Raw genomic sequence first — 144,179 nt, 5'->3', positions numbered from 1 at the left:
GATCAATTAGGGGTACTGTTTTCACCTTGAAATGAATATGATAGCACCAAAAATGTCACCATATGGAAAGGGATAATTGAATAAGACTTTTGTACTAGAAGTTCTAGATTGTTCAGGCCTGAGCGGTTGTAACTTATGTTTCATGACATTTATCAATTGTTGCAAGCGTCGAGTGAGTTAAATTTAACTGTACGTTATATGTCTAGTCTAACTGTTGCGCCTTAACGTATCCTCGGGAGACGCAACGTTAACATCGTCCGTGCAAAGACTAATTGAATATTGTTCTAGTACATTATTGCACAGTAATGTCATGTTCCAAATTGTGAAAATTGAAAATTTTAAACTCTATATATAGTATTTCACTGTGATTTCTAGGGAAATGGCTTAGTTTTCAATTGTAAATTGCATAAGTGTTAAACATGGGATATTCGATTACTAGAGCAGGCTGCTTTTTAGGATCATAATAATGTTGGATTATGACTCCAATAATACGATCAAAAAGATCGTGGTGGAGCGACAATTACTCCATCTTTAATCAAAATTCAAATCGAGTTTGGGAGCGTTTTATTTTCAAAGTGAAAATCTTCAACATAAACCTGAATTAATTAAACTCCAAAATGGATAACAGATAGCAACCTATAAAAGGACTCCAATAATACGAAAAATAAAAGACATCCTAATTAAGATTGTTCACTATATACAGAACTTCCAGACAAATTTATATGAACTCATGCTTGTAGTCTGTGGGTACTTGGGACATTGTCGGTTATACAACAATCTCCTGTTCCTTTTTTTTTTATATATATATATATATATATATATATATATATATATATATATATATATATATATATATATTTTTCTCCGATAGATAACATGTCGAAATAGATTCAACAGAGAAAAGATATAATAATTATTGTATATAACTATTAAATAAATGAAAATAGAAAGACTAGCAGTCAAACTAGTAGTCTATTTTTTTTTTTTATAAAAAAATTATTATAAATAGGTGTAGGATAAGAAGATTACAAGGCGAAAATCCACTCCTCACTAACGGAATGAATATTCAAGTAGCCAAGCATGAAGCATATTAATATTCCCCATTTATTAGTTAAGTTATGTATCTTGTACTGACCTAAAAAGTAAATAACATAACGTTATATTTATAAAGAAATAAATTTTGAATCTAAGTCAACTTCAAAAACTAGCTCAAAGTGGGAAGTACTGTCCAACACCTATTCCTTTTTCCATCCGATGTGGGACTGTTCAACACTCCACCTCATGCACAAGGCTGTATATCTGGAGCATGGACAATTTAATATGGAGGCCCAATATCGAAAAACAAAAATTAGGATGAATTTTGCTCCGATATCATGTAAAGAAATGGATCTTGGATCTAACTCAACCTAAAAACTAGCTCAGGAGAGAGTGAGTGCCCAAAATTATATAATGAGACCACCAAATCCTTTTTTATCCGATGACAGGACTGTTCAACAATCAACAGCAACAACATACCCAGAGGGGACTATTCAATAATAATATATTAAAAATACACCTGTCTCAGTGTAAATGTTCTTTAAGCTATACGTGTATATAAAACAAATATAATTTATTATTATGATCTTTACCTGAAAAATGTAATTTCTACATTATATAACATTTCAATAAAGCCCACAATAAAAATAATGCGAGTTTCTATTTTTTTAAATTTAGCCAATATATAGTGTATAATCTATGTACAATTAATGCGTATATATTATAAACTAATTACGCACTTGGTATATACTCATTATACACCAACATTATTTCAATTAAGCGAGTGAATTTTTTTTAGTTGGTTGACTAAAAATATTTTTGCCTCTTTAATCTCACACAGTCACATACCTTCGAGTTCTTTTACACTGCCCCTACGCCCTCTATCCTCCTCCTAATTGTGATCTCCTTTTCGGTTAAGGTTGTTAGAGCTGCAAAAATAGGCAATTTCCTTATTTTGACCTTCTAAGGTCTTTATGATTTGCTCACGATTTTATTACTTCTTAGAATAAATACTTTTAATAGCTAATCATGATGATCGAAGATATTCATAATATACGCAGCTTTCTATCTTTCAAGTTTCATTTTCAATTTTCAATAGTTCGACGTTAAATTTAATTTTATCGATTGTTAATTTTATATCCCAAAAATCAAAACACATAGTCCAAGATTCGTCTAATTGTATAAATTGCATCAAATCTAATACTATACAACAACAACAACAACAACAACAACAACACAATACCAGTGAAATCCCACCAAGTGAGGTCTGGGAAGGGTAAAGTGTACGCAGACCTTAATTACCCCTACCTTAAAAGGTAGAAAAACTTTTTCCGGTAGACACTCGGCACAAGAATCAAATCTAATATTATGATATCTCCATTTTCAAGACCTTATTAATTACGTCTTCTTTTCCATTTTTTTTTTTAATATTGGCACAAGTACAAAACCCATCAACTTACTTTGATTCAGTCATGTATACGTTTTCTTTGGCAAGTTGGAAAAGGCCTGATGGATTCAATGGTAAGTTCTTTCAATTCTGTTGGGATATTATCAAGTTTGATGTTAATGCTTTTGTTCAGGAATTTTTTGTCAGTAAGAACTTGACTAAATACTATACTTGTTTGGCCCTTATTCCTAAAGTTCATTCCCCTAGTACTTTTTCTGACTTTAGACCTTAGTTTGAGTAATTACACTAACAAAATCATTTCTAAAATTCTGGCTAATAGACTCAATCCCATCCTGAGTATTCTTATTTCAGAAAATTAAAGTGGTTTTGTTGCTGGTAGACTCATTACTGATAATGTCATGTTAACTCAAGAAATTATGCATGGTATCAATAAGGTTAACAAAGGAGGTAATGTAGTTATAAAACTTGAAATGACTAAAGCTTATGATAGACTTTCTTGGTCTTTTTTAACTGATGTTTTAGCTAAATTTGGTTTCAATGAAATCTGGATTGATTTGATTTGGAGAAATAATTCTAATGTGTGGTATTATGTCATTGTTAATGGGTCAAGACAAGATTTTTTCACTTCTTCTCGTGGTCTAAAGCAGGGTGATCCTCTTTCCTCTTCACTACGTATCATTGTTGCAGAAGTCCTGTCTAGATCACTTAACAATTTACTAATGAACCATAACTTTACTCCTTTCTCTATGCATACTAGACGTCCACAGATTACACATCTTGCATATGCAGATGACATAGTGATTTACAGTAGTGGCAACACTAAATCCATCAAGCTTATCATGAAATGCATTAAGAGATATGAAAGTGCTTCTGGGCAATTGGTCAATAAAGATAAGAGTTTTTCCTAGCTAGTCCTAAAAGTTGTGCATATAGAATTAATAGGATAAGAAATTGTACTGGTTTTATGGATAAAAACTTTCCTTTTGTTTACCTTGGTTGCCCTATTTACACTGGTCAGAAAAAGTTGCGTATTTTGATAGTATGGTTGCTAAAATCATAAAAATACTTAATGGATGGCAAGGACATATGCTTTCTTGTGGTGGTAGATATGTTTGATTAAGAGTGTCATTCAATCCCTTCCTATATATATATTCTCTCTGCAATTAACCCATCGGTAGGTACAATGGAGCTTATTGAGAAGCACATTTGCAATTTTTTCTCGGTCACTAAAGATGGGAAGAATAAGTACCATTGGAGTGCTTGGAATAAGTTGTGCTTTCCCAAGGATGAAACTGGAATTGGTATAAGAAGTATGCAGGACATTGTAGACACTCTTACAATGAAAATGTGGTGGCATTTCAGATCCAAGAAGTCCATATGGGCTGATTTTCTAACTGCAAAGTACTGTTTAAGAACTCATCCAGTTCATAAGAGATGGATCGCTGGTAACTCTCACGCTTGGAAGTTTCTGCTCAAAGTAAGGGATAAAAAGGAGCCTGAAGGATTATCGAAGGAGATTGTAGTTTTTGGTGGGATCTGTAGTTTTTGGTGGGATCAGTAGATATAATATGGTCCATTAGCTCAAATTTGTCCTAACTAGATGGAGGGAAGCACATCAAGGCTCAAAGTGAAGGATTTTATTAACAACAACAACTGGAATATCCAGAAGCTATATAATATTGTTCCTGGATAGATTGCCCTTCACATTAGCTCTTTTCCTTTAGAAAAGAGGGACCTGAATGATTATGCTATATGGTTTAATTCAGAGGATGGGCAATACACCAAAAAGAGTGCTTGGAACATTGTCAGAAATCATAGAATGAAGAATCTCAACCTTAACAACATTTGGCACAACTCAGCTCCTTTTAAGTTCTCCTCTATATGTTGGAGGTTATACTTTGACAAGTTACCTGTCAATGAAGTGAGGGTTAGATTTGGAGATCAGGATGATATTGACTACTTATATTGCAAGGATGCACATACTGAGACAATTCAACATGTTTTTGTGGAAAGAGAAGTTGATAACAACTTATGGAGTAAGTTGGTACACCTCTTGGAATCATACATCATAAAATTCCTATCAGAAGAGTTCTGTAAATAGGGTGGGAAACCAAACAAAAGAATAGAATGCATAAACTACTTTTGCAGGTTTCCCCCACTGTTATTTGTTGGGAAATTTGGAAAGCTTGGACTTCTTGTAGATATGGTCACACAATGTATATTGAACATCAAAGCTATGATTAATAATATCTTTCCTAAGGTTTCTACTGAGGGAGTCTGGTACAACATGTGTGACTACATTGAAATGCTTAAACTAGTGACTAAATGCTTGGTTGTGTACTCGGACAAACCATAAGAAGGAAGGATCAAATTGAATACAGATGGAAGTTTCATGAGTAGCAACAACAAAGCAGGAATTGATGGAATGCTCAGAAATGATCAGAGGGATTTCATCATGGCTTTCTCAGTCTCTGTGGACTGCTTTAGCAATAACCATGCTGAAGCATTGGCTGCAAACTATAGAGCTAGATGGTGTGTGCAAAATGGTTTCAATAACTTGGACATTGAGTTGGATTTTGTTGTTATTGCCAATATGAGCAGTCAAAAGGATATCAACAATCTCAAGAAGCACATCATTCAAGATACTACCAATACTTTGAAAAATGATAATGCAAAATTTAATCACTGTTTCAGGGGCGCCAATCAAGTGGCTGATTTTTTAGCTAAGAAAGCTTCAATTGGTGGCAATACTATCATGTATACTAACTATCAAGATTTTCCCAAAGAAGTGAAGGGCATGATACAGCTAGACAAACATCATATTCCTACTTTTAGGAGAAGCTTTGAGAAATGTAACTTCTTTGTTAATCATCATCTTTTTTGTAGAAGGAAGGAACTTTGTATAGGCTAATTCCTTCCTATATATTGATGTTTTTTCAATCTATTTTTGTAGACAAGAGGCAAGGTACCATGTCCCCCTCTAGTCATTGTAAGTTTATCTTATTAATCTAACATGGTGGGAGTTAAGCCAAACCCCACACACTTTAGGCTCACAACCTAATGGTGATGGCTTAATATATAAAAAATAAAAAAGTTAGAAAAGGCCATAATTTCTTTAAATCTTTTATAAGGGATGTGAATTAAATATGTTAGGAGAATAAACTTCATATCTTGGATTGTATCAGCCGAAATTAGCAGATCTTCTTTATGTTTGTGCCCTTTGTTTGCCACTAAGTCAACACATTGATTTGCCTCCCTCCAGATAATATTTAATGATGGCCTTGTCAGCTTTCAACAGATGTTTTCAATCTTCAGTATTAGCTCTGGCGGGAGATGGTATTTATTGATAAGCTATCTTGATCACAAGTAGACAATTTGTTTTCACTTCTAATTCTTTTGTATATCTCATTTCTTTCGCTAAATTCAACCCTGTTTTGACGGTTCATATGTCACGACCCGATTAGGGGCCATGACGGGTACTCGGAGCTAACTACCGAGCACCACCCATTCTACTAATCATCTTACTCACCCTGAACATATATAATCTCTAAAGCAAAACATGTCTGTATACATAAGCCCTCACGGCTACAAAAATAATATATAATATACAATAGGGTCATCGTGGGGCATCCATTACCCACATGTACGTATCTACGAGCCTCTACTAGAGTACTAGACATAGAGACGGGACAGGACCCCGTCGTGCCCTAATATATGTACACAAAAGAATGTGATCATAAGTAGCACCTCCGGAATAGTGGAGTGCTCCTGTGAGTCTGCTGATCAACACCTATGAATTTGGACCACCTCCCTGTCTACCTGTGGGCATGAACACAACGTCCATTAAAGAAAAAGGACGCCAGTACGAATATTGTACTGAGTATATAAGGCATAAACAATAATATAATAAGAAACATGGAGCATATCATGAAGGAAAAGGGTAACCTGAACATCTGAGTGCCTCTTAAGGCGGATACCATGCATGCTTAACTTTCCTTTCATAAAAACATTTCTCATATACGTACACATAAAATAGAATTGCTGCGGAACGTGCAACCCGATCCAGAAGCATATCATTTTGCCGCAGAACGAACGACCCGATCCATTTATATGCTATATACATAATAGTGATGAGGAACGAACGGCCCGATCCATCTAACCCATATATCTCGCGTCCGGGACGATATCATAATATACCAGCTGATCAGGTGGCTATGCGTCTATAGCGCCTCGCCCTTTTTCCCGTATCCCTCATATACATATACATATATAATATAAGTAGCATGCATAAGATCCCAAAGAAAGTTATAGCCCTATCGCAGTGACGTAAGGCTGGTAACCTCCGATTATATTATGGAATAATCATTATCAATCAATAAAATTGAAAAAGTCAAGAAGATAGATCAATATTCTCATCTTTGACATCATCATTATCATTGTAAAACAGGTTCATCGCTGTTATCATAAGAGCTTACAGAATCATACATCTCTGGTTCGGAACATAAGGACATTTTGGAAAACATTTATGGATCATCAGGAAAGGAGTCATGCCTTTGAGTCGTGGACTTCTAACTTTTGAAATCAAGGTGGACATGGAAATATACAATTAAAAACATAAAACAGGACCATGCCTTTGAAAGAAAGGGACGAGCCTTAACATACCTTTATGTCTCTTTTAACACTACCAATTTGACGCTTCCCTTCAACGTTCACGATTTTACCTTCAAGATAAAGCTAAGATAAAGCTAGCAAAAATTGGGCAGCATCTCCTTTGTTTATACAACTCTCAAACATCCATAACAACATTCATCATAGCATAATCAACAATCTTCATCGGCCATGTATTATTCAATTCTCCAAATTCTATTTCAAATCATCCATAATAAAAACTATCACACGACATCGTATTCGTTCTAATTTTATACTTACTTAACGTCATTTGTATCATTTATAACAAGATTTTACTTATAATATATCAAGAGTCATGATCCATGTCAACTACTGTTCAAGAATACCATTATTTTCACATTTGAGCACCATATTCTATTTCCTTCCATAATCCAAGTCTTTCAACCCCTCAATAGTCTAAATGAAATGAATTGATCATAAAACTTACCTTTGATTGAGTAGGAACGGGTTTTGGAAAGAAATACTCCACTTGAGGAAAACCCTAGCTTCAATTTCCAAGAGATTCTTGACTTCAAACAACCCTAGAGAGCTTTTTGCACTTGATTGTCTTGGTTTGATGAAGTTGATCCTTAATTTCTCTTGGTTTCTTGTAGATGAAAAGTGGAGAGGTTCTAGAGAATTCTTGAAGTGTGGAGAGAAAGAATGGAATGAAAATAAATGAACTTGGGTCCCCTTATATTAACTTAAAATCTATCCCGTTCAGTTTCACGGACCAACATACGGTCCGTATAATTTATATGGACCGTATGTGTGATCGTAGGTTTGGTCCAGTGAAGGTTGCAATTCTGGGCATATTATACAACCTAAAATACGGCCAGTATAATTTATACAGCCTAACATACGACCAGTGTAATTTATACGGCCTAACATACGACCAGTATAATTTATACGACTTAACATACGGCCAGTATCTTTTGTATGGTCAGTATATTGGACCGCATAATCCACAGTTTTTTGAAACTTGTTCTCGTCGACTCGTTTGATCTCCAATCGTTATGGAACCTCCTTACCACTTGTTTATCACTTCATTAACAATCTAAGGGACGTTATAACTCTTCTCCAAGACATCGTTAAGCCATCATTAACTTGGTACCTTGTAAATCCTTTCCGATATGCAACGCATACCTCGCCTTTCTTGACGATCTTTCTTCTCTTACCTCGAATGTCTTTGAAATCTCATTTAGAACCATTAGATACTATATCTTACTTATGGAAACATCATCTACTTCATGCCTTTCGTTAGTCCATTCACTATGCATCAACATGAAATTTTTTGAGGTGTAACATTCTTCCCCCCTTTTAGAACATTCGTCCTCAAATGTTAAGCGCTCGGGAATTCTACGAAAATTTCGCCAGAGTTTCCCCGGTAATATGGTACTACCATCCTGTCACAACAGCCCATAATAACAATGCCTCACAGGGCCACAACATTATAGCAATAAATTATGGTCACACACGACTAAAACAGGAAGAGAAAGCATACATACCTCAAAATATTGGCGTCTCATCTTGAATCTCTTCCGGGGGTGGAGGTAGACGCGTCTGCTTGGGCTTCGTACTCTCTTTCGTTTCCCAGTGCATCTCTTCTACTTCGACGTTCTTTCCTAATATCTTCATCAAGCTTACATTAGTTCTTCCCTTACCACTTTAATACCCATTTGAGAGCAGCCAAAAATTCTCATAAAATCTTACAGGTCTTCCCATCTTTCTTAGAGGCTTAACACACGCGTCCTTAACACGCCTTCGGAAGTTAGAAAACGAGCTCTATCCGCTTATTTATTCCCAAAGAAAAGAGGTTCACTAGGATGATCTATCCTTTCCAATCTCTCGAAATGTACCGATCTTCAGACACTGGTAGAGAACTAAGAATTTTGACAATTTTTCATAGATAGCTTATGTGATTCTTTACAGTTGCCATGCCTATTTCAACTCTAGATTCATCCTCATTCTTGGCTAATACTGCGGAATTGTCTTACACAAGTTTACTCCTTATTATCTCCTACACTATTGCCTTTCAACTTTAGTTCCTTTACGTTCGAGTACGCTATGCTTGAAAAGCTCGCATAATTCATGAACCTCCTCTTCTCAATAATCATACACATCTTTTCCCTTTCAATGTGGATTGCTACCCTCATGTATTTACATGTTTCTAAATGGTTCATTTCTGATCTTTACCCTCTCTTATTGTTAGCGCCACATCTTTCTGTTAGCAAGGCATTACTAAATTCGGACGCAAGCACTCTGTCCTTAAGGCTTTCCTGTACCATACTTCCTAAATTGTTATGCGACATCGAAACTTCGCATCCATGTTACTTGTTTGCGGTGGCTATTTCACCTGATCTTCCATCTCGGTCAATCATTTACTTCCTCCCTTTTGTTCAAATATTACTCTCATCGCCTGAATCTCCTCGCTATAAAATCATTCATATGAGCCCTTATTATATGGAAATACCATTTTATTCTTATCTACCTTACGCTCGAGCCAAAGCCGCATTGCTCATGTGATGCATCTTCTTGGGATTAATGCTGCTCTTCTGTCATATGCTCATCCGTTAACTCTACCTGGTAATCTACCTTACTGTTGTATGACTGCCACGTTGGATTCTCCGCTTGTCTTACCGCTATGGACCATATCTTGTATTATCTCCTTTTTACGCCTTCGGCGGCCCCGTTGCCTTGGAAAGTCGAAGGCTACTTCTTTGATGGTCTCTTTTGGTTACCCTTTTGTTGCACTGAAAGGGAATTGGATCTAGCCTTATGCTTCTTATACTGTATCATCCACCAGCTTGCCCTTTCTTGACTCACCCTTCCTCCCCAATCTTTCCTTGGGACTTTCACTGCGTAACTCACCGGGGATGCGACTCTATTTGTTGTTGTCTCATCATACATATAAAGCCAGTTCATTGATAATCACAATCAAACCTTGTTTCTTCCTTTGTCTCAATTCTCATCCTTTTTCTCAAATGATTTCTTTCATAGGACAGTAGTCCTAAACATTGAATATCATTGACTCACTTTTGATAAATCTGCAACTTAAGATTCAATGTCGCTCTTTCCATAATCTTCGCTGATCAATTCACACTGCCATAAAAGTACTATCCTCTACTACCTCAACATATTAATGGCAGGGTAATACATGGTCCTTGTAGAATTCTCTAAAAAGATGTTGGGTAAGGTCGCTCTTCAAACACAATACAAGATATCTTACTCAATAATTAGTCCCATACTTCAGGTCATAATTTAATTAGCCATACCGCTCTCACAGTTTGGTTAAAGGTCTCAATCACTTGACGACACCTACTAACATTTCCTAGTAGTATTAGGGGATCCGCAGGGTTTGATTCTTTTCCATCCTCCGTTTATCGAGTTACTGCTCTAGTGGGCTTCCCTCCTATTGCCTCACTCCTACCCTTCCTTCCTTGTTTCTAACACTTCTACCACGTACATCACATATGCTGGGCATTCATCACTTATCATCATTTTGTTTTGCCGATCACTTTTGTCTATAATAGCAATCCCTGCCGTATAATCGTTCGAACAAATTCCTGGAGGCATAACTAAACTATAACACAGAACACAACTGCGATTATAAAGTCCACTAATTACTGGGCAAGGAACTTTTGTGAACACATCTCTCCTAATCTCTTTCCTCAAAGTATCGCCAAAATCGTTAAGGCTAGCTTATAGTGGCATGAGGGCTTCTCCCGCTATATTCATCAGGTGAAGCTTAAATTAATAATCTGATTCGGCGCATCACGCGTCGGCTTACACCTACGCATCAAGTTTATTCCATAACTTAATGCTCCCCAAGGCGAAGAGAGCTAGCCAAATTTGCTAACTTACAACTTCTTCTAGAGTGCTTATCCCTTTCATCCTGCATAGTATATAGAAATTCTTTCTACTTCACGCACACCATTCTCCCTTCCCATGTTCTTTATTCCATCCTAACCTATTCATCCTCCCCTTAGTATAATGTATATTTGCTATGTTTGTCCTGCATTAGAGTCACTAGCTCCATCCTTAATCACTCGTTGCTGGCCTTCTCTTCTTTTCACGGCGATTCCGTCTATGGTTCCCACAATTTCCTTTAGATTCCTGGGAATATTTTAGCAAAGTTTTCCTTGTAAACATAACAATCCCCAAACCTGCACATAGCCCAGAAAACACATCCCATGCCTTAATAGGACACATATTGAAACACATATAATACACGACTCAGCAGCACAAGACTGGTTACTATAAAAGAATATAAGAAATAAAGCTTGTCTCATAAGCTGTACCTGCACACTCTTTCTAGAGTTCCATTACATACATATATATTCTTTTCTACACATTATGGCAATCAACAACTTTCGGGGAGGTTTACTTACTAATAAATCATAGTTTTGGCTATCACTGGGTCACTAACAAGCGTAAATATCTCAAATTATTGATTGGCTCGGATTTTCACGTCAACATAGTTAACACATCAGGAGTAATATATGATAGCGTAGAGCTCAAATTAATCGATGCATACATATCATAAGGGGATGTTGACAATATACCTGGGACAATATCAGGGGGAGACTTAAAATCTTGTCGCTCAGCTAACGGATAAATATAATGCTGGGATCCACTTGGACTGGGCATTCCTCTTCGGTCTCCATTACCGCCTACCAACATCTGTGGCCTTTGCCTCGGAGGGCGTACCGATGATGAAGAGCTAGCTACTACCCCCGTAGTCTGAACCTTATCTTTACCACGTAGCGATGGAAAATCGTGCCTGAAATGGCCTGGCCGAGCACAGGCATAACAAACACCCGAGCCCAAGCGGCACAATCCAGAATGTAACTTGCGACACTAAGTACATCGTGGTACCGGCGACCTCTCCTGACTGGGGCCACTTTGAATCCAAGAACTAGAAACTCTAATACTCTGAGGTGGCCTAGAATGAGTGGATCGGTCAGATCTAGGTCCAGGAAACCATAGAGGAGCACTAGTTATTGAACGAACTGAGTGCCCAGAGAATTTCTGCCTCGAAGCACCTCTAAACTCATGGTCAAACCCTGAAGAACTAACTCTCTTTCTCCAACCCCTGTCACCGTGGTCTACATCCTGCCGCTGGGCTTGAGCAACTACTAATTGGGTCAACAAAAGAATGGCCTGTCTCATCTCCTTGCCTGAGGCATCTAGTGGAGGAACTGGGGGTATGAGAGCTAAAGTTAAGGCTCCCCTCTGATCCTCTAAAGTGGGAAAAGTATGGAAAAACCGAGATAGGGCCTTATTTTGGGATTCGCTCTCCTCCATATCCATAGACGGCTCCCGTTCAATCCCTTCTTCCATCACTATTTTGCCTTTCTGGGCTGCCATAGCTTTTTTTCCATCAGCTTTGCTGAAATCATAACGCACAATTAGGGAGAAAAAAATCTTATAGCATGGCTCTATGGCACGATCTAATAAGAAGAAAGATGATCATTATTCCTAAATGCCCCGTAGCCTCTTGTTTATAAGTGTGGCGCGCTTCACACCCATAAAAAAGACTCTACTGGACACGGCTCGTAGATACACCTTAGGACGGAACTGCTCTGATACCACTTTTGTCACAACCCGACTAGGGGCCATGACGGGTACCCGGAGCTAACTACCGAGCACCACCCATTCTACTAATCATCTTACTCACCCTGAACATATATAATCTCTAAAGCAACACATGTCCGTATACATAAGCCCTCACGTCTACAAAAATAATATATAATATACAATAGGGTCATCGCGGGGCATCCACTACCCACACGTACGTATCTACGAGCCTCTACTAGAGTACTAGACATAGAGACGGGACAAGACCCCGTCGTGCCCCAATATATGTACAGAAAAGAATGTGTTCATAAGTAGCACCTCCGGTATAGTGGAGTGCTCCTGTGAGTCTGCTGATCAACACATATGAATCTGGACCACCTCTCTGTCTACCTGTGGGCATGAACACAGCGTCCATAAAAGAAAAAGGACGTCAGTACAAATATTGTACTGAGTATGTAAGGCATAAACAATAATATAATAAGAAACATGGAGCATATTATGAGGGAAAAGGGTAACCTGAACATCTGAGTGCCTCTTAAGACGGATACCATGCATGCTTAACTTTCCTTTCATAAAAACATTTCTCATGTACGTACACATAAAATAGAATTGCTGCGGAACGTGCAGCTCGATCCAGAAGCATATCATTTTGCCGCGGAACGAACGACCCAATCCATCTATATGTTATATACATAATAGTGCCGAGGAACGAACGACCCGATCCATCTAACCCATATATCCCGCGTCCAGGATGATATCATAATATACCTGCTGATCAGGTGGCCATGCGTCTATAGCGCCTCGCCTTTTTTCCCGTATCCCGCATATACATATACATATATAATATAAGTAGCATGCATGAGAGCCCAAAGAAAGTTATAACCCTATCGGAGTGACGTAAGGCCGGTAACCTCCGATTATATTATGGAATAATCATTATCACTCTATCTCACCTTCAAGGAACAAATATTATAAGATGAGACCATCAACAATGAATAAAATTGATAAAGTCAAGAAGATAGCTCAATATTCTCATCCTTGACATCATCGTTGTTATCATAAGAGCTTACAGAATCATACATCTCTGGTTCGGAACATACGGACATTTTGGAAAACATTTATGGATCATCAGGAAAGGAGTCGTGCCTTTGAGTCGTGGACTTCTAGCTTTTGAAATCAAGGTGGACATGGAAATATACAATTAAAAACATAACACAGGACCATGACTTTGAAAGAAAGAGATGAGCCTTAACACATCTTTATGTCTCTTTTAACACTACCAATTCGACGCTTCCCTCCAACGTTCACGATTTTACCTTCAAGAGGATTTGTACTAGAGTTAGATAACCGGAACATACTTAAGTTAAGCTAAAGCTAGCGAAAATTAGGCAGCATCTCCTTTGTTTATACAGCTTCCTCCATGTGATGTAACATCCATAACAACATTCATCATACCATAATCAACAATCTTCATCGGCCATGTGTTATTCAATTCTCCAAATTATATTTCAAATCATCCATAATCAAAACTATCACACGACATCGTATTCGTTCTCATTTTATACTTCCTTAACGTCATTTGTATCGTTTACAGCAAGATTTTACTCATAATACATCAAGAGTCATGATCCATGTCAACTACTGTTCAAGAATACCATTATTTTCACATTTGAGCTTTATATTCTATTTTCTTCCATAATCCAAGTCTTTCAACCCCTCAATAGTATAAATGAAATGAATTGATCATAAAACTTACCTTTGATTGAGTAGGAACGGGTTTTGGAAAGAAATACTCCACTTGAGGAAAACCCTATCTTTAATTTCCAAGAGATTCTTGACTTCAAACAACCCTAGAGAGCTTCTTGCACTTGATTGTCTTGGTTTGATGAAGTTGATCCTTAATTTCTCTTGGTTTCTTATAGATGAAGAGTGAAGAGGGTTCTAGAGAATTCTTGAAGTGTGGAGAGAAATAATGGAATGAAAATAAATGAACTTGGGTCCCCTTATATTAACTTAAAATCTATCTCGCTCAGTTCACGGACCAACATACGGTCCGTATAATTTATATGGATCCTATGTGTGACCGTAGGTTTGGTCTAGTGAAGGTTGCAATTCTGGGCAGATTATATGGCCTAAAATACGGCCAGTATAATTTATACGGCCTAACATACGACCAGTATCTTTTATACTGTCAGTATATTGGACCGTATAATCCACAGTTTTCCGAAACTTGTTCTCGTCGACTCGTTTGATCTCCAATCCTTATGGAACCTCCTTATCACTTGTTTATCACTTCATTAACAATATAAGGGACGTTATAACTCTTCTCCAAGACATCGTTAAGCCATCATTAACTTGGTACCTTGTAAATCCTTTCCGATGCGCAACGCATACCTCGCCGTTCTTGACGAACTTTCTTCTCTTACCTCGAATGTCTTTGAAATCTCATTTAGAACCATTAGATACTATATCTTACTTATGGAAACATCGTCTACTTCGTGCCTTTCGTTTGTCCATTCACTGTGCATCAACATGAAATTTTTCGAGGTGTAACATCATAGTTCTATGAGGAGGGCTAAAGTCGAATAATCTTATCAGAGTATTCCAACATTCACTTTCCTTGATTAATTAGTTAAAAATTGAACATGCCTCCATAAGTAGTATTTTTAGTTTGCATCTTGATGTACCATCAAAATTTAGTTTCTTTCTTACATGCACAAGTGGAAAATCAAACTATTAGTTTGACTTGTTTGAGTATATGAGATTAACTAGGAAACACGTCAATATTTTCTCTAGCATAATCTGTTTGAGTATGAGTTATGTAGTAATGTAGGCAGACTTTGCTTTTCATGAATCAAATTTCTACTATTTTTCTTTTTCCTATATGCCATGTAATTGAAATTTTAAGTGTAACCCTACAGAAGGATTGCCAAGCATTATTTATAATATCATCAGGTCATTCAAATATGACTTAATTAGCATTCGTAACATCTATGTGGACTTATAATATACCTGATAATATGTGACGAATTCTCCACATCATTGATATACCTATAGAATGAACATAAGTATTCCTTTTTTTCTTTTTTTTCTTTTCTACTTTTAGTTTAATTTACATACAAATCATATGACTAAAGATTCATGATATTTGGCACAACTATCTATGTTTCGTGTCATTTTACATCCTATTTTTATGACTTTTATCGCTTAATCTATGATGAAATCGCCGTATTTGAGCTTATATCGTTATATTTCATGTGTATAGGTACGATGTAGACAAACGATGGAAAACCGGGCTAAAACTGGTTGATTTTGGAGCATATAATGATTACACGAGGTGACGAGTCGAAGACTACAAGTGATGAACTAGAAGGAAAAAATTGAACTGAAGGAAGCATATGTGGCAGCCCCGCGTTGCGGGGCCAGCACGTGAAGGTTGAGTCGCGGAAACCAGGAGTTCCGCGCTACATAGGCGTTGCGGACTTGGCACAATCAACATCCAAATTTCACTGAAGGTCCCGTACTGGACCCGCAACGCGTGGCCAGCGGGGGACGGGTTTAACTTGTCCGATTTTAATTAAGATTTTTTAAAGCCCAAGTCTTTTAGTACCCTATAAATACATATTTTACACGGTTTTTACATAACTTTGGATAGCTTGAAACCCTTAGTTCAGAACTTTGGACCTAGAGAGAGCTTGGAGCCGCCGTGGAGGCCAGAGTTACAGGGTTTTACCTTTTCTTCTCTGTAATACTTATTTTTATGTTTTTATTCAGATGATTTATTGTTTTCCTTCCATGTCTATGTGGAGCTAAACTCTTTAGTTCTAGGGCTTTGACACAAACATGAAAGTTGACGTTTGATTATCGTTTCTATTTATTGATTTTCCATCTTTGGGTTGCTTATTTATTCTTGTGCTTAATTGTTTAATTACTTGATCACTAAGTAGACACTATTTGTGGTGTGTGAATTGGACTTGAGAGAGGGAATTCACGTACGTAATAAGAATAAATAGATTTTGTTCGATATTATCGTTTTGCTACTGAGGATAGAGATATACCCTTTAGCCCTACTTAGTTGATTACGGAGAAGTAAATGCGTTCTTGTTACCTCTGGCGACCATAGAGATATAGGCGTTATAGTAGCATCTATAGGCTTGTGAGTAGTTCGAGAGAATATCATAAAGTTATAATTAACCCATCAACTAGTAACCCATAGGTAGAACGATTTGAAGACTCAACTGGATTGTTAGTGGTCATAGCCCTAGATCTATCTTTTCTCTGATAAAAATTCGCTCTTTCTTGATTGAAGTTCATTATTTATTTTATTTTATTTTTAGTTAGTTAATAATTATATCTTGAGATTTTACTTCTTGAGTAGACAATTAGTATCGTTTAATTTAGTAAATAGTTAATCATAAGTGTCTGTGGGTATGATATCTGGACTTAAAAATTCTATATTACTTGTATGACCGCGTATACTTGCGTGTGCGTTTGAGAACAACAATTCACTGCAAAATTAATACTGCCAACAGATAAATTTTCAGGATCACTAACTAATGTTTTGCTGTCATCTATTATTAGATTTTAAAGACCAATAGAAAAAAAGGCAATAAAGATAAGCCAATTTAATTGCCCCATGACTTATAATGAAGATTTAAGAAACCGTGACTTCGAGATACATATCTCTACAGTCTACTAGCACAACCATAAGGCCAATAGGATCTTAAACTACCTCGAAGATCTTTATGTGAATTTTACTGTTCAACACTACTTTTTTCATAATCTAAAAAAGCAATTGAAAAGATCTATAGTGGATCATTTTCTCTTTCACGTCTTCGTGAAGACGAGAAATCTCAAGTAATGTTAGTATGACCAACATACTAATTAAGGAGCGACCGAGCCAGATTTTCACTAAATATAGTAAGAATATGAGAAATAAACACACAAAAAACCAACAAGGAGATTCAACACACACATATATATGTATTTCTAAATATATATTTTTACCTGTCTATACAATGTAATTTTTCAATAAAGGGGTCAATTAATATCCTTGGATAAGGGTGCAGGGCATGGCCACTAATACAAGTAGTGTGGTATGATAATGAGATTCATCCATCTTTATTCTTAGATTGAATTCGGGCTGATTTGAGAGTGAAAGAAACTCGAGTACTTTTTTAAATTAAATTTTATACTATGTGAATTGAATTAATTGATGGAGTGAATTTCAGCTAAGGAATATATAGTTAAACTTTTGAAAAAAATGTGACCTGCAGATTTGATGGTAGATACCTAACCTTTGCCAAATGGAAAGGGCTGATCAAACAGCTTGAAGTGTGAAAACTTTTACATGCAGCGTATAGTCATATTTATCCTGCAAGAATGAAAACAAGAGTTAGGCCATTTTTGTCATTTTAACAAGGTATTGTCAATCACTGCCATAAAAAGGTTCACTAGTGAAGGAAACAAAATCATATTATTCCCTTCAAAATTTCTTTTTAACTCAAATAGTATAAGCTTTTTCCTGTCTCCATCTATCATTTCCAATCTTACTGTCAACCTCTTTTCATTTCCACAAAAGCCCTAACCACGTCCCTTTACACTTACCAATTACCACTACCCTACGTCCTCGTCCCCCCACCCCAACCCCCAATTTCAAAGACTACAATGTTGCCCCTTTTCTAGGAAAAGTATCAGCCAATCTCTGCATACAGTTTCAGAAATCAAAGCTCATAAAAGCCATCTCCCAAATATCAAAGGTTTTCTTTTCTAGGATTGATCAAATTATTGACTTAAAAACCAAAGAAAGCTACTCCATCAGTCCCACTTTACGTGATACGATTTGAAGTACAATAATTAAGCTATTTAATTCGGATATAGAGTTTTCAAGTTCTTTGAAATAAAATGAAAGAAAGTTACTCCTTCAATCCTAATTTATGTGAAGATATTTAAAGACAGATACTAAACTTAAGAAACTCCTTCTGAAACTTGTGATATAAAACAAAATACTCTTTCTGTTTCAATTTATATGAACCCATTTCTTTATTAGTCCGTGTAAAAAAGAATGACCTCTTTCTATATTTGAAAATAATTTACTTTTATGCAATGATTTATAGCCACACAAAATATATGTGACTCATTTTACACCACAAGTTTAAACGTCTTCTCTACTTTCTTAAACTCCGTACCTAATCAAATGGATTCACACAAATTAAAACGGACGGAGTATAAAAATTTATGTGATTATAAATCATTTCATTACAAATACAACAAAAAATTTAAAAGTAAATTTCTAAATATAGAAGGATCTATTTTTTTCTTAAAATAGAAAAAAATATCACATAAATTAATACGAGGGAGTAACAAAAGTTCAGGTCCTCTTACCTTTCCCCCTATCTTAGCTTATCGTCCTCCTCTTTAAATTCTCTCTATTTTATTCCATCATGTAGCTAGCAGACCTCACATGGTCATCATAAGCAAGCAAAAACCCTAATTCACTATAAATCTATTGGCTCCTAGCCTACTTCCAAGCTCCTATACTACCCTAAAATTTTCTTATCCACCTCTCTCTACTTTCCGTCTCTTCCTTTCTTTTTCGTTCAAGAACCAAAGATCATTATAAAAAAAAAAATCCAAAAGATCAAAGATAATGGAACACAACCAAGAAGTGGATTCTCCAAACTCTGTCATCCAACATCACCATCACAACCACAACAACAACAACAATAATACGATGTTAGCAGGTAATAATAATTACCCTGCTTCATCGTCTTCGAATTCCCCAACAACCCTAAGCCGATACGAGAATCAAAAGCGTAGGGATTGGAACACTTTCGGTCAGTACTTAAGAAACCACAGGCCACCACTCTCTCTCACTCGTTGTAGTGGGGCACATGTTCTTGAATTCCTTCGATACCTCGACCAATTTGGGAAGACTAAGGTTCACAATCAAATGTGTCCGTTTTTCGGACACCCAAATCCACCAGCACCTTGTCCTTGTCCTTTACGTCAAGCTTGGGGTAGCCTTGATGCACTCATCGGACGGCTCAGAGCTGCTTATGAAGAAAATGGTGGAAAACCTGAAACTAACCCTTTTGGTGCTCGTGCTGTTAGGCTTTATCTTCGTGATGTTCGTGATTCTCAGGCTAAGGCTAGAGGTATAAGTTATGAAAAGAAGAAACGCAAAAAACCAAATACTCAACAACAACAACAATCATCTTCGTTGGCACCAGCAACTGCAACATCAAGCTAATGATAAGATTTGTTTTTAATGGCAAATCTTGTTTACTAGCATATTTTCAGTATTGTATGGTATGTCTATTTCTAGCAGCTGTTTAAAAAAAAAAATTGGAACTTGCAATTGGAACCCTTTTTTCCTAGGAGTACTATTTATGGGTATTGAAACAATGATCTTGATCCGTACTTTTTTTTAACCTCCTAGGAGTAACTAATTATGATTGCAAATAATGGAACTATGTGGCTAAGGCTAATTATGAGCTAGCTAGCAAGAACCAAGAAGTGATAGTGTTTTTCATGGAAGTGGCAGTGGCAGGGCCTATTATTAATTAAAATTAAAACAAAGATCTAGGTGAAATATTTTTGTACAATATTCAACATTTGTCATGGATATTTTTCTGTCTTAGCTGAAAATCCTTTTGTGATTTGTTATTTCGTAGATTTGCTATATCATGTCTCATGTCTTTTTGTTCATATTTTTTGCAAATTTTTAAATGGATAACAGTAGGGGAAGTGTCAATGGCTTGGGCAAGACACCACATGTCAGCTTTGTCTAGGACTGGTCTGTCTTTGACACTGCAAAATATAGACCAATTTTCATCATCAATCATCTTTTTCATACTTAATAATTGGCTATTTTTTAAAAAACTGATGATATACATAATTGGCTTATCTCTATATTTTTTCTTTTCTTTTAGTATATCCTCCTATATACTCTTATTTTGAAATTTATTTTTTCTTCTCGGGCCAGTAGAAGCAATTTTTATCCCGGTCATCTTTAGCCATCCGATATCACCAAGGAAAAATATATTCTTACACATGTACGTATATACCTCTTATTTATCCAAGGGTTTTAAAGAAAGCTCCTTCAAATTCCTCTATATGTTAGTCATCAGAGTTAATGTCGATATGTTAGTTCATTATATTAAGGGAATCTATTGGAAAGTAGTGTATATATACCTCGAAGAGTTTAAGTTAATTATATATATATATATTACATAATCATGTCACTTAAAGGTAATTAAAGTAATTTCATTAATTTTAGTTTTTACACTGATAATATAAATAACCATTACACAGCCAATTCAGTTTAACTTAACTTGTTATCGTAGGTTATTCCTCTATTTTATAGGTTATGATATCAAACTTGATATGAAAAATTACCTATTGTTATTGATCAATTTTACCCGATAGTGGAAAATATTTATACACCCTCGATGCATATTATGACAAATAAAGTTATACTGGTAGTTTAAAATATTATTTACACCATCTGTATAACCCAAATTCTATTGCAAATTAGTGTAAAGAAAATTTCACACTATCATTAACAATTTTACTTGTTATAACAAGTTTTTACCCGATTTCTTAGGTTACCATATAGATTTGATATGAAAAATTAGCTAAGGTCAATCCTGTGTGTTACCTCTCAATTTTCTTTTCTCCTTTTTTTCTTTAGTATTTCTTTCTGAATTCTGTGTATGGAATTGTATTCAGGGTGTTCCTGATCAGCAAGATCTTATGACATCAATTATTAGACCAAATTCATCTCCCATTGCTTCATTGTGTCATCTCATCTTATCAAAATGTTCCCTAAAGAGTAGTGGGGCATTAAATTAGAGAGGTACAATTCAACATTTATAGGTTTACTCTAACAGTATTATAATCGAGTTAGATATTGCACATTTATGGCCATTTAGCCTTGACCACAAAAAAAGACAAAAGTTAACTCCAAAATACTCACTAGATATGGTTGCTCCCTCAAGTTATGGCCAAAAACTATAGTAGTTCATTTGTGGTTTAAAATTCAATATTATATTGTTCATATGCTAATTATAAGCAATCTTCAATTTGTTCGCTGTGTGTATATATATATGTAAATGTATGTTTATATTCATCTGAAGTAGACTTATGCAGTGGAATCGAGTCAATGTGTCTGACAGACACATAAATTGGAGTAGTATAGGAGATGCTAAAATAAGTATTTATGATTATTGTTTCGTCCTGGTTGATACATGGAGCATAAAATACCTACCAGCTATGTTGTTTGGATTTTTATTTAAATATTGCAACATTCGTATCGGATTTTTTAAAAACACATAGCTTTTGAAGGATCCGATATACGCTTGGCAGTATTTTTGAAAAATCTCAGCAACATATATATTTTATCAGCTATGCCACTTGGACCCTCTGTGTTGTTGCACATTGAATTTTCCAAAAATGCATACTTTTGGACGATTTGCCACACACTCACAATATTTCTAAAGTGTCCAAGCAACATATGTATCCTACCAGTTATATATGTTGCTTGAACCCTCCAAAAATGTGCCACTCTAGTGCCGGTTCTTCCAAAATACATACTTTTAAAGGATTCGACACACACCCAATAATATTTTTAAAGAGTCCGGGTAATATAGCCTACTGACAAAATTGGTAATTGTGATTTTTTGGCAAGAACTTGAGGATGATACTAGATTATTGTGTTAGATCTCCTATAGTTGTTAAGATTCATCAAACAATTTCTTTTAAAATTGTCAGGCGTGATGTTACATGTGCAATAGACTTTTCTTGCAGTCTAAAAATGCACGAATTTTTGACGAAAATATTCGAGGGAGGTTCGTGGGAAAGTGGCACATCCAAAGCTTTTTTTACGGAAATATTTTTAAAGAGTCCGGGTAACATAACCTACTGACAAAATTGGTAATTGTGATTTTTTGGCAAGAACTTGAGAAGTATACTAGATTATTGTGTTAGATCTCCTATAGTTGTTAAGATTCATCAAACAATTTCTTTTAAAATTGTCAGGCGTGATGTTATATGTGCAATAGACTTTTCCTGCAGTCTAAAAGTGCACGAATTTCAGACGAAATATTCGAGGGAGGTTCGTGGGAAAGTGGCACATCCAAAGCTTTTTTTTTTACGGAAAGTCCCATTTTCCCAACGGATTCCCTCGAAAATTTTCTATCAGAAATTTGTATATTTAAATTTTAATAGTGTAGGAGCAATTGGGATTAAATGTAGAATTGTCTTTCCTTAAATCTTTCAACTTATTTTCAGTGGTGATTATTAGCAATACTATTCATTGTCTTATGGTTTTGAGAAACATTAACTAAAAGAAGTGCCATTCGTGTTCTTTCTTCGTAGTCTCTACAAATTAGCCAATGCTGCTTGTCTGAAAAGTTTGAGTCAAATGAAATGCTTGATTTAGTGCCGTTAGCATTTCATGATGATGGCCTCGTAGATATCTGATTATTACGTCGAGGTTAATTTGTCATGATCAATAGACTTTTCTTAAATTATTGACATGACCAATTATTAGACCCTTAGCTGTAGATTTAGCTACTAGCATTACATGAAAACATAGTTATTGTTGCAAAGTTAAAATGCTAGCTAGCACCACTTGCATTTAATTTATTTGTGCAATTTTGCATTCTAGTAATTTTTCTTTCTCCTCATCCATTATGCCAATTATGACTTATAAGTGAAATATTAGTGTTTGATGCTTTTCTTTTCATTGTTTCTTTTACACTTAATCTATTTCCTAAAAGGAGAAACCTATCATTGGTAGGGAGGAATAGGTCGAAAACTAGAAATGTTTAGGTCGGAGAATTAACCATTTAGAGCCTGTTTGGATGGGCTTATGCCTATAAGTTGTTTGCAGCTTATAAGCTAAAATAAATAAATTGGGGTAGTCTAACTTTTTTTTTTTGGCTTATAAGCTGTTTTCAGCTTATAAGCTGCTTTAGATAAGCTAAGTCAAATGGACCCAATTATTTTTTTGAGCTTATTTTAAGCACAAAATGACTTTAAGCTGGTCAGCCAAACACTCAAAAAAGCTGAAAACAGCTCATAAGCAACTTATAAGCAACTTGTAAGCCAATCCAAACGGGCTCTTAGTCTATGAACTCATCTTCAACACCCTTTTTTGAATTAACGTTGGACAAGTTCTCCTTAAATTTTCTATTAAATTGAGGGATCGAGGAGAGAAAAGGAGGAAAGTGAATCGCACCTACATATATGCACTCTTTTATTTTTGTGATCTAATTGGTCACGATTGACACTGTTCATGTGTCAAGGCTAACATTTCTGGGGATGTTTTCAGATATTTACACCCTTTTTCTTGGATTCAGTCCTTCACTATGAGTCGCAGTATTTAAGTTCTTTTCCGGTGAAATCGGATTTTACCAAAAAATCAGTTAAAGATTTATTTTTCTAGGGTTTAAAGACAAGTGGGCCGTATCGAATCCCGAAAACTCTTTTACGATCTCGGTTCGGAGTGGTGATATGTGTAAAAAAAGCTAACAATAGACAAACATGCAAGATAGTGAGTAATAATCCTTTATCTGAGAAAAAATAGATAAACTTGTATATTGCCTTTGAGAGAGAAAAAGATAGAGTTACAATGGTAGGAACAAGATGATGCCTTCCTTCTACCCTAAGCTTTCCTTATATAAGCCAAGATGATGGTTTCCTTCTACCCTAAGCTTCCCCTAAACAAGCCAAGGTTAGGTTTTTCAACCCCTAAAGTACGGGTGATGTTGCTCCAATGTTCGTATGTACAGTGGCGCTCTGATCGAGGTTGACGGATGTAACCCGAGTTGGTGGGAGTGGAGGCCAGCTGTGTAGATCCTCCGATCCCTCCGAGCACCCTGTCATATGAGCTAACTCCGGGTGCACTTTTCGCCCAATACAGATAGTCCCCCACTTTCCGAGGCCTCTATAGCATGAGCGCGTGAAGTGGAAGAATCTGACTTTTTCAAACTCCACACGAGAAACTAACGATACGTTGCCATTCTCCCAACGATTTGGTCATCTTGCTAATGCAACATTTAATTCGCCTCTTTACTCATTCGGAGTCCTGTCGCAAAGTCTTGGCTATGTTTGTAAGCAGGGGCGGAGCTAGCATAGTATTCGGGGGTTCGGCCGAACCTAGTAACTTTGGTCTAAAAGCCTGTATTTGTCTTGAAAAATTCATTGAATATGTATAAAATTTAGAACCCACTAACTTAAACGAATTAGAATCTCGAACCCACAAGTTTCAAATCCTGGCTCCGCTTTTGTTTGCAAGTGCAATACGTTTTATAGTTGTTGCCTCACTAAAAACCTTGCTTGTAAAAACCCTTTGGAAAAAAAAAGGTCGGCCAAGGAAAAGACTGTACATGTATTTTCTGATTCTTTTTTGCTTCTATCGGAACCGATCCCTCTTCTAGCTAATCCCAGTCCCAGTCTTGTGACCAAAATATTAACGGAAAAAACGGGAAAATGTACGTTGGAAATTCATACTTGTGCCCCTCAAGGTCGTATAATAGTGACGAAGTCGTCCGAAAACTCTGGCAGGCCTCGCGTGCCCTTGGGCTCTTTGATTTTTTATTTTTTGATGAATGTCTTTTGCCTGTTTGCTTTCAGCCTTAACTCTTTGTTCCCACGCTTTGACATGCGATTTGTTTTTGCAATAGCTGTGATCATAAAATGACCTGCTGGCTTTTTTATTTTGCATTTAACCGTCGACGTGTGACCACTATGCCCGTCTACCGGAACTATGCTAATATTCGAGCGTTTGTTGTTTAAGTTAAGGCATGTTGACTGGTGCACGCTTATGTCATTTTTGTGTTTGAGGTCACCATTCCTAACTCAATTCGGGAATGTCACTTTCGAAAACGCTTTCGTGATATTGGGGATCTAATCATCCAATTCGCAATAAAGGAGGGCCTCAATTTTCGGTGCTGATGGGGGGGGGGGGGGATGTCTCAATCCCATTTAATGGCACAAAGGTTCGTGGAACCTAGACGCTCGGAGGCTTTATGGCTATATCGTGTGTTCGAAGCAGTTTTACGGGGCCGCGCGGCCTCCGAGTTTCGTTATGCCCCAAATATTTTGAGTTCAAAAGGTGTCTTGTTGACAACATTTGAGGAATAAGTGGGGATTCTTATTCCATTCTTGAAGTTCGGATGGACAAATGGTCCTGTTGATACATTAAGAGTTTTCAGAACTTTTGCACGAAGAGAGAACGGGACGCAAGCACCAATTGTCGGCAGTCTCTGTCACGAAAAGGAAACAAGTTAGTACAAGATAAATGATATAGCCATGCGACAATACCTGTTGCCTCTTGTGACGTAAAACCTCTTGAGGTGGCTGACTTTCCAGCTATTTTTTTTAACTACTTTTCGTGCTCGTCTTTGATCCGGTAGGGTTCCTCGGAAGGGGCTGAGCTGTGTATGGCTCATACCAATCTCTCGGCTTCCTCTGTTTGGCCAGGGGAACATTTCTGGGCCTCTCCTGCGACCTACCCCTTACTTCAATCCGGGCATCAACTTTGAGGTCATTCTCTATCCTGTTGTTCACCTCATTCCCAGACTTAGCTAGGAACTCCCTCAGGCTTTCTTTCAGCTTTCTGGATGCATCCAAACTGTTTGGATTTAGACCGTCTGCAAATGCGGCTATGGCTCAGTCCTCCGAGATAGCTGGTAGCAACATTCTCTCCCTTTGGAACCTGCCCATGAATCTCCTCAGCGATTCGTCTTCCTTCTGTTTTATGGTAAAAATGTCCTCCTTGTGCGTCTCAACCCTTCGGGCTCCTGCATGAGCTTTCACAACTGTATCTGCAAGAGCAACAAAAGAGTTAATAGAAGTTTCAAGTAAAAGAGTATACCAAGAAAGTGCTCCCTTAATGAGCATTTGGTGGAATTTTTTCAGCATGACTGATTCAATTTCTTGTTGCTTAAGATCGTGCCCAATGACGTTTGCTTCAAAGGTCGTTCTATGTTCTTCCGGATCCATGGTCCCGTCATATTTTGGTATATCTGGCATCTTGAACTACTTCGGGATAGGTGCTGGTGCTGGATTCTTCGGGTACGGTGACATCCCGCATTTTCGAGCTCCTACACCTTTCATAATAAAGGGCGCCCCTGGTATCTGGTTCATTCTTTCAAGTACCTCTTTTTCGACCATGACGAGTGCCTCATTGAACGCATCTAGTCGTTCTTTCGCACTCTCAGTTTCCCCTCTTTTGACATGTGGTGCTGCGGAGGCTTTTTCTGCATTTTGTTTGGACGCCGGAGTCCTACCCTTAGAAACTTGATCATGGAAACCATAGCTATCTCTATTCGCTGCATTATCTCATTTGCGACTTGAGTGTGGCTACGACTTCGTTGTTTGTCTTGGAACCCCTCCTCTGAGGGCCTCCTCTCCGTGATGATTTCTGCTTTCTCACCCGAGGCTTGGGCCGAGCCCTTTCTTTAAACGCAGACCTCCGAGGCCCATCTGAATCCTCCTAACTTGAAATTCCTTCGCTCGACTCTTTACTAGGTTGTCTTTATGAAATCCAACCTTTGTCGTTTCTTAGCTCCCGAGCAGACTCATCGTTATGTTTAGACACTAGCACTTCCACTTGACTCATCACGACTCGCGTGTTCTTAGGTTTACGAGACTCGCGAGAACTATGGCTTACCCTTGACATGTTCGGTTCCGTATTATGATCGCATTCGCTCTTCTACGAGTGAGTTCTTGCTATGGATCGGGACGACACCGCAACTGTCTATCCCTACAGATGAAGTCAAATGATTTTCCAGTGAAATTGGATTTTACCAAAAAATCAGTTAGAGATTTATTTTTCTAGGGTTTGAAGACAAGTGGGCCGTATCCAATCCCGAGAACTCTTTTACTAACTCGGTTCGGAGTGGTGATATGTATAAATAAAGCTTTAACAATATATAAACATGCAAGAGAGTGAGTAATAATCCTCTATTTGAGTAAAAATAGATAAACTTGTATATTGCCTTTGAGGGAGAAAAAGATAGAGTTACAATGGTAGTAACAAGATGATGCCTTCCTTCTACCCTAAGCTTCCCTTATATAAGCCAAGATGATGCCTTCCTTCTACCCTAAGCTTCCTTTATATAAGCCAAGATGATGGCTTTCTTCTACCCTAAGCTTCCCCTAAACAAGTCAAGGTTAGACTTTTCAACCCCTAAATTACGGGTGATGCGAGCTCTCTGTGGCTCCAACGTTCTTATGTACAATAGCGCTCTGATTGAGATTGACGGACGTGATCCGAGTTGGTGGGAGTGCAGGCCAGCTGTATAGATCCTCCGGTCCCTTCGAGCACTCGGTCACATGAACTCCGAGTGCACTTTTCACCCAATACATAAGTGTAAGTTAACTTTCTCAATACCAATGCTAGAAAATAAATATGGAAATGATGTTATGTGATTTAAGCAAATCTAACTTTTAGAGTTATCAGACTGATCAACCCTTATAGAGACGTAGTTGGATAAGCAAAAGAAACTAAACGCTAATCCACTAATTACAAGAAGGGATTATTCTGAGAACCACGTAACTGCGACTTAATTAGCACTCCTTAAAGTATAAAGTTTTTTCATATTTTGAAGTGTATAGTATATGTTTACTCAATTAGATAGCATAAGAAATTATGTTACAAGTATTTCTTGGGGTTTCTGTGGTTACACTTACACGCAAGGTAGAGCTATGTAGGGTGAAAGCTGATCAGTTGAACACTTTTTGTCAGAAAATTATATTTTGTGTATAAGTCAAATGTTAATTTCTTATACATATATATTAAAGAGAAATTGACATAAATAGCCGTTCACTAAAATAAGGCTGAAGTGACTAAAACACTCCTAAACTTGGCACGAATTGCAACTTTAGTCCCTGAACTATTGTCACACTTAAAAACACCCCTAATATTGGCTAACTGAATTTTATTTTACCCCCGAATTGACATGCCACAGCCAGTGGAATGCACTTGCTGTCCACTTGGCATTTTCGTTTTATGTGTCCTCCATGTAGATAAATTGTTTTTTTAAAAAATGGTTAAAAAAAAAAAACGGGTTTTGCACTTTTTTTTTTTAAAGAAGAATCAGTTTTCTAGATTTAAAAAGTTCCAGATTTTTTAATAAATAATCCAATCTAGATTTATTTTTAAAAAATGGGTTTTCCACATTTTTGAAAAAAATCAGTTTTTTTCTGATTTTAAAAAAATCCACTTTTAATGGAGGAAGGGGATGATTTAGATGTTGGAATTGAAAAAAAAAATTAAAAGGAAATGTAAAAAGTAATTGATTGGTCTTGCTTAAAAAAAAAACTGATGTGGAAGCTTCTCATGCGCGTGCAGGTGTTTGGGCACACTTGCTGTGTCATGTGTCAATTCAGGGGTGAATTTAAAAACCAGTTAGCCAAGCTTAGGGGTGTCTTGAAGTGCATCAATAGTTACGGGACTAAAGTTGCAATTCGTGCTAAGTTTAGGGGTGTTTTAATCACTTCAACCTTAAATAATAGCCAACAAATGTATATTTTTTGTATAGTAATATATGGTATACATAAAATCTACATTTTTTTATATAAAAAATAGTGTATATTTGACTAGAAAATATAATTATTTTTAGCCGATCGATCAAATGTATAACCTAAATCTCAAATACTTTTAAACACCCTTGGGAAATCCCTAGCTTTGCTACTAGAAATTACGTTCAGTTGGAGCTCAGATCAAGGTCATCATCTGCTTGTACACTAAACACCATCCTATGGTCGTAAATTTTCTCTCTTAATGTTTTTAACTACTTTTTTGGGGTCCTTAGACCTACCATGATTTCTTGTCTGCCTAAAGCTAACCAAATTGCCTAAAAACTGGTTAAAGTATCTAAAGTGATAAAAGCATTAGGAACAACAGTAAATTTGATTTAGAACATTCGGAACATGATTAGTGCTTCAAGAGGGCTAACATGATCCAAATGAAAATTTAAGAAAATTTGGCTGAAAACAAGAATTATCATTATATATGATGCATGGTAAGCAAATCTGAGTTATCCGGCACACTGAAACAAACGTTGAGAGTTACTAAAGTATCCTTAAAATTCGTACATCCCATGATATTTATAGCATCCACTAAAATGTTCTTAAAATTCATATATCCCATGAAATATGTGTCTCCCACTCCCAATTTATCCAGAAATGAAACCATAAAAATTACTCCATTCGTCACAAAATATTTGTCCTTTTATTTACCCAAGATAAAGTAAGTAGTTTTTTTTTTTTTCATTTTACCCTTGTATTAATTACATTAAGGGGCTGAGTTTGTGAGTTTACATACCAACATTTAAGAGGTTTTATCATTAATGGAGTAAATATTTATTGAGAAGTGAGAACATGATGAAATATATTAAGAGGGTAAAATAGTCAAAATGCTACACTTATAAATGCTTTCTTAATGGACATGTAAATAACAAAAGTGACAAATATTTTGAAACGGAGGGAGTAAAATAAAGAGGATAGATCAATCCTATGAAATTGAACTAGTAGAAACTAGAAAGTAACATTTTATTATTTGATTTGATAACTACACAGATATTCATGTGAGTTATAAGAACTTTATCATGACAAATTTTGTAGGGGAAATTTCTAGAATTTATGCCAGAAGTGTTGCAAACAAAAATATTAAGAATAGAAGTTTTCCCACTCTAATAATTTAAACTTCTAATTGTGACCATCTATACAATTAATATACTACTAGTGTGCGTATAGCTGGAGGTTTAGGTTTCAAATCTCACCATAATCCATCAACAAAATCTTTACACATGGCTGGTTTACCCGAATAATATGTATCCAACCCACAAGTGAGATGCACGAACTTTTAGATTGGGCAATTAAACTTTCAGATGAGATGATTCACAGAATTCAGTATGAAACTAGAGGAACAGAGGATTCCAAACTCAATTATCCAGTCACGCATCAACATTGTAAACATTTGCACATTTTTGTCTCTAGAAAGTGAATTAGATTAGCACGTGGGAGTAAGATTTTGAGGTGGAAAGATTGAAACCTGTTTTATGGAAAGATTGAAACCTGTTCTTAAATCCAAAAGAGTGTTGGGAAAAAACTCCTCTGGGGAAAATAAAGGTGAACACTGATGGGAGTTTCATTCAAGGGAGTGGGAAAGCAGGAATTGGTGGACTAGTTAGAGGAAACTTCATCATGGCATTTTCACTACAAGTCAACTGCAAGAGCAACAATGAAGCAGAGGCACTAGCTGCTAAATTTGGAGCAAACTGGTGTCTACAAAATGGATATAAGGGTTTTATTCTTGAGATGGACTCTTTAATCATCAAGGATATGCTCATCAAGAATCACACTAACAATCAGATGCTCAAATACATAATTCTCAAATACATAATTTAAGACATATCACAAATCCTTCTTCAAGCTGCTCCTTCACCTACACATTTCTATAGAGAAGTAAACCAAGCAGCTGACATTCTAGCCAAAAATGCTCGTTGAAAAGGAGAATCTTTTTTGTATGGTGATTTTCATAACATCCCAAGGGAAGCTAAGTGGCATTTCTACATAGATAAGAGTCAACTGCCTAGTTTTAGAATTAGGTATGACAAAGTTTATTTTTTTGTAAGTTAACTAAAGCTTATTTTTTTGTAAGTTAACTGATTTTAGAGAAGGGGACAAATGATGTAGCAAGGTCATCCAGTCCAATTCTGTCTCCAGGATGAATTATAATCATGTGTTTTTTGTAGCTGAAGGTCAGGCTTTATGTTCCCCTTCAGTCCTTGCAATGATGGAATGAAGCTCACCCAAGCTATTATGGGTGATTAAATTTTTAAAAAAAATTAAGCTCGATAGAAATTAGTATAATCAAGCATCAATAATTAACTTTAATTGGTTCGTTCAATGTCAACAGTACATCTGTATATGTCAGGCACTAAAAATTAAGCTCGATAGAAATTAGTATAATCAAGCATCAATAATTAACTTTAATTGGTTCGTTCAATGTCAACAGTACATCTGTATATGTCAGGCACTGAAAATGAATCGTTCTCTCTAAAGGTGAATACAGAATTTGAAATTTGTTGATCGGTTCCTAAAGCAATCTCAAATAACTATTATATTATATAAATAAGTTCGCAATCAAATAATTATAAATATTTTGAAAAAAAATTAATACACATACATGATTTATATAAAGTTACTGATTCACGTGAACTCATATATTATATTGCAGATCCACTACGTGCGTCTACCCAAATTTACAATTCTCCTAGGAAACTTATATAGATACCGTTAATAACATAACATCATCACGATTGAATCAGGTCAAAGTTGAAAACCTACTCTCTCATCCTACTCATCCCTTTGGTGCTTATATCCGAACTTTTTATAAACAAAAATATCTTTTCTGGGGTATTAAAAGAAAGTGATTTCGTTGGCCTGGTGAAAAAAAAAGAAAAAAGGAAAAAAGGGAACGAACCAATGAAATGGAACTATTTGCAACTCGTAGTTAAATGGTATAATCCACCTCCTCTTAAAGTAGCTATACACCAATTACCTCCGCCGAGTGACGTGGTGGGATGAATGGAGGAAATTTTGCTATCTTTATTAGAGATCTCATGTCTGAGTTATGGGAATTAAAAAATTCTTGATATGGAGCGTCTTTCTTTAATAAGGACTATGCTCTGCAAATTCTTAAGTTCATTTGTACTTAAAGTCAAACTCGAACTCAAGTTTTGCAACATGTATTCCCTCTGTTTCAATTTATGTGAACCTATTTCCTTTTTAGTCCGTGCCAAAATGAATGACCTCTTTCCTAATTTGGAAACAAATTCACTTTATGAATGATTTACAACATACAAATATTCAAGACTTATTTTGAATCACAAGTTTCAAAAGTCTTCCCTCTTTCTTAAATGTCGTGCTCAGTCAAATAGGTTTACATAAATTGAAACGGAGGGAGTATTTGAGTTGAGCTCTAAGTTTGAAACTCGATAGTAGAAAATAATTATTGTGGCCTTTTAGCTGGATACGTATATACATTTGGTTCCTTCATTACTTTAAAGCTTGCAGTGAATGATATCCTCATATTGTATCCTTGAATAAACAATGTTATGTGTCATCAATCTTTATATTGAATCCAATAAATGTTGTCGATACAATCACGTTTAATATGATTATAAAAGAAAATAGTTGTACCGCTAACAATAACCATATGGATCTTGATTTATGTGAATTACCATTGTTTTCTTCTCCCTTAACCTTTTATCCGTGTTACTATGATGTTCTACCAACTATCAAACGAGTGAGAGGATCGCAATGCTCAATGGTACAATTGGTAAATATAGTCTTGAAAGATGAAGTGAGAGTAATACCACGCATCGGGTTGAATAAGTAATACTGAAATTATTATGTTGAGATTATAATAGGTGAAGTTAATAAATAATGATGAAAGTATTTAGTAAACATACTTTCTTTGGTATATATTTGGTTTATTGGACTAAAATGAGATATACGAGATCAGGGGCGGAGCTACCCTTGCTTGAGGGGTGTCAAGCTGCACCCCTTCATCGAAAAAAACATTGTATAGATAGATGAAATTTTAATTTTATAGGTATGTATGTCATTGTTGACATGCCTTGACACAAGCTGAAAGCTCAATGCAGTGGTTAAGGGGTTCAAAAAGTCCCTTAGGTCGTGGGTTTGAACTTGGGACACAACATATTTATATTTTTTGACACCCTCAATATGAATCTTGGCTCCGCCACTGTACTAGATATATCATAAAACATGTGTTTGAATTATACTAGATGAATTGGGATAAACCTTTGGAGAAGGACATCTTGTTTTGGTGCTTTTCCGGGATTAGAAGAATATATCAAATAACACCCTAATTATGATATAAATAATCCCAAAATCTCTAATTTCAAACATAAAAATTTAATCAAATAATTACGTATCTTATTTTGAGATTATTATTTTCCCACAAATTATAATAGTAAGTGAAAAAAATTAACTCAAAGAAATGCGACAGTGACTAGAAGGCAGTCCACAGGTGAATATCTGTCATTTTCATAAACTTTTCAGTCTCATACACAAAAAGAATCTCAAATCCATACATATTTTTGTCTAAAAGGAAACAGGTACGAGAATCCCTCCTGCTATGCTATGAGCCGGTGACCCAGTCAAAAAGTATTTTCTAAAATTTAAAATTAATTCAAACAAACAAAAAACAAAGGAGAAAGAATTAGTAGTGTAAGATTTTCTTTTTACACATAATCATTCAGCAATCAGAATTGATGACTAACTTTTTTACTTGTATCGAAGTCTATTAAAGGAAGTAAAGCTCTCATTATTACAAAAAAAAATTAAAATAATAATAATAATTTACTAAGCCTCGAAATCACAGCTTATGCGTAAAACAATTTCAACTATCCGATTCGATGTTGACAAAAGAAAATTAACATCTGTCTCTGTTTAATTCAATTCACGTGACCGGTGACACATTTTTTTAGCCTATCCTAAAAGGAAGATAATTTTTCTGTATCTAAAAATACTTTAACTTTTATAAGTTTTTATTTTATATCCTTTATAAAATGATTAGTAGCTAAATGATAGCTAAAATTTATTTTAGATCTCAAATTTTAAAATATTTTTTAAATGAAAATATTCTATTTAAAAAAATAATATCACATAATTAGGATAAAGAAAATATAGATTTTTTTTTGGATCGTTTGTGGTACTACTTAATTACTCCTTCTCCCTCAAAACACTTTTTTTTTTGTCCTCAAAAGGATGATATAACTTTATATTTAGAAATAATTTAAATTAATTTTTTTTTTTAATCTTAATGAAATGATTTACAATCACTAAAATTTTTATTACTTATTTTAAATCACAATTTTAAAAATCTCCCTTTTTTTTCACATTAAGTATCTAGTTAAATTATAGGCGAAAGTCATAGATAGTCCCTAAATTTTGTCATATTTTCCTCTGGGATACTTAAATCGAGGGTTGTACCTATTGGGTACCTAAACTAATTCAAATTCGATCTCATTGGGTATTTTTTTCACAATAATTAGCAAAATTATGATGTGACAACTTTATCAAATGAAAACATGACACTTGGCCTTTTTTTGGGGGGGGGTTTCATCATAATAATTAAAAAATAAATTATACACCGCCCCCAAAAAATCTGGCTCCCTCGCCCTCGCTTGAGAGTTCACCAGTGACGATTCCGGTGTTTGATCGACCTGGGAATTTACAGGGGGGTGCGCCATGATGTGGGGAGTAATCCCCAACACTCAAACTTGGACGAATTTGAGCGCTTGTAGGTCGAAATTGAGGATTAAACTAAGGCGACCCACCTGCGATTCTCCCAATGTTCGCCTGAGCAGATCTCACAAATTGAAAGGTGGAATTGTGTGGAACTCTGTGAGCAAGTGGATTAGGATATGGGAATCTTCTCCAACACTTAGAATTACTCAAATCAGGAAATAATTTCATGAGCCCAGCGCCACTGTTCTTCTCACGCGATTTCTCCAGACAAATTCCCAACGTTGTGAAATGAATTTTGGGATGATTCTTGTTGGGTTTTGTGCGCAATTGAAGGGTGCTTCATATGGGTCTGGTCCGATGGTTCAATTCCACAGGACGGCGGCATCGTGGCCATATCGTTGTTGGGGGAGGGGGGGCTGTCGCCACTTGGAGAGAAGGGGGAGCGTTTTTAGAGCGAGAAAAAATGGGGGAAAAGTTAAATTGGAACGAAGAAGAAGAAATTAAAAAAATGGAAAAATAGGCAAAATAATGCCTTCCACGCGCCTATTTTGTGTGTATTACACGCACTTTGCCATATCGGCAAAACGTGTTTAATAGGTTTAAATGTGTACTGGTTTAGGCATCAAATTGAAACAATCGTCAGTTGAAATGGCTATGAGAAATATATGGACAAGTTTAGAGGGCCGCTTATGACTTTTATCAATTTTATTTCATATAATTGGGATGGAGATAGGTGACATTTGAATCATGCCTTTTTGAATTATTTAAAATTTTATCACATAACATGAAATGATGAGATAAAATGGCATTTTCAAACCCTGATACTGTACACTGTAACTCCCACTTGAACTGAGCCATATGATTTGACATAAAGTCCAATATTGGGCCCACGGTACCTGTCCAATGCACGTGGGCATTGTAGTTAATGTCGGCCCATATAGGTACACCAAGAGTTTGACGCTATGTGGAAGATATTTGTAGATAAAATACTGGGCCGTGAAGGTTGTTGTATTGTCTGTGTCAAGTGTGGGCCCATTAACCCTTATGCCTTGTCTTGTCTGGGTCAGTCTTTCTTTGGTTCTGTTTCATTTTTTTTGTAAATTTCTTACGTATCCTTTCTCGGCATATTTTATCTTATTCTTGTCATTTTGGCCAAGGAATATTTGGAAAACTAAGGCTTTATGATTTACAAATACTTGATTGAAGTAATTTTATAATATTATTTTCTCATCTCTTTTGTCATTCTGCGTCTGCCTTGGCAATTACATCTGTAACATGGTAAAAATGGAGTGAATCTGTGGCCCAGTGACAGTGATTAGTGTAAAAACATTTTTTTTGTGCAGAGTGCCCTTCAAATGCACTTGTCTTCAAATTTTATCCCTCAAATTAGTTATCTTTAATTTTTATCCTTTGTCTAAAATTTTTAAGTTTCGGGTTCGAACTTTCATTCGGTCAAAGTTTTAAAAAAATTCGCTAGGTAGTCGCATCCAGGCCCCGGCGCCCAGTTCAGCTGGAGAGGCGTCTACGAAGCAGAGCGACCTCATCTTGTTTGCTTCTGGCGAAGCTTCTAGCTATAAATAATTTGGATTCGCAAATCAAAATTTTGCTTGCGAAACTCTGCCTTAATGCAGAATTTTGCCTTCAAAACTCTGCGTTAAGGCAGAATTCTGTCTGAAGGTAAAATTCTGCCTTAAGATAAAGTTTTGCTCAAAACTCTATCTTAAGACATAATTTGCCTGCAAACTCTGCCTTAAGGAGAGTTTTGCAGGCAAACTATGCCCGATGGGGCAGAGTTTATAGGAAAGCTTTGTCTTGCGATTTTTTCTTAAAAAAAAATTCGCATGAGTAGGGGTTCGACTCCGAACCCTGAGATTTTAGACGAAGGGAAAAAGTTAAATACTTTTATTTTGATGGGCAAAATTTAAATACCACCCCAAAATAAAGGCATTACTGCGAATTGCCCATGTAAAATAGGACGGATTTCCCGATTTTGGACCATTTAGTACTTCCTCCTTCCCAATATACACTTTTTTTTATCACGGATGCCCCTTCAAATAAAAAAAAAATTACCCGCTCATATTCCATTATTTTCATGCTCCCAGAAAAAATTAAAAATATATACCCGAGTTGCCCACCAGTTATGATACCAACATGATATGTAAATATATTGAGATGGTATCATGGGAGATGCTTCCGTCCTTTTCTTAGTCCTCCGTGATACCATCATGGTATATAAATATACTGAAATGGTATCATGGAAGATCCTTCAGTCATTCTCTTAGCCCTCCATTATACCGTCATGGTATATAAATATACTGAGATGGTATCATGAAAGATGCTTCAGTCCTTCTCTTAGCCCTTCATGATACCATCATGGTATATAAATATACTTAGACGGTATTTAAAATGACACTTTTTTCGAGAGAAAAAAACTTCTATGATATTATCATCTTACCTACAAATACTGTGAGGGTATCATGAAGGACTACTTCAATCTTTCAATAAGACACTCCTCAGGATCATGATGCCATCTCAGTATATTTATATACCATGATGGGATCATGATCCTGAGTAGTGTTTTATTGAAGGACTAAAGCACTCCTTCATGATACCATCACAATATTTGTATGTAAGATGATGATATCATAGAGGTTTTTTATATACCATGATTGTATCATGGAGGACTGTTTCAATCCTTCTCTTAGTCCTCCATGATACCATCGTGATATAATATACTGCGATGGTATCACAGAGAGGAAGGGGTTTGGCTGAGGGGTATACCGGGTGAATACTTTCAGCTGGTGGGGATAGAAGCGAAAATAGTTTGGGAGAGGGTACGTGCGGGTAAATATTTTGTATTTTGGGGGCAACTAGTGATCTTTTCCCTTCTTATTAGTCGGTCCCAAAAAAAAAAAAAATGACGCATTTTATATTTAGTAACAATTTACCTTTGAAGTATTTATTTTACCCTTAAGAAAATGATTTCTAACCACATAAATTTTTTTGTCTTGTTTTAAACTACAAGATTTAAAAATCTTCTCCTTTCTTAAATTTCGTGCCCAATTAAATACCCTCATGTAAAATTGGGACGGAGGGAGATATTTAATTAAAGTTTGAAATAACAACTCTGTAAGGTCGAAAAAATAAAATATTTTTAACTAAACACACAACATAATTCCAGCACATTTACATTTATAAAGATTCAAACTTCAAAAAAGAATTGAAAACTAAAATAGGCATCAAAAGTGAAGAATGAGTAGAAGCCCAAAATTATTAGCCCACTGAATAGTGATTTTTTTTTTTTGGGTAAAAGGACACAAATGGCCATTCGGGTGAAACTATTGACACCTGGTGGCCCAAAAATTTTAAAAGTCATTTTTTAGTCTTTTCAAAATAATTTCATTTTCTAGTCATTTTTCAACTAATTCCAGCATATGAACATAAACTGTATAGTTGTTGTATATGTATAGAAAATGTGTCATTGTTGTCGAAAATATGTATTACTACTATATATGTATATAAAAAAATATATTATATGTATAAAAGCTGTATCATTATCGTATAAATATGTATCCCTACAACATATGAATAAAAAATATATCGTTGTTTTATAACTTGTGTATAATAAATGTATAAGCAACGTATAATTAGAAAATTTATCATTGGTGTATAATATATGTTTAATAAATGTATACCTACTAATTATACACATCTTACACATGTTTTGGGATATTCTTGAAGGCTCAATTAACGTATACTTGCTAATAATACACATATTATACATGTTTTGGGATATTTTTTGAAGGCTCAATATGATTTTTTTCGTCGAACTTTAGTGGAGACTTTTGATCTTTTATGGCAACTACAAGTCACCACAAATAGTCTTGTTCTTTTTGGAGTGACCCTTTTAGTGACGACGCTTCGATCTTTTATGGCGACTATAAGTCTGTTTTTATTTTATTTTTTGGGTAGTGAATGAGCTGCTGGGCTAGCCCTTGGCAATACTTTGGGTCGAACGTCCAACGTGGGTATTATGCCCAAATGTGGGCCAAACAAATTTTGGATGGCCACTGTGTGTCCTTTTTTTTTTTTGGTTTCCCAATGGATTTATACTTTTATTGTGGTTAGGTTAATCTGAATTTGTGTAGAAAAGTCTTACTTGAGAGAAAACAGTCCCTATCGAACAAGACTTAATTTCATATGGATGGAACTCGAATTTTCTAGTTGAGCATTAAGCATCACTTACTATCCCACCACAATATTTGGTGGTAAAATAAATAAATGAAATTGATGTCAAAGCAGATAATATTGATGCACATACTACTAGTCCATTTTCCAAATAAAAAAGATTGGAGTATTACTTGTGTAATGGAAGTGAAATATGCAGAAGCTTATTATTTTCAAGAAATTTATTCTAATTTCATTACAATTTTATCATTTGTCACTAGTTATTACTCCTCCATCCCAAATTATATTGTTGAGAATGATGAGCTGGAAATGCCAGCTGGAAACAGATGGCACTATCTTGTAACTAACTTAGTGGTTGTTGTAGTTGGTTAGGTTAGTTATTATCTTGTAACTAACTTAGTGGTTGTTGCAGTTGGTTAGGTTAGTTATTAGATATTTTGTGATTAGTAGTGGTAAATGTATTATATAGGACCACTGTACAGTTTTCTTTTTTTCAAGCTTCAATGAGATATCAGAAATTCCCCAAGCTTCAGTTCTCATCTTTGCTCATATTTTCAGTTCGATCTTCATCTAGATTTTGCATTCTATCTTTGAACATGGTATCAAAGCCTATTGGCTGTTTCGACTGATTTTGTGATTCCGCAATTCAGTTTTGTTGCAATTACACTCATATTTTTTCATTCGTTTGTTCTTCGATTAACTCATCAAAATTTTCGATTATCGAAATTTTTTGTTGCATCGCATCTCAACAAAATTCAATTCCAAAATTTCAATTAGGAGCAACTGATTCATCATTTTTCCTCTAAATCTCAGTTTCAATTTTCAATTTCGAGTTTCAGTGCAGATCGATTCTAGTTCCTAGTCTGTGTTAATTGACCTGATTCTCAATTTCTTTGGAGAATACCATATTCAACTTTGATGAATTGATTTGGAGAAGAAAACTCGAGCTGCATCAATGGCGATCAATTATCAGCCTTATTAATACAGTGTTGTTCATTGTTGCTTCTTCAATTTCATCGTTCTTCTCTGCTCCTTTCATCGTTCTTCTCTGCTCCTTTTTTCTCTCTCTCTCAAATCTAGGGTTTATTCTAGTTCGATTTGTCTTGTTATTTCCTCTCTCCAAATCGAACCTGAAATCTGTCAAGAACACAATGACGATGGTGATCGAAGAAACAACACCAGAAAATGGAGAAGCTCAAAGTGGATCGAAACATGGAAACAATGGACAGAATTCGACCAATTCGATGTTCAATTCGTTTGATCCACTGTATTTACAGTCTTCAGATGTTCCTGGAGTAAACCTAGCTCAATGCCTCTTAACTGGAATGGAAAATTATACTCTATGGAGTAAATCAATGAGGATTGCATTGTTAGGTAAAAACAAAATTGGATTTGTTGAGGGAACATGTGTGAAGGAAAGCTATGAAGGCCAAATGGCGGATCAATGGGAGCGTGTTAACGCTGTTGTGCTATCTTGGATAATGAGCTCAGTGTCTAAAGATCTGGTGAATGGAATTGTGTATTCATCAAATTCACATAGAGTTTGGATGGATCTCAAGGAACGTTTTGTCAAAATAAATGCTACAAAGGTCTATCATGTACACAGAGGAATTGCAACTCTAGTTCAAGGTACATCTACTGTTTCTGTTTACTTCTCGAAGTTAAGTGAATTATGGAAGGAATATGAGTCACTTGTACCACCTCCTACTTGTAATTGTGATAAGTCAAAGGGATTCATAGAACACCTAGAGCAACAGAAGCTAATGCAGTTTCTAGGAGGTTTGAATGAGAACTATAATCAATCTAGAAGTCAAATCCTTATGATGACACCAACACCCTCTGTGAATCAAGCGTATTCTCTGATAATACATGAAGAAAGTCAACGAGCATTTTTAAATATGGTTACACATAGCCCTTTCCCAAAGGGACAGTTTGAGGAAGGAGAATCATCAGCTATGGCAGCAGCTGTTCTTTCAAGGAACAATAATAATATGAGAATGAAGAGGAATTCCAATATTCAATGTGAATTTTGTCATCTCAAGGGGCATACTACAGATCAGTGCTACAAATTGATTGGTTATCCACCTGGTTTTAAGTTTACTAGGAATAGAGAAAGGGAAAACAATGTCCCTAGAGGAGGCCACTACAATAACACTGGGAATAGAGACATGAATGGCCAGAGATCTGGTAATTACAGTGCTAATAATGCAGCAATGCACTTGATGGATCAAAGTGTGCAAAGTGCAACATCTAATGTACCTGTTGGAACACCTAGGCCAAGGATCACTGCTGATCAGTTCCAAAGACAGGCATTCACAGCAGAACAGTTCCAAAAACTACTCAGCCTGATTGACAAAGAGGAATCTCCTGAAGGAGTAGCTAATATGGCAGGTAAAATTAATTGTTTTTTTGCTGGTTCTAAGACTAACATTTGGGTGGTTGATACAGGAGCTTCAAATCATATGGTTTCATCCTTGAATCTAATGTCATCTAGTTTTCCTGTTGCTAACTCAAAACAAAACCAAGTAAATTTGCCAAATGGTGATCTAGCTGCAATAACTCATAAAGGCACTTGTCATTTGGACAAGGATCAAGTGCTTAAAGATGTTTTCGACATCCCACACTTTAAGTTCAATCTGTTATCTGTCTCAAAATTAACCAGAGACTTACAGTGTTTTGTGTCCTTTTATCCTGATTTTTTCCTTCTTCAGGATCTCTACAATGGCAAGGTGAAGGGGATTGGTAAGGAGAAAGATGGACTCTACATCCTATCCACCAGATCACCATCACCTGGTCCACCTACCACTTGTTTTTCAGTTGCATCTCATCCTGCAAAGTGCACTGTGTGGCATCAAAGACTTGGACATGCACCAGCTCATATTCTTAGTCAAATTCCAGCTATAAAAGATTCTATAGATAAATCTGATATTTGTAATTGTCATGTTTGTCCTGTTGCTAAACAAACTAGAATTCCCTTCCCAGTTCACAAGACTACTTCTATGAAGCCTTTTTAATTAGTGCATATGGATGTCTGGGGTCCCTATAAATGTCACGACCCAACCCCGTGGGCCGCGACCAGTGCCCGAGCTGGGCACCTATACGTACCCGATACCCCAAATTAGCATATTAACAGAATAATAATATAATAATAATATTAGTGGTCGCTACAGAATTTAGCAGAAAAGCAGACTTGGCACACATAGGCCGATAAGGCCATCACAGAACAGAATATCCCAAACATATGTACAGAACCCACACAGATGTATCCACAGACCTCTACAGAACATATCATAATCATAAGACGGGACAGGGCCCCGTCATACCCTGAACAAAGTATATATCCAGATAGCAGTGACAGACTGTACCAGAAGATGGGCTCTGTAGAAGAGAGCGCCCCAAATAGCAGAAATAGGATCCTAAACGTGTGGATCAGCGAACCTGTCGTCAGTACCTGCGCGGCATGAAAACGCAGCCCCCGAAGAAAGGGGGTCAGTACGAAATATGTACTGAATATGTAAAGCGGAATCACAGAAGTCAAATCATAATGGTTACAGAAAATGAGTACAGAATCCAGAGTGTCAAATGCATATTTCCAAAACAGACAGAATGCGTACAGAAACATATGTCATATCATATCATATCCGGTCCCTGACACGGGACTCGGCAGACAGAATGTGGCCACCCTCCCGACGCTGGTGCCACTATACAGAGGAATCAGAAAAAAAAGGGCGTGGCCCTGTATCATATAATGTCATATCAAAATGGTCATAACAGATCAGAACAGAATAGGCGGACATGGCACATCATACTCCACAGACCCATGTACGCGTATACCTGCCCCCTCACATCGGGACGCGGCGAACAATGCAGAGAATTACGCTTGACAACATATCCTGGCCCGGGCTCAGTGTGGGAAACATTGGGACATCCACGAATGGAGTAGTGAGAGACTAATGCAATTTAAAAATATCATAAGTATTTTCAAAGACTCGATGAGGCGTAGCGAAGACAAACAAATCAAATGGAGTCGGACGGAATCAGAATTAATACAATTCGGATATCATAATAATTTACAAAAATATAACTTTACTGAAGTCATTCCGAGTGTCAAAATAATTTATAAGATTTAATAGAATATTTAGAATAATATTCGTTAAGCGATTAGTAGGGTAATTAAAACATTTCTTTCAAAAATCGCTTAAAAAGGAATCTTTAGCATATTAGGGGCAAAACCGTAAATAGCGGGCCCGCCTCGGGACAAATAAGGCGGCGGGCTCAAATTGTGCCCTCTAAGCATATAGAGTCACCTAAAAAGGTTCTACAGACATTCTATGACTTTCTGAGTAATTTGGAGCAAAATCGCATAATTTCAGAAAAAGCGTATCAAAGTAGTTCAATTCTATTGAAGGAAAAACTGAAATTTTGTCTTGCGGATTCCGAGGGCCAAGAGGTCTTTCGAGGCCCGGATCCGACCCTAACATACTAGGGGCATGCCAAGGGAAGAATTGGGTTTGCTTTACATACCTTTCACGCTCCTTAAGCCTTTCCAATCTCACTTCCCGTTTCGTCGAAAAACTGCAATTGGTCAAGTTTACCAATTGTAAGCTAATAATACCAAAGTTCCAATTTGATGCATATTTGGCTACCGAAATTTCGGCAGCACTTCCCCTATACATATAGCACCCCGAGAATTCAACTCGGCTATAATTCATCAACAACAACCCAAACAACAACATTAACATCAACATCAACAAAAAGCATTAACAACACAATTATCCTTCAACTAGTCATTGTTTCCACAACTTGCCATAACTTCCCTTCTAATCCAAACTTTCAACTAACATCATTACTTTCACATCCATAATTACTCAAGATCATCACAACATAGATTTAGAGGCATTTCATATCATTTTCCTTAAGATATACACTTGATATACATAATATACAATTTTCCGCCAAAGTCTTAATTTATGCAAAACATCAAATCTTTGGCATATAACTTCATAACAAGTTTCCAACTTCCAAATTCATCAATGATCATCACTATTAGCAATCAAACAACTTCATTTCCTTAATGTCGGAAAATCATACTAAAACGACATAAGTTTCTATATTCCAATTCAATACAAACTTATATCATTCTAACTTCATTCACATATCAAGCATTACAATAACACTCCAATACACTAAACAAACTTAATCCATTTTATTCTCAAGCCAAATACACCACACGGCCAAGTGCTATTTTAGCAATTCAATCAAATTTATTCCACTTTCATTCTCAACATGAATTCCATCACATTCACAACTAGAATACAACATAGTTTCAACACATTTTTGGCTATACAACATATATATACACACGGCTACACCTCCAATTCCAAACCCACATTGCAAACTTCCATTTTTCCATCCAATCAACACATTTCTACATACTACAACACAAACAAAACTCAACAACACAATAAAAAGGTAGAAATTCTTACCTTTTCCTCAAGTCTCCTTCACTTGAATATATGATCACCTTGGAGATTCTAGTGCTCCCCACTCCAATCCAACTATACCAAGATGCAAAGGAACCTTGAATTAGTAGGAATTTAACAAGAAATGAATTTTTGAAGCAAGATTTTGGAGGGTCAATTTTGCCCCTCAAACCCGAAACCCTCTCCCTTTTCTTTTTTATTTTTGCTTTGTTTGGTCTTGCCTTCTAATGTCTTGAATCTTCTTATACATATAATATCAAGACTTGGTCACATGACCAAGCACATGACCAAGTAAAAATGGGCTTGGATCAAGGCCATTATGTTAATTAATCTTATGGAAATTAAATACAAATTTTGGGCTTGGGCCAAGGCCATCATGGCCGGCCACCCCCTAATATTTTGGGCCTCAATTGTTTCTTATTTTACAAGCCCAACAACTTGTGAATCGTATTTTGTAATTCCCGAAACAAATTTCCAAAATTCCAAAATTACCCTTAGCCTTGTCCCACACTTTCATGACTCTATTCTTTCATGCATAACTCCTATGTTCAACAAGATATAAAATTGATCTTATATCTCAAGAATCCCATATAATTCAAGTTTCTCCAAACGTGTGAAAACACGGGATATAACAATAAACATAGTACTTGTCATGGAAATAAATACTTCCTTACTCTTGTGGATGATTTCAGTAGAATGACTTGGCTGTTTCTTCTCAAATTTAAAAGTGATTGTATTCTGCACTTGAGAAATTTTATTCTTCTAGTTCAAACTCAATTTAGTACTACTATACAAACTGTTAGGTCTTGAATTTGTGAACTCTGAATGCAATTCTTTATTTCAGTCTTTTGGTATTGTTCATCAAAGGACCTGCATTTACACCCCCACAACAAAATAGTGTGGCTGAGCGAAAACATAGGCATCTCCTAGAGATAGCCAGAACACTCAGGTTTCAAGGTCATATACCTATAAAATTTTGGGGTAATTGTGTGCTTACTGCAGCCTATATCATAAATAGACTTCCATCTTCTGTCCTCCAAGGTATCTCACCTTATGAGAAATTTCATGGTACACCACCTTCTCTAACACACATGAGAACTTTAGGTTGTTTATACTATGCCACAGACCCTAATCCTCCTGATAAATTTGCACCTAGAGCCATACCTACTGTGTTCATGGGTTACTCAGTTGTCCAAAAGGGTTATAGATTATACAACTTAAATTCTCATAATTTTTTTGTAATAGAGATGTTCATTTCAGAGAACATATTTTTCCTTTTCAGAACCCTGTTGCCCCTACATCACCACCTCCTTCACCTCTATATTCTGCTTATTTTCCTGTTGACCCTGACACTGATCTTCCCATCCTTTCTCCAGATTCAGTTTTCTCCCCACATCCTAATCTTTCACCTGATCCACCTCCTCCTATTCCTACTCCTTCCCCTGCTGCACCATCTCCTCCTTCCTTCTCCCCACTGCCCTCTGCTCCTTCTCCTACTTCTGTCCCTGTTCCTCCACCTACTACTCTTCCTACTAAGAAGATTACAAGAGCTACTAAGCCTCCTATTTGGTTATCTGACTATGTCCACTCTCAGCCTGTCTCCAGATCTTCCTATCCTATCAATCTTGTTGTGCATTACTCTCACCTCAGTCCACCCTATCAAGCCTACCTCTCTAAGTTTTCCCTTACCACTGAACCTCAAACTTACTCTGAAGCAATTCATGATGACAAATGGGTTCTTGCTATGAAACAAGAGATTGAGGCTCTTGAATCTAATCAAACCTGGGAGATAGTTGACTTACCAGCTGGGAAGCATCCCATTGGATGCAAATGGGTTTTCAAAATCAAGTACAATGCTGATGGGACTGTAGAAAGGTTCAAAGCTAGGCTAGTTGCAAAGGGTTATACTCAGCAAGAGGGGATCGACTACCATGATACCTTTTCCCCTGTGGCCAAAATGGTCACTGTCAGGTGTACCCTCTCTTTGGCTGCCATGCATGACTGGCCTGTTTTCCAAATGGATGTTTTTAATGCTTTTCTCCAGGGTGATCTTCATGAAGAAGTGTTTATGCTACTGCCTCAAGGTTTTGGCAGTAAGGGGGAGCCACCATACTCTACAGATTCCTCTCAAGCACCTAAAGTATGTAGGTTAAAGAAATCCTTATATGGTCTCAAGCAAGCATCTAGGCAATGGAACATCAAGCTTACTAATGCATTGTTAAGTTCAGGTTTTCAGCAGAGTAAACATGATTACTCTTTGTTCATTAAAAGGGAGGGACAAAGTCTGGTGATGATCCTTATATATGTAGATGATTTATTAATTACTGGAAATGATCTGAATCTTATCAAAGCTTCCCAGTCAACATTACAACAAAATTTCAAAATTAAGGACCTAGGTGAACTGAGGTACTTCTTGGGGATAGAGTTCCTCAGATCAAGCAAGGGGATTCTCATGACTCAGAGAAAATACACACTAGAGCTGGTCTCAGAGTGGGGACTAGCAGGGGCAAAGCCTGCTATAACACCTTTAGAGCAACATATGAAGTTTACTACTGCTGAGTATGATAGACATCTAAAAGAGCAGGGTAGCAATGACCCACTATAGAAGAATAGTGAGGATCCATTACTGGTAGACAGAGGTGCCTATCAAAAATTAGTGGGAAAGTTGCTCTATTTGGCTATGACAAGGCCGGATATTTCATATGCAGTACAGACTTTAAGTCAGTTTATGCATGCTCCAAAACAGTCTCATTTGGATGCTGCACTTCATGTAGTAAGATATCTGAAGGGAAAACCAGGTCTGGGAGTCTTGTTGAGCAGTGATAAGGACAATACACTCACATCATTTTGTGACTCAGACTGGGCATCATGTGCAGTAACAAGAAAGTCAGTCACAGGCTATTGTATGAAGTTAGGGAAGTCACTGATATCATGGAAATCAAAGAAGCAAGAAACAATTTCAAGAAGTACTGCTGAAGCTGAATACAGGAGCATGGCATCAGCAGTAGCAGAAATAACATGGCTTGTAGGGCTGTTGAAAGAAATGTACTTTAGTGTGAAATTGCCAGATGACCTATTCTGTGACAATAAAGCTGCATTGCAAATAGCAGCAAACCCAATCTTTCATGAGAGAACTAAACACATAGAAATAGACTGTCACTTTGTGAGAGAAAAAATTCAAAAGGGGATCATCAAGGCAATGCATATATGTGGAAATGAACAGGAAGCTGACATATTCACTAAAGCTTTGGGAGGACAACAACATAGCTATCTCCTGAGCAAGTTGAGGCTGTTCAATGTGTTTCAACCCTCAACTTGAGGGGGAGTGTTGAGAATGATGAGCTGGAAATGCCAGCTGGAAACAGATGGCACTATCTTGTAACTAACTTAGTGGTTGTTGTAGTTGGTTAGGTTAGTTATTATCTTGTAACTAACTTAGTGGTTGTTGCAGTTGGTTAGGTTAGTTATTAGATATTTTGTGATTAGTAGTGGTAAATGTATTATATAGGACCACTGTACAGTTTTGTTTTTTTCAAGCTTCAATGAGATATCAGAAATTCCCCAAGCTCCAGTTCTCATCTTTGCTCATATTTTCAGTTCGATCTTCATCTAGATTTTGCATTCTATCTTTGAACATATATAATACTCTTTTTCATTTAGTCAATCCAAAACAAATGACATATTTTTATATTTAGTAACAATTTAACGTTGAACTTTTCATTTTACCCTTAATGAGATGATCATATATAGTCACACAAAAATGTATGATTTATTTTAAATCACAAGTTTCAAAAGTCTTCTTTTCATTTTTAAATTTTGGTGTGAATCAAACACGTTCACATAAATTGTGATGAGAGAATATAATTTGTTTTCGGAATGGTTTACACAGTATTTCAACTTTGAAATGGTATAACGCATACTCTCCCATTTCAACTTGTTCAAAGCTTTACTACACGTGTTATATCAACCGATGCATTAGTGTCTCTTTATTGCCTATTTTCTATTGGTTAAATTGATTTAGATTCGTTGCCTGGTGTTCAATGTTTTGAGATCGAAATATAGGGCGTCATGTGTAAGCTAACAATTGTAAATCTTCAACGACGATAAATCAGACGACAAGAAAAACTATAAAAGACTTTATTATATGACATGAGTTTGGTCAATTGACCTACACATGATAATACTAATAAAAAAAAAATTTTAAAACTATTGAGAAATAAATCTCCCCTTAAGCAAAACTCTCTAAATGACTACATTGTAGATGCTATTGTGTGTTCTCTAGTTGTGAGGAGAAGAAGGTCTTCAATTTATAGATGTCTAAAACTTTTCCTCCAAGAAAAGAGTTACTCAAATTTGAAAGATTTATAGTTTCCTTTAGGAAAAAGTAAAATAATTACGGTTATATTTTGACTTTCCTTCAAAAGAAAAGTAAAACTCAAATATGGTAAGAAAATCAAGGCAAAATCCTAACACAATGCTCATTTAAGAGAAAAGTCTATGTGGATAATCGAACTTAGATACAAAGAATGCCACTTTTAGACATGTTGAAGACGAGGAAGCTGAATTGGGTCTTTTTTTTTTTTTTTTTTTTTTTTAAATTATAGGAACAGAACAAAGTAGGTAAGTGTTCATTCTACTTTCAGGTTATATATCCAAAAAGTATTTATAAGTAAGTCTCCTTAAAATATGGAGTTTGATATTTTAAAAATAAAATATTTATCTGTTATAACAGGTAAAGTTGACTTGATGGTGTAAAAATATTAAATATGAAATTTAAAATTTTAAAAATAAGATATGCTGCCTGTTACAATAGGTAAAAATAACCTGATACCGATAATATAAATATTATTCACACTAACAGTATATATTACTTAAACTCTATTTACATATGTAGATATCTTAGCTTCATTTTGACAAACAACATATGGAAATAAAAGTAGCTACACTTTATTTCCAACAAGACATATATACCACACCACTTGAACAGGAGCATCTAATCAGATTAATTTCATAAGTCGAAGAAGCACGGCCAGAAGAAGAACCCCGAAGCACGGCCAGAAGCATTTTACATAAAATGAATTATCACTTCTACGCTGGTAGTCCATATGGCCCTGAACAACAATGTGAGAAATGAAAATTAAAACATCTTCATAAAAAAAGTTTGAGAAGCTTACAAATGAAAGGTGAACATCATATATATGTACCTCAATTGCCCGAACAACATCGATGTAACCTTTATTTCTAGCAACATCTAGGGGTGTTTGGTCATCATCATTCCTTCTAAATGCATTTGCTTAATTAATTAAGATTTAACACATGCAAAACGAAGGAAGAAAGCGCATGTGTCAATATTGGAAGACTACTGCAAAGTTAGAGTCAGATGCCAAATCTTATTCATGTCTAAATAAGATATATACTTGAAATTAGATAAAAATATGTTTTTCAATTTCTAACTAAAGTAAATTTTGTATACTAAATAAGAGTATTACTACCTAATATGTAATATGGAAAATCGTGGATATTATTAAGAAATTTATGAGATTTTCTTGTCCTTCAGTCAAAGGTTTGATAACATTAAATGAATTGTATGTACCATAGTTTCAGTAGAGATATACCTCTACGTGCTAGAAGTAAATCAACTGTCGGCACAAAATCTCTTCTTGCAGCATGATGTAGAGGAGTACCCCCACCTCTTCCTAAACAAGTAAGCACATAGAGGTGTTAAAGAAATGATCAAACAGAAACCCATAATATGATGTAGCAGATCATTGTGTTAGAAATATAGTGAACTTAATTGTATGGATGTTTAAGAAGTGTCTAGGTTCATATATGCTCCTAGTTATATAGTACTTTATTTTAGGCGCATGATCTTTTATATAATTTTAAATGACTTTTATGTTATGAAAACATAACTAAGTTGATAGTCGATGTAAAAGTATTTATAGGTTTAAGTCTAGGAAGACAACTTATTGTCACCTATATGAACTCCCCTTGTAATATAGTGCTGTTTTGTAAGAAAATTCCTGTTGTGCTTTTAAGTTTGTCTCCCTCTTTCATCCCTTTTAATTGGTCCGTATGATATTTTGAGGAATTCACCTTATATTCCAACATCCCGATTATATCCATGAAAAGTTAAATTTCTATACTGATAATTTAATAGTTTCACTTTCAAATCATCTAAAAGATAACTATATGTAACATTACCTGGACAGTAATGGTTGACGTTAGCACCCAACTGTATCAAAGTTCTCGCAACATCGTAGAGCTCGGGTTCCATGCACGCCACAATTAAAGCTGTCCTACCTTCCCTATCATTCCACTGAAATCAACACATTACACTTTAAAAAAACAAATTCCAGAAATACTAACTTAATAGTCAAAATTTACATGCGTTTATAGGCACAAATGACAAACATAAATGCGTCCATGCGCGCACACAAAGAAATATAATCAATCGAATAAACCACACTTTAGCTAGTATAAACTCTTAAATACACTTTACTAATTATTAAGTCTTGAAGTGTGTGACCATCTATATCTAAATGCTTAAGTCGTATAAATAGCATAATTTTATTTACTCTAATCCTACTTAATTATATTATTATGTTTTAACACTCTAGTTTCCTTGTAGTAGTGTCCTCCACTTCACATGTTTTCCACTTAAAATGTAAAATTCCAAAGTTAGAAAAATGAAAAGCAATTCATACAAATAAAATAAGATAAATCTATATAGAGCTCATACGTATATTTAAAAAAGGAAGGAGATATCATAGGCCGCAGGATTTGAAGTTTATGAGTTCAGAAGTCTAGCCTTTTGACTTAATCGGTTTTAAATTAATAATTTATATATATGACATAATTTTTTTAAGACAAAATATAAGGTTTTGACCGAAGCTACAAGATTCAGTTGAATATGTACCCTTAACTATGCATCCGCCCTGAAGGAGGGATGATATAGGACTTCAAAATTGGGGATAGCTTGAAGCGAATTCAAAAGATCAACTGGACAGATATTTTAGTGTGTGTTACATACTATAGATGGATTATCACAACAGGAGGTTGAAAAGCAAAATGAGTGAATGATAACAAGACCAAAATGATTAGTGGTTGAGATTATATATGTAATCTGCAATTTTGAGAAGAATAATTTTGAATAATAATACCTCAAGGCCAGCGCCTTGTTGGTGGAGGGTTTTGATGGCATCGACGTTTCCAACACTTGCTTGTTCATACAAACGCTTCTCTAAGCGATTCTGCCTCCCCATTTGATAAACTTTGACAAGAAAATCGAAATACTTGCCTTAATTTTTATAACGAGAAAAATTAAATGATTTGCCCGAAGAAATAATAATTGAAGTAAGAGATGAATATGGACGTGCTAACTGCATATATTCTTATAATACTAATGAATAGCATAAGTTTGATCTTTAGTAAACAATTTTCTACTAGTCACAAAAAGAAAAAGATATAAATAAATCGTGACTAGTTTTAAGCTATTGATAATGAGCGGACGAAAACATCAAACCGTTCTCATTAGGTTTCTTATTTTTAATATGAGTAGGTGCTTATGCTTTGTAGGGTGAAAGAAAAGGTTTTTGACTTTTAAGAGTTTACTTTTTATAAGAAGTACACGAACTAATACGTTTGCACTTTCCAGTGGCTACTTGTGTTCTTCTGGTCACTCTTTCTAATAAGTATAAATAAATTAACTTACGGAAACTGTACTAATTAATTAAAAATCTATTAAATTAAAAGAAAATTTAAACTATAAACATACTTCTCAACTGTAATGTAAAATCTGCCTATAGAACTAAAGAAAAATTAAACTATAAACATACGTCTCAACTGTAATATAAAATCTGCCTATAGAACTAAAGCACATTTGCTCAAGAAAAATATCACTGAAGCTGACAGGAAGAATACATATCTGCCACAGTACGTTGCCAACTTGGCTCAGAAACTTACACAATCTTTATTTACAAATGACATCAAGCTGCAGAAAAACCCAACAATAGCAAGAAAAAAGTGCTGGGATAGAAATTCAGATGTTGAAACTTGAATCTATGAGGCATAGCTTGGACATTAACTTAATACAAATAGCCACTTTTGGGACATAACAAAATAGCAGGAAGCTGAGGGGCAATCAGAATTTGGACACTGATATTTGTTTTGCTTTATAATTTGCAGAACACAGCAAAGTATAGCACAAATAAGTGGTCATTCTAAACACATTTACATCAACATATATCCTTCTTCATTTGTTAAACAGCATATAAACGTAAAACAAGCTCGATTTTAGTGCGACAGACAGGGCATCCCCAGCTTTTGGCTTTAATTTCGTTCAAACAAGACATGCACCCAGCCATATGTCCACATGGTACACACGCCCCCTCTATTGGGGCTTCATAGCATATAATACAGGACGAAGCAGCATTAGAACCTCCTTCGTCTTGTCTTTTCGATAAGTTCTCCGTTGTTGAAGAAGATGAATCCACAAAACTAGACTCAGCTGAACCAGATTGCAATGGGGCATCATCATCTATGATCAAATTTTCAATTGGTGGTGCTGAAGGTACAACTTCAGGGTTAGCAGGGCGCGGAATAGTTAGTGTCAGTCTTGAATGCCTTGTCTGTAAACAATTATGCAGAAACAAGAAACAATTGGTAGTCAATGAGCAATTTTTGTGCATAAATGATATGTCTGAATTGATACAATCCGAAGTTGCTCGAACTCTTTGAAAAATATCACTGGGAATGTATCTGACCCTCCAAAAGCTACGCATTTCAAAGAATCCGACATGGGTGCAACAACATTTTTGGAGGGACCGACAACATAGCATAAATTATATGTTTTGGTGGATAAAATCTATGCTGCTCGAACTCTTCATAAATACGGACAGGTGTGTCTTGGAACATCCAAAAGCTATGTATTTTTTAAGGATCCGAGACGGGGTGCAGCAGTATTTTTGGAGGGTTAACATATCATAAATTATAGAATGATTTAGTGGATACATCCTATGTTGCTCGAACTCTTCAGCCAAGTGCGTGTGTCGAATCATCCAAAAGTTATGTACTTCCAAAGGATTCGATATGAGTGTAACAACATTCGTGGAGGGTCCGAGCAACATAACATAAATCATACTATGTTTTAGTGGATACATCCTATGCTGCTCGAACTCTTCAAAAACATCGCTGGGAGTGTGTCGGATCCTCCAAATGCTGTGCATTTTTTGAGGATCCAACATAGGCGCGACAACATTTTTGGAGAGTCCGAGCAACATAGGATACATCTGATATGGATGAAAATATAAACAACACGTTTCAAGAAGAAAATTTCACAATGCATTACCTGCTTATTGTCTAGCCATAAGGAAGCCATTCAACTATGAGGCGACAGTCTAGACGATGATGCATTGTTTAACCGAATCTGTTCCTTCAGTGCATGTTCTCTGTTCACTTTATTAATTTCTCGTACAACTTGTGGTCTTAAACATTCCAGCTCGCGAAGTACGTCCAGTAATTTCTTAAATCACATCACAGTACTAATGATTTAACATCCGTGAGGATAAAAATCCAAACAAGTGCAAGTTTAGAGACACTGCTTAATTACCTTTTTGTAAGATATCTTTTCTGTATGATTTGAAGCACTGTAGTCTCGGTGGAAAGGTATAGTTTCAGATATAATACTGGAACCACAGAAATATTTAAGAAATTACATATATACATAGGCATTAAAACGCCTCAAGTAAGTTATAAATATGGAAATATTTGTTTACCCTGCGTATCTGAGAAGCAGAATGTACAGATCTATGATATTGTTCTCCTGCCGATAAGTGTTTGCCTAGAGGAAAATGAAACAGAACTTTAACTTCAATAAAATTGGCTCACCAACTCAGAGTTAAGCAATGGTGTGTAAACATAGTCTTATTAATTGGTTGATTTGAAAGAGCACCATATACTAAGGCAGGTAATCTTGTAAACACTTGTAAAAAATGATAGAACTAAGGGGTATGCCTTTGTCTCTCTAGAAATTGTGCTAACAGCCATTTATTTGCATAGACAAAATCAGACTACACATGAATCTAACTATACAATTGAATTTGTATAAACTCGATAGAAGATTTACTTCCTTCTTTCATTTATGTCCAAGAATATCAAATTTCTTTATGTCACCCTTGTCTTGTTAATACTTGGTGGCTAACTAGTAGTGCAATATAGTTCTACTCCAATTCTTGAGCTTCTATGCAGGGGCAGATGCAGCTTTGGAGAACCAGATTTATCTGAACCCAGTACTTTTAAACAGAGCATAAATTTATTTGTTAAATTTCATTAAAATTACAATAAATAGTAGATATAAAAACATAACTTTGAGAATATAATGGGCTCAACAATAAAATCCTAAAGGTTGAAATCATAAAGCTTAAATTTTGGATCTGTCCTGCTTCTATGTCTAGAGTATACGTATTTTGATAAGATAAATTTGGAATAAAATGTAGCGACAATCCATTTTGTTAATTCTCCCACACATCCAGGGGCGTATGTAGTCAAGGCCCAGGGTGTTCACCCGAACACCCTCGGCAAAAAATTACAGTGTATATTTAGGGTCAATTTTCCGTGTTCATGTAGATATATTGACTTTTGAACACCCTGAACAAATGCAAAAATAGGTTCATTTATTTTTCCGAACACCCTGATTGAAAATCCTGGATCCGCCACTGCACACATCTACCATCTTCCCTTATCATTTCCCAAACAGAAGCTATTATAAGAACATGGAAATGAAACCAGAAGGCAACAAAATAGTTTCATGCATGCCTATATAATTTGATTCTGTGTTCAACATTCACATGCATAGGGAGGGTTGCAAGGGATAAGATACAAACTGCAAATTTACATATCAAAAGGAAAGGGGGGGTGGGGGGGGGGGGGGGGGGGGGGAAGGGATATACAATTAAACTGCAAATTTTCCCTTCAGGTAATAAGATCATCTCAATTTTCAACAATAGAAATGAAGACTCCAAGTAAACTCAAGTAGTATACAATTATACATAATTTGCTCGCAAGTACTCAGACATGACAGAGGATTCTGAATTAGAAATCCTACCATTGCATGACAATTACGGTCAATTCATTTAAGTAGTGTATATATAGTAGAAAGAAATTTTTTTTAATGCAGACATAACAAGAGTCGTGATGGGATGGATAAAATTCCTAGCAACATTAACAAGAGGTCTGGATTCGAGCTCTGGATATGCAAAAAAACGAAAGAGAGAGAATGATATTGGGACCTGTTTGAGAAGATTATCAGCAGTCTTATAGTAAAACTTGAGAGGAATACGATGATCAACTTCGATCTTTCTAGTTGCTTCTCTTATGTTGATCCCGCAACTCATTTCACCGATAAAAACTCCAAGTTTGAAGAGTGGTACGATCATATTCTTTCTCTTTTTTTTTTTCTTTTTTTTTTTCCATTTTTCTAAACATAATTTATATTACACGGCCATAGGTTTGAGGATACTTCGTATTTCTCTTTACACAGTCAACAAAGAGTGGTTCAGAGAGGTTTAGATGAATAGTCCTAAAATAATCCGTTGAAACTAATTTTTTTTTTCCAACTAGGGAAATAATGTACGAAGATTCTTGAAACCTGTGCCATCAACTGATTTTTACTAATGAAGGAGAATTAATTTGAGATGAGTTTATCATGAGATACAATCTCGGAATAACTAATCAAAATAATAACTTGTTCCCCGGCCAAACGAGAGTGTCTATCGTAGCGTCTTATACTAAGTAGGCGTTTGGCTATAGAAAACAAAACAAAAAAAAAATCACTTTTTTTTTAATTTTAGAGTTGGAGTTGGAGTTATGTTTGACCATAGTTTTTAAAATTGTATTTTTTGTTAAATTGCAGCTGTTTTGGTTGTGAAAAAAGTGAAATTTTTTAAAAAATAAGTTTTTCTTATTTTTGAAATTCCAGAATACAACTTCAAGTTGTATTTGAAATTTTCATGGCCAAACGCGATTCCAAAAAAAAGTGAAAAAGATTTTCAGTATAAAGTGAATAATTCTTGTGGCCAAATGGGCTCTAATTCTTCTTACCCTTATTCATCATCATAAATCACCATTACACCACCTTTGCCCCTACCTCGACAGATCAATGTATCAAACAATGCTTACTTTGTATCCAACTATAAACTGAAACGTGATATAAGAAACAATGTTTTTTTTTTTTTTTTGAGAATGGTAATGTTATATAAGAAACAATATTATTTACGACATTTCTCCATAAATATGTTCCCCATGAGAAACATTTACCTTTACAAAGAGGAATCTTACCCCCCCCCCCCCCCCGCCCCCCCGCCCCCAAAAAAAATAAAAAGCCCGTAGTTGGATGCAACACAAATTTTAAAAAATGGAGTACATAACCGGACAATTTATACTGAACTGAAGTAAAATAAACATCACCAGGATACTAGTAACGCAATAACCAAGTTGAAGCTGCACATAAAGGTCCCAATAAAAATAAAAAATTATTCACAGATTTTATCAATATATCTGTAATCCCAGCAACAGTTTCACTTCTCTGCACAAGAAATTTACATTCTTCTCCGGGAAGAAAAACCATGAAGACAACCGTAGCATTTTGCTTCCTTTAGAAAATCTTAAACACAACCAGGCATATATATATATATATGTATACAAACTCGAAATTTCCAATAATGCAAAACTTCTGCGTATGCCTGCAAAATGAAAAAGAATATAGATGGTCAGCTGCTAGTAAGAAATCTTGTAATATGATTCTACCACATTCTCATATGCACAACAATCATATTCATAGCCATCAAGTCTTTCAATCAGTGCATTAGTTTAATTTAATTCATATTCAAAGGGCCTCACTCGAGAATAATCAAAAATTGAAAATGCTGGGTTCAGAACGTCGTGAGACAGTTCGGTCCATATCCGGTGTGGGCGTTAGCATTGAAAGGACCTTTCCCTAGTACGAGAGGACCGGGAAGGACGCTGCACCTCTGGTGTACCACAAAAATGGAGACGAACCAGGATAACGTCCGATCTTGTTTCTGGATTGAGTAGAAAGCTAACGAGATGATTCTGGTTAAACCGGGCATTCCTCAGAGCAAGGAAAGATTTTTCCAAAATAGAATCACAGCAAAATCAGAACATCTGGTAGCACTTGACATAGCTAAAAACCTATATTCTCGAGACAGTCAACAGGCAACAAGGATGTAACTGCAGGTGCTAAGCAAGGGGGATGTTCTAAGAGAACAAATAAAAGTTGAACAGAATAGTGGAAACACCTATCAGTTCCAAAATTGGTCATAATTCCTGAGTTGCTTTTGATTATGACAGCAAGAACTTCTATAATGTACTGTGTACAACTGTAGATCTAAAAACATTTTTTTCCCCAAAAGCAAGCACATTTTCCTCCCTTTTCTTGAATGTTATACACTAACAGCAGAACCCAAGATCTACTTAAACAAGAGCCAATTAATCAAAAGTTGGGATACCCCAAAACTTGGTCTTATTTACTTTGCTATTATATCTAGTGAAACAAAAGCAAATAAGAGGACATGAGGTTCCCGAAATGCTTACATTTAATGCTTCAATCATTTGCGGTTCAACTGTTAAACAGCATATAGCCTTATCACCTGATCTATCTTGGCACGACAGACAGGGCAGCCCCACTTCTTTCCCTTAATTTCATTCAAACAAGACATGCATCCAGCCATGTGGCCACAAGGGATGCAAGCTCCTTCCACTGGAGCATCTAAGTATATTATACAAGATGAAGAAGTGCCTTCAGGATTATCGCTTTCGTGTGCTCCGGAGTTCTGAACAGTCGGAGAAGACACGTCAACTGGGCTGGCATCGATCGATGGATAATGAATTGGCCCATTGTCTATTACGTCATCCGTAAGAGGAGGAGCTGTTGGGGCAGATGCAGTAACCGGATTCTCCGGCATTGCTTGGACAACAGTAGACGTATCACTCGAAGCCTGGACTTGCTCCACTTGAGTGCCACTTGAACTGGCTTCCTCAACTTGACAGCCAGTACTGCTAGCTTTTTGGGAAGAAGCCCCTGTAAAGGAGCTATCACTATGACTGGCTGATCCAGGGTGATTCTCATGAAAAGTTGGTCTTTGTTGTGTAGCGGACTGAAGAGAGGCACTAATCGCCATTGCCAATTCCACATCCTCTGTGGTTGATGGAGCAGTTGGAGGGACCACAGGGGTTTGAGATCTGAAAGGAAATGCTGGATGCATGACCTGAAAATGTGATACAGCAGCTAAGTTTTTTAACTACACATTGACTAAAATAAAAGCACAGTTCTATGTGTTCACTGAATATAATAAATTAGTAATCAGTTGGCAAGCAACAACTAGGTCTAGACATGACTGCAAATTAGCTCTGAAGAGAAAGGAATTCCCTTGCATGCATTGCAGAAAGACTGCAATTGCTGCTTTTCGCTCTCCTGGACTGCTGTAAGTTTAATCCTTGCTTCTGCAATCAATATTTTGGAAGTGGGGAAAGTGATTCAGTAATAAAGTTGCATAATTTAAATAATGAGTTCTTTGGCTTAAACAACGGAATCATGCGATGGACAGATAATTATTCGGTGTCCTGGGACCCCCAAAGATAAAATTCATTTCTACAACATGGAACAATCATTTCAAATCTTTAAACTAGCAGATGGAGTTTCTGAGAGTGTTTAACCAATTATTTTTTTTATGATTGGGGTAGGTCAATTTTCATCTTTGAATAAGACACTTCAGTCTTTCAATAAGAAGACACTCCTATGCCATCTCAATATATTTATATACCATGATGGAATCATGATCCTGAGTAGTGTCTTATTGAAGGACTGAAGCAGTCCTTCATGATACCATCACGGTATTTGTATGTAAGATGATGATATCATAGAGGTTTTTTATATACCATGATGGTATCATGAAGGACTGTTTCAATCCTTCTCTTAGTCCTCCATGATACCATCGTGATATATAAATATACTGCGATGGTATCACAGAGAGGAAGGGGTTTGGCTGAGGGGTATACCGGGTGAATACTTTCAACTGGTGGGGATAGAAGCGAAAATAGTTTGAGAGAGGGTACGGGCGGGTAAATATTTTGTATTTTGGAGGCAACTAGTGATCTTTTCCCTTCTTATTAGTCGGTCCCAAAAAAAAAATGACGCATTTTATATTTAGTAACAATTTATCTTTGAAGTATTTATTTTACCCTTAAGAAAATGATTTCTAACCACATAAATTTTTTTGGCTTGTTTTAAACCACAAAATTTAATAATCTTCTCCTTTCTTAAATTTCGTGCCCAATTAAATACCCTCATGTTTGGGAGATATTTAATTAAAGTTTGAAATAACAACTTTGTAAGGTAGAAAAAATAAAATATTTTTAACTAAACACACAACATAATTCCAGCACATTTATATTTATAAAGTTTCAAACTTCAAAAAAGAATTGAAAACTAAAATAGGCATCAAAAGTGAAGAATGAGTAGAAGCCCAAAATTATTAGCCCACTGAATAGTTTTTTTTTTTTTTTTTGGGTAAAAGGACACAAATGACCATTCGGGTGAAACTATTGACACCTGGTGGCCCAAAAATTTTAAAAGTCATTTTTTAGTCTTTTCAAAATAATTTCATTTTCTAGTCATTTTTCAACTAATTCCAACATATGAACATAAACTGTATAGTTGTTGTATATATGTATAGAAAATGTATCATTGTTGTCGAGAATATGTATTACTACTATATATGTATATAAAAAAAATATTATATGTATAGAAGTTGTATCATTATCGTATAAATATGTATCCCTGCAGCATATGAATAAAAAATACATCATTGTTTTATAACTTGTGTATAAGAAATGTATAAGCAACGTATAATTAGAAAATTTATCATTGGTGTATAATATATGTTCAATAAATGTATACCTATTAATTATACACATCTTACACATGTTTTGGGATATTCTTGAAGGCTCAATTAACATATACTTGCTAATAATACACATATTATACATGTTTTGGGATATTTTTTGAAGGCTCAATTTGAATTTTTTTGTCGAACTTTAGCGGAGACTTTTGATTTTTATGGCAACTACAAGTCGCCGCAAATAGTCTTGTTCTTCTTGGAGTGACCCTTTTAGTGACGACGTTTCGATCTTTTGTGGCGACTATAAGTCTTTTTTTTTTTTTTTGGGTTGTGAATGAGCTGCTGGGCTAGCCCTCGGCAATACTTTGGGCCGAAAGCCCAACGTGGGTATTATGCCCAAATGTGGGCCAAACAAATTTCGGATGGCCACTGTGTGTCTTTGTTTTTTTCTCAATGAATTTATACTTTTATCGTGGTTAGGTTAATCTGAATTCGTGTAGAAAAGTCTTACTTGAGAGAAAACAGTCCCTATCGAACAAGACTTAATTTCATATGGATGGAACTCGAATTTTCTAGTTGAGCATTAAGCATCACTTACTATCCCACCACAATATTTGGTGGTAAAATAAATAAATAAAATTGATGTCAAAGCAGATAATATTGATGCACATGGGCATTTTACATAAATAACAAACATTTGGGGTTTAATCAAGCTGCATAGCTAATGTTTCAATATTTACGTTCTGTAGCAAATCATCCTAGCTCCCACATGTGTATTCAATTTTCTTTTTTTAGTTGTATTTATGAATACAATAATTTTTTTTCCACTGCATTCATAATATAACTATCTGTATTCATAAATTATCTTGTTGTATTCATGAATACAACGAGTAAAAACTGAATACATATACACCAATAATTACACAAATACATCATATTTTTCGGTATGTATACAACAGATACAGACGAAAAATACAGTATAAAACATTCATACACCAAAAAATTAACAAATATGCCATATTTTCCAGTATGTATACAACAAATACATGCGAAAAATATTGTATACAACATAGATACACTAAAAAATTAATAAAAACGCCATAGTTTTTGGTATGTATACAACAAATACAAACGAAAAAAATTGTATACACGGTAAATATACAACAAATACAGCGAAAATCTAGACTTTTTCCAGATTTGATCGGAAAATATTTTCCAGATCTATGCCGACGAGGGCACGCCGGAAAAGAACCTCCAATCTCCACTTCCGCTCCATTGCACAAAAGCTATATTGGGAATGTGGGAATAACAGATTTTTGGAGCAAAATAGAGCATCTGCTACCTATACTTTCAACTAAAAGGGCTGCCTTCGTTGGCAATTTGTTCGTGTAGCATTAGTTCTTGAGAGGGTGGCTTGAGTTTATGCAAACGCAAGGGGACAAGTTGGGGTTTTTATTTCAAGCTGAGGTTTTTGAGGCCTATTTGGGGTCTTCTAAAAATCTGAACTTTGATAGTTACCTGTTCGAAGTATGAGATGGCCGGAGCTCTAGCGGCGGCGGTGGCCGGCGACGGAGCAGTGGGGAGAAGAGGGGGGAGAGAGATGGGAGGGATGGGTTGGGAGTGAACAGTGTGATGAGTATTCTATTTTGTGTGTGTATATATATATATATAGTTACTAAATGTTATTAATACACAAATGTTTGCTATGAGAAGTAATTAAGTTAAACTATAGCTACTAAATGTTAATACCAACTATATGTTTGTTATGTCATGTAGTTATTCCAAATTTATTCTAATTGCATTACAATTTTATCATTTGTCACTAATTATTACTCCTCCATCCCAAATTATATAATACTCTTTTTCATTTAGTCAATCCAAAACAAATGACATATTTTTATATTTAGTAACAATTTAACGTTAGAACTTTTCATTTTATCCTTAATGAGATAATTATATATAGTCACATAAAAATGTATGACTTATTTTAAATCATAAGTTTCAAAAGTCTTCTTTTTATTTTTAAATTTTGGTGCGAGTCAAACACGTTCACATAAATTGTGAAGAAGAGAATATAATTTGTTTTCGGAATGGTTTACACAGTATTTCAACTTTGAAATGGTATAACGCATACTCTCCCATTTCAACTTGTTCAAAGCTTTACCACACGTGTTATATCAACCGATGCAGTGTCTCTTTATTGCCTATTTTCTATTGGTTAAATTGATTTAGATTCGTTGCCTGGTGTTCAATGTGTTGAGATCGAAATATATGGCGTTATGCGGAAGCTAATAATTGCAAATCTTCAGCGACGATAAATCAGACGACAAAAAAAAACTATAAAAGACTTTATTATATGACATGAGTTTGGTCAATTGTCCTACACATGATAATACTAATATAAAAAAATATTCTAAAACTATTGAGAAATAAATCTCCCCTTAAGCAAAACTCTCTAAATGATTGTAGATGCTATTGTGTGTTCTCTAGTTGTGAGAAGAAGGTCTTCAATTTATAGATGTCCAAAACTTTTCCGCTAAGAAAAGAGTTACTCAAATATGAAAGATCTATATTTTCCTTTAGGAAAAAGTAAAGCAATTACGGTTGTACTTTGACTTTCCTTCAAACGAAAAGTAAAACTCAAATATGGTAAGAAAATCTGGGCAAAACCCTAACACAATGCTCATTTAAGAGAAAAGTCTATCTGTATAATTGAACTTAGATACAAAGAATGCCACTTTTAGACGAAAAGTTTTACTATGTGTGAGGTATGCCATGTCATATTTGTGTGAGGGTGTTTATTAATTGACAAGTGCACAGTAGATCCTACATTTTTACTCTTTTTACTAGTGACCTTTCATTTTCTCTTCACATGCCATGCTACCACCTTGGAAAATTTATTGTGCTTCCTTTTTTTTTTTTTTTTTAGTATATATTCAATTCAAAGTTGCTACATTTTACATCCGAGAAATTCAAATTTTAAGTGTCATCAAAGTAGACCCTGAATAGGGTTGTGCAAAAATCGGTTTAACCGTTAAAATTGAAGGAAAAAAATATTATTGATTTACCGATATAGAGTTATTGAGTTAATGATTTTTATACGATTTTGTAATTTTTTTTATTGGACTACCAGTTCGATTATGATTTTTACATTTTTATTAACGGATAATCAGTAACCCAATAAGAATATAAGGTCTTATTAAAATTATATTTTTAAGTATATTTCAGTGATATATCTTTGTGAAGATGCAGGAGGCCAAACCAGTTATGTTTGAAAACTTTGTTGGTCCAGTTTATCGGTTAACCGATTTTTGCACAGCTCTAGATTCAGGGTCTACTTGTGTAAAGCACCAACAACTCCATGCTATGTGATTTTTAATTCAAAAAAAAAACCTTTTCGAAGTATCCTAAATTTCATCTTTAGTTATCAGTTTTTTAATTTAAAACTTTTTTTTAAGGCCAAATGATTGATCTGTGTATAATAGAATTGATTTTTGAATTAATGAAAAACAGAAAATGAGAAGAGAGGAAAAAAGTTTAAAAATTAATGAAAAACAGAAAATGAGAAAAAAGAGGAAAAGAGGAGAGAGAAATTGAAGAGGACGAAACAGAAGGATGATGAGAGGATAAAGTGGTGGGCCCTCCGTTATAATTCAATTAAATAGTCTCTCACACACTATGTCATACATATGCCTCTCCCATGATAAAATTTTTCCTTTTAGACATGTTGAAAAAGAGGAAGCTGAATTGGGTCTCTTTTTTTTGTTTATTATTTTTTTAAAATTATAGGAACACAACAACGTGGGTAAGTGTTCATTCTACTTTCAGGTTATCCAAAGAGTATTTACAAGTAAGCCTCTTTAAAAATATGGAGTTTGATATTTTAAAAATAAGATATTTATCTGTTATAATAGGTAAAGTTGATCTGATGGTGTAAAAATATTAAATATGAAATTTAAAATTTTAAAAACAAGATATATTGCCTGCTACAATAGATAAAAATGACCCGATACCGATAGTATAATATTATTCACACTAACAGTATATATTACTTAAACTCTATTTACATATGCAAATATCTTAGCTTCATTTTGACAAACAACATATGGAAATAAAAGTAGCTACTCTTTATTTCCAACAAGACATATAGACCACACCACTTGAACAGGAGCATCTGATCAGATTAATTTCATAAGTCGAAGAAGCACGACCAGAAGAAGAAGCCCTAAGCATATTACATAAAATGAATTATCATTTCCACGCTGGTAGTCAATATGGCCCTGAACAACAATGTGAGAAATGAAAATTAAAACATCTTCATAAAAAAAGTTTGAGAAGCTTACAAATGAAAGGTGAACATCATATATATGTACCTCAATTGCCCGAACAACATCGATGTAACCTTGATTTCTAGCAACATCTAGGGGTGTTTGGCCATCATCATTCCTTCTAAATGCATTTGCTTAATTAATTAAGATTTAACACATGCAAAAAGAAGGAAGAAAGTGCATGTGTCAATATTGGAAGACTACTGCAAAGTTAGAGTCGGATGCCAAATCTTATTCATGTCTAAATAAGATTTATACTTGAAATTAGATAAAAATATGTTTTTCAATTTCTAACTAAAGTAAATTTTGTATACTAAATAAGAGTATTCCTACCTAATATGTAATATGGCAAATCGTGGATATTATTAAGAAATTTATGAGATTTTCTTTTCCTTCAGTCAAAGGTTTGATAACATTAAATGAATTGTATGTACCATAGCTTCAGTGGAGATATACCTCTACGTGCTAGAAGTAACTCAACTGTCGGCACAAAATCTCTTCTTGCAGCATGATGTAGAGGAGTACCCCCACCTCTTCCTAAACAATTAAGCACATAGAGGTGTTAAAGAAATGATCAAACAGAAACCCATAATATGATGTAGCAGATCATTGTGTTAGAAATATAGTGAACTTAATTGTATGGATGTTTAAGAAGTGTCTAGGTTCATATATGCTCCTAGTTATATAGTACTTTATTTTAGGCGCATGATCTTTTATATAATTTTAAATGACTTTTATGTTATGAAAACATAACTAAGTTGATAGTCGATGTAAAAGTATTTATAGGTTTAGGTCTAGGAAGACAACTTATTGTCACCTATATGAACTCCCCTTGTAATATAGTGTTGTTTTGTAAGAATGGAGTCTTTCGTAATATTAATTCCTGTTGTGCTTTTAAGTTTGTCTCCCTCTCTCATCCTTTTTAATTGGTCTGTATGATATTTTGAGGAATTCACCTTATATTCCAACATCCCGATTATATCCATGAAAAGTTAAATTTCTATACTGATAATGTAATAGTTTCACTTTCAAATAATCTAAAAGATAACTATATGTAACATTATCTGGACGGTAATGGTTGACGTTAGCACCCAACTGTATCAAAATTTCCACTGAAATCAACACATTACACTTTACAAAAACAAATTCCTGCAATACTAACTTAATAGTCAAAATTTACATGCGTTTATAGGCACAAATGACAAACATAAATGCGTCCATGCGGGCGCACACAGAAATATAATCAATCAAATAAACCACGCTTTAGCTAGTATAAACTCTTAATTACACTTTACTAATTATTAAGTCTTGAAGTGTGTGACCATCTATATCTAAATGCTTAAGTCGTAGAAAGAGCATAATTTTATATACTCTAATCCTACTTAATTATATTATTATGTTTTAACACTAGTTTCCTTGTAGTAGTGTCCTCCACTTCACTTCCACTTAAAATGTAAAATTCCAAAGTTAGAAAAATGAAAAGCAATTCATACAAATAAAATAAGATAAATCTATATAGAGCTCATGCGTATATTTAAAAAAGGAAGGAGATATCATAGGTTCCAGGATTTGAAGTTTATGAGTTCGGGAGTCTAGCCTTTTGACTTAATTGGTTTTAAATTAATAATTTATAGATATGACATAAATTTTTTAAGACAAAATATAAGATTTTGACAGAAGCTACAAGATTCAGTTGAATATGTACCTTTAATGATGCATCCGCCCTGAAGGAGGGATGATATAGGACTTCAAAATTGGGGATAGCTTGAAGCGAATTCAAAAGATCAACTGGACAGATATTTTAGTGTGTGTTACATACTATAGATGGATTATCACAACAGGAGGTTGAAAAGCAAAATGAGTGAATGATAACAAGACCAAAATGATTAGTGGTTGAGATTATATATGTAATCTGCAATTTTGAGAAGAATAATTTTGAATAATAATACCTCAAGGCCAGCGCCTTGTTGGTGGAGGGTTATGATGGCATTGACGTTTCCAACTCTTGCTTGTTCATACAAACGCTCCTCTAAGCGATTCTGCCTCCTCATTTGATAAACTTTGACAAGAAAATCGAAATACTTGCCTTAATTTTTATAACGAGAAAAATTAAATGATTTGCTCGAAGAAATAATAATTGAAGTAAGAGATGAATATAGACGTGCTAACTGCATATATTCTTATAATACTAATCAATAGCATAAGTTTGATCTTTAGTAAACAATCTTGTACTAGTCACAAAAAGAAAAATATATAAATAACTCGTGACTAGTTTTAAGCTATTGATAATGAGCGGACGAAAACATCAAACCGTTCTCATTAGGTTTCTTATTTTTAATATGAGTAGGTGCGTATGCTTTGCAGTAGGGGTGTACATGAACCGGGTTGGTTCGGATTTTTTAAACACCAAACCAAACCAATTGCGTCGGGTTTTAAAATTTATACACCAAACCAAACCAATAAAATTCGGGTTTTTTAACCTCGGGTTGTTCGGTTTTCTCGGATTTTTCGGGTTTTTTTTCGGAATAGTCTTGATACAAAACATTTAACTTTTACTTTAAATATTTCTTTAGTCCTAGTAAGATACAATTATATAATTAAGGTGTTTCTTAAGAAAATAACACAAAATGTGAGAAGAGTGATGATATTGTATTAAAATATTCAACAAAAGCTAATATAATCGGTTAAAATAAATATTGCTAATTAACAAGCCATAAAAGAAAATGACCATAATCTAAAAATACTAAGTCATGCTAAAATAAGTATTAATTATATGACAAAGAAAAAAAACTTAAGTTATGTATTTTTAGTCTCTAAATCAATTATGCAAAACTAAAGAATAGATATCCAACATTATTGTCATTTCTAGTGGTAAATTGAATTTATTTTGTTAGGATTAGTGTTGAGTTGGTTTTGGTTTGGACTTTATTTGAGTTACTAACATCCATAGGATATAAAACTTATTGACATTCAAAATTGTAAGTTCAAGCTTGAATAGTATGATAATAGATAAAAAAATATGAATTTTTTTTTAAAAAAATTATAAATTACTTTACAAATAAATATTTTTATGTATAAAATATTTTAAAAATTGAATCATGTAATGTCGGGTTGGTTTGGTTCGATTTGACTTTTTTTAGTTAAAACCAAACCAAACCAATTATGGTCGGGTTTTTTTTCCAACACCAAACCAAGTCAAACCAAACCACTAGTCGGGTTTTTTTCTCGGTTTGACTCGGTTTATCGGTTTGGTGCGGTTTGTCGGTTTACTTTGTACACCCCTACTTTGTAGGGTCAAAGAAAAGGTTTTTGACTTTTAAGAGTTTACTTTTTATAAGTACATGAAGTAATACGTTTGCACTTTCCAGTGGCTAGTTGTGTTCTTCTGGTCACTCTTTCTAATAACTATAAATAAATTAACTAACGGAAACAGTACTAATTAATTAAAAATCTATTAAATTAAAAGAAAATTTAAACTATAAACATACTTCTCAACTGTAATGTAAAATCTGCCTATAGAACTAAAGAAAAATTAAACTATAAACATACTTCTCAACTGTAATATAAAATCTGCCTATAGAACTAAAGCACATTTGCTCAAGAAAAATATCACTGAAGCTGACATGAAGAATACATTTCTGCCACAGTAAGTTGCCAACTTGGCTCAGAAACTTAAACAATCTTTATTTACAAATGACATCAAGCTGCAGCAAAACCCAACAATAGCAAGAAAAAAGTGCTGGGATAGAAATTCAGATGTTGAAACTTGAATCTATGAGGCACAGCTTGGACATTAACTTAATATAAATAGCCACTTTTGGGACATAACAAAATAGAAGGAAGCTGAGGGGCAATCAGAATTTGGACACTGATATTTGTTTTGCTTTATAATTTGCAGAACACAGCAAAGTATAGCACAAATAAGTGGTCATTCTAAACACATTTTTTTTTCCCCACCCATTTAGGAGGATTTATAGTGTTTCCACACTTCCCCTCCAGTGTGACTCGAACCCAGAACCTACCGGTCGTGCGTGGAGGTGCTTAACCACTGAGCCATCCCTCACTTGTCATTCTAAACACATTTACTTCAACATATATCCTTCTTCATTTGTTAAACAGCATATAAACGTAAAACAAGCTCGATTTTAGTGCGACAGACAGGGCATCCCCAGCTTTTGGCTTTAATCTCGTTCAAACAAGACATGCACCCAGCCATATGTCCACATGGTACACAAGCCCCCTCTATTGGGGCTTCATAGCATATAATACAGGATGAAGCAGCATTAGAACTTCCTTCGTCTTGTCTTTTCGATAAGTTCTCCGTTGTTGAAGAAGATGAATCCACAAAACTAGACTCAGCTGAACCAGATTGCAATGGGGCATCATCATCTATGATCAAATTTTCAATTGGTGGTGCTGAAGGTACAACTTCAGGGTTAGCAGGGCGCGGAATAGTTAGTGTCAGTCTTGAATGCCTTGTCTGTAAACAATTATGCAGAAACAAGAAACAATTGGTAGTCAATGAGCAATTTTTGTGCATAAATGATATGTCTGAATTGATACAATCCGAAGTTGCTCGAACTCTTTGAAAAATATCGCTGGGAATGTATCTGACCCTCCAAAAGCTACGCATTTCAAAGAATCCGACATGGGTGCAACAACATTTTTGGAGGGACCGACAACATAGCATAAATTATATGTTTTGGTGGATAAAATCTATGCTGCTCGAACTCTTCATAAATACGGACATGTGTGTCTTGGAACATCCAAAAGCTATGTATTTTTTAAGGATCCAAGACAGGGTGCAGCAGTATTTTTGGAGGGTTAACATATCATAAATTATAGAATGATTTAGTGGATACATCCTATGTTGCTTGAACTCTTCAGCCAAGTGCGTGTGTCGAATCATCCAAAAGTTATGTACTTCCAAAGGATTCGATATGAGTGTAACAACATTCGTGGAGGGTCCGAGCAACATAACATAAATCATACTATGTTTTAGTGGATACATCCTATGGTGCTCGAACTCTTCAAAAACATCGCTGGGAGTGTGTCGGATCCTCCAAATGTTGTGCATTTTTTGAGGATCCAACACAGGTGCGACAACATTTTTGGAGAGTCCGAGCAACATAGGATACATCTGACATGGATGAAAATATAAACAACACGTTTCAAGAAGAAAATTTCACAATGCATTACCTGCTTATTGTCTGGCCATAAGGAAGCCATTCTACTATGAGGCGACTGTCTAGACGATGATGCATTGTTTAACCGAATCTGTTCCTTCAGTGCATGTTCTCTGTTCACTTTATTAATTTCTCGTTCAACTTGTGGTCTTAAACATTCCAGCTCACGAAGTACGTCCAGTAATTTCTTAAATCACATCACAGTACTAATGATTTAACATCCGTGAGGATAAAAATCCAAACAAGTGCAAGTTTAGAGACACTGCTTAATTACCTTTTTGTAAGATATCTTTTCTGTATGATTTGAAGCACTGTAGTCTCGGTGGAAAGGTATAGTTTCAGCTATAATACTGGAACCACAGAAATATTTAAGAAATTATATATATACATAGGCATTAAAACGCCTCAAGTAAGTTATAAATATGGAAATATTTGTTTACCCTGCGTATCTGAGAAGCAGAATGTACAGATCTATGATATTGTTCTCCTGCCGATAAATGTTTGCCTAGAGGAAAATGAAACAGAACTTTAACTTCAATAAAATTGGCTCACCAACTCAGAGTTAAGCAATGGTTTGTAAACATAGTCTTATTAAGTGGTTGATTTGAAAGAGCACCATATACTAAGGCAGGTAATCTTGTAAACACTTGTAAAAAATGATAGAACTAAGGAGTATGCCTTTGTCTCTCTAGAAATTGTGCTAACAGCCATTTATTTGCATAGACAAAATCAGACTACACATGAATCTAACTATACAATTGAATTTGTATAAACTCGATAGAAGATTTACTTCCTTCTTTCATTTATGTCCAAGAAATATCAAATTTCTTTATGTCACCCTTGTCTTGTTAATACTTGGTGGCTAACTAGTAGTGCAATATAGTTCTACTCCAATTCTTGAGCTTCTATGCAGGGGCAGATGCAGCTTTGGAGAACCAGATTTATCTGAACTCAGTACTTTTAAACAGAGCATAAATTTATTTGTTAAATTTCATTAAAATTACAATAAATAGTAGATATAAAAACATAACTCTGAGAATATAATGGGCTCAACAATAAAATCCTAAAGGTTGAAATCATAAAGCTTAAATTTTGGATCTGTCCTGCTTCTATGTCTAGAGTATACGTATTTTGATAAGATAAATTTGGAAGAAATGTCGCGACAATCCATTTTGTTAATTCTCCCACACATCTACCATCTTCCCTTATCATTTCCCAAACAGAAGCTATTATAAGAACATGGAAATGAAACCAGAAGGCAACAAAATAGTTTCATGCATGCCTATATAATTTGATTCTGTGTTCAACATTCACATGCATAGGGAGGGTTGCAAGGGATAAGATACAAACTGCAAATTTACATATCAAAAGGAAAGGGGGGGTGGGGGGGGGGGGGGGGGGGGGGGAAGGGAAATGATACAAATATACAATTAAACTGGAAATTTTCCCTTCAGGTAATAAGATCATCTCAATTTTCAACAATAGAAATGAAGACTCCAAGTAAACTCAAGTAGTATACAATTATATATAATTTGCTCGCAAGTACTCAGACATGACAGAGGATTCTGAATTAGAAATCCTACCATTGCATGACAATTACGGTCAATTCATTTAAGTACTGTATATATAGTAGAAAGAAAAAAATATTAATGCAGACATGACAAGAGTCGTGATGGGATGGATAAAATTCCTAGCAACATTAACGAGAAGTCTCAGATTCGAGCTCTGAATATGCAAAAAAACGAAAGAGAGAGAATGATATTGGGACCTGTTTGAGAAGATTATCAGCAGTCTTATAGTAAAACTTGAGAGGAATACGATGATCAACTTCGATCTTTCTAGTTGCTTCTCTTATGTTGATCCCCCAACTCATTTCACCGATAAAAACTCTAAGTTTGAAGTTCCGGTGAGTTGACTTTGTGAGTTTCTCAACTCCTAAGAATGGAATTAAATGTAACTAGTCTTTTGACTTTTGGCGGCGTAAAAGAGTGACACAATCATATCCTTTCTCTTCTTTTTTTTTTTCTGTTTTTTTTCCATTTTTCTAAACATAATTTATATTACACGGCCATAGGTTTGAGGATGCTTCGTATTTCTCTTTACACAGTCAACAAAGAGTGGTTGAGAGAGGTTTAGATGAACTAGTGAAATAATGTACGAAGATTCTTGAAACCTGTGCCATCAACTGATTTTTACTAAGGAAAGAGAATTAATTTGAGATGAGTTTATCACATAAGATACAATCTCGGAATAACTAATTAAAATAATAACTTGTTCCCCTGCCAAACGAGAGCGTCTATCGTAGCGTCTTATACTAAGTAGGCGTTTGGCTATAGAAAACAAAAAAAAAAATCACTTTTTTTGGAATTTTCGAGTTGGAGTGTTGTGTTTGGCCATAATTTTTAAAATTGTATTTTTTGTTAAAATGCAGTTATTTTGGTTTGAAAAAAAGTGAAATTTTTTAAAAAACAAATTTTTCTTATTTTTGAAATTTCAAAATACAACTTCAAGTTGTATTTGAAATTATCATGGTCAAACGCGATTCCAGAAAAAGGTGAAAAAGATTTCCGAAATAAAGTGAATAATTCTTGTGGCCAAACGGGCTCTAATTCTTCTTACCCTTATTCATCATCATAAATCACCATTACACCACCTTTGCCCCTACCTCAACAGATCAACGTATCAAACAATGCTTCTTTGTATCCAACTATAAACTGAAACGTGATATAAGAAACAATGTTTTTTTTTTTTTTGAGAATGGTAATGTTATATAAGAAACAATATTATTTACGACATTTCTCCATAAATATATTCCCCATGAGAAACATTTACCTTTACAAAGAGGAATCTTAACCCCCACCCCCAAAAAAAAAAAAAACACCGTAGTTGGATGCAACACAAATTTAAAAAAATGGAGTACATAACCAGACAATTTATACTGAACTGAAGTAAAATAAACATCCCCAGGATACTAGTAACGCAATAGCCAAGTTGAAGCTGCACATAAAGGTCCCAATAAAAATAAAAAATTATTCACAGATTTTATCAATATATCTGTAATCCCAGCAACAGTTTCACTTCTCTGCACAAGAAATTTACATTCTTCTCCGGGAAGAAAAACCATGAAGACAACCGTAGCACTTTTGCTTCCTTTAGAAAATCTTAAACACAACTAGGCATATATATATATATGTATGTATACAAACTCGAAATTTCCAATAATGCAAAACTTCTGCGTATGCCTGCAAAATGAAAAAGAATATAGATGGTCAGCTGCTAGTAAGAAATCTTGTAATATGATTCTACCACATTCTCATATGCACAACAATCATATTCATAGCCATCAAGTCTTTCAATCAGTGCATTAGTTTAATTTAATTCATATTCAAAGGGCCTCACTCGAGAATAATCAAAAATTGAAAATGCTGGGTTCAGAACGTCGTGAGACAGTTCGGTCCATATCCGGTGTGGGCGTTAGAGCATTGAGAGGACCTTTCCCTAGTACGAGAGCACCGGGAAGGACGCAGCACCTCTGGTGTACCACAAAAATGGAGACGAACCAGTATAACGTCCGATCTTGTTTCTGGATTGAGTAGAAAGCTAACGAGATGATTCTGGTTAAACCGGGCATTCCTCAGAGCAAGGAAAGATTTTTCCAAAATAGAATCACAGCAAAATCATAACATCTGGTAGCACTTGACATAGCTAAAAACCTATATTCTCGAGACAGTCAACAGGCAACAAGGATGTAACTGCAGGTGCTAAGCAAGGGGGATGTTCTAAGAGAACAAATAAAAGTTGAACAGAATAGTGGAAACACCTGTCAGTTCCAAAATTGGTCATAATTCCTGAGATGCTTTTGATTTTGACAGCAAGAACTTCTATAATGTACTGTGTACAACTGTAGATCTAAAAACATTTTTTTTCCCCAAAAGCAAGCACAGCACATTTTCCTCCCTTTTCTTAAATGTTATACACTAACAACAGAACCCAAGATCTACTTAAACAAGAACCAATTAATCAAAAGTTGGGATACCCCAAAACTTGGTCTAATTTACTTTGCTATTATATCTAGTGAAACAAAAGCAAATAAGAGGACATGAGGTTCCCGAAATGCTTACATTTAATGCTTCAATCATTTGCGGTTCAACTGTTAAACAGCATATAACCTTATCACCTGATCTATCTTGGCACGACAGACAGGGCAGCCCCACTTCTTTCCCTTAATTTCATTCAAACAAGACATGCATCCAGCCATGTGGCCACAAGGGATGCAAGCTCCTTCCACTGGAGCATCTAAGCATATTATACAAGATGAAGAAGCGCCATCAGGATTATCGCTTTCGTGTGCTCCGGAGTTCTGAACAGTCGGAGAAGACACGTCAACTGGGCTGGCGTCAATTGATGGATAATGAATTGGCCCATTGTCTATTACGTCATCCATAAGAGGAGGAGCTGTTGGGCCAGATGCAGTAACCAGATTCTCCGGCATTGCTTGGACAACAGTAGACGTATCACTCGAAGCCTGGACTTGCTCCACTTGAGTGCCACTTGAACTGGCTTCCTCAACTTGACAGCCAGTACTGCTAGCTTTTTGGGAAGAAGCCCCTGTAAAGGAGCTATCACTATGACTGGCTGATCCAGGGTGATTCTCATGAAAAGTTGGTCTTTGTTGTGAAGGGGACTGAAGAGAGGCACTAATCGCCATTGCTAATTCCACATCCTCTGTGGTTGATGGAGCAGTTGGAGGGACCACAGGGATTTGAGATCTGAAAGGAAATGCTGGATGCATGACCTGAAAATGTGATACAGCAGCTAAGTTTTTTAACTAGACATTGACTAAAATAAAAGCACAGTTCTATGTGTTCACTGAATATAATAAATTAGTAATCAGTTGGCAAGCAACAACTAGGTCTAGACATGACTGCAAATTAGCTCTGAAGAGAAAGGATGTATGATATATATATATATATATACCTGAGGAATTCCCTTGCATGCATTGCAGAAAGACTGCAATTGCTCCTTTTCGCTCTCCTGGAGTGCTGTAAGTTTAATCCTTGCTTCTGCAATCAATATTTTGGAAGTGAGAAAGTGATTCAGTAATAAAGTTGCATAATTTAAATAATGAGTTCTTTGGCTTAAACAACGGAATCATGCGATGGACAGATAATTATTCAGTGTCCTGGGACCCCCAAAGATAAAATTCATTTCTACAACATGGAACAATCATTTCAAATATTTAAACTAGCAGATAGAGTTTCTGAGAGTGTTTAACCAATTATTTCTCTTATGATTGGGATAGGTCAATTTTCATCTTTGAAATATACATCTAAACCCATTCATTCGTTAAGTTGCTAAAGTTGAGCACATTTGGCCCAACTGACCCTTAAAATTAACAAGTCATGATGAAACCACGTGCCACTCATGTGCCACCGTAAAAGAGGTGGAATTGGGGAAGACGGCTCAGGATGGCCTTTTATCTAAACCATGCTCTTGTGACTGGCAAATGGTTTCACCATTAGTTCTTTGGTCCAGTAAGTATCATTCCGCTAGTTGGATCAAGTTTGCTCAACTTTAGGGAACTTGAGGGATGATATGAGCTGGTGTATATATTAAAAGAATGAAAATAGACCTACCATAAACATAAAGGATGGTTTTGGTTAAGACTCAAGTTTTTGAACAATGTTTTTAAGCTTGAGGTGAAGGTATAGCATAAGCAACACGCAAAACGGATCTCATATGCTTAAGTTGGTAAATAATAGTATGAGAATGAGACGCTAAAGTATTATCATATGAGATGCTAAAGTATTATCATTTCACACATTCGGAGTAAATTTGACCAATAAGATTTGATATGCCTAAATGTCAAGCACCAGCTAGGAGAGAACTATCTTAGCAATATAGTAGAACAGCTGGCAAAACTTCTAACTGACTTGATAAGCTCTCAGCAAATCATTGCATAGTCCAATGCTAAGTAATCATTGCATAGTCCAATCCTAAGTTGCGCAGACTCTTCACTTTCAATGCCGCACTTGTATCGGATTCTCCAAAAATACACTACTTTTGGAGAATCTAACACGCACCCATTGACATTTTTGAAGTGTCCGAGCAACATAGATCCAATGTATAAATGTATAGACAGAGCACACGTTACCAGTACATTTAAGTAATAGAACTGCCTTATTGTGACTTTCAAAGTTCATAAAATTGCATAGCCTTTCCCCTGGTTACGAACTATGTCACCCCAATTCTTCTGGGGGACATTTACTCGATCAGAATACAATGTACTTACGCCTAGCTCCTTGGAGTCTATTCCTTATCATTTGGGAGGGCGTTATCCCTCGCCTTCGCCTCCAGCGCCTTGGGACTATGCATGAAAATTAACAAATAATCATCTTCAAATGGAAATATTTCATTGCAGGCTATAAGAACTCTGGTTAAAGAACGTAGGAAATTACTGTTTGAAACATCGGATATGATAACCGCTGAATCAGGCTGGCTGAAATTTGGTTCTTCCATATTGGCCTTCCACAGTGCAACTATTGTGCGGGGCTGAGCATCCTGGTCCCATATGAAAAGCATATGAGAGGAGCAGCAATCAGGAACGAATATATCAAAAACAATGGGATCTTGACTTTTCTAACCAAAAAGAACCCATAGGGAAGAATGTAATCTACCAGCAAAAGAAAGAATCTAAAGACTTGCAACGTAGCAAGTCCACCTGAAGGTTTTGCCCAAAGATAATGATCACATTTTGTTCTTTCACAAATGATATGGTTTATCAAAAACATACTTTTACGAGAAGAGACAATAATTTTCTTAAAGTTTTTGAGAGGCATTCCAAAGAAACCATCCAGGACTAGGACTAAGAGGTAAAAATATGAATTTAGCTCATTGCTTAACACCAGGAGCCAAGCCCACCTGAAAGTTTCGCCCAAAGAAAATGATCAAATTTTGTTCTTTCACAAATGATGTAGTTTGTCAAAAGTACGCTTTTATGAGTAGAGATGATAAATTTCTCAAGTTTTTGAGAGGCATTCCAAAGAAACCATGCAGGACTAGGACTAAGAGGTAAAAATATGAATTCAACTCATTGCTCAACACCAGGAACTAAGTATACGAATTTAGCTTGTCAATCCAGTATTACCTATGGTCATTAATTAAGATTTAGATATAGTACGCTAGTAAATGCTTTGTCTGTATAGGTCTATGACAAACAAGAAACAGGTTAAGCTCCCAGTCACTAAAAAAAAAATAAAAAAATTAACAGTCATAAGTTCCCAACTGATACATTGTGAAAGATTAGAAAGCTAAACTTACCTGGGCAGCTGAATATATAGCAAGCTCCAACCTGAAAGGCTTTCTGAGATTACGCGAACCACATGGTAAGACAACCACCCAGCTATAAAAATGAGGAATTGTCAGTAAGTCCATTTGGATAATAATGGTAAAACTTGAATAAAAGGCAAGAGCAAATTATTGAACTGTAAAAGGAATCGGTAGCAGCGGAATAGGGCAGCCCGGTGCACTAAGCTCCCGCTATGCGCGGGGTCCGGGGAAGGGCCGGACCACAAGGGTCTATTGTAGCAGCGGAATAAGATATATAAATCAACACCATGCAACAATGATGCAATACGTAGGATAACAAGCCAGCGGACGGGAAAAAATTATACGCGATGGTGTGAGACCAGTCTAAGTCACACACCATACCATCTCCAGTAAATATAATCACGTGAATATGCATTAATCAAGTCTGAAAGAAACACCCTCCAAATGGCTCTGGTTAAAACAATTTTATAGTGAAAATAAATTGAACAGTATACTCACACTTTCCGGCTAAGAAACTGTGGTGCCAATACTTCAAGGAATCCAGGCCCGTAAAGTTCCCGTAGCCAACCAGAAAATAAGCAAATATGGCTCTAAACACATACATGAAAAAGAAGAATGACATTGTATGATAAAAAGAATTAGAACATAATCCTCTCATAAGTTGAAGGGTTGAATTAAAAACATAACACTGAAGTGTGAACATATACCTCAATTGCACGGACAACATTGCTGAAACCTTTATTTCTGGCAACATCAAGGGGAGTTTGGCAGTCATCATTCATTATCAACGCATTTGCTAAAGACGCATGAGATAGGAGAAAATCAAACAAGTCAACAAGGGGTTGATAGCATAAAAGGATCAGTCAATAAATATGCCAGTTTGAGTAGATATACCTCCATGTAAAAGGAGTAACTTAACCATCTGCTCAAGACCTCTTTTTGCTGCATGATGTAGAGGAGTCCCCGCATGACGACCTAAAGATGTACATAAAGGTATTAAAGAAGGATCAAATAGATATCCAAATATTTTTTCCTACATAATTAAATACAGCACTGATAATATAAATAATTAAATACAAATATTGTTTCCTACATAAGAGCTGAATGCACATTATTTGCTGTGACGAAATAAATTTGGAAAATTAAAACACATGCAATACAAGTATCCTGATAAATTCAGGAAACTTAATCTGAATCTAGGTGAAGAGGCTGGAGAAAAATCAAAGCATTTTAATTTACTAGTAATAACCGATGTTTGATTAAACAAATGCACAATTGCTTGAATTAAAAGAAAAAAGAAAAGATTAATCACCGTCCATTCTGAGAGATATTGATATGCGATTGATTTGGCTTATTCCAAATGTTACTCCATCCATTTCTTCTAAGTAGATGATATACTTTCAGTAGCAACAGATTAACATAAGAAGTTTGCAATTGGAATACTTAATAGGCGTTTGGACAATATTGGTTGAGGTTGAAAATAAGAGTATTTGAAACTGATGTTTAAAAAGTGTATTTTGGATGTTGATGTGTTTGGACATGGATTTCACTCGGAAAAAGTTAGAAGGTTTGTGAGTGAAAACCATTACTTCACTCGAGAAACTTCTTAAACAAGTTTTTCAATATATCACCAGTATTTTAAATACTGAAGTTTAGTATTTGCAAATACTGACGGAGAAGCTAGTATTTGCAAATGCCAAATTGGGTTACTATTTCACAGTTAAACAAGTTGTTCTAATTTCTAAACAATAAATTAAAATGTCAGCAGGAAAAACAGCTAGCTGAAAAGATACCACTAAAATAAAATAAAAACTACCATTACTTTGTATGCTTGGAGAGGAACAAATATCCTATTTACGAGAAAGGGAGAAGTATGTTATGATGAATGAAAAACTAAAGCATGTAAAATATGTAGAAGTATCTCTTATACAAAATAATTCACATTTCTTAGCATTAAAATCGATCATACTATTATCATTCTCAAAAACCATTAGCATCGATCATTTTCTCATAAAACAGATGCAAGAATCAAGTGACTCAATATGAAGTCTAACATATCATGTCGAAATACTCGTGTCGCGAGTTGCATACACAAAAATGAAATACCTGTCAATCAGCACCATGATTTTTCTCTTTTAACTCACTCCATTATTACACAGAACTTTTCCCGGTCAAGCACACTACCACAATTTACCATCTTAGTATACAGAAACAGAGAAGACCGTTACCTCCACGGTAAGCATTGACATTTGCACCCAATTCTATCAAAGTTTTTGCAACATTGTAAAGCTCGGGATTCATGCACGCCACCATCAACGGCGTCTTCCCTTCCTTATCTATCCACTGAAATCAAGCCATTTTAACACATTATAACCACAAATTCCTGCAATACTCTTAATCACTATAAGCACAGACACTATCTATGTAAGCTTCACAAAGCATAACTAGGGCCTAAACCCGAAAAGAGCCTGAATAGAGCGGATAAATATCCGATATTTAATACAGCACCCCCCTACTAGTTTGGATTGAATCATAGTTCATTCATTGATATTTTTACTCATAATAAACATACAAATACTTTCAAGTTTACAGTTTTACCACAATAAAACAGAAAAACAGAGACATATAATCAATCAAAACAAAAACCATAATTCAAATGTTAAAAACTTAAAATCCAAAATTCACTTCAGTCAACCATCGATATTAACTAGATTCACAGTCTTTCATCACTATAGCAATTCAATCTCATCAAATTCACAATATTTTCCACTTATCTTTCTCTAAAATTCAAAAAACAAAAAAATGAAAAATCTCCAAAATTAGAAAATAAAATAATCATACTCCCTCCGTCTCAATTTCAGTGTCTTACTTTCCTTTTTGATGAATCGTATCTCTTTCTATATTTCACAAATTTACCATTCAAACATTCTACGTGATAAGTTTAAAACCGCACACATGCCCAACTTTATGCCTAATCAAATTAAGAAACTTAAATTGGAGCGGAGGGGTATTAATGGAAACAAAAAATTGATAATACCTCAAGGCCAGCGCCTTCGCTGTGGAGAGATTTAATGCCTTGAACATTACCATAATTAACCTGCTGATACAAAAGCTCGTCTTTAGATTGCTGTTGTCCCATCCGATAATTGAAAAAACAAAATTGGAATTATTTTTCCCCTTCTTTTGGGAAATTTATATTTTGAGGAAAGAGAAATTGTTGAGTGAAGGAGAAGGTTTTCTGTATACCACGCGGTGCGTGTTGGAAATTTGTGGGGTTGAAATAATAAATAGCGTGAAATGTAGAGGCTTCCGCTTGCTTAATAATTAAGAAGGGAGTGGACAGGTAGATGAACTGACGTTTAGACTAAGAGGTTAGTTTTGCTCTTTTGGTCCCTTTATTTTCTTGGATAGAGACTGCGTTTGTTTAAGAATTTTACTTCAAAATCAATCTTTTTTTTAGGGGGAAAAGCTAAATTTATCTCTCTAACTTTGACTATAATTTAAAATTGTTTTTGGTTCATTGTACGTTACTCCCTCCGGATCAAAAAAAAATTCACTTGTAGTGATGTATTTATTTGTACGTTGTACGTTATTATTATAGTGATGTATTTATTTGTTCAATTCATTGCCCCACCTCGATACCAATTTGACTGGAATATTATCATTCTAGTAAATTTCATAGGTTTTTCCTTAATAGAGTTTGAACCCCATAATAATAAAGTTTGAACCCCATAAATCGTTCCTATATTCGGAAACTTCAACAAATTTTGAACCCTGTCGTTCATTGCTTTTTGAACTTATAAAGATTTGAACCCTATGAAATCGCTCTTTGATTTTGAACCTAAATCAAACTTTTGAACTCATGAATATTTGCTCAAGCATAGCATGAAGAATTCTGACACTAATTATTGGAAAGAGTTATCTTCTTTCATGAATATTCATTGTATCTCCCCTTTCATCGCTGCCCTAACAACATGTGGTAGTAATAAAAATAAAAAGCAGCAGCAACTCCTTTGTGTGTTGCCCGACGGGGGTTTCGATTTCCATTCATTCACCAAGAGAGAATATATATAGAATACAATCTTGAACCCTAGTGAAACAAGGAAACTAAGATCCTAGTGAAACAAGGAAACTAACTAATATATGGTAATTAGTGAAACAAGGAAACTAACTAATATATGGCAATTATCTCCCTACAAATATGCTACCAAATAATATAAAGATATTATACCGCAATACCCCCCTCAAGTTGGAGCATGGGAATAAAAAATGCCCAACTTGGAAAGCAAGAAGTCAAACTGAGTTTTGCCGAGAGCTTTGGTAAAAATGTCTGCCAATTGTGAAGATGTTGAAACGTGTGACGGAGAAATCAAACCTTCATTAATTGCATCACGAACAAAGTGACAATCTACCTCAATGTGCTTTGTTCGTTTATGGAAAACCGAATTTTTTGCGATGTGCAAAGCGGACTGACTATCACAAAACAATTTGATCGCCTTGGGATGTTGTATACCTAAACTCAACAACAGACCTCTCAGCCACTTCAACTCACAAGTGACCGCAGCCATGGACCTATATTCAGCCTCTGCAGAAGATCTAGAAACTGTGTGTTGCTTCTTTGTCTTCCAAGAGATGGGAGATTGACCTAGAAATACTAGCCAACCTGTCAACGAACGACGAGTAAGCAGACAAGCCGCCCAATCAGAATCACACCATCCCTGCAAAGTCAACACTGTCGGCACGTAACAAAATACCCTGTCCTGGTGTGCCTTTCAAATAACGGACCACTCGTAAGGCCGCTTCTCAATGTTCAATCTGGGGTTCTTGCATGAATTGAGACAAAATATGAACAGAATATGCCAAGTCCGGTCGAGTGACCCCCAAATAAATGAAACGCCCGACTAATCTACGGTAGACCTCCGGATCCGACAACAAATCTCCATTTGCAAGGCCAAGTTTATGATTTTGCTCAATAGGGAACCCACTTGGCTTTGCACCTAACAATCCTGCTTCAGAGATAATATCAAGAGTATACTTGCGTTGACACAAAAACAACCCTGATGAACTACGAGCTACTTCAATACCCAAAAAATATTTGAGAGACTCAAGGTCTTTCATTTTGAAACAATCACTCAAATAGGCTTTGAAAGTTGCAAGTGCAGCGGAATCATTCCCAGAAATAATAAGATCATCAACATAAACCAAGATATTAATCTGAATATTCCCTCTAATAAATGTAAAAAGAGAATAATCAGAATAAGATTGAAGGAAACCGTACCCTTTCAAAGCAGTCACCAATTTTGCAAACCAACATCTAGGGGCTTGTTTCGACCCATACAACGATTTGCGCAAATGACACACCAACGTAGGATCTGGACTTTCAAACCCGGGAGGGAGCTTCATATACACCTCCTCATCAAGGTCACCATGTAAAAAAGCATTATGAACATCCATTTGGTGAAGTTCCCAATTTTTGGATGCTGCAATGGCTAGGAAGGCTCGAACAGTAGTCATCTTGGCGACCGGAGCAAAAGTTTCATTGTAGTCAATCCCCGCTTGTTGATGATTTCCTAACACAACCAAGCGCGATTTGAGCCGTTCCACATCTCCATTTGACAAAAACTTGGTCTTGTACACCCACTGATTACCAAGTGCTTTCTTACCCAGAGAAAGATGTTCCAAAGTCCATGTACCATTGTCTTCCAATGCACGTATCTCTTCTTTCATTGAATGTCTCCAACCTTCGTGTTTCATGGCTTATTTGAAGGTCTTAGGATCTTTACCCGAAATAATAGCTGCAAGAAACTTACGATAATTTACAGAAAAATTGTCACAATTAATATAGTGTGCCAAAGGATAGGGAATACTTGAGGATTGAACAGGAGTTGTAGGGGACGGACTATTAGCAAAAACTGAGTGTGTCACATAATCACGAAGCACAACAGAGGGAAATTTCTCCCGAAAACCACGCCCCAAGCCACCTTCCACATTCGTGACTGGGTATGATGTTGCTGCCCCCCTCGCTGCCAGAGGGCGCTGGGTTCCCAGCGGGCTGTGTAGTGGCCAGCTGGCGCTGGGTTCCCAGCGGGCTGGACAGTAGCCGCTGGCTGCAGCTCGGCCTGGCTGCCAGCAGGCGCTGGTTGAGCAGTGGTTTGCGGCTGCTGCTCGGCAGCCTCCGAACTATCAACTTCGCCCCCTAATTCATCCCCGTACACCATAAAATCACGGTCAATTTCAGCACCCTCATCAAAAAAACTAGATGAAATATTAACATCTTCCGGACAAGCAAAAGGAAACACATCCTCCACAAACTTTACATCACGAGAGACAAAAAATTCCTTCGTATCAAGATCAAACAACCGCCACCCCTTCTTACCAAATGGATATCCCACAAACAAACACTTTCTGCTCCGACTAGCAAATTTGTCACCCTGAGTTTTTTGATTATGAGCAAAGCACAAACACCAAAAGTACGAATAGCATCAAAAGAAGGAGGTTTATTGAATAAAATTTCAAAAGGTGTTTTATTTTCCAATTTGGGTGTGGGGGTATGATTTATGAGATGAGATGTAGCAAGAACACATTCACCCCAGAAAAAAATAGGTAGATTGGCCTGAAATATGAGAGCCCTCGCAACATTCAACACATGTTTATGCTTCCTCTCTACCCTCCCATTCTGTTGCGGAGTACCCACACAAGAGGTTTGAAACAAAATACCAGTGGCGGAAAAATAATCGATCAAACAATTAAATTCTGTACCATTATCACTTTGTACAACTTTAATTGTTTGATTAAATTGTCGATCAACCATAGCAACAAAAGCCATAAACATCAGAAACACTTCTGTTTTATCAACCAACAAGTAAATCCAAACAGCTCGGGAAAAATCATCAACAATTGTTAAAAAATAACGAGCTCCACACGACGAAACATGGCGATATGGGCCCCACAAATCACAATGTATTTTCTCAAATATTCTAGATGCATTATTATCACTTAAAGGAAATTTGTCTCTAGGATGCTTAGCACGTAAACACACTTCACAATCATTTGCTAAACTACTCTTATCACTACTGACATGAGGAAGCAACTTAACTACTCTCTCGGAAGGATGCCCCAATCGTCGATGCCACAATTCCAATACGGACGTTGCCACGACAGTAGACACATGTTGCACCACGTCCGGTTTGCTAAAATAGTATAGGCCGTCCGGTTTGCTAAAATAGTATAGTCCGTCCCTCCTAACTCTCGTTCCAATCAGCTCCTTCAGTGGGTCATGAATAGCACACATATAAGAATTAAAAGAGACAATAGTATGTAAATTATCAGTAAGTTGGGGGATGGAGAGTAAGTTGCAACGTAAATAAGGCACATAAAGGACATGATGTAAGGTGATTTTATCTGACAGTCGAACAAAACCTTCCAAAGAAGCAAACACTTTTTCACCATTAGGCAAACCAATAGGACAATCAACAGTATGGACATCAAACAACCAAGATTTCTCACCGGTAACATGATGAGTAGCACCAGTGTCAATAATCCAAGAAAAAACATCAAACTTACCATTCAAGCGATTTTCGGGAATTGTAGCATTACCAAAAAATACCGTAATAGCCTTCCATTGATCGGAAGTAAAGTGCTGACCGACGGCAGCGTTATTTGATGCGCCCTTGAAACGAGTAAGCGTGATATAGTCCCCGGGTCGGTCTTGAGGACCGAGAAAATAGGGAGAATTAGACTCAATTTTGGGTGGTGGTGGAGGAGGTACGGCGTCACTGGCCATGGAAATTTACGATGAAGAGAAGAAAAAAAACGTGTGGCCTGATACCATGTAGAAACTATACAATCTTGACTTGTTCCATTCATTCACCAAGAGAGAATATATATAGGATACAATCTTGAACCCTAGTGAAACAAGGAAACTAACTAATATATGGTAACTAGTGAAACAAGGAAACTAACTAATATATGGTAATTAGTGAAACAAGGAAACTAACTAATATATGGTAATTATCTCCCTACAAATATGCTACCAAATAATATCAAATTATATAAAGATATTATACCGCAATAGACTCAAACAATTGGAAGCAATGTGGCAAGAATTACGATGTCCAGAGAAAACTTGGAAGTGCATTGATGATCTCAATTACACAACTGCTAGTGGCTATAATACTTTTAAACAAGTTTCTCAACATGTTGATAATTAGCCAGCGGCAATTCTGTTTTATTGCTTGGGTGAGGGTTCTATGTTATTTTTGGATGTAACTGATGGTGGTGCTTGTAATTCAACAAAAGGTCTTGTACACCCTACCGACTTTGATTTGTGGATGCGTTCTCTTCCCTCAAAAGGTCTTTTTGTCGTGCTGATGTGTCTATGCTACAACTTCTTACCAGCAATGTAGGGGTCGTGTTGACTGACGGTATGTTTTATTGGTGCACCCATGATCACTTTCACTTGCATGGATATGATACTAAGAGAAAAACTAGGCTTTGCTCACCAAGTAATAAAAAACATTTTCACACAAATAGAATCTTATCAGTCTAGCAAATTTCTTAAGCTTTTGTTTTAAAAAAAAAATTATACTTAGTTTTTGTTTCCCTTCCCTTTCCCCTGGGCCGATATACCTTGATCTATGTGTAGATATATGGATATAGAACATAGATAATAATCAAAAAACAAAAATATTAGGTATAAATACAAAAATGAGACCGCTTATTAATTATTATTGTGTTGTATTTATTTGTTCAATTCATTGCCCCATCTCGACCCCAGTTTGACCGGAATATTATCATTCAAATAAATTTCGTAGATTTTTGCTTAGTAAAGTTTGAACCCCATAAATCGTTCCTAGATTCTGAAACTCCAACAAATTTTGAACCCCGTAAATTGTTCATTGGTTTTGAACTTATAAAACCCCATGAAATCGTTCTTTGATTTTGAAACTAAATCAAACTTTTGAACTCATGAATATTTGCTCAAGCATAACATGAATAATTCTGACCCTGCCTATTGGAAAGAGTTATCTTCTTTCATGAATATACGTCGTATCTCCCCTTTCATCGTTGCCCTAACAACAAGTGGTGATAGTAGTAGTAGTAAAGATAAAAAGCAGCAGATATAAAGGTTTGTACCCCATGAAATCGTTTCTTTGATTTTGAAATAAAATCGTTCTGTATAAACCGTTTATACTCTGATGTCTTGTAAAAAACCTAAGTCCTATTCTATGTAGTCATGATTGTTCAACTCCTATTAAATTGGTCTTTAGCTCACATATCAAATGTTTTTAGTGTTGTTTTTCTTTATACGCAAGCATGGTCGTTTTCCTTCTTTCGGCTCAGGGCCTATTGAAACTTACTTGCTGGAAGTTGAAAAGTTTTAGATCCTTAAAACTTGAATTCGTCTATTTCATCTGTTCATTGTATAGAAAAGAAATATTCCATGATCAGAGGAGATCTCGTATGAGTAGGATGGCAATTTAAGAAAAAATATGATGCCAATATATAATGAAAACACTAAGGAACACGAAACACTTGATTTGTATCTTTGTCTAAGATTGTTTCTGTTATTTATGTTACTTGAAAGACATCAAACACCTTGTTGGATAAACTTATAGATTTTTGTTTTGAGTGTGGATCATAAACCATGAACAATAGTGTTAACAAATGTAAGATTGAAAAAGATGAGAAGACAAGCAGCTTCATGGTCCTCGTGAATTGTCAAAAGGGGCCCAACAAATTGGGACAAAGGAATCCTTTTATTTCTTAGAAGATGTTCGATGCTCAGAAAAAGTAACATCATTTCTTTGTAACTTTTATTTCCTCAGGGGGTTGTTTGGTTGGGTGTTACGGGATTATAATCCCGGGATAAATTATGGAATTGTAGCATACTCTTGATGCTGATACTTGTATAAAAAATTTCTTTGCTTATCAAAAATAAATAAATTAATTATGGAATTTTTTTATCCCATTTTGCTAAACTTATTGTCAAATAACTGTTGGAAATGTTACGGAAAATACTTCATCGCGAACACATGTAGGGACTTTTCTTCATCACGAACACTTGTAGGAACTTCTTTTACACTTGAGGAAAATGCTTGATCACGAACAATTGTAGAGAGTTCTTCGTACCTTGAGGCATGCCAATGGCACTGTCCTTAAGGATATTTCACCCGGTATGGGTGTATCCCCCAGGATTCAACAAGCTCTTCTAGTACAAAACTAGGAGTCAGAATCTAACAAAGATTAACCAAAAGAAAACCCAGCACCAGAAAATAAAGTAGGAATTCTTATATTCCTCTTATAAAAGAGAAATAGTTGTGACTATATATAGGAGGATTAAGTCCCAGCCAATTATGATAGCCAGTAACATTTCGTTGGTAATTGTCAAAAAAAATTGAAAACTCTTTAATGGATTAATTGTCATTGTCATGGCTAAAGTTGACATTGGGATGATAACGTTAGAGCGGCCATCAAAGCTATTCAATAGTCATTAGGAAGAATAATGGCCAATCAAGATGGGGTGATTAATGACTTTTGATCATGGCACTACAACAAATGTGTTATTTAGCTACGAAATTATTAAGTACGATACAAAATTCGTCACTAATTGTTCACTTTTTGTGACAAAATTTACCTTTCGTATTTAAATACATGAGCCATATACTTTTAATGACGAAACATATAATTTCGTAGCAAGGTTTCGTCCACTAAAGTTTCCCACCAAAAAGTAATTTGGCGCCATTTATTAAGTGGTATTAGCGACGAATTTTAGGTTATCACTGACACATTTTTTTGTCACTAATAATGCACCCAATTTGTGACAACCTATTATTTGTCTTAAAATTAGTTATATTTTGGACACGAAAAATTTTTGTCACAAAAAACATGTGGTTGCAATAGCGACAAATTAGAGTTTGTAGTTAAATGTTGTAAGCTTTAGCCACAAAAAAATTATATTCAATTGTGACATTAGTTTTTGTCACTAATAATATAAGAAATCAGTGACGATCATTTTATTGTCTCTAATGAACCTGCAACTTAGTGACAACATAATTTTTTCACAAAATATACAATGTTCGAATAATGACGATTTAAACTTTGTAGTTGAATAATTAACTATTTGCTACGAAAATAATTTCGTAGCTAACTATAAAATGATCTTAGGCTACGCTTGTTTACGATTACAAGTGACAACTTGCAAACAATTTTTCAAGCGCTTTCTACAGGACAAGACGAAACCATAGAATGGTATGATAATGCCGAACTACGTCTTATGAAAAGGCAAGTGTCAATATAAACATAAAACCTACAGTGAGTTAGGATCTTGTTATCACAGAGAACAATTATACAGAGATAATGTCAATTTGCAAGCCTAGACTTTTGAAAAAGTGCTAAATGTTTTATGAAAAATTGATTAACTATTTACCACCAATGTGAAAAATGAAATAAACTAAAAAATGAAAGCAATAATGAAAGAAATTAACCCCCTAGAATTTCGGTTATATTATGATAAGGCACTGTAGTGGTAAAAAACTATGCACGTCCGGAGCCGGGGTAAACATATTATATCTGGACCTAACCCAAAGATAACCATCACACCTAAACAGAAACGACCCATGTAGAAAGTCATTCGGCATATAGTCCTACCTCTATATAGACTTGTATCCAACCGAATCCAGGCTTCAAGCCCAAGGCAATGCGGCATATGGGTCCGCATTTCTAGCCTTGTACGAGCCACACTCATCCTCGCTTCAGTATGTGTTAACTCCCGTTGACCAAGTTTAAAGGAATAAGATGGACATCCAACAACCTCCGTGAGATCAGAGGAGTAGATATCGGCCCGCTATTTAATTCAACGGACTAACTGAATACCTACAATCCAATCGTGGCTCCAAGCAAATACAAGAAAAAGGACCAATTAGAGGGTTATCGAACACTATTGTACAATACATAAAACAACATATTCGACTACATATTTATTTTCTTATCTTACACTTGTACTTTCACAAAATATCATTGTATTTTCCTTTTAGCTTCCTTCGAAGCTCCTAGCTTGGACCACTACATATATGTATGTATGTATATATATAAAGTAACCAAATCCATCTTTTGCTATGGGTTCAATGGTAGTATTTTACTTTAATATGACGGAAAACGCTCAAATATGCTATCGAACTATCAGAAAAGGCTCATTCATGCCACTTGTTAATAGTTGGGCCAAAAAATGCCACCGCTGTTACCATTTTGGGTCATATATGCCATTACTCACTAACAAAACTCTACTACTACTAGATTTTGCCATGTCGCATTATCTAAGCCCTTCATTTCACGAGTAGCATATATGAGCCATTTCATAGTCCAGTGACATATTTGAGCCTTTTCCCAATTCCTATATAAACCTCAATTTTTTCTAATTATATGTAAGAAGCTTATAAGGACATGTTTGTCCCTTATATTAATAACATTATATTTTACATGGAAAAATTATGCTCTCTTGTTTAATTAGATTATGAATCTAATCTTATTCTACATCCTTCACAAATTTTTACGTACTTTGCGGCTCTTTTTTTTTTTTTTTAAATATAAATTTATTTAAGAAAAAAGAGACATATTTAAAAGAGAGTACACTAATGAGGTGTAGATGGATACGGAAAGTTACATATGTGTAAAATTTGGGGTGTTAATAGTGGTCAGGATCGAAGGCTCAAATCTGTCAAACTCATATGTACTTTTCCTACTCATCTATACCTCACTAGTGTACTCTCTTTTATACCTATCTTTTTTTTTCTTAAAAATTTTTTATGCGTTTTTTAAATATTTTTAAAGAGTCATAAAGTATATAAAAATTGTGAAGGATGTAGAATAAGATTAGATTCATAATCCAATTAAATAAGAGAGCATAATTTTTCCATGTAAAATAATAATGTTATTAATATAAAGGACAAACTTGTTCTTATAAGCTTATTACATAAAATTTGAAAGATTGAGTTTTATATTAGAATTGGGAAAAGGCTCAAATACGCTATTGAACTATGAATTGGCTCATATATGCCACTCGTAAAATGAAGGGTTTAGATAATGCCACGTGGCAAAATCATGTAGTAGTAGAGTCCTGTTAGTGAATAATGGCATATATATATATATATATATATATATGACCCAAAATGGTAATGTCGGTGGCGTTTTTTAGCCCAACTATTAACGAGTGACATGAATGAGCCTTTTCGGATAGTTCGATGGCATATTTGAGCATTTTCTATTAATATAATAAAAGATATTTTTAATAATATTCTGTTAATTATTTTGCAATGTGTGGGGCATCGGAACGAAGCAGTTCTTCCTCAAGAAATCGATTCCAAGTATCATATCAAAATCTCCCAAAGGGATCATGATCAAACTGTATTTTCCAGCCCGAGGTCCAACAAGCACTTTCACATCATACGCCATACCTTCAATTAGTTGGGCCATTGATTCACAATCTTCATATAAGACGGACTCTTTGTCAACTTAAGTCCGAATTTTGCAGCAAGTTTGACATCAATAAAAGTGTGAGTAGCTCCAGTATCCACCATCACCACTAACACTTTATCGTCAACCTTCATTTTTCTGTGCAGCAACAAAGAATGAGGGTTTGTTGATGACTCCCCCATCGTGTTCACTAATGAAATATGATTGTTTAAGAGTAAACTAAGCGGGTTTGCCAAAGCAGCAACTACACCACCCTCCTCATTTGTGCTTGCATTTCCTACAAGCATAACATCCCCCTTTTCACGATTTGGACAATTCTGGCCAAGTGAGGCCCACCACAAGACCAGCAACCTTTGTCATTTGCTGAATTCTTGTTGTTCTTTGAATTTCCAGTGTCCGCAACCGCCTTTCCTTTGTCATTTGGTAGGTGGACTAAATTATCCCAGGATTATACTCTTGGAACTAATTTATTCCATTTGGGAGGTGAGATAAAATAATCTCAAGTTTGATGAGATAAGGTGGGATATTTCAGGATTATGTTTGGGACTAATTTTATACAATGTTTGGTAGAAGAAGTATAAAATTAATCTCAAACTTAATCCTGAAACCAAACATAGTATAAAATTAATCCCAGACTTAATTCTGGAATATTTCACCTTATCCGGTGTACTAAACGACCCCGAGGTATATGTGTCAAAAAGCGAATAGCGAGGGTAAATTTGTTTGGAAAAATATAACAAAAGGTAAATGTAAATAACAATATTTACAAATTAAAAAGGGGTAAATTAACCATATTCCCAAAATTAAAAGACAGAGAAATCAAAATGTGGTCCCCCAAATTCTCCCCTCTCGCTTTTCCCAAATTACTATTCCCTCCAAATTCTATTTCCCCATCAAATCAGATTCCCGCTCCCCAAATCCCACTCCCCACGATTCATGCCGAAACATTATATTCAGACCTACGCTCTCAATCTCACTTCTTTTTAGTGAACTGCTTCTTTAGGGTTTAGTTTAATTCTTTCACTTTCTCGGTATCGTCGGTGAGTATACCTTACATTCTTTTAATCTCTTGTGATGTGCCAGAATCAGCAGACAACCGCTATTTCATGAACTGTAAGTTTCTATCTATTTTTCTCCCTCTCTTTTGTATTTTTTGTAGTTTTAATTAAGTGATTCTATCTCTGAATTTATGGCTATGAAATCAAAATAATTAGATATATCTAACCCTACTAGCTTAATTTTTGAGTAGTTGAAAGTGATAAGAGGTAACAAAGTTGCAATGAAACTCTCACGGCCTATTTAGACTTCAAGGCTTCATTCTTAGACTCCAAAGCAGTCAACCTTCAGTAAGTTCCTATTTATTAATCTTTTTATTCCAAATTTCATCCTTGACTTGATTAAGTTTAGTTGAATCTTATGTATATCTATCTTGTGGGGGACCACTTTTTTACTATTTTTTAGGTATGCTGTCTTGATAGAGGAGGAGGGGTATATAGTCTCAAGGTACTCCTTGTTTTGTTTGCAAGATGGATATAAAGTTCAAATGCACTGATGACGATGAGTACAAATTAGAGGAGTACATTATTCGGATTGAATTGAGAAACTAATTTGGATTAACAAAATTTGAGATTTGATGGATGTAATAGGGGTTCCAGCAGATGGAAGATACTAATGGATTTTCATATTCTCAAGTTGAACGTTGTTTCAGTTTCATGATTGATCATTTTTCACATCATTTATTAATTTAATTAATTATGTTTTTGAGGTGTTGATGTGTGAGTTCACGATGAAAGGGAATAATGCTGTAATGAGAAAATTAATGAGGAAAAGAAAATAAGCTTTCGTGAGGGAGGAGCAAAGAGTTACTACACATTATGTTGTGACTCTAGGAAAGGTTAGTAATATAAGGTATCATGAAATGGCTTGTTTATGCACTTAACAAGCTCATTTCTATTGTGCGATAATAAAAAAGGGCTGTTTATATTTAAGAATTGTTAATCCCCATTGTCATCCACTTTACCTTTGTTAATTTCAAGTCAGATGTGTGATTTATTAAGTACTAAATTATTTTGATATGGAACTACTTTGTTAGTGTACTGTTTAAATTTGTCTCTGCTGGTTAAGGCTTATCTATAATATGTTGTCTAATTTTATTGATACATTTCCAAATTTTTGGTTGTAGGTCCCTGATTTCTGTCTATGTGGTCGATAGAAGCTCTGTTTTTTTTAATAAATATATCAAAATTATGGCGAAGAATATAGGGAGTGAGGGGCTCCAATTAATGTCTTGTTTCACGGTTATGGTAAATATGACATATTGGAGACAATTTCAGAGAAGATTCACCAAAAGCTAGAAGAATAAAAATAGGGTAAGATTCCCTTAGACATAGTCTTCATTAAATTTTCATAAAGGTAATTAGCAACTACGATCAAGTTAAATTGATAAGAAGTTTAGCCATCCTGTTAACAAAAATTCATATTTGTTGAGAAAATGAGGAACAAGGTAAACATAATTTTGAGTGTTTGTGCAAATTTTAAGAATTATTCTATTGTGAACTATTATGTGTAATGGTTCGTATCTCAAATTAGTACAAGATTCAAAACTTGACTTCCGTTGCTTGCGAAAAAGGACAGGTTGTTGATTTCTGTTAGTTTTCAGAATCCCTATTATAGGGTAGTAGGTAAGTTCAAGAAATTTTTATTTTTTCTTTAGGTCTTCCTGAATTCCTCCTTGATATTTTCTAGTTAAGTATATGACTTCCTAACATGTCAAACCGATAGTTGAATGTATCTGGACAATTCTTTTAATTTCTCATGACAAATTTTACTTTCAGTATCTGCTAACTTTATTGTATTTTGGTAGTTTATGATGGAACTTGTGATAGGTATATTTATATTGAAAAAAACTAGTTGGAAAGTGAGACTTCTCGTTCAAACCCATTAAGGAGATATGGGTAAGTGAATGAAATTCTTAGCAGTAGTTTTCATCCCTATCTCTCTATATCTTTTTTTTGGTTAGAGGCTTCTTCACACTTTTCCAGTGTTTATTCTCATCTAGAAGGTATTCATGATGACTTAATAAAGTAATGCATTGTTGAAGCGGCGACTAATGAGCAAGAAGCTCATTTGATTGGAATTTCCTCAACTCAGTTAATATCTAATGCTCTCTCCTCTGATGCTGGCTGCTTTTAATATACTATCTTGGCAAAACATCCTAAAATATTGTTATCGTTCCCAACACTGCTGCATGTGCCTTAACATTTTCAACTTCGAAAGTTGCGTCTCTTGATCCTGCTAAGCATGGCAACTGAAAGCACTATTCAAAATCCATTTTCCTTGCTACAGACTTATCCAAAAATTAGCAAAGGCCTAATGAAAGAGAGAATATTTGAAAGATGCCATGAGCCTTTTGTTATTCCTGGTAAATCACAAGTAATTGCTTCCTGTTTTCCTCAAGAATCCGTCTTGATGTTGTTTCTTGGAATTAATGGATCCTTCTTTTGGTAGTGAAGCGAAATTTGGTTTGTTCAATTGGAGGTTTAGACAAAATCAAAAGAATAGAAGTTGAACTGTATGAAGTGTTTGGAAGGACTTTTGGCCTTTTGGGTATTTTCTGGATTTGCCTTTTGCATTGTGCTGACTCGCGGGACATATTCTTGATTTGCACAAGTTTCTATTTCTACTCCTTATTGATGGATATGTTCTAAGCTTGGGTATGCTTAAACCAGCTTACAGATTTTGGTTTGCCAAATATTGGACTTTTGAACAGTACAAATGATCAATCTGGACCCGCTACAGAGGATATAGTGCTTCCTGATGTTGGTAGTCAGCAAGATCCAGATCTATCAGACAAATCTCAACAGTCTGTTGTTGGTACCCTGACTATTTTGCTCCGAAAATTCTTCTTGGAACTAAGCACGGTGAGAAAGAAATTGCTATGCTACACTTGGTGACATGTTGTTACTCCCTCCCCATGACACCCTTGACTAAACATAAGAACATGACATAAGATAAACAGGGGCATTAGGAGTGAGAACGAAAGGAACATAAGTAGAATTTACAATCTGATTATATGTACAGGTAGCGATGCTGATTAGTGGTCAGTAGGAATTATTTATTTGAACTCATCACTGGGATTCCGCCTTTCAATACCTAGCATATTGAGGTATTATAATATAGTTCATAACAACATGTATAATTGGTGTTAAAGCACTCTTTACATAGTCCTCTATTTTGAGTGTCATTCACATTACAATTATCTGATATTATTTTTTGTCATATTGAAATCATAGGATATGGAAGATGATCTCTCACTGCATTTTCTGGTGCATTTAAATGGAGAAATCGGACTGTTATGGTGCAAAAGCTTTATATTAATGGCACTATTTAAATGGAGAAATCAGACTTTTTGATGTTGTTAATTTTTTCTATTAATTTCAGGGCATATAATCGTGCTGCGATCAAATTTAGAGGACTGGATGCGGATATCAATTTCAATGTGAATGATTACCATGATGATCTAAAGTGCGTGTAGATAGCTAATTATTGAACCTTACATTGTTAGATGTATACTCAACACTAAGATCACTGGTGAAACTTGGCACATGGTCTTAAGCATTGAGGGCATGTCACTTTATCTAACAAATTACTGGTCTTTTCTGTTTGTAGTATAAATTGATGAGTTTTGTTTGAGCTGAACTGTTTTTGTTGTGTTGATCAGGTCCCAATTGAGAAGACCAATCCATTGGTGTGATTGCTGATGGTGAAGATGCCAATGGGAAGCCTCACAAACTCGGATTGTGTTCGATTACTAGCAATGCCCTTGGTGACTCCAAAACTATAAGGTCTTAATTCCTATTTATTCCAAAAATTTCATATAGCACAGTTCATTCTTAACAAATTGATGAACATATGTCTAGAGTGTGATTTATATTGTCAATTATCGTTTTTACCAACAACTGTAGGTGATATCCTCTAGAATACAATTAGATGCAACAAATGATGGTTATGATAATCAAGAGCTGTTTTCTCAAACTTCAATCTAGGTATCTTCCCACTTTACTCTGGTTACTCTGTTGTTTCATAGTAAATACTATCATTGTTCAGATAGAGAAAGCATTTTTTTAAAGTTGGTTCCTTTAGGAAGTTCAGTCATTGCTCCAGGAAACTGCTCAGTTTTTACGTATTTTAGAAAATGAATATTACATTTCCTGATTAAAAATCTATGTTCCGCTTAGTTCTTGTAACATTCCTCTCTGGTATCCATGTCATAAATTCAGTATTATTTTGAATGTAATAAATTAGTTTGAAAAATATCTTAACTTTAAAACTGTGCAATTACTTTATGATAATAATGCCTACTTGTTTCATTATTGAGCATTTATGTCTTTGTATTCTGATAAAGAGGATGTTGTTTGGATTATACGTATGCTGACCCTCCATTTGTGTTTTTTCAAGTATAAAGAGCGTTAAGAGCATTTGGTGTTTCTTTGATAAATTCTATGTAATTGGTTTACTATAAAAATTTCCTAATTTCTTTCTATCTTTAGGTCCTTTGCTATTTGCACATTTAATATAAGAAGGAAAAGGTTCTTCAACAACGGGAAATGAAGTCAACCACAACCAGGAGTTTGAAGATACGAATAGTTTGGAGACATCTTATATTATTTTATGGGTTAGGCATGTATACAGAGAAAATGTATTATCATGTAATACTTTATGTTGTTTGGCTTTTTAGCAATGAAATATTCTTATATAATTCTATTTCCCAAGATAATCTTATTGACTATGAATTAACATTGTAATTTATGACAATTGCAATTGTAATTAATTATGACAATTTGTAGTAACAATTTTATTTTGTCAGTAAAAGCAATAGTTTTAGCGACGAAATGATAGTTTTACCTACAAAATTGTAAACCTTTGAATAAAAGCAAAGTCGTCACTAATTTATACATTTAGGGATGAATTACTTTTTGTGTATAAAAGGCAATCTTTAGTGACGAAATAATGTTTGTTCGACTACGAAACGCATATAACTTTGGAGACAATTGATGTCGTCGCTAATTAAACTAAATAATTAATGACAAAGTAATTTCGTCGGCATAAGTAACCCTTTTAGTGATGAAAGTACACTATCAACTACAATTTTTTATACTTTTCCAGACAAAGAAGTTCGTCATAAATATAATATATTTGGGGACGAATTTTTTTTTCATAGTTAATATAAAGTTATTTAGCCACGAAACACTAAGTCGTCTTTGTATACTTTTAGCGACCCGCCTTTAAGGACGAATGATTGACAAATTTCTTTTCGTCAAAAAATATTTTTGGTGACGAAAACTGAATTTTAGGTGACAAAATAAATCGTCACTGTTAATCAAATTTGTTGTAGTGTGGCTAGTAAAGAATAAAAATATTTCTTTTGTATTAAAGCCAATAAAAAACCTTAGAAATAATCATTTTATTTTTGAGATATTAAATAGAAAATAATATTTTCTAACAATCCTCCATATATCTCAAAAATAATAAAATAAATAAAATAAGAAGTTTTGCTGGATTTTCACATATGAGTACAATGCGTCGAATCTGGTGTCCCGTAGACTATGAACCAGACATAGATAAAATAAGTTTAAACTTATAGAACAATTGGTGAAGTATAACACTTCTATGAACAAAAAATTCTTTTGTAAGCCCATTGTCTTATTCTATCACATCATACTCGCACAATCTTTATCGTTATCGCGGTTTTGCGCTAAGAGGTCATGCGCGTGTCCTGGTATTCATGAGTGCTCTAGAAATCCGTCACAATTTCATAGGAGCGGCACCACTCCACACTCATATAGGTCCACCCATCAAGTGTATTCTACAGAGCAATACACCACCTATAAAGGATATGATAATGGATTAAGAGTTTATAGCTCAACCTCACTTTGCCTTGCAGATTTACACTATATTCACACACCATAGGAAGGGACATAATTTAATAGTGCATACATGATCAACTAATGACTTGTTATTACCCATATGAACCTAATTCATGGGATCTCCAATCACATAGGTTGGGTTACCATCATTGTTAATCTTTTCAAATGACAAAAGTCTCATTCCTCTCGATGTTTCTTTTAGTCTTGTGAATCGGCCAAATTCACCTCAGACTTCACACAATTATAAAAACTATCACACCTCACAATAGCGCTATTAAGAAATTATTTTCTCACACAACTAATGTTGTTTGGCAACCACAATATATACATGTTGGTTTTATTCCAACCTCAATACTCACTAAGAAGTATCTTAACCTCATCACTAGCCAACTTCAAACCATAAACTCATATTTCATTATGGTCTACTTGGCTTATTTTCATATTAATTATTACACCTCACAAAGGGTAAACACATACTCACTAGTGGATTTTGAGATCCACTTAGCATCATTGTATCCTTTCTAGTACATCAAATATTAATTCACTATAACACTTATCCATCAGTTGGTTCTTTTCAAAATCATGTACCGAGAAAAGAAATAACACCATAATTTTTTTAATTTTTTTTCAAAAACATTTTGAATAACAAGACCAACTGAAATATTATCACTTTTAAAACATTCTCTCAAAATAACTCTAGTAAGATGTCATGACCCCCATAATTTCAAAAATTTCAAAGTAAGGACTTTCATGCCTCATAACACCGTAACCCCCACATTTTCAAAGTATTTAAAATAGGGGAACAATACTTTCATAACCTCATAAGTAGTATTACTACCAACTTCTCATAAGACTCATCTTATAAATAACAAGCTAATAATATAGATATTCAACTAATAACCACATTATGTCATCATCAACTACATTAATATTTAAGAAAGTACCATTTTTATAAAAAAAAATGACATGAATTAATATTACTAAGTGATCTCTCAAAAAATAGATAATGTACACTTGATATGACACACATATGTGAAAGAAAAATATATATAAATACTAACATTTTCATCATTTATTTAAAAATACTAAGTATAAATAAACCATGATTACAATATCAATTGCTCACAAAAATATTATTTTGCTTGATGCAACCTTATCATACTCAAATAAAAACTTCCATCCAAATCTATCTAATAATTCCACAATAACCAAATCTGCTCAAACATTAGAAACATAAATTACCCCAGCTAATGCCAATAATTATTCCAAAAGTGATTTTAAGAAGAATTTTTCCATTTTAAGAACTTGAATAGTTCTAGAATCACCAACATAAATAAACCATTTTTCTTCTTCAACTTGGGTGTAGAATATGCTTAGTAGCACCAAAGTCTAACACTCAAATTCTCACATTAGTCACAAGATAGATCGAGAAATGATCACAATAATTATACCGTCCGCTTAGTCAAATTTATTTTACTTAGCGGGATTTACATTTCTCCGAATCATCTTCTACATTGAAGAATATGATGGCTTAATTTGCCACACACAAAACAGTTATTTCTCCAGTAAAATTTAGCTATATATAGCATTCTTCCCGAAGTGTCGATCGTTAGTTAGAACTTGAATGAATAACTCTTTAAAAACATAACAGTATTCATAGTACCATTAAGTACTTCAAGTCAAAAGGAGCAAAAATATTATAAACAATATCTTATCTCAACTATTATCTAGGACAAATAATAACCAGGCTTTGTCAAGGCACATAAGCCGATGGTCTCAGGATCTACTCCATATACAAGAATTTTGTTTAAAGGAAAGGCTAAAGTTATTTACCAATATGGAAATCTCAAACTTACTCAAATATCATGCAACAACATCCACAACACACCAATTTTCTTTTCAACTGATAAGTAGATCGTATATGCAAAACAAATTATTTAACAGTAATAAAACTTCTTCAAAAGAGTGCCAATTTGTTCGATTACCATTTAAATGATTTTATCTCTGATCCAAAGAGAAACTAAATAACCATGCTATTTCAAAAGTTAAACGCAATTAAACTGCAAAAATTAAAGCTCGGAACACATACCTTTATCTTTTGTAAAAGAAAAATTATTTTGTCTTACATGTTGACATTGGTTGGATTTAGCAGTCCTCTATATCTTGTTGTAATAGATCTTCCGTTAGAATAAAGTCATATATCCGAAAAATACTTCATCGCGAACACATGTAGGGACTTTTCTTCATCACGAACACTTATAGGAACTTCTTTTACACTTGAGGAAAATGCTTGATCACGAACAATTGTAGAGAGTTCTTCGTAGCTTGAGGCATGCCAATGGCACTGTCCTTAAGGATATTTCACCCGGTATGGGTGTATCCCCCAGGATTCAACAAGCTCTTCTAGTACAAAACTAGGAGCCAGAATCTAACAAAGATTAACCAAAAGAAAAACCAGCACCAGAAAATAAAGTAGGAATTCTTATATTCCTCTTATAAAAGAGAAAGAGTTGTGACTATATATAGGAGGATTAAGTCCCAGCCAATTATGATAGCCAGTAACGTTTCGTTGGTAATTGTAAAAAAAATTGAAAACTTTAATGGATTAATTGTCATTGTCATGGCTAAAGTTGACGTTGGGATGATAACGTTAGAGCGGCCATCAAAGCTATTCAATAGTCATTAGGAAGAATAATGGCCAATCAATTGATGGGGGTGATTAATGACTTTAGATCATGGCTAGTAAAGAATAAAAATATTTCTTTTGTATTAAAGCCAATAAAAAACCTTAGAAATAATCATTTTATTTTTGAGATATTAAATAGAAAATAATATTTTCTAACAATAACACACTCTTAATCTATTACAAAATGAATCTTTTCCAAAATACGATGAAACTCCACCAAGTAAAGGCATTTCTCCAACTCTATGATGATGATTTGACATGAGTGTCGAAGGTTGAAGAATACTACCTGCATGCGTCTGATTCACAATGGAGACCTAATGGTGAGGAGTTGTTTGATTTTCATATTTTTGTCTCTATTTGTGTTGAAAGTTATTGGATCGTGAGGCTATATATGGACGAAATAGGAAATTTAAGTGCATCCATTATTTTTATCTTTGTATACTAATAAAATGATGTGATTTTTCATCATCCTGCCAGCAATCAAGTTGTTGCCTGGCTTTCCTTTTGGTGGGGTTGGGTGTGTAGGTAAAGTGAACACACTTTAGAAGCATTGAAGCTGAAAGTAATTAATAAGGAAATAGCTAGTGTCACAGAACTGAAACAGAACTACTAAGAAAATAGTATCCACAAAGCTGAAAGTGCATTATTATTAACTCGCCATTTAAACACAAGAACGCCCGCAGTACAAGTTCTTAAAGCCAGACTCTCAGCCATTTTTATTGTCCTATCATACAAGCCTAGCTAACTTGAAACATTGCATAACAGAAGATGGTACTCAACATAGTTGTGAATTTTTTTGCCACAATACGTTACACTTAAATTTCTAAGCATATTCCCTCCTGCTAGATCTAGACCCTGGCGCAAAAACAGTCAATTCCTCCCTATTATACTTCAAGCTCCTTGCTTCTTGCCTAGAAATCTGATAAGAATTCATCAACACTTCTTCTGGCATTGCTCTAAGTGCTGATAATCTTCCAGCAAGTTGATTCGTCATGGCATTGTCGTTAGTCTTGAAAGCGATGTACTCGAGTCCTTCGTTGCCTGCTCTCTTAACTATCGCGAAGTTTTGAGGCACGATGAGTAGTTGATTCTGTCTAACTTCGTCGTCGAATACTGACCTTCCAGCGTTTCCGACTACTTGAATTCGGCCGCTTCCTCTGATGATGTAGATTATTGAGTGTGCGTTCGTGTTCCAGTGTGGTGCAGCTATAGCATTCTGCAAAACCAAGCAGGTAACATAAGAAAGTTATTACATATGTTTACTAAGGGGCGGTTTGGTTACAGGATAATGGGTTATCCCAGTATAAAAATTGAGATTATGAAATTAAATTTGATTGTGGTGTTAGTTAAAACTAGAATAAAATTAATACCAAAATCATGAAATTACATATCCGTCTCATATAGAAAGTGAGATTATGATTGTAATTATGATTATAATCTTGGAATAATCTTGTTTTTAACTAAAGGATCCTATGAGAGATATACATATGAGGGTATGAGTTTGTTGAAAGAACCCGCAATCTTAGAATCTAAAACTAATAAACTTCAAAACGTTATATAGTAATTATTACTCGTCCTTTAGATTTTTTGCACATTGTCTAAAACCGTTTGTCTAAACAACTCTTGAACATCTCTGATCTATATTTTACTAGACTACCCGCTCTTAACGTAATAAAATACATAAGAAAAGAAATGTCAAAAATTTTAATAATTTAATTGGCGATTAAAAGATATTATAGCCAGTGATGTCATATAGAAGATCATCAGGAAAACAATAAAATCCTCGTAAACTTTGCATATATGTACCTGGAAGAGGGTTCCTCTCTCAGCGCTGAGCTGAAGCCAGTTAAGAATAGGGAGTGTGTTACTGTTGAGAGTGGTGACGCGTCCTCCACGTGGATTGTACACGTCAGATCTCGAAGGATGACCAATGTGCTGCCTCAACTTCATTGTACACAATGTTTCTTCCAACCCATTAACAGGCCATCTTCCTCCTTGTTGCTTTCTTCGTTCTTCTTCTTCGGATTCTTCTGGTAGATTTAAACGGAGCTCTTCGGCTCTCACGATAACGCCCCTCTCTTCGTTCTGTCCTTGAAGTTTCCTTATGGTTTCGACGTTCACGTTGAATGCTTCGGATAATAGTTCAGTGTCGAATCCGTTGAAAATGTTGCCTCCGGATCTCTCTTGTTCTGATCTCCTTGCTTGCATGGTTGCTTCTCGTCTTCCTACGAATTGTTGTTGTACTCCACGGTGTGGGTTTCCAGCTAGGAAGAAGCTCTACATTATTAATACACAATTGAAAAGTTTAGTTTGAAGTTCTAACTATAATAATGTAAATTACAAAAACCGTGAAAGTTACTCCCCCTTAATGTAAAACAAAGTTAGTTTACTCCCCAGTCTCTTAAGTGAGACGATTAGGAGTACTAGGTCCCACTTATGAGATTAAATCAATAGGTTCTAAAAAGAGAAATTGGAATACCAAATTCATCACGAGAATCACTTTGCAAGTAAAGACATCCATCAATCATCTCTCAATCCATCAATCATCCCTCATAAATGAGAGACGATTTAGGTACGATCTCTAATTAGACTATGATCAAATTTTTAAATGTGGGTTCAACTATAGATGTCTTTCAAAATTTTAAATAAAATTTAAATATTCTGAAATTAGTTAAAAAGTAGATAAGTCACAATAATTAATTCAAAATATTTAAGAAGAATAAGCCGCAATAATTAATGATTCAAAATATTTAAGATTAATTGATGTTGTATTAAAATGGTTCTTGTGAAAGTATCCTCAAAATACCCAAATGGTGCCATTTTGACCTTTTGCCAAAGTAAGCTAATTTAGCTTGTAGCCTCTGTTTTTCTAATCCTGATCCTATATAATCTTTACTATTGACAAATACTAATCTTAAGATATGACTTAAATTTGCGTTACCCTGAAGCTGAGATCAAGTTGATTAGCATGGTTGGAAGTGTCAAGAAGTGAGACAGTGACAATAGGTTCCTCAGCATCATTATAGATCCAGAAAGACACACCCGCAGGCAATGCAAGAACATCACCAGCTCTGAAACGTCTCAATTTCTGATGCCTATCGTTGAAACTCCGGCGTCTTTCTCCAGTTCTTGATTCTCCCGATTGTGATTCAAATGTCTCAGCACACCCCGGTATCATAGTCGAGTGGATACCCCTTCCTGCATTCATTTTTTAATTAATTCATCAAACACATCTAAAATTTAATCAAATAGTCGCAGCAGATATAAAATAAATTTGATGATATGTAATGTATATGAACTAAATCCAATAAATAAATGTGTACTTTGTTTAATTGCTTAAGCTTATAGACAATAGAAAAAATGAATTAGCGGCAAAATTTTGCTTAAGCTTAATGCTTATAGATTACAAAAACAAACATGAATTAGCGACTTTTTTTGTTTGTTTGAGCTTATAGATTACAAAAAAGAAACATTAATTAGCTATTTTTTTGTTTAAGCTTATAAATTATAAAATAATACTCGCTCCGACTGAATATGATAAAGCCTATAAAACATAGAGCTACTATCATTTCTTCATTATAAATTGAGATCTTCTTCGAACTTGATGCACAAATAGATAGAATAGCAGCAAATAGCATCTTTCTAGCCTGCATATTCGTGGAACTCAATCTCATTTAGAAAGCCTGATCTCTATCTTTCAATAACTGAACGGGAAGTGGTTTAAGAATAAGAAAGAACTGACGAATCAGATGCGCTCGCCCAGCGAGAAAGGCCCTGACCCTGCCAACCAAGTATCAAAAAGAAAGAAGAGAAAGAAGGGAGAAGAGAACTTCTGAAACCATTTAATAGGCACGGAGTCTACGAAAGAAAAGAAAGAAAGATTTTTTAAATTCGTGGTCTAAAACAAACCTTAAATATACCTTAGATATACGTGTGGTTATAAATTATCTCCTAAACTTAAATTATTTTTAAATACAGAAAGATGTCATTCTTTTTGTAGAAAATTAAAAAAAAAAAAAGTGTTATTTGAGCACCGGGGAAGTAATAATAATAAAAACAGAATTAGCGGCTAAAATAACATAGCGACACAAATTTTGTTTAAGCTTATAAACTAAAATAAAGCATGAATTGGTGATAGATAATTTTCTAAATAGCAAAACTCGGCACTAATTTTTCATTAATAGACACTAAAAAAAAAATGAACGAATAATTTTTATTGCCAGACATAAAAACTTGAATAGCTAGTGATGAATAATTCCTATCGCTAAACAACACAAATTAAAAACATGAATACCTCTATCGCTACAACAAAAATACATAGCTAACTTATTTTTTAGAATAGCTGAGTGAATGTCATAATCGACACAAATAATACCAATCAAACTTTTTAAAAAAGAGTTTGAACAATAAAAAATAAACGCTTTGTTCAACTAACTACCTTGGATAATGTACATGAGCAGGGGAGTGTTGGTATAATAAGGAAGCAAAAGCCCATTTCTTCGAATCTCATGGCGAACAGCTTGAACTCCAGCACACTCGAATTGCTCCTGAGTAGCATCCCAGAACTCAATCACACCAGCCTCAGACTCGAATCTTCGAGTGGGTTCTTGAGCATTCAAACGCTCAATTTGGCACTCGGTTTTCGACCTGAAAGCACGGTGTTGTTGCTGTTGTTGAAGCCTCTGCCACACATTCTGTTGCTCTGAGAGTTGAGCAAAACAACAGTGGGAGAGAATTAAGAAGCAAAGGCTGAGTAGTGAACAGTAAGAAGCCATTCTTGGTTTTTTTGTTTCAACTTTGTGGTGATGGGAAGTGGAGATGAAAATTAGATGGAATTTATAGGAAGGAAAGGGGATTTAAGGTTTGACACGTACTTATTTTGTATGTATGAAAGACTTGCATGCTTTACACATACTGAAGAGGAGTTGAGGGTTATGTGGCTAATGGTTTCTGCAAGACGGATTCACTTCTTTTTGTAGTGTTTGGATTTACATGCATGGCTCTTGTATTCTTCTTCTAGCTAGCTGGCTACTAGTACTAGTATAATCAATCCGCGAGTAATTGGAATAGTCTTACAAGTTTTGTGTTTGCACACTAGTGTAATAACACAGAAAATTAATACTCCATCGATTTAATTTGTGTTTTTGAGTTATTTGATACGAAGTTTAAGAAAGATGGTTTTTTCGGACTTGTAATTATAAATGTACAAAAGCATATCGTTAAGAGTAAAATAAAAAGGTTTAAAATTATGTTATTTTTTCTCAAAACATGTTAATAAAAAAAAGTATGCCATTAAATTAATTAAATAGAAGGGAAAATTACAGTATCTACCATTCGATCATTTAGTTTACAAAATATGTATATTGTATAGGTAATGTATAGTTTACACCAAATATATATATACTATACATACATGTACATGCATTATACATATCTATACATATGATATACATATCCATACACAATATATATAGCGAAGTGTATAGTGTATATACTTCGGTCATGTTATAGATTAAACTAATTGCCCCAAGGGTATATTTATGAAAGTTTTCTATAAATAAAATAAGATTAAAATGGAAATTTTGTATTAAATTATTTTTAAGTTTAATTTAGAAAGAAATTCTTTCTTAAGCAGATTAAAAAGAAATAGGTTTACGCAAAGTGAACCGGATGAAGTATATATATAATTCCCTCCAAAAATGTTAGTCTCAGGCTCTCAGCAATATTGTAGTGCATCAATACTGTGTACTAAATCGGTTCATGTTTGTAGCCTTCAAACAGGATAAGTGCATTTACAACTCATCTCTATCTGTCTCCTCTGCATCAAAAAAACAAGAATCCATGCAAACACAAACACATTTTCTCTACTTTCCACTGCGGATATTCGCCACATAGCCAATTATTATCTTCTTAGGTGTCAAGAACCTAAGAATCGATCCAATACATTAATGCATGGCCATGCAGAAAAATCAAGACAAATGTCTCACCGCAACATTTTACGTGTCAAATCCTACTCACCCTTTCTTCTCCTACAAATACCAAACCTCAATTTTCCCCTTTCCCATCACAAAAGAAAAACATCACCACTCATCGTATCACCAAAATATGGAAATAAAATTATGTTCTCTTCTTCCTCTTAGCCTTTGCTTTTTTCTCCTCTTTAATTGCTGTTTTGCTCAAATAGAGCAGCAGCAAGGATTCTTAGAGGAGAGACTTCAGCAGCAACACCGGCGAGGCCGACCTCGAACCGATTGTCGGATCCAGAGCCTTAGTGCTCGGGAACCGACACGTAAGTTCGACTCAGAGGCCGGGTTCACCGAGTTCTGGGATCGGAACTCGGAGGAATTTGAATGTGCTGGAGTTGCTGCTGTTAGGAATGTTATTCAGCCCCAAGGGTTGCTCTTGCCTCATTACAATAATGCTCCTCAACTCCTCTACATTGTCAAAGGTTTTTTTTTACCTATCTAATCATTGTTATTTATTGTTACTGAACTCTTTCAAGTGATTTTTAGGTACTTTATCAATCAAAAATATTACTCTCTCACTTCCAAATTAAGTGTCACAAAGTTTAAGGAATAAAATGAGACATTTGAATCTTGTTGTCATAAATTAAATATGTGTGTAATGTGCTAAAATATTTTTTGAATTTTGTAGTTTTAAACTTGTCAAATAGAATATTTGAATTCTTAAATATAGAAAGAGACTATTTTTTTAGATTTTTCTAAATAGACTAAAAAGGGAGAAAGTAATTAGAATTTCCCTCTTCCGCGATCTAAAGCAACTCTTGAACCACTTTGTCACTTTATTATAATTCTGAAAGTTACTACTCCATCCGTTTTGTTTTGTTTTATGTGTTCCAATTTCAGTGGGTTCTCATTAATTAAAGAATAAAATTAAAATATTAAAATTAAAAATTTACTAAATACGGAATAGCGACATTCTTAAAAACAAATAATATCAATCTTCCAAATGTTATTGTAGCTGTATATGGCATTACTCGCCTTGTTTTTGCCTTTTATTTTTGCTAAATAGAAAGTTCACTACAAAAAAATGGTCATGGATGTCGGTCGCTAATCTTATTCAATGACAGATTAGTAACCGATTATCAAAAAAAAATCCTATTAGCTATGGGCAATTTAGCTATAAATTTATTAGCTAATTTTTTTTTTTTTTTTTTGAATGATTCCTAATTACTACTGTTTGTTTTTATTTTTGGGGGAATGAAGGAAGTGGACTTTTAGGGACAGTAATTCCAGGATGTGCTGAAACATTTGAATCACCACAAAGAGAGAGAAGTATGAGGGGACAAGAAAGCAGAGAGGGAGAAAGCCAGTACAGAACAGGCGGTGATCGCCATCAGAAAGTCAGACAATTCCGACAAGGCGATGTACTTGCATTGCCTGCAGGTGTCACACTTTGGTTTTACAACAATGGTCAAGACCGCCTTGTTACTGTTGCCTTGCTTGATACCAGCAACCCAACTAACCAGCTTGATCAACAATTCAGGGTAACAACTTATTTTGTCACTACTCCCTCCGTCCCAAATTAGTTGTCATGTTTCGCACTATTTGGACTTCTGACCAATCTAAGAAAAGTTGCAATTTATAATACTTTTCTTATGATTTTTGAATATTTAATAAATTATTCTACTCACGAAAAACAAAACATGACAACTAATTTGGGACAAAGGGAGTATATGAGCTTGTTATAAAATATATGTATACAGTCATATGACCTATAAGATAATTATAGGTGAATTCATATAATAAGTATTACTCTGCCCCAACGTTTCTGTGATTATAAGATTTTTGAAATTGTGGTATTAAACATACATGTCACTTTTGAAAAATCTAGTGAATAGTTTCATTTCATATATAGGAATACCATTTTATTGCAAGGGAGTAATAATAAAGGAAATGGTTCCAAATTATTTTGAAATATCTAAAGTTAATAGTTTCATAGGTAAAATGTACCAATGTTTCTCGGAAGGAGTTAATAATTAAGGAAATAGTGTCAAATAATTTGAAACCGGTGAGTAATCAATAGCTTTATCAGAAATTGATAATTGATATGTTATTGTAATATTGATGTGAGAACGTTAGCCGGCTATATATCGAGTATTTATGAAGTACAAAGGGATTACATTAACTCATGGCCGATTGGCGAATTATTGAGCCGAGATAGATTTGGTAACATATTACATACATGTTCGTAACATATTCCAACAAATTTATAGTCCGTCCCCATCAATGCCAAGGTCTACAAGAAGATGTCCAGTTCACCCAGATGTAAAAATAATATTCCTAGTAAGAAAATTGTTCTACATCTTAAAAATTAAAATTGATCAGAGAAAGCTACATGTAGTACTATACTTATAATGTTAGTTATACTGAGTTCCTACTTATTATCGCGAAACTTGTATAAATTTTCTCTAAAAAGTGATATTAACAATATAGTTTCAATACTTTACAGCATTTCTTCCTAGCTGGAAACCCAAATCCCAGAGAACAAAGTGGAAGCAAGTACGAGGAAGAAATCCGAGCTCGAAGAGAACAAGAACAAGGCGAACAACCACAACGTCGTCAATCGGGCAACCTTTTTGATGGATTCGAACAAGATCTCCTAGCCGATGTTTTCAACGTGGACCAGGAGTTAGTCAGGAACTTAAAAGGCCGAGAAGATCAAAGGGGAAGGATTGTTCGGGCCGAGAATTTCGATGTTCTAAGCCCGGAATTTGAAGAAGAAGAAGAAGAACAGCAATCACACAGGCAAAGAAGAGAGCGTGAGCATAAGGGAAGAAGAGGATCACAGCCCAATGGGCTTGAAGAAACTATTTGCACTCTGAGGCTTAGAGAGAATTTGGGCCGTCCATCTCGTGCTGACGTGTATAATCCACGTGGAGGACGCATCAGCACTCTCAACAGCCACAAGCTTCCAATCCTCAATTTTCTTCAGCTCAGTGCTGAGAGAGGAGTCCTTTACCAGGCAAGTCAAATTTTCTTGCAGAAATTTAATACTTTGGCCCATTTAAAATTACTTATCATTCTTCTGAGAGTCAATTTTGTATAGTAATTCATTTTATACAAGTAAAACATAGAACTTACTTCTCTTAATTTGTTTTGAATTTTTTAGTTTATTAAGAGTTGGTTTGGCTAATTTTCAGATATCAGACTAAGATTAATTAGAATTTCTTAAATTAAAATTTTGATAGAGGGAGTACATAACAAGGCAAAAGGAAACGGAGCATTTTTCCACATTGACCCCAATTATGTGTAGCGCTTCTAACATATTTTCTTTGTTAGGCCCAACTCTAGTCAAAATTAGTGCTTTTTGAGCCTGTTTGGATGGGCTAAGCCTATAAGCTGCAAATAACTTATAAGCTAAAAAAATAAGTTGGGTAGTCTAATTTTTTTTTTGGTGTTTTTAGCTTATAAGCTGCTTTAAATAAGCTAAGTCAAATGGACCCAATTATTTTTTTGAGCTTATTTTAAGCACAAAATGACTTTAAGCTGGCCAGTCAAACACTCAAAAAAACTGAAAAAAACTTATAAGCAACTTATAAGTCAATCCAAACGGACTCTTTGTTGCCAAAAGCAACTGTATTACAAAATTTGTGGACATGTAGTTCACTAAAATAGTCACAAATTGAATTGGGGAAATATTACACATGGTATGTCCAATCTAGTATTTTTTGTTCTGGTAACTTTTTCTCAGCCACGCTTATGCAAAATAGCATGGCATCGTGTTAGTAGCATAGCAAAAGAACCTTTGTCATCATTAATATCTTTGCTCATGACAACTGTGAGCTATCGGGAGAATCAACGATTCTACCAAAAATGTACGTAGTACTTGTAAATCTTAGACTTTATGGACTTCAATTAGGCTCTTATTTTGACGCCATTACATTTAATTTTACAGAACGCAGTAATGGCACCACTCTGGAACATGAACGCACACAGCATCCTCTACATCCTCCGAGGAACCGGTCGGATTCAGGTAGTCGGGGACGCTGGAATCTGCGTGTTCAACGATGAGGTCAGGGAAGGCCAGATGCTCGTCGTGCCACAAAACTTCGCAGTAGTAAAAAAAGCAGGAAACCGAGGACTCGAGTACATCGCGTTCAAGACAAACGAACAGGCCATGACCAGCCCGTTAGCAGGGCGGTTATCGGCTATTCGGGCTATGCCAGAGGAAGTTCTGATGAACTCTTATCAGATATCTAGGCAAGAAGCTAGGAGTTTGAAGTATAATAGGGAAGAAACAACTGTTTTTGCTGGAAGGAGGTCATCAAGGGGATATTCAACTAGGGCAATGGAGTATGCTTTGACTGCTGTTGAGGCTTTTTTAAAAGCCTAAGTTTGTGTTTTGAATAACAATAGTAGTCAAGAATGTTAAGTTTCTGAGAATAAATGAGTTGAGTGGTGGCTCTTTAATAAGCTAATGTTTGTTTCGAGTTAATACGAAGCTTCATATTCTGTATTTTATGCATTGTTTGGCTCATTGGTATCTTCCCTATATTTTCCTAATTAATATTTTCATGTGCGCTTAATTAGTACCAATTTATAAGAACCAAAGGAATTGGGGACCATTCGAATTGTTGGTCAAATTAGGTAATGCAAATTCCTCATAGCGAAGTAAGGTATGTCGTTAGTGTTTACATAAAGGTATGCTTATATTTTATAATGGATGAATAATGATATTCATATCCCTTAACATATCTAAAACATCAAGCGATATGAAAAGTATGTAATTACTACTACGTAGTGGTATTGATTATAAGAAAATAAGACAAATAATATGCATGGTACAAGTTAAATTGTAACAATATTACTCCTAACTTATTCTTAGGGAAGTAAATAATTTTTTTGGTAAATAGTAGTACATACCAAGTAGGCGTTTGGCCATAAGAATTATTCATTTTATTCCGGAATTTTTTTTTACTTTTTTCACTTTTCAGCGTTTGGCCATAAGAATTCCGAATACAACTTATCAAAAACTTGTTTTTCAAAAAATTCACTTTTTTACAACTACATTTCACCAAAAACTACAATTTCAAACACTATGGCCAAACACAACTCCAACTCCAAAATTCCAAAAAAAATGAATTTTTTTTTATATCTATAGATAAACTGGGCCTAAAATTTAGCGGACAAGGGCTAAAGTGAAAATTTTCAAATTTATTCACTTCAAATAACTTTAAATACGAAGGTTTGCCAAATTTGATATGGCAAAAGTAGAACTGGCATATATGGCTAAAGTTCAATCATTTTCATCTTAACTAGCTCAGTTATATGACTGAACTTCAATCGTTTTTAAGTAAACTTCAGTTATATCAAGCTTAACTTCAGACACCACATATCTTAAGTTATTTTAAAATTAAACCTGCAACCGGTTTAACCGGAACCGGACCGGTAACCGGTTAAAAAACCGGAACCGTTTAACCGGTTCAAAGTGTCCAAAACATGTTTTGTTTTTGTTTTTTGTATTTATATATATATATATATATATATATATATATATATATATATATATATATATATATATATATATAAGTTATATATAGCTTATATATAAGTATATTCTTAGTATATTATATATGTATTAATGTATAGTTATACTTATAGTATACTATACATTATAAGTATATGCTTAGTATATTTTAGTTATTTTTCAAATATATAACTTTTTAGTTTTTAATTTAAGTATATTCTTAGTATATTTTAGGTATATTCCTAACTTAATAAAAGTAAAAATATGAACACAAGTAAATAGAAGAAAGCTCAATGAGCCATATATTTTATTCATTCTTGGATAACATTTATTTGCAAGTTGTAGTTTTTTTTAACTTGCAAATAATACATGAGTTGTACAAAAATAGTAGAATAATAAAATCACCAATTTTGAACCATTTCGTTAATTTCCCCCACATCATATTCAGTCATGGAAATATCTTCAAATTCTTCCATTTGGTCCGGTCCACTAGCTATCAAATCTTCAATTTCTTCCTCTTCGCCTTCCTCCGCTTCTAAGTTTTGGTTGCGTCGCTCCGATCTAATCCAATCGCGAATGCACACTAGTACTTGCAAGCTAAAGCCGGATAATGAATGTCTGTGGTCTCCAATTTGTTGTCTTCCTTGGCTAAATGCGCTCTCCGAAGCCACGGTTAATACTTGAACCGTAAGGATATCTCGAGTCATTCTTGAAAGTACCGGATAGCTTGCCTTGTACTTGTTTCACCATGCTAAGACGTCCAAGTCATCCAGTTCCTTGATATCCACATTTAGCTACATCAAATAAAAGTTATATTCATCAAAGTTTGCAGTAGAAGAAGAAGTTGGCTATGAATGTAAAGCTTTTAAACCCGACAAGCCCTTTTTGCTACTTTGAGAAGTAGTAGGGAGTGGAGCAACGGGTGTAGCGCGTTCTTCCAAACTAGAATAATGAGTAAAAAAATTTCTAAACTCATCATCAATAGCAAGTTCGGCTTCAGCTACAGATGGTGAACTCCCTCTTCAATTTTTAAAAATGTATAAATTTGACTAACCAAATTTTTAGTATAAGACACTTTTAAACAAGGATTTAAAAGAGAACCCAATATAAATAAAGTTGGGATGGAAAAAAAATGCTTCTTAAATTTGATTATCATTTCAAAAATAGCCACTTGACAACCGGGTTTATATTTATACTATTGTAAAACTCTAGCTATTTCCGCTAAGTAGGCTAAAATTTCGGTTACCGTGGGATAAAATTGTCTAGAAAAAGCAAGAGTTGCATTATAAAAAAATTCTAAGAGGTCAACACATTCTTTAACATCTTCCCAATGCATAAAAGTTAACTAATCCTCACTATTAATATTATATTTGTTGTGAACTTGTTGTATGGGAATCCTATACTCATATGCTTGTTGTAGCATAGTGTAAGTGTAGTTCCACCTTGTCTTAATTTCTACTTGAATTTTCTTAGGTATAAGGTTATTTTCCACACAAGCATTCTTAAAATCTCTAATTCTTCCCTTATTAGCATTACAAAAAAGAAATGCAACCGCATCTCTAACTTTTTTAACAAAATCTTCAAAATGCACAAGACCATCTTTAACAATTAAGTTTAAAATGTGACAATTACATCTTACATGAAAAATATTTCTTAGCGGAGGGTTTAGTTCTCTTTTTATAAGACCTATCGCCTTTGTATTATTAGAAGCATTATCTAAAGCAATACAAAGTGTTTTTCTATAAATGTTAAAAAATCTCATAATAGTAGACATTGAATCGGCTAAAAAATTTCCATCGTAACGACCTTTTCCTTCATCATATAAAAATGCTATAATTCCTTTTTGCATAACCCAGTTGTCATCAACCCAATGACATGTAAAGCAAAAAAATCTAACTTGTTAAGACTAAGACCCAAATCAGCGGTAAGACAAACATTACAATTTAAAGAATTAAATACATGGCGCAAATAAAATCTATATTTTTTAAACAAATCTATAACATCGGCTCTACAAGTACTTCTAGGAATACCCTCAAATAACGGATTATAACAACGTTGAATGTAAGTAACAAACCCCAAACCTGAGGGAAAGGAAAATGGTAAACAATCATAAGCTACCATTTTAGTTATTTCTACCCGCTCTTTTTTCTTGTCATACTTAAAATTTCTACCGGTTCGTGGTTCTATCGTCATTTGAATCCCCTCCACGTTTGAACCCGTTTGCTCTCCCCAAACATCCATATGTTTGGTTCTCATATGAGCATTTAGATTACCCGTTCCACCATTCTTACCAGTTCCTTGCTTAAAACTAAATACTTGTCCACATATGGTACATGTAGTTGATTGATTTTCCCTATTCTTAGTCATAAATTTCCAAACTTTAGCTGTTGGCTTACGAGTTCTAGGCGGTTTGTCTTGTGTATGTGATTGTGCAGGACATGTATCTCCTATGGGATTTTCGGGGGTTGTGTTTCATCATCATCATCTAAGTCTTCACTAAAAGTGTCGGTAAAATATTGTTGCATTGCCTCATGACCTAAAAGTGGATTATTTCCACCAACATCAATACCTAAATTAGGTGTTTCTTCCACAAATGTTTCCTCATTAAGCTTACCCCTAACAATACCACTACTACTACCGGCACCACGTCTTAATCTCTTTGACATTATTAAATAGAATTAATTTAAATCACAATCAAATAAATCACAAGAAAATAAATTACAACAAATTAAATTGCTAGAATTAAATTGCGTAAATTAAATTGCGAAAAATAAATTGCTAGAATTAAATTGCGAAAAATAAAGATAGAGTTGGAATGAAGGTACCAAATTGCTGGATTAATTTCCTACAAAGTGAAGGCGGCTAGAATTACAAATCCACCAAAGCTACTTCGGATTGTTGCAAAATCACCAACTCCACCAACAATATTATAATTGCAAAATTAATAATTGAAAGTTGAAACTATAATAAGACTTTGTGCCTAATTATTGCAAAGTGGCTATAATTGAGAGATTGAGAATTTTGAGATTTGAGAGAAAGATGAAAAAGAGTGAATTAGTGTGAATTAAAATGAAAATGAAGAAGAGTTTATATAGGGGTGGGGGATGGGTTAAAGTGTAAAAAAAAAGTTTGGGAGGTTGGGGGGCCAAAAAATCATTTTATGACCGTTTGGCAACGGTCATTTTTGCAAATGGACCGTTGCCAACAGTCCATTAACGGACAGGCCCAATGGCTATTTTTTTTTTAATTTCACCGGTTAAACCGGTTTAACCGGTTCGGTTCTGATTTTACCGGTTTAACCGGTTTCGGTTTCAAAAATATCGGAACTGGACCAGTAACCTTTTAAACAGTTAACCGGTTCTACCGATTCCGGTTCCGGTTTCGGTTTTACCGATCCGATTACCGGTTGACGGATTTATTTAAAATGAATAACCGTGCAAAATAATTTAAAAACTAAGTACAAAATAAATCGCAGTATTCAAATAAGATACACGTATTAAACTTTTAAAAATTAAAAGGTCACAATAAACTTTATAAAATGAGGAATATCCACGTGAGTAGATTGTAAATTGTAATGGTGGGTCCACTGAGCCTCTAGAACCTTGTAATGGTGGGTCCACTAGGCCTCACCTTTACAAGGTGAAATGGTTCCAAATTATTTTGAAATATCTAAAGTTAATAGTTTCATAGGTAAAATGTACCAATTTTTCTCGGAAGAGAGTAATAATTAAGGAAATAGTGTCAAATAATTTGAAACCGGTGAGTAATCAATAGCTTTATAAGAAATTGATAATTGATATGTTATTGTAATATTGATATGAGAACATTAGCCGACTATATATCGAGTATTTATGAAGTACAAAGGGATTACATTAACTCGTGACCGATTGGCGAATTATTGAGCCGAGATGGATTTAGTAACATATTCTATAAAAATGATATTAAAAATATAGTTTCAATACTTTACAGCATTTCTTCCTAGCTGGAAACCCAAATCCCAGAGAACAAAGTGGAAACAGGTACGAGGAAGAAAGCCGAGCTCGAAGAGAACAAGAACAAGGCGAACAACCACAACGTCGTCAATCGGGCAACCTTTTCAATGGATTCGAACAAGATCTCCTAGCCAATGTTTTCAACGTGGACTAGGAGTTAGTCAGGCACTTAGAACGCCGAGATGATCAAAGGGGAAGAATTGTTCGGGCCGAGAATTTCGATGTTCTAAGCCTGGAATTTGAAGAACAACAACAACAACAACAACAATCACACAGGCAAAGAAGAGAGCGTGAGCATAAGGGAAGAAGAGGATCACAGCCCAATGGGCTTGAAGAAACTATTTGCACTCTGAGGCTTAGAGAGAATTTGGGCCGTCCATCTCGTGCTGACGTGTATAATCCACGTGGAGGACGCATCAGCACTCTCAACAGCCACAAGCTTCCAATCCTCAATTTTCTTCAGCTCAGTGCTGAGAGAGGAGTCCTTTACCAGGCAAGTCAAATTTTCTTGCAGAAATTTAATACTTTGGCCCATTTAAAATTACTTATCATTCTTCTGAGAGTCAATTTTGTATGGTAATTCATTTTATACAAGTAAAACATAGAACTTACTTCTCTTAATTTGTTTTGAATTTTTTAGTTTATTAAGAGTTGGTTTGGCTAATTTTCAGATATCAGACTAAGATTAATTAGAATTTCTTAAATTAAAATTTTGATGTAGGGAGTACAAGGCTTCTAACATTTTTTCTTTGTTAGGCCCAACTCTAGTCAAAATTAGTGCTTTTTGTTGCCAAAAGCAACTGTATTACCAAATTTGTGGACATGTAGTAGTTCACTAAAATATTGTCACAAATTGAATTGGGGAAATATTACACATGGTATGTCCAATCTAGTATTTTTTGTTCTAGTAACTTTTTCTCAACCACGCTTATGCAAAATAGCTTGGCATCGTGTTAGTAGCATAGCAAAAGAACCTTTGTCATCATTTATATCTTTGCTCATGACAATTGTGAGCTATCGGGAGAATCAATGATTCTACCAAAAATGTACGTAGTACTTGTAAATCTTAGACTTTATGGACTTTAATTAGGCTCTTATTTTGACGCCATTACATTTGATTTTGCAGAACGCAGTAATGGCACCACTCTGGAACATGAACGCACACAGCATCCTCTACATCCTCCGAGGAACCGGTCGGATTCAGGTAGTCGGGGACGCTGGAAACTGCGTGTTCAACGATAAGGTCAGGGGAGGCCAGATGCTCGTCGTGCCACAAAACTTCGCAGTAGTAAAAAAAAGCAGGAAACCAAGGACTCGAGTACATCGCGTTCAAGACAAACGAACAGGCCATGACCTGCCCGTTAGCAGGGCGGTTATCGGCTATTCGGGCTATGCCAGAGAAAGTTCTGATGAACTTTTATCAGATATCTAGGCAAGAAGCTAAGAGTTTGAAGTATAATAGAAAAGAAACAACTGTTTTTGCTGGAAGGAGGTCATCAAGGGGATATACAACTAGGGCAATGGAGTATGCTTTGACTGTTGTTGAGGCTTTTTTAAAAGCCTAAGTTTGTGTTTTGAATAATAATAGTAGTCAAGAATGTAAAGTTTCTGAGAATAAATGAGTTGAGTGGTGGCTCTTTAATAAGCTAATGTTTGTTTCGAGTTAATACGAAGATTCATATTCTGTATTTTATGCATTGTTTAGCTCATTGGTATTGATAACCGTTGTATTTTGTCATTATTATGTACAGCTAGAATATTAGTCATTATTAATGTACAGCTAGAATATTTCCTAGAATATTATGTACAGCTAGAATATCTCCTAGAATAAGGTAAGTCTTTTGTATATATTGATGACCGAACATCATAATTAATCAAGGAATTGATTTCCTACATGGTATCAGACTAGGTTTTCCTTCTCCATCACAACCTAGCCGCCACCCTAACCCTAGCCGGTCGCACCTCCTCTCTTCCCTTCGTTCCTCTTCTTCCTCACTTATTCTCCCTCCCTCCGTCTTCAAAGCCACCATGACTGACACAGGCGCAAAGTTTCACTCTGCCCTCTCCATAGCCAATGTCAAATCTCTCGTTCCTTTCACATTGGACATTAAAAATGGTCCATATCATTCATGGGTGGCGTTATTTAAGGTGCAAGCCCGAGTGCATAACCTGATGCATCACATTATCCCTCCTACAGAGGCCGCGGCTAAGGCCAAAATTAATGCCTTACGGGCAGTTGATCCTGAACTTATGATCGTCTTGATGCGGCAGTCCTACAGTGGATATATGGTACGATCTCTCCTGAATTACTTCAAGCCATATTGGTGAAAGATGACACCGCGGCGAAAGCCTGGCAGAGGTTGGAGGCCATCTTTCAAGATAACAAGGGTTCCAGGGTGTTATATCCCGCATTTTTCGCATTCGGATAATTTAAGGTAATTGCGGGAGATTAAGAGCAAGATTATAATTTTGATCTTATTTGGTGTACAAGTTGTTTATAAAAATTTTGAAGTGGGAGTATTAGGAAAGGTCAAGGTCAAAAAGGGGAAACTCGCAATATGACTCGTGGAAATATGGAGAAAGACGAAGGGCAAATTTGGAAGTTGGAAAAATGCTTCATGAATTACATAAACTAGCCAAAATATAAGTGGGCTTGAAAGTAAAAATCTTGGAAAAATTATAAGGCCCAACCGGCCATATAGGGTCCAAGCCCATAAGGAATATAACTTGGTCAATTTAAATAATGACCAAGTCATTTTATTCATCATAATCCATAGAAATTTCAAGAAGCTTCAAGAGAAGCAAGAACAAAGAAAGAAGGAGCCAAACCCTTAGGGCCTTTCGACCAAGAGGAAAATCACCAAGAAAATTGGTAAAATTTCCCCAAAAATTATTCCCTACCAAGCTAAGGATCCCTAACAAGGTGGAGTTGTTGTTGGAGCAAGAAAGGCTCAAAATCATTCAAGTTGCCAACTTGTAGTCAAGTAAGAAGTTGAAGAAGAAAGGTGAATTTCCATCTTGTTTTATGTGTTGTACATGGTGTATATGTGTTGTAGTATGTTAAAATGAATGAAATTCATGAAGGAAATAAATATAGCATGTTGGCCGTGAGGTAGCATATATATATGTATGTGTAGGAATCATATTTCAATCATGTTGTCTAGTATTTGGTTGTGAATGATATGCAGAAAATGGAAGAGAATGAGTCAATTTTATGTAGTGTTTTGGTTGTGGTTATGTTGCGGATTCTATGTGGCTAATGAATGCATAATAATCTTGTGAAGTTGTAGTAGGTGGAGACTTGTTATAGAAGTCATGTAAATTGAATGTAAGGTTCCCGCATGCATGAAAAATAATGTGGTTAGTATGATGTGGTTGAGATATGAATTATTATGTTTATTGAAGTCGGAAGATTTTGAAGAAAGTGGTAAATTGAGATCATGTGTATTGAATGAAATGTGTGAATCGCTAGTATAGTTGTTGAATTATGTTGATAGTTTGGCCGGGTTTGAATTCCCGGGTTGTGTTTGATGAGAATTTCACCAAATTGAATGTCGAGGATGGTATATTTACAGAGGAAATGCTGCCGAAATTTCGGTAGCAAAGTGCTTCCTTAAGATTTTAACTCTAAGTCTTCTAATGAGAGTTTTGGTAAAAATGACCAATTCGCAGATTTCGACGAGATTGTGACGTGAATTTGGGATAGCAAAAGGAGCGGAAAGAGGTATGTAAGGCTTCACCCTTCTTTCTATGGCATGTCTTAGTTGTAATAAGTTGGGTACGAGCCACGGGGACAACTCGGTTCCCCGGAATCCGCACCTAAAGTTTTCCACTTTTTGTTCAATAGAATTGAACTAGAAAGTGTGCCAATTGTTGGAAAAACCTCCTACACCCTTAGAACTTGTATAAATGGGACCCGGTTACCCTAAGACCCTCACAACTAACGCTATGACACGTAACATACGTAAATCGTATACGCTACCTCATCCGGCCCGAGGTGGGCCCGTTACTCTCGGATTTTTCTATAGTCGTGGTTGACTTACGTGAAGTAAATCCAAAGGGGACTTTTGATCCCAATCTCGTTACCGAATGATAAGTACTATGACTACTCTAACGAGAATGTTTCTATGAGGATAATGATAATGACAATGTTAGACAAGAGAATGTACCTTTGATAAGTACGACCGGAACGACTCTATGACTAAGATGACTAAGCTAAGTATCTTATGAAAACATGAAAGTGATACACTAATTTTTGAATCGTATTTATATTTCCTAGCTATATCTTTATTTTCTCTGACTCCAAAGCCTATGACGGTCATCTATGATGCCCACAATTTCATTCTACGGTTACTGTAATACTATTCTCCGTTGATAGTCTCGCCTTAAAATACTTGTTCCTTCAAGGTGATACAAAGTTATAACTAGCGTTCCATAACGTAATCGGAGGCCACCGACCTTACGTCACTCCGATGGATACATGATTTTCCTTGGCTCTTGTGTGCTTATATGATATATGTATATAAAGCAGGTATATGTGTATGGATATGTATATATAAATAAGATAAGTAATTGTATATGAGACGTGCATATGTATAAAAGATAAGCAAATGTATATGTATATGTGTATGGGGAAAGGGGAAGGGCCACTGTTATATCACCACCTGATTCAGCTGGATTCCATCCTGGACGCGGGATGCCCGGACGCGGGATATGGGAGAGCCGTACGCGGCGTCTGTATATATATATAATGTATGCTACCTATATATGATGTAATGTGTTGGGACACCGTTGGGGAGGGGGCTTGGGAGAGCCGATGTATTCGGCGTCTGTAAATGTGAGCAAAAGGTACCGTTATTGAAATGTACTGTTTTCTGTACATGAGAATAAGTAATATATAAATGTTAATTCCTATGCTTATGGAAAGAAACGTTTCAAAGACGAAAGGACGAGCCTACATGACAGCCGGCCTGAAAAGGGGCCTTTCTATGCACAGGTTACTTTCTCACCTCGTTATATGCCCTGTGACTCCATGATATTATTAATCGTACTCTATGTTACTGCTTGTATTATTCTCTATGCCTTACATACTCGGTACACTATTCGTACTGACGTCCCTTCTTGTGGACGCTGCGTTTCATGCCGCGCAGGTCAGCGGACAGGTGGACTTGATCCTTAGGAGCTCTGCCAACAATACTCTACAGTGCTCCAGTCGTTCCGGAGCCTTACTTCAGTGGTACTATTTTGTGTATATATAATCTCGGGCACGATAGTACTCGGCCCTTTCTATGTATAAGTGTACTATGTCTAGAGGCTCGTAGGCAGATATGTACAGTCAGTCAAGTACAGTTAGATATACGGTGTTTTGGTATGTTAATGTTGTTGTATAAAGTGATAACGAAGTTTATTAGTCTATGTTCAGAATGACGCTGCTAATGTTAATGTTCAAAAAAAAAATATGGCTCTGTTTATACGGCTTGCTAAGAGGTAAAGGTAATATGATAGATAAGGAGTGCTCGGTACAAGTATCGGGTACTCGTCACGGCCCATAGTCGGGTCGTGACAGAAGTGGTATCAGAGCAGTTCGGTCCTAGGGGTTTGTCTACGAGCCGTGTCCAGTAGAGTCTTGTTTATGAGTGTAGCGCGCCACGCTTATAAACAGGAGGCTACAGGGCATTTAGGAAATGTGACCTTCTTTGCATTCTGAAATCGTGCGATAGAGCTAAGTTGCCAGGCTTCCATATTCCTTTTCCTAAACCTATGTTATGGTTTCAGTAATGCCGCCGAAGAGAAAGGCTACGACGGCCGAGAAAGCCAAGAGGGTGGCGGGCAGCAAAGTCGAACGGGAGCTGGAAGAAGGAGAATCTCATAATGAAGCCCCCCCTCAGACTTTTCCTGCTCCCCCTGCACCAGCAGAGCAGGAAAGAGTTCCAGCTCCAGCCCCCGTACCTCCAGTTCCACCGCCAGCAGCTCCGGGCCAGTAGATGGCAGAGGCCATCCAGTTATTGACCCAGTTAGTTGCCGCACAGGCTCAGCGGCAAGGTGTAGACTTGGGAAACAGGGCGGTAAGTGCAAGAGCCCGTGACTTTATCACCCTGGAGCCGCAAGAGTTCTATGGATCAAAACCAGAGGAAGACCCGCAGAGCTTTATAGATGAGATGCTGAGGACTCTGAGGATTATACATGCTTCAGATACGGAGTCCGTAGAGTTGGCTTCATACAGGCTGCGGGATGTGGCAGTTCTGTGGTACGGTAGCTGGATATCATCGAGGGGAGCAAATGCACCACCTCCGGTTTGGCAGAAATTCACTGAGGCTTTCCTACGACATTTCCTACCGCCAGAGGTTCGACGGACTCGAGCCGATATGTTCTTAAACCTGAGACAGGGGAATATGAGTGTCCGAGAATACAGCCTTCGTTTCAACTCGCTAGCTAGGTATGCCCCTGCCCTGATAGCTGATAGGGGAGACCATGTGCACCGGTTTGTAAGTGGGCTAGGGCCATATTTGGTTAAGGAGTGCTTGACGGCTTCACTCCAGGACGGGATGACTATTACCCGCATCCAGACCCACGCCCAAAATCTGGAAGAACAATACCAGTCACGGAGAGAGGAGCGTTATCCAGATAGGGGTCCCAGAAAAAAGGGCAGATCATCTGGGGCTAGAAGCGAGTATAGAGGGGGGCATGCACAAGAGCAGTCTAGGCATTCAGGCCAATCAGTGGCCAGTGCACCACCTCGATTTGCGGACAGGAGATTTGACCGCTCTGCCTATTCGGGACCAGATCAGGGTACTAGAGCTTCAAGATCCCAGTACAGAGCTGATTTTAGCAGGACGGGGCTGCCCCCACCATGATGTGCTCGGTGTGGCAAGCCACACTCTGGGCAGTGTTACCTGGAAACAGGTGGTTGTTTTGCTTGCGGTCGAACTGACCATTTGGTGCGTGACTGCCCACTAAAGGATGAAGGAGGCCGAACTCAGCCAGCCGGATCAGCAATCGGTTCATCGTCGACCGTGCGCCCTCGTGGACAGACTTCCCAGGCTCCAACGGGCCGCGGCCGAGGTAGAGGAGGGGCATATAGTTCAGCCGGTCCTCCGCACCGCTTATATGCACTGACGGGACGACAGGACCCTGAACCTTCCGCCGACGCGGCCACAGGTACACTTCTGGCATCTTTTCTATAATATATGGATGTTAAATTGAACTGGATTTTACTTTATCTTGCACCGTCCAGTGTGTTGCGGAACATATAAGAAATTCGGGAAAATTTAGGATAAGGGTAGCCGTGCACATAAAAAAAAAGGGTGAATAGTAGTGACCGCGAAGGCTAAAATAGTCATTAAAAGAGAAATATGTGCTATGAGCGCGTTCGAACATTGCCGAGACCCCAACTTGCCCCACATTATGTGATGTAGGTAGTACGGGGAAGCGAAGGTAAAAATACTAACATCGAGACACTGAAATGCATTTAGGATTCAAGGTTAAGCGTGCTCAGGTGGGAGTAATTCCATGATGGGTGACCCCCTGGGAAATATGCTGAAAATTTCGTAAATGCGGAAACAAGAGACGAGCGTAAAAGTAGGCGGACCAGAGTAAATTGGGGTGCGAAAAGTGGTTAAAAACCCCACACGAGTCACATAGGCCGAGACGGACTAAACTAACAGAAAAAGGGAAGCCATGACAAAAAAAAGCTTTGGGAATGAAGGAAAAGGATACAAATGTCACAGGGTGAGACCGATATTGAGCCCACACTAATTAAGGCAATAAATCCCCGGTGTGGCGATGTATGGAAGCATGTCTAGTGACGGGATAGACGCGACGGATGCCCCGAAGAAGGGATTACATCCATAAAGATCGCAAAAGGCAACCTAAGCTCCTAAGATGGGTATGCTAAGTGACATGAGGTATCTACAGAGGAGACCTCCCCGAAGTGTTACAATACACTATGAGACAAGTTTAACATTCGAGGACGAATGTTCTAAAGGGGGGGAGGATGTTATATCCCGCATTTTTCGCATTCGGATAATTTAAGGTAATTGCGGGAGATTAAGAGCAAGATTATAATTTTGATCTTATTTGGTGTACAAGTTGTTTATAAAAATTTTGAAGTGGGAGTATTAGGAAAGGTCAAGGTCAAAAAGGGGAAACTCGCAATATGACTCGTGGAAATATGGAGAAAGACGAAGGGCAAATTTGGAAGTTGGAAAAATGCTTCATGAATTACATAAACTAGCCAAAATATAAGTGGGCTTGAAAGTAAAAATCTTGGAAAAATTATAAGGCCCAACCGGCCATATAGGGTCCAAGCCCATAAGGAATATAACTTGGTCAATTTAAATAATGACCAAGTCATTTTATTCATCATAATCCATAGAAATTTCAAGAAGCTTCAAGAGAAGCAAGAACAAAGAAAGAAGGAGCCAAACCCTTAGGGCCTTTCGACCAAGAGGAAAATCACCAAGAAAATTGGTAAAATTTCCCCAAAAATTATTCCCTACCAAGCTAAGGATCCCTAACAAGGTGGAGTTGTTGTTGGAGCAAGAAAGGCTCAAAATCATTCAAGTTGCCAACTTGTAGTCAAGTAAGAAGTTGAAGAAGAAAGGTGAATTTCCATCTTGTTTTATGTGTTGTACATGGTGTATATGTGTTGTAGTATGTTAAAATGAATGAAATTCATGAAGGAAATAAATATAGCATGTTGGCCGTGAGGTAGCATATATATATGTATGTGTAGGAATCATATTTCAATCATGTTGTCTAGTATTTGGTTGTGAATGATATGCAGAAAATGGAAGAGAATGAGTCAATTTTATGTAGTGTTTTGGTTGTGGTTATGTTGCGGATTCTATGTGGCTAATGAATGCATAATAATCTTGTGAAGTTGTAGTAGGTGGAGACTTGTTATAGAAGTCATGTAAATTGAATGTAAGGTTCCCGCATGCATGAAAAATAATGTGGTTAGTATGATGTGGTTGAGATATGAATTATTATGTTTATTGAAGTCGGAAGATTTTGAAGAAAGTGGTAAATTGAGATCATGTGTATTGAATGAAATGTGTGAATCGCTAGTATAGTTGTTGAATTATGTTGATAGTTTGGCCGGGTTTGAATTCCCGGGTTGTGTTTGATGAGAATTTCACCAAATTGAATGTCGAGGATGGTATATTTACAGAGGAAATGCTGCCGAAATTTCGGTAGCAAAGTGCTTCCTTAAGATTTTAACTCTAAGTCTTCTAATGAGAGTTTTGGTAAAAATGACCAATTCGCAGATTTCGACGAGATTGTGACGTGAATTTGGGATAGCAAAAGGAGCGGAAAGAGGTATGTAAGGCTTCACCCTTCTTTCTATGGCATGTCTTAGTTGTAATAAGTTGGGTACGAGCCACGGGGACAACTCGGTTCCCCGGAATCCGCACCTAAAGTTTTCCACTTTTTGTTCAATAGAATTGAACTAGAAAGTGTGCCAATTGTTGGAAAAACCTCCTACACCCTTAGAACTTGTATAAATGGGACCCGGTTACCCTAAGACCCTCACAACTAACGCTATGACACGTAACATACGTAAATCGTATACGCTACCTCATCCGGCCCGAGGTGGGCCCGTTACTCTCGGATTTTTCTATAGTCGTGGTTGACTTACGTGAAGTAAATCCAAAGGGGACTTTTGATCCCAATCTCGTTACCGAATGATAAGTACTATGACTACTCTAACGAGAATGTTTCTATGAGGATAATGATAATGACAATGTTAGACAAGAGAGTGTACCTTTGATAAGTACGACCGGAACGACTCTATGACTAAGATGACTAAGCTAAGTATCTTATGAAAACATGAAAGTGATACACTAATTTTTGAATCGTATTTATATTTCCTAGCTATATCTTTATTTTCTCTGACTCCAAAGCCTATGACGGTCATCTATGATGCCCACAATTTCATTCTACGGTTACTGTAATACTATTCTCCGTTGATAGTCTCGCCTTAAAATACTTGTTCCTTCAAGGTGAGACAAAGTTATAACTAGCGTTCCATAACGTAATCGGAGGCCACCGACCTTACGTCACTCCGATGGATACATGATTTTCCTTGGCTCTTGTGTGCTTATATGATATATGTATATAAAGCAGGTATATGTGTATGGATATGTATATATAAATAAGATAAGTAATTGTATATGAGACGTGCATATGTATAAAAGATAAGCAAATGTATATGTATATGTGTATGGGGAAAGGGGAAGGGCCACTGTTATATCACCACCTGATTCAGCTGGATTCCATCCTGGACGCGGGATGCCCGGACGCGGGATATGGGAGAGCCGTACGCGGCGTCTGTATATATATATAATGTATGCTACCTATATATGATGTAATGTGTTGGGACACCGTTGGGGAGGGGGCTTGGGAGAGCCGATGTATTCGGCGTCTGTAAATGTGAGCAAAAGGTACCGTTATTGAAATGTACTGTTTTCTGTACATGAGAATAAGTAATATATAAATGTTAATTCCTATGCTTATGGAAAGAAACGTTTCAAAGACGAAAGGACGAGCCTACATGACAGCCGGCCTGAAAAGGGGCCTTTCTATGCACAGGTTACTTTCTCACCTCGTTATATGCCCTGTGACTCCATGATATTATTAATCGTACTCTATGTTACTGCTTGTATTATTCTCTATGCCTTACATACTCGGTACACTATTCGTACTGACGTCCCTTCTTGTGGACGCTGCGTTTCATGCCGCGCAGGTCAGCGGACAGGTGGACTTGATCCTTAGGAGCTCTGCCAACAGTACTCTACAGTGCTCCAGTCGTTCCGGAGCCTTACTTCAGTGGTACTATTTTGTGTATATATAATCTCGAGCACGATAGTACTCGGCCCTTTCTATGTATAAGTGTACTATGTCTAGAGGCTCGTAGGCAGATATGTACAGTCAGTCAAGTACAGTTAGATATACGGTGTTTTGGTATGTTAATGTTGTTGTATAAAGTGATAACGAAGTTTATTAGTCTATGTTCAGAATGACGCTGCTAATGTTAATGTTCAAAAAAAAATATGGCTCTGTTTATACGGCTTGCTAAGAGGTAAAGGTAATATGATAGATAAGGAGTGCTCGGTACAAGTATCGGGTACTCGTCACGGCCCATAGTCGGGTCGTGACACAGGGCAACCCATCTCGACGAAGAACTTGTTGCTGTCTCGCTCGAAAAAATTTCAAGTGCGGATGCGTATTGCAACCACGTGAAAACCTTGGCGAACAGGCCGGCTGATGTGGATGCTCCGGTGGCAAATAGTCGCCTTGTCTTGCGGCTCATTGGTGGTCTTCCAGAGGCCTACTTTGGCACGGTGAATTTTATCCAAAATCAAAACCCATTACCACCTTTTGAAAGCGTTCGAACCCGAATAAAACTGGCGAAACGTACTCCCAAAAACCGTCTCTCCAAAGAAGCCGGCGGTAATGCTGCTTTTATTGCCTCTACTGGCGGTGCCCAACTAGGTAACATGGAACATGTTAACTCCAATTCTCAGAATAATTTTTCTTCAAGTTCCAATCATGGCAGAAATAATAACAACAAGAACAAGAAGAAATATAATAATGGAAGGAATAATGGGCAAAACCGCAATAATGGTCGCGGTGGGGGTGGCCAGAACGGTGGCCGCGGCACCAACAAGTGGCCGACTGGCGGTACCAGCCAGTGGCAGCTGCCCCACGCTCTCCTCCCTTACCCCCCATATAGGCAATGGCCGTCGCAGTGGACTGCTCCACCGTGCCCCTACCCGACTGCTCCACGTCAAAAGCCCCGACCGGCGATGCAGTCCGGTATTCTCGGGCCCAGACCTCAACAGGCCTACGCGACCTCTGTAGCCCAGCCCCATATTTGCTACACTCCAACGGATATTAAGGTGGCAATGCATACATTTCTATATCGCTCCACCGGATGGAAATTGGTATATGGATACTGGTGCAACATCACATATGACCTCAGACCAAGGTACACTCTCATCTTATTTTAATTTGAGTAATAGTAATCATCGCATTGTTATCGGTAATGGGCATGTAATTCCAATTCATGGTTTCGGGAACACTACTCTCTCACCTCTGCACCTCCTCTCACCTTAAATAATGTATTGCATGCACCCAAGCTCATTAAAAATCTTATCTCTGTCTGAAAATTTGCCACTGATAACTGGGTTTCTGTTGAATTTGACCCGTTTGGTTTTTATGTGAAGGATTTCCAGACGAGGAACAAACTAATGAGATGTAACAGTAGCGGAGACCTCTATCCACTCTCCATCGTCATCCAGGCCTCACCTTCAAAATCACCTTCCGTCTTCACTGCTTTGTCTCCTGATTTATGGCATCGTCGCTTAGGACATCCGGGAGCCAATACTTTACGCTCTATTCATAACAAGCATTTCATTGAATGTAATAGGAACAAACAGTTTTTATGTTAATCTTGTACTTTGGGGAAACAAGTTAAATTACCCTTTTATGAATCGATGTCATTCACTGCTTTTCCATTTGATATAGTTCATAGTGATCTTTGGACATCGCCCGTAGCTAGCTCTAATGGGCATCGTTACTATGTACTATTTCTTGATGATTTTAGTAAATTTTTGTGGACTTTTCCTATCTCTAAGAAGTCTCAAGTTTACTCTCTTTTCACCTCATTCTATGCTCTTGTCAAAACTCAATTTGAAAGGCCCATTAAAAATTTACAATGTGACAATGGGAAAGAATTTGATAACGGGCCACTTCAATTATTTACTCAAAAACATGTGATGCAATTTCACCTCTCTTGCCCTCACACATCTCCTCAAAATGGAAAAGTCGAACGTCACATCCGATCCATAAATAATGTAATTCGGACCCTGCTCACCCATGCCTTGATTCCCCCCTCTTTTTGGCATCATGCCCTTTCTATGGCCACATATCTTTTGAACATTCTCCCCACTATAATTCTCGGATCCTCTTCCCCTACTTAACTCCTCTACCAAAAAGATCCTAACTATTCTCATCTTCGGGTTTTTGGATGTCTATGTTTTCCTTTGTTTTCATCCACCACCATTCATAAGTTGCAAGCACGGTCCACTCCTTGTGTCTTTCTTGGGTACTCTTCCGATCATAGGGGATATAAGTGTTATGACATGTCAACCCGGAAAATTTTCTTTGCCCGTCATGTGGTATTTGATGAACACACATTCCCATTCTCAAAACTTCATACTCCTCCATCTCACACGTATGAATTTTTGGACCATAATATTAATCCATACATCACTCATCTTATGCAACGAAACTCTGGCAATACATCTCCCAACACTCTAAATCCCCTCCCACCTCAACCCGCGGCCACTCCTAGTCCCCAGCCGCTGCCCACCCCGCCGCAGGACAGCCCTCCCGCTGCTCCTACATCGCTGTTTTCCAGCCCAACTCCACTGCCTACGGCCCACTTCCCACAGCAGTCACACCCCATGACTACTCGGTCCCGTAATGGCATTTTCAAACCCAATTTGAAATATTCCTCCAACTTTAACAACGAGACCACTAACTGCATCTCTCCCTTACCTAAAAATCCCGTAAGTGCTCTCCGTGACTTAAATTGGAAGAATGCCATGATGGATGAATTTAATGCTCTAATTGAAAATAAGACATGGGAGTTAGTTCCTCGGCCTGCTAATGTTAATGTGATTCGGTCAATGTGGATTTTCCGTCATAAAAAGAAATCTAATGGTTCTTTTGAGAGGCATAAAGCCCGTCTTGTAGGTGATGGCAGGTCTCAACAGAAGGGTGTTGACTGTGAGGAGACATTCAGTCCGGTGGTCAAGCCGGCATCCATTCGCACTGTGCTAAGTATTGCATTATCTTATTCTTGGCCCATACACCAGCTCGATGTCAAGAATGATTTTCTTCATGGCAATCTCTCTGACACTGTGTATATGCATCAACCATTGGGGTTTCGGGACCCCAATTTTCATGATCATGTCTGCCTATTGAAGAAGTCTCTCTATGGCCTGAAACAAGCTCCTCGGGCTTGGCACCAGCGGTTTGCCGATTTTGTCGCCAGCATTAGCTTCTCACACAGCAGGTCTGATCACTCATTATTCATTTATCGCAGGGGTTCTGATATTGCATATATACTGCTTTATGTCGACGACATCATTCTTACGGCCTCTTCAGACGATCTCCGTAAGTCTATTATGGCACTCTTGAGTGCCGAGTTTGTCATGAAAGACCTTGGTCCACTGAACTATTTCTTGGGTATTGCTGTTACTCGTAATGCAGATGGCTTATTTTTATCACAACAGCAATATGTCGAAGAAATCCTGGAACGGGCAGGCATGTCACACTGTAGCCCGTCTCCTACACCTGTTGACATGAAGCCGAAGCTAAGTGCCTCGAAAGATGCACCATTTGATAATCCGACTAAGTATCGTCAGCTTGCTGGGGCTTTGTAGTACCTTACATTCACTAGACCAGATATCTCTTATGCCGTCCAACAGGTGTGTCTCCACATGCATGACCCTCATAATGAACATATGGCTGCTCTTAAGCGTAATCTGCGCTACATTCAGGGGTCTATCAATTTTGGTTTGCATCTCTATAAGTCTACTGTCAACAGCTTAGTCTCCGATACAGATGCAGATTGGGGTGGTTGCCCAGATACCAGACGCTCCACCTCTTGCTATTGTGTCTTTCTCGGTGACAACTTGATTTCTTGGTCCTCAAAACGTCAGCCTACACTCTCTCGTTCTAGTGCCGAGGCCGAATACAGGGGAGTTGCTAATATTGTCTCTGAATCCTGCTGGATCAGGAATTTACTCCTTGAGCTACATTGCCCAATCCAAAAGGCGACACTTGTTTATTGTGACAATGTGAGTGTGATATACTTATCAGGTAACCCGATACAACATCAGCACACTAAACACATTGAAATGGACATACACTTTGTTCACGAAAAAGTTGCCTGTGGCGAGGTTCGTGTCCTTCATGTTCCGTCCCGATATCAGATTGCAGACATTTTTACAAAAGGGCTTCCGCGCGTACTGTTTGATGACTTTCGGGACAGTCTAAGCGTTCGTCCACCTCCCGCTTCGACTGCGGGGGTGTGATAACCGTTGTATTTTGTCATTATTATGTACAGCTAGATTATTAGTCATTATTATGTACAGCTAGAATATTTCCTAGAATATTATGTATAGCTAGAATATCTCCTAGAATAAGGTAAGTCTTTTGTATATATTGATGACAGAATATCATAATTAATTAAGGAATTGATTTCCTACAGGTATCTTCCCTATATTTTCCTAATTAATATTTTCATGTGCGTTTAATTAGTACTAATTTATAAGAACCAAAGGAATTTGGGAACCATTCGAATTGTTGGTCAAGTTAGGTAATGCAAATTCCTCATAGCGAAGTAAGGTATGTCGTTAGTGTTTGATCTTTATATACATAAAGGTACGCTTATATTTTATAATGGATGAATAATGATATGAAGAGCTTCATATCCCTTAACATATCTAAAACATCAAGCGATATGAAAAGTACGTAATTACTACTACGTAGTGGTAGTATTGATTATAAGAAAATAAGACAAATAATATGCATGGCACAAGTTAAATTGTACCAAGTTAAACAATATTAGTCCTAACTTATTCCTAGGGAAGTAAATAATTTTTTCGGTAACTAGTAGTACATACTAAGTAGTCGGTTGGTCATAAGAATTATTCACTTTATTCCGGAATTTTTTTTCACTTTTCAGCGTTTGGCCATAAGAATTCCGAATACAACTTACCAAAAACTTGTTTTTAAAAAAAAATCACTTTTTTACAACTACATTTCACCAAAAACTACAATTTCAAAAACTATGGCCAAACACAACTCCAACTCCAAAATTTCAAAAAAAGTGATTTTTTTTTTATATCTATGGATAAACATGGCCTAAGATTTAGCGAACAAAGGCTAAAGTGAAAATTTTCAAGTTTACTCACTTCAAATAACTTTAAATATGAAGGCTTGCCAAATTTGATATGGCAAAAGTAGAACTGGCATATATGGCTAAATTTCAATCATTTTCATCTTAAGTAGTTCAGTTATATGATTGAACTTCAATCATTTTTAAGTAAACTTCAGTCATATCAAGTTTAACTTCAGACACCATATATCTTAAGTTATTTTAAAATGAATAACCGTGCAAAATAATTTAAAAACTAAAGTACAAAATAAATCGCAGTATTCAAATAAGATATACGTATTAAACTTTTACAATTTAAAAGGTCACAATAAACTTTATAAAATGAGGAATATCCACATGAGCAGATTGTAAATTGTAATGGTGGGTCCACTGAGCCTAGAAGCTTGTAAAGGTGGGTCCACTAGGCCTCGACCTCTTACGAATTGAGCTGTAAAGTGAGCTATGGGCCTTAGACCAGACTTGCACATTGTACGATTCTCATCTTTACAAGTAGGAATTGGCCTTTGACACATTTTGTAACCATATTTTAGTAGGCATTTCGTCATGAAAATTAAATATTTTTCATTTTATTTGAAATTTTAAATTAGAATTCAAGGTGAAGTTGTGTTTGGTTATAATTTTTGTAAAGAATATTTGATTGTTTGAATGCATTGAAAGTAAAAATAACATTTTTGATATGTTTTAAAGCATTTGGAATTTTCATGACCAAACATTGATTTCCAAATAAAGTGAAATAATTTTTGGAAAAAAGTGAAATTCTCATGGATAAACGATTTTTCACTTTATTCGAAAATTAGCGTTTGGCCATGAAAATCCCAAAACAACTTGAAATTGTATTTGAATTTGAAAAATACCTAAAACCTTTTTTTCACTTTCAGTACCTTCATACAACTAAATATTCTTTGCAAAAACTACAACCAGACACAACTCTATCTTCAACTCCAACTTCAAAATTTCAAATGAAGTGAAAAATATTTGATTTTCATGGCCAAACACCTACTAAGATGTGGACACATAACAAAATGTCAATATCTCAAATTATTGCAACATTCCAACCTGAAATTAACTGTTTTGCATGATCCATGTATTATGAGAGAGAGTATTTGGATGAGTATATCATGTTTAGAGTGATGTTTGGAAGCTGCTTAATGGTCCAGGGAGTTGGAAAACATAATGTTCGATAAGAATTTAAAAATTCATAATAGGACTTTTTAATGTACTAAGGGACTTGGGAGGGCAAAATTCCTTCCTATCGTGTGCATGGAAGTATAAGAGATGCGTTTAATATCTAAAAATCCTAAGTTTGTGGTAACAAAGAACTTTTTCCAGAGAATTCGATTGAATGAACGAAAATTAACCCGGTTTGGCCATATCTTGTTTCAACTTTTGAATAATAATTCTATATTATTTCGAAAAAGTATTTGTTTATCAAATTAGTTTCTTATTTCAATTTGAAACTTAAAATATAAAATTTGAAGTCTGAAAAAGAGATTTTAATTTATTTATTTTCAAATTTTCACTCACACAACTGCACTTTTTTTTTAAACATCAACAAATTAATTCATATCAAAATACCTACTTGGTATCATCAACTTTCAATTTGCACCTTTCCTTAATGAAAGAGGTATTTGTGGGGCAAAAAGAGCACTACTACCTGAATTTCCATTAATTTCTAATTGATACCCCACATTAGCATGCCACCCAAGAAATCCACTATAATCTCCTAGTCAGACTTAAAGCCTGTTTGGATGGACTTATGCCTATAAGCTGCAAATAGCTTATAAGCTAAAAAAAATAAGTTAGAGTAGTCTAACTTTTTTTTTTGAATTATAAGCTGTTTTCAGCTTATAAGCTGCTTTAGATAAGCTAAATCAAATGGGCCTAATTATTTTTTTTTTGAGCTTATTTTAAGCACAAAATGACTTTAAGCTGACCAATCAAACACTCAAAAAAGTTAAAAACAGCTTATAAGCAACTTATAAGTCAATCCAAACGGACTCTTACACTTTTTTTTCTTAATATCTTTTAAATTTTCTCAATAAAGTAAGCACAAACTTAAGACTCAAGATTTCTGTCGCCATAGACTTCCAAAGACTTAACCGAAAGTTAGATATACCTAAACATAAAAAAGGACCTTCTTTGCTTATAATTAGTTTTCCAGTCTAGTCTTTGATCCCTTTCTTAGAAAAAAGCAAAAGAAGATGATAAAAGAAATCATGTGAAGAAAAGAATGAGACATGACCAAAAGGTTCAAGGAACCATCCAGCCTAACCTTTCTCACAAACACTTGTACACGCACACACAACTACTCCAAAATAAAATCCACATCTTCAATTTCTCTTCATCTCAATCATCTTCTTCTCAAAGAAAACAAATCCCACCATTAATTTCCTCTCAAAACTCTAAATTGAATGTCAAATTTCAACTTAGGAAAAAAGCTTTTACCATCTAAAAAAGCATGGAAGAGCTTCACCAACAAGTTACAATCAAGATTACACAAGCTCAAGCTTTCAAAAGCTATCAAAAGTTCTAAAAACCTTTGCATTAGAGCTTACAACTACATTTTCCCAATTATTACTCGAAAATTCTACTCCTTGATCAATCGTTCTTCACCACCGCGTACTCGTCGAAATTTTTACCATAATTACTACCAATACCAACAATGTCACAAGGGTACTTCACCTATATACGTGGACCAGCTCTTCCCCGAACCTATGCAGAAATCGGAAAAAACTCAGAGTCCTAAAATATCCACGCCTCAAGCTAAAGAATTTGTTGCTTCAAGTAGCGATGTTAATGTTAATAGAAGAAGATTGGATCAAGAAGAACAAGAGATTATTTTGAGGGCTATTGAAGAAAACACTTCTTTGAAAAAAGGTAAGGTCGTCATTGAGAGTGGTACTAATTATAGAACATGTGATAATATTGATGAATGGAGAACTCCTTCAATGCCACATATAAATGGAGTGGATAGAAGAGCTGAAGAATTTATCTCTAAGTTTCGTGAAGATATGGAGCTTGAAAGGCAACAATCCATTCTTGATTTTCAAGAAATGTTGGCTAGAGGTGCTTAATTAGAAAGAAAAAAAAAACAGATGTTAAATTTTTATTGTTGCAGAAGAAATGAGTTTTTCAAAAAATTAAGTACAAGTTTTGTTTTTCTGATCAATTCCTTATTTCCCAATTTTTGAAGGGGAAGAAAAGGAGTTGATGTGATAATTCTTTGATTTGGTGTGAGAGAGTATTTAAACTGGATAAGAAACTTACGTTGTGTGTGGCTGTTTCTTAAATAATTTTTAATTTCAAGAATTGTATTCAGCAAATATTGATTATTTTTCTTGGGTGTATGAATAAATAAATATGATATATAAAGTGATACTGGTTTTCTATCTAACAGAAACATATTGTAGTAGTTCTCTTTCATAGATTCAAACGTGTTACAGTTGCAAGATCAAAGCTTTTATAGCATTTGCTTCTGGTCAGGATCTATACACATGGTAATTGTACACGTATCTCATGCATTGAAATAACGCAAATTACTTTTCTTCTCTCTATTTCTATTCTCTCTTTTAGCTTCTTTCTCAGATAATTCCCTGAACAAGCAATCATCTTCTTCGAGCTACAAGCTCATAGATTAACTAATTCCACTCGAGATTACTTCTGTGCATCAATTAGTAATATCTTCTGTAAAAATTGTGTGTATGAAAGAAATCCAATAAATGTGTGCTATCTTCAATTGCTTAAGCTTATAGACTAAAAAAAATGTGATTTATAGACGAACAACTACTTAAATAGAAGAAATCCAAAACGCTTTTCGCTAATCCCATTTAGGACATTTTTACTGTCAATTATACAGAAGTAATTCATTTTCTCCAAGTAAATCAGAAAAATTACACCTCCTAAGTTTCTAGGTTATTGAGAGTTGATTCGAATAATTTTCATCAACCTGACTAAGAATTATTAGAAACTTTTTTTAAATTAAAAATTAAGATATTTATAAAAAAACATTAGAATTTAAAATTTTCTCAAATAAAATATAGAAAAATAAAAAAAATCTAAAATGTTAAGTTCATGCACTTTGCTTGAATCTTGAATTGGGGAAGCGAAAGTGCCAAATACCTTGGAAAACGAAGCCACATTTTTGTTTTCAATTGGAGCATTTATTAGATGTTATTAATTACTCTCCATTTATTTCAATTTTTTCAAAGTCAATTTAGTTAAAATTTAAATCTAAAATACTAAATTACATCTAAGTTAATAGTTTAAATTATAAAATTTAGACATTTAAAAATTAGCGGAGAATAGATATGCAATTATTATTCAGTACTAATTTTTTGGGTGGAGGAGAGGCATGTAGTAAAACCTAGGAGTAGTCGCCGACTATGAGCCTGGTTGGATGGGCTTATTTTAAGCAGCTTATAAGTTGCTTTAGATAAGCTAAGTCAAACGGGTCCAATTATTTTTTTGAGCTTATTTTAAGCACAAAATGACTTTAAGCTGGCTAGCCAAACACTAAAAAAAACTGAAAATAGCTTATAATCAACTTATAAGCCAATCCAAACGAGCTCTATAAATAAAGTGGATGATATTTATGATGTCAAAAAGAAAACTTGGAAGTGCATTGATGATCTCAACTATACAATTATTAGTGGCTATAGTACTTTTAAACAAGTTGCTCAAGATATTGATAACCCAACGATAATCTTGTTTTATTGCTTGGGTAATGGTTCTATGCTGTTTTTGGAGGTAACTGATGGTGGCGCTTGTATTTCATCAAAAGGTCCTCTACACCCTGCTGACTTTGATTTGTGAAAGCATTCCCTTCCCCCAAAAGGTGTTTTTGATCGTGTTAACGTGTATATGCTATAGCTTCTTACCATCAATGTAGGGGCCGAGTTGGCTGACGATACATTGTATTGGTGCACCAATCGTCACTTTCACTTGTATGGATATGATACTAAGAGGGAAACATGGCTTTGCTCACCAAGTCTTAAAAAAATATTTTTCACACGATAGAATCTGACTACGAAGACCAAGATCAAGACCAAGACAAAATCCCATGATACCCCCTTTTGCTCGGACTGGGAAATAGAAACATCGTGTTGTTGTTCCTGTACATCCTGGATACTCAATATTGGCCTTACTCAATGTGGAAAAAAAAAAAAAAAAAAGGAGGAAAGCTCTTTAGTTGTGTCTGTAGATGGTGTTCAGCATTTATACTTTGATGATGATGAATTTTCGCCCCCATGATGGCAAGGCAAAGTGAGTATTTTTTGTTAAGCTGCTTAATTTTGTTTTTAATTTTGATTGGTCCATTTTTCGTTTTGCTCAAATTATATATGATGTCTTGTAAGAAAAGTAAGTCCTTTATAATCGATCTACTACTATTAAATTGGTGAGTAAATGTCATAATTTACGTAAGTTCATTTTTTAAATATTGTATGAGGAGGTAATAAGTCTTATTGGTGGAAGGTTTGTTGACCTGTGTGTTCATTTAGAGAATATGTTTTGAAGTTTGTTGTCCTTGTATTTCTTTCGAGGGCTGAATGGTTTATATACCTGAGAACTTATTCATGCTACTGGGAACTTAGTTTTTTTACTCATTCTAACTTCTTTTAAGACCTAATTATTAATATTAACTATCCTTTTATTTAATTATATTTAGTAGCTAATTAACTTTTTTAAATTACAAATAGTAGCTATATCAAAAATACATACCCAAACACATATATCTTTCTTTTTTCCCAATCACTACTCATTTCAGATTTTTCATTTCTCAAAACCCTAAAAAAATATCTCTCCCCTTCTCTCAACCACCACCACCATGGCCGCGCCGCCCCTCTTCTCTTCTCCCTCTCCCTCTGTGCTCACCCCTCTCTCTCTCCGTCATCCCTCTCTCTCTTCTCCCTCTCCCTCTCCCTCTGTGCTCACCCCTCTCTCTCTTTTTTCACTCTATCCGGTGAGGCGATGGCACAGATTTGGCCGTGTGTGTTGTTGGTGGTGGCGGCGATGTCACTAATTTTGAGATAGCGGCGAAGAAGATGACGTGGAGGTGGGGAGATTAGGGTTTTGTTAGTGGTGGAAAGGTTAGGGTTTTTTGGTGGAGGTGGTGTCTCAGATTAGGATTTTGGTGGTGGTAGAGAGATTAGGATTTTTGGTGGTGATAGTATCTCAGATCTGGCCGTGGGTATTTGTTAAAAGCCAAATACAAATACATTCAAAAATCTACATCTCACAAATACACTGTTTTTGAATGTATTTGTCTTTGTATTTTTTGAGTGTATTTCTTAGTGTATTTTGTTAATTTTGTCTTTGTATCTGAATGTATTTGTTGAAATTCATTCAAATACACGAAAATTTGAATATATTTGGCTTCATATGTAGTTGGAATGTACACAATGTATTTGAAATACATCAAAGAAATACATCAAAAAAAGTCATTGAAATACATCAAAAAAAAAAATCAGTAAAATACATAAAAAAAAAATCACTGAAATACATCAAAAAAAAATCACTGAAATACATCAAAAAAAATATATTAATGTCTAATTTAATAGCTCCACCGGTAAAGGCTAAAATCAAAGATTCTGTTTTTTTTACTGTGTTCTCATGTATTTGTTGGCAACAAATACACGCGAAAACATACACTATTTTACTAAAATGTAGCTACAAATTATAGGAAGCTATAATAAGGTAGTCATTTGAGTAAGTTTGCCGATATTTATTACGTGGTATCCAAAATTGGTGAGGCATCAGTTGATTTTCCAATTCAATTTGAACGGTTTAATAAAGCTGAAAAATAATTAAACTGGTGTTCATAAGTCTACTTTCCAAAGGCGCATATACTGATCAATATAATATAACTTATTTGCTTATTTAGCACTAGTGAGCTAAGTATAGCATTATGCTAATTCCTGTCTAGTTATTTTTGCAATTTTTTGCGCGGATTGCCCTTCTTTCGGGTGGTCTTTAAATTTTGCCCCTCATATTTGTGGTATTTAAGTTTTACCCTTCGCTTGGAAAGGCGGGCGAATACCTGAGGTTCTGGGTTCGAACTCCCGCTCAGGCATAAAATAAAATAAAAAATTCGCAAGGCAGGGCTGGGGAGAGTGTATGCCGGATCCGGCATACACTCCTTAAGGAATAACTAAAGTTATGACGGCCCCGGCATACTTATGCCTTATGGGACAGACTTTTAGTTATGCCCCATAAGACAGAACTTTTTCTTAAGGCATAGTTTAGTTATGCCTTATGGGGCAGACTTTTAGTTAAGACATAACCAAAAGTATGCCCCATGAGGCAAGAACTTTTCCTTAAGGCATAAATTTTGCCTTATAAGACAAACTTTTAGTTATGCCTTAAGGAAAAGTCCCGCCTTATGGGGCATACTTTTAGTTATGTCTTATGGGCACACTTTTAGTTAAGGCATAACTAAAAGTTTATCTTGAAAAGTTTAAAAATATAGATATATATGCCTCAAGACAAACTTTGCCCCCTCCGGCAGACTTTTAGTTAAACATAACTAGGAGTTTTAACTAAAAGTCTGCCGGAAGGGACATAGCGAAATTCAAACTCTTGAAAAGTAAAAATAAAAGATAATATATATATTTATATATATGCCTCAAGAAAAAGTCTGTCCATTAAACATAATTAAAAGTCTGCCGGAGGGGGCATAGCTAAATTCAGACTCTCCCTTGCAAATTTTAAGACTGAGTGAGAGTTCGAACCCGGAACCCATAAATTTTAGCCGAAGGGCAAAATTTAAAGACCACAAGTATGAGGGGTAAAATTTAAAGACCACCCCAAAAGAAGGGCAATTCGCAGAATTGCCCTTATTTTTGCTGCATGTGAAACCAACTGGGTCCCCTGGACTCCTCCTTTCTCTGCATATTTTGTGTTGGGCCTAGCCCAACATAATATCATCTTTGGGGAAATGGCATGGCGTATCAGATTGACAATTCTACATTAAAAAAAAAAAAAAAAAAAAAAAAAAAAAAAAAAAAAAAAAACGCAATTTAAGCTTGACAAGTTTATATACATGTTGATAGAATTTATTATATAGAATATCCTCTGTATTCATAAAAAAACGCAATAACTTTAAAAACTATCACTATGTTCTTATACATAAGTCAACAACTGTCGTAGCAATGGTAGAGGATTTGGCGCCATTTGGATCTAAATTTTAGGGATATCTAATAAATAAAATAATTGAATCCCTAATTTTAATTTTAGGGATATTCAACGTTAATTAAGGGAAATAAATAATGGGATCCCTAGTTTTGCTCCACATTCCTATTATTAAGCCGCCTCTTTACTAAATTGGCTATGTAGTGCCAACTTTTTTAGGCCTACAATATGCTATCATGTTTTGGGTTAAAAATATGCCAACACGATGTATTACTAATATCAAAACTTCAATTTCCCATTATCTTTGAGTTAACCCCATACCTAGCAGAAGCAGATCATTTTTTTGTGCGGATTTCCCTTCAAAGGCACTGGTCATTAATTTTTCCCCTCAAATTGGTGGTCTTTAATTTTTGTTCTTCACCTAATACCCCGAAGTTCAGGGTTCGAATCCCAACTCAGTAAAAAAAAAAAATCTCAAGGTCGAGGTTTGTAGCAAAGTTAGGCCTATTCGGGTAAAAGTTTGGCCTTAGGGCAGAGGTTTGCCTTAAGGCAAACTTTTACCCAAAATTAGGTCTTAAGGCAAATATCTGCTTTAAGGCCTAACTTTTACCCAAAATTAGGCCTATTCGGACAAAAGTTAGGCCTTAAGGCATATGTTTGAAAAATTCCAACTAAGTCAAAAAAAAAAATTGCATGAAGGTTAAGACAGAGTTTTGCCTTATGCCCGAAGGCAAAGTTTTGTCTTCTGGTGTAGGCAAAAGTCTACCTTAAGGTAAAGTTTTGCATGACTCTGCCTTGAGAATTCAAACTCTACTTTGCGATTTTTTTAAAAATAAAATTTGACTGTGCAAGAGTTCGAATTTAGCGAAGGCCAAAAATTAAATACTACCAATTTGAGGGACAAAAATTAAAGACTAGTGCCTTTGAAGAGCAATCGGGCAAATGACTTCCAGAAGAAATCTTTGGCCGAAAGCCCAATTAAAGCAGTAGCAAATCGAGGGAGATTGAAGTTTAGTAGCAAATCTTGGGCCAAAATCCCAAATGTATATAAATTATATTTTAAAAAACTTAAAGTCTTAAAGTTTAAATCTCGAAATTTCAACTGTGCTACATAAATTGAACAGAGGGAGTACAAGATTAAAGATGATAAGAAAATAACCATTATGTCGATCTGTAGAAAAAAATCATCGAAGAGCACTTTCACGCCTATGGTTTACTTTTGAAAAAAAAAATCCCTGAGGAAGATATTCATTGAAATAAATTAATCAGAAGTGCAAATTTTAGGAAGGATACATTAGTTAGATTATAATTTTCATGAAAAACTGAATAAAATAATAGATGCTATAGAAAAATCAAAATAGAGAAAGTAAACATAATATCGCAAATCACAAGAAAAATGGGAAAAGCAAATTCTGGAGAAAAGTCTTTGAAACTATCCTTAGATTTTACCTCATTTTTAGGATAATAATAAAGCAAAATTCACTCCTCTTCCATGTCTCTAATGCGACGTAATATTAATCAGACAACCAGATCTGAAAAAAAGAGAGAGAATTTATTAAAGACTTGTTATTCGTAATCATAACGAAATACTACTAGCTTTGTGACTAAACAATGTGCCGTAGGTAGATTAAGAAATATGCAGTGCATTTTCGATTTTGTAAAGAGAGAAACTAAGGAATACATACGACGGAATCTATATCTATATATAATATAAAGTAAGTATAGACAAGGTGATGTGACACCTCTCTATGGCGTTCATTCCTATTTATCTTTTTTCTCCTTTTTTTGCCATTTCTCTAATTATTTTTCTAATTTTGTGTTCTTTTATCCTTTCAAGGTGGATATTGACGTGAAGAAATCTGTGTTAATCCTCCAATTAAACTGATAATTAATGCATATTGAATGTGTATATGTTTCTTCATCTTTCCCCTCCCTATAACTCCCAAATCATAAGACTTGAGGTTATTTGGTAACGTTAATTTTTTTTTTTGGGGCAAAAATGATAATAACTCTTGCAATTACTTTTTGCATTAAATTTTAGGAGCAATGATTTTTCACTATTTAATCTGCATATATATGCTCTTGATTCTTTTTCCATATCTCTGCATGCCATTTTGATGCTACAAAAAACATCAGTAATGCAGAAAGAGAGGCGGACTGATCAGATACGTAATTTTCTTTCTCTTAGCTTCTTTTTCTTTTTGGGTGGGAGGTGGTGAGGGGAAATTTGTGATGATGGAGAATTTTAATTGATATCTAGCTATTTGAATAGGTGACACTTTTGGGATTATAATCATGATGAGTTTTGGAATGATATCCATTTAGTTATTGATATTTTTTTATTAGGTCATGCTTCCGGAGTTACAGACTTTTTTTTGTGGTGAAAGCAAGTGGTATATGATATGGAGAGAGATGAAAGCGGATTGAGGATTTAAAATTACGGATTTAATTTTTCATTCCATTATAGTTTATATCTACTATTTGTTGTAATTTTCGTGAATTTCTACGTATAAATTAATGCTCTGTGCATAGGTACTGAATTCCGATGAACTGGGTACCGTAACGATGGATGCGCCCGTGGATGGTGCTATACAAAAATGGAATCGGGGGTCAGTGTCATCAACTGTTAAGAAGGAGATATATATAATAAAATAAAGACTCGAAGAAAAATCTTCTTGAACTATCATATCTCCAGAAAATTCAACTTAATCTTATAGATAACTAACTTTAAATCCTCCATTCTCTTTCTCCATTTTCTTTTTGCAGATCTCCAAGCAATTTGCGGATTTTTTTAACCCCAAGATGTAGGTTATTAAATTTTAGTTAACTAACAATGAGATGGACGGTAACTTTTATTGATTTTTTGCCATTAATCAATTTTTAAATTATCCTTGAACATAATTTTTCCATTTCTTCTTATATATCTTATTGTGAAAATGAAGTCTGAATTATTACTACTTAGGATTTCATATAAAATAGAGAAAGGGAAAAGTAAAATAAAAAGTTATTTCATTTAGAAGATTTAGGGTAGATGGATCCAATTTTATGTTTTATTTCTCTTCCATTTTCTATTTTTCAGTTTTATTTTTTGGCTTCAGTTAGATTTTAAACAAGAAGAAAGTGATAAAAGTATAAAAAGTTAACACTACAAAGAAGAAAAGAAGTTATATACATAAAAACTATTACACTAGATTAAATCTTCTTCAAGTTCATGTCTTCCTATACATAATTTTTAACGAAAAATAAATTTTATTACCTATATTAAATTAATTATACAAAAATCAAAGTTAGAGAAACACATGCAACTAATCTAATCCATTTGAATTTGACAAATAATTAAGTGCTTCAAATTTTAGAAGTTTTAAATAATTGAGATATTTCATTATTATAAAAAAAATATTTCATAAATTTAATGAGGTGTTTATTACCGCGCTTCGCGCGAACCTGTTCACTAGTAAATATATAAAGCAGAGCACTAAGCCCGCTAACATGGCAGTCTCTATGATTAGAATGAGTATTTATCCTTTTCCTCATTTATTTGACAATTTAAATTCTAAAATTCAATTATTAATAAGTTAAACAAAACACAAAAGTCGCTTAGGTTTTCAGTGAGAGAAAACTTAAAAATCGTTTCGGCTAAAACTCAACAGACGCTTCCTTTGTCTACTTAGGCCTTATTTGTTTTCATTAAGATTAAGATGTCTGAATCTGAATGCACATCTAAATGATTAAGATGTTGTCTCATCTAAACACTGAATGATTAAGACTGTTTGTTTTTCAACATCTGAATATGCATAATATATTTATTTAAACATAATAAATATACAATTCAAATAAAAAAGTAACTAAATAAAAATTTAATAAAATAAAATTATTATTTGACAAAAAAATGAAACATTTATGTTCGCTAGTGATGGTGGAGATGCTTTGTAATGGTGGTGGGTGGGGTAAGTGTGTGGTGTTGGGTTAGGTGGGGTAGGTAGGGTAGGGGTGGTAGGTGGGTGGTGGTGGTGTGATGGGTCTAGGGTAGGGGTGGTGGTTGGGAGTAAGGTAGGTGGGTGGTGAGGGTTGGGATGGTGGTGGTGGTG

At 35.5% G+C, this 144,179-nt stretch overlaps 8 protein-coding genes and 1 pseudogene across 40 annotated transcripts; 5 read left to right on the top strand and 4 right to left on the bottom strand.

The window, feature by feature from the left end:
* Nucleotides 1-19,074: 19,074 nt before the first annotated feature.
* Nucleotides 19,075-20,107, top strand: LOC132610995 (protein LIGHT-DEPENDENT SHORT HYPOCOTYLS 4-like). Its single transcript, XM_060325403.1, has one exon. The coding sequence runs from the start codon at nt 19,341-19,343 to the stop codon at nt 19,941-19,943; it is 603 nt and encodes a 200-aa protein (XP_060181386.1). The 5' UTR covers nt 19,075-19,340; the 3' UTR covers nt 19,944-20,107.
* A 28,866-nt stretch (nt 20,108-48,973) lies between these two features.
* On the bottom strand, nt 48,974-51,955 carry LOC132611272 (putative E3 ubiquitin-protein ligase XBAT35). The gene is made up of 5 exons (XM_060325693.1): nt 51,828-51,955; nt 50,869-50,983; nt 50,280-50,360; nt 49,869-49,957; nt 48,974-49,775 (listed from the first exon to the last, which is right to left on the bottom strand). Exons 1-5 carry the CDS (start codon nt 51,927-51,929, stop codon nt 49,662-49,664), a joined length of 501 nt encoding a protein of 166 aa, XP_060181676.1. The 5' UTR covers nt 51,930-51,955; the 3' UTR covers nt 48,974-49,661.
* A 5,208-nt stretch (nt 51,956-57,163) lies between these two features.
* Nucleotides 57,164-80,734, bottom strand: LOC132611270 (putative E3 ubiquitin-protein ligase XBAT35). 4 transcript variants are annotated; one of them, XM_060325690.1, is made up of 11 exons: nt 80,462-80,734; nt 79,653-79,767; nt 78,319-78,399; nt 78,132-78,220; nt 77,923-78,014; nt 77,416-77,497; nt 76,554-76,656; nt 76,388-76,462; nt 75,073-75,158; nt 58,276-58,949; nt 57,164-57,404 (listed from the first exon to the last, which is right to left on the bottom strand). In XM_060325690.1, exons 1-10 carry the CDS (start codon nt 80,561-80,563, stop codon nt 58,308-58,310), a joined length of 1,467 nt encoding a protein of 488 aa, XP_060181673.1. In that variant the 5' UTR covers nt 80,564-80,734; the 3' UTR covers nt 57,164-57,404; nt 58,276-58,307. The 4 variants fall into 4 exon arrangements, with proteins under 4 accessions (XP_060181673.1, XP_060181675.1, XP_060181672.1 ...); XM_060325689.1 differs by lacking the exons at nt 57,164-57,404; nt 58,276-58,949 and adding exons at nt 72,998-73,337; nt 74,217-74,890 and having other exon boundaries at nt 80,462-80,719; XM_060325692.1 differs by lacking the exon at nt 76,388-76,462 and having other exon boundaries at nt 80,462-80,732.
* LOC132611101 (AMSH-like ubiquitin thioesterase 3) lies at nt 68,976-72,373 on the bottom strand. Its single transcript, XM_060325513.1, has 5 exons — nt 71,864-72,373; nt 70,536-70,600; nt 70,370-70,445; nt 70,109-70,282; nt 68,976-69,389 (listed from the first exon to the last, which is right to left on the bottom strand). The coding sequence occupies exons 1-5, from the start codon at nt 71,966-71,968 to the stop codon at nt 69,021-69,023; spliced, it is 789 nt and encodes a 262-aa protein (XP_060181496.1). The 5' UTR covers nt 71,969-72,373; the 3' UTR covers nt 68,976-69,020.
* A 10,963-nt stretch (nt 80,735-91,697) lies between the features above and the next one.
* LOC132610267 (uncharacterized) lies at nt 91,698-96,733 on the top strand. 30 transcript variants are annotated; one of them, XR_009571086.1, is made up of 9 exons: nt 91,699-92,007; nt 92,144-92,240; nt 92,356-94,814; nt 94,975-95,059; nt 95,187-95,251; nt 95,335-95,418; nt 95,615-95,738; nt 95,859-95,939; nt 96,444-96,733. XR_009571086.1 is itself a non-coding variant. In XM_060324581.1 (8 exons), exons 3-7 carry the CDS (start codon nt 94,468-94,470, stop codon nt 95,652-95,654), a joined length of 414 nt encoding a protein of 137 aa, XP_060180564.1. In that variant the 5' UTR covers nt 91,698-92,007; nt 92,144-92,240; nt 92,356-94,467; the 3' UTR covers nt 95,655-95,738; nt 96,444-96,733. The 30 variants fall into 30 exon arrangements, 4 of the variants coding, with proteins under 4 accessions (XP_060180564.1, XP_060180563.1, XP_060180562.1 ...); XM_060324581.1 differs by lacking the exons at nt 94,975-95,059; nt 95,859-95,939 and having other exon boundaries at nt 91,698-92,007; nt 92,356-94,500; nt 94,623-94,814; XR_009571092.1 differs by having other exon boundaries at nt 92,356-94,315; nt 94,402-94,500; nt 94,623-95,418.
* A 4,394-nt stretch (nt 96,734-101,127) lies between these two features.
* Nucleotides 101,128-105,328, bottom strand: LOC132610489 (11S globulin seed storage protein 1-like). The gene is made up of 4 exons (XM_060324804.1): nt 104,945-105,328; nt 103,448-103,704; nt 102,313-102,783; nt 101,128-101,722 (listed from the first exon to the last, which is right to left on the bottom strand). Exons 1-4 carry the CDS (start codon nt 105,279-105,281, stop codon nt 101,330-101,332), a joined length of 1,458 nt encoding a protein of 485 aa, XP_060180787.1. The 5' UTR covers nt 105,282-105,328; the 3' UTR covers nt 101,128-101,329.
* Nucleotides 105,329-106,558: 1,230 nt separating this feature from the next.
* Nucleotides 106,559-110,985, top strand: LOC132610147 (11S globulin-like). Its single transcript, XM_060324429.1, has 4 exons — nt 106,559-106,954; nt 107,733-108,013; nt 108,979-109,491; nt 110,425-110,985. Exons 1-4 carry the CDS (start codon nt 106,612-106,614, stop codon nt 110,860-110,862), a joined length of 1,575 nt encoding a protein of 524 aa, XP_060180412.1. The 5' UTR covers nt 106,559-106,611; the 3' UTR covers nt 110,863-110,985.
* Nucleotides 110,986-115,534: 4,549 nt separating this feature from the next.
* On the top strand, nt 115,535-117,676 carry LOC132611611 (13S globulin basic chain-like; annotated as a pseudogene).
* Nucleotides 117,677-134,093: 16,417 nt separating this feature from the next.
* LOC132610782 (uncharacterized) lies at nt 134,094-135,389 on the top strand. The gene has a single exon (XM_060325161.1). It carries the CDS (start codon nt 134,376-134,378, stop codon nt 135,036-135,038), a length of 663 nt encoding a protein of 220 aa, XP_060181144.1. The 5' UTR covers nt 134,094-134,375; the 3' UTR covers nt 135,039-135,389.
* The last annotated feature ends 8,790 nt before the right edge of the window (nt 135,390-144,179 follow it).

Source organism: Lycium barbarum, chromosome 9 (assembly GCF_019175385.1).
Source record: "Lycium barbarum isolate Lr01 chromosome 9, ASM1917538v2, whole genome shotgun sequence".
NCBI classification, from domain to species: Eukaryota; Viridiplantae; Streptophyta; class Magnoliopsida; order Solanales; family Solanaceae; genus Lycium; species Lycium barbarum.
The sequence above is the reverse complement of the archived record's forward strand: the minus strand, read 5'-3'. Positions and strand labels throughout refer to the sequence as shown.

Bases quoted from the DNA above. Each gene is read 5' to 3' on its own strand.
- LOC132610995 (XM_060325403.1), top strand. From the start codon at position 19,341: ATGGAACACAACCAAGAAGTGGATTCTCCAAACTCTGTCATCCAACAT.
- LOC132611272 (XM_060325693.1), bottom strand. From the start codon at position 51,929: ATGGGGAGGCAGAATCGCTTAGAGAAGCGTTTGTATGAACAAGCAAGT. The intron at 50,984-51,827 runs GTATTATTATTC...TGTTGATTTCAG, and splicing joins AACAAGGCGCTGGCCTTGAG to TGGAATGATAGGGAAGGTAG. The intron at 49,958-50,279 runs GTATATCTCTAC...TAATTAATTAAG, and splicing joins TTTACTTCTAGCACGTAGAG to CAAATGCATTTAGAAGGAAT.
- LOC132611101 (XM_060325513.1), bottom strand. From the start codon at position 71,968: ATGAGTTGGGGGATCAACATAAGAGAAGCAACTAGAAAGATCGAAGTT. The intron at 70,283-70,369 runs GTAATTAAGCAG...ATGTGATTTAAG, and splicing joins AAAAGATATCTTACAAAAAG to AAATTACTGGACGTACTTCG. The intron at 69,390-70,108 runs GTAATGCATTGT...AATTGTTTACAG, and splicing joins TATGGCCAGACAATAAGCAG to ACAAGGCATTCAAGACTGAC.
- LOC132611270 (XM_060325690.1), bottom strand. From the start codon at position 80,563: ATGGGACAACAGCAATCTAAAGACGAGCTTTTGTATCAGCAGGTTAAT. The intron at 78,015-78,131 runs GTATATGTTCAC...GTATGTGTTTAG, and splicing joins ATGTTGTCCGTGCAATTGAG to AGCCATATTTGCTTATTTTC. The intron at 75,159-76,387 runs GTAAGTACATTG...TATTGATTGCAG, and splicing joins TAGACTCCAAGGAGCTAGGC to AAGCAAGGATTAAACTTACA.
- LOC132610267 (XM_060324581.1), top strand. From the start codon at position 94,468: ATGAAGTGTTTGGAAGGACTTTTGGCCTTTTGG. The intron at 94,815-95,186 runs GTGAGAAAGAAA...TTGAAATCATAG, and splicing joins TCTTCTTGGAACTAAGCACG to GATATGGAAGATGATCTCTC. The intron at 95,419-95,614 runs GTGCGTGTAGAT...TGTGTTGATCAG, and splicing joins GATTACCATGATGATCTAAA to GTCCCAATTGAGAAGACCAA.
- LOC132610489 (XM_060324804.1), bottom strand. From the start codon at position 105,281: ATGGCTTCTTACTGTTCACTACTCAGCCTTTGCTTCTTAATTCTCTCC. The intron at 103,705-104,944 runs GTAGTTAGTTGA...AAATGAATGCAG, and splicing joins GCTCATGTACATTATCCAAG to GAAGGGGTATCCACTCGACT. The intron at 102,784-103,447 runs GTAACGCAAATT...TTAATAATGTAG, and splicing joins AACTTGATCTCAGCTTCAGG to AGCTTCTTCCTAGCTGGAAA.
- LOC132610147 (XM_060324429.1), top strand. From the start codon at position 106,612: ATGGAAATAAAATTATGTTCTCTTCTTCCTCTTAGCCTTTGCTTTTTT. The intron at 106,955-107,732 runs GTTTTTTTTTAC...GGGGGAATGAAG, and splicing joins ACTCCTCTACATTGTCAAAG to GAAGTGGACTTTTAGGGACA. The intron at 109,492-110,424 runs GCAAGTCAAATT...TTAATTTTACAG, and splicing joins AGAGAGGAGTCCTTTACCAG to AACGCAGTAATGGCACCACT.
- LOC132610782 (XM_060325161.1), top strand. From the start codon at position 134,376: ATGTCAAATTTCAACTTAGGAAAAAAGCTTTTACCATCTAAAAAAGCA.